Source organism: Semicossyphus pulcher, unplaced genomic scaffold (genome assembly GCF_022749685.1).
Source record: "Semicossyphus pulcher isolate SPU_LCO1_2020_fin unplaced genomic scaffold, fSemPul1.0.p SCAF_3, whole genome shotgun sequence".
NCBI lineage: Eukaryota > Metazoa > Chordata > Actinopteri > Labriformes > Labridae > Semicossyphus > Semicossyphus pulcher.
This window is the reverse complement of record NW_027211704.1, coordinates 9,138,846-9,251,410: the sequence shown is the minus strand read 5'-3', so window position 1 is coordinate 9,251,410 and position 112,565 is coordinate 9,138,846. Positions and strand designations below refer to the sequence as shown.

Genomic DNA, 112,565 nt, shown 5'->3' with positions numbered 1-112,565 from the left:
GCAAAGGCAAATTTCATCTCTTAAATTTCAATTCATAAAAATACACTTTTATCAGATTTCATGTAAATAATCTCCTAGTTTCCTTTACCCTGATCTTATGTTATATTTTAGCCATCACATTTTTATCCCTGACTGTTGATGTAATTTTAGTCGTACCTGCCTTCCTTACATATAACCCATAATTTATTTCATTTTATTTTAGAGTTGTTGGATTGTTGTTTCATGGAAAGCACTTTGTAAACTTTGTTTTAAAATGTGCTGTACAAATAAAGTTATTATTATTATAATATCATTATCTATACCACTTATCCTATTCAGGGTCGAGGGGGGCTGGAGCCCACCCCAGCTGTCGAGAGGCAGGGTTACACCTGGACAGGTCACCAGTCACTCACAGAGCTGACACACAGAGACAGACAACCTTTCACGTTCACATTCACACCTATGGGTAATTTAGAGTCACCAATGAACCTAACAAGCATGTCTTTGGACTGTGAGGATGCCGGAGTACCCAGAAGGAACCCACGCATGCACAGGGAGAACATGCAAACTCCACACAGAAAGGCCCACTACGGCTGAACAGGGATTCGAACCAGGAACCTTCTAGCTCTGAGGCGTTGAGCCAGCCATTATTAATATCACAACACAAATAAAATCTGATTTAATGATTGCTTGATTAGTTGATTTGTGTCGGTCTTTATTGGATTTATTTGAAACCCCGTGAGCAGAAAAAATTAAAGGAACATCTGTATAAACAAAAGTTATATTGTGTGTGCAGGACTATTTGTTGTTTATTTTAGCGACCCCTAAAATGTATGTTTGCACCCCTGACTTTGGATGGAAAAAAATAACACATTTCTTTTTATGACTGAATCAAAGAAACACAAGAACATTGTTTTTTTTGTTCACTTTATTTATGCTCATTGTTGACATATTCAACAAAAAAGTGCAAATAGAGATACAGAAAAGCTTGCACAGCGTTTGGTCTCTTATTTTTGTAGCCACAAGGAGACACTTTAACACCAGCTCATCAAAGCTTCAAAGGCTGAATTCTACTTTCTACTTGTGTCCCAGTTTTTATAGAAGAGTACAGACTTTATGCACTTTAAAAGTAAGACACAGGGTTGTGTTTCATGTTAAGAATATGTTACTCATGATAAGAACATGATAGACTGTGTTGACCTGAGTGTTTCTCTGCTCCCTACAAGAGCTGAAAGAAGCAGAATTAATGGATTGATTTCATTGAGGCAGTTGATGGTCTGTGCACCAGCTTTATCTGCATGCTTCTGTCATGTAGTGCTTAAAGACTTTTAATGTCGTTATCTCAAGATTATGAGTTAATTCGGTTCTGTTGTTTTTTTCAGATTAAAAAACTTTGTTGCAATTTTTAAGGATACCGTAAAATCCGGTGTGTAAGACGCACTTCAAATAATTTTCTTTCATCTAAAAAGTGGGCTGCGTCCTATATACCAGTGCGATCAATATACCAGTACAAAATGCAGAGGCATTTTATTGTGTTACAGTATTTTACCCAGACGATGGCGCTATAATCTAGCTAAAGCTTCGTCATGATTGCCAGTGCAGCCGCCATCCTCACAACTATCAGCATTACCGTAGTTTGAGCTCAACTACCGCACCGGGAGCTAGCAGGATTACGAACTCGACATGGCGAAAACAGATGGTAGGCTGTAATTTGTGTGTTTCGAATGTGTTTAAATAAACTTGTATACAAGTTTTTATTAATAAATAGCTTTATGAAACCTGTTTTCCCTCTGGGATACCCCCAAAACAGACTGAATCTTATTTACCAGATTTAACGGTAAGTAAATGTAAAAACAAAAGGTTGATATCTCTATTTATTTTTAAAAAATAAACTTGTTTGTTCTAAATCAGGGGATAATATGAGTGTCTGGTTCAGTTGATCACAATGACTTTTTGGGGATGGCCCCTTCCTGTTCCAACATGACTGCGCACCAGTGCATAAAGCAAGGTCCATAAAGACATGGATCGAGTTTGGTGTGGAAGAACTTGACCGGCCTGCACAGAGTCCTGACCTCAACCCAATAGAACACCTTTGGGATGAATTAGAGCGGAGACTGCGAACCAGGCCTTCTCGCCCAACACCAGCGTCTGACCTCACAAATGCGCTTCTGGAAGAATGGTCAAAAATTCCTATAAACACACTCCTAAACCTTGTGGAAAGCCTTCGCAGAAGAGTTGAAGCTGTTATAGCTGCAAAGGGTGGGCCGACGTCATATTAAACCCTATGGATTAAGAATGGGATGTCACTTAAGTTCATATACGTGTAAAGGCAGATGAGCAAATACTTTTGGCAATATAGTGTACTTTGATAACAAATAAAACAAGGAAATGTATAAAGATATGTAACTGCTGACCTTGTCTCCCGTGTAAAAAGGGTTAAAAAGGCTGATAAATAACTGTTAAGTGCAGCCACAGACTTTTGTTTTGAAATGTTAGAGTATGGTAGTAAGAAGATTAAGCTGCAACCGTTTGTGTTGAAACTGACGAGCTGGAACTGGTTACTGAGTTACTCACAGAAGCTGGAATTATGTCACTTGATATAATTTTACAACTGAAGAAACTTAACCGATTACAACAGACACCTGACTTTGATCAGTAACATTTGGATAGAAGTTGGCACATCACGAAACATTATGACAGAAGTTTGGCCGGGCTTCTACGCGACTTGAAACGGGCACACCAATTAGGCTGTTATTTTTGTGTGTGTGTGTGTCCTTGAGATCTTATAATTTATGTTAACATTCATATAATCCTGTGTTGTGTGTAAATCACTTACATGTTGCAGGCTTTGTTTGTCATGTTGCACATTCCATCTTTCAGGTAGCTCGCTGCTCGGTTTGATTACAAAATGCCCAAATCCTCTGGGGTTTTTTTAACCTTTAGGAGGAAAAAAAGACTCTTTAACAGAAGCATTTCACTAAAATATAAGTCTACTCTGAATCAGAAATCATCCATCAATGAACGCAGAAATAAAGCAGTTCCGAGCTGTAACCACTGTCCGTTCAACAAAAGAGCATTTTAAAAGTAGTTTTCTTCTCCTCTTGAGGACAGACCTGACAAAGCTCGAATTTCTACTTCTTACAAATCTGCATCATGATGTTGAAATTTCGGCAAAGGTGAGACCCATTAACAAGAAGTAAATCACAAGAAATTTTCTCTTTCTGTAACAATGCAGCATGCAAAGAGGAAATCTTGACGGAAAGTCGTTTATCGCTTACAGCCCGGCACGTTCACCGGTGTTTACAGAGGCTATATTGTCTCAGACTATAGCCGATGGGAGCTGAGACTGCAGTAACAGTAACTCGAACTCATGCTAGATATCTTATACTGAATTCGAATGCTAGTTGAGTTAGCTGAACTTAGCTAGCTAACCTAGCTGTTAGCAAGAGAAAAAAAAGTCAAAAGTTTTGACACAAAGTTTGGAAACACTTTCCCATTCACTTGTATGAGAAAATGTGTCCAAACTTTTGACTGGTAGTGTATATCGCAAATATATAAAAAGTTTTAGTGTTAGTTTAGACACACTGCCGGAAAGAAAGATGGATGTTTAGCAACTATTAGCAGCTCATACACAATTAGCGTAGTTAACATAAGCATATAAAGCTAACGTAAGGCTGTTAAACAGATGAGCTAACATGTTGGTGAGGTATCTTACAAATAGTTAGATAAACTGTGTTAGGGTTAAAGGAAAAATTAAGGGAGTGCAGCGCTGGGTCAAAAAAACTGGTGTTGATGATTTTGACTTTTAGTGAAAAATAAGGTGAAGGACCAGGTGCTCGGTCTCATGAGGCCCATGTGATTATTTATGTCATTTTACATCTGGATTTCTGAATAGTGTCATTTTACATCACCGGTAATTACATTACAGGGGGCGTCTTTGGCTCAGTGGTAGAGTTGGTCGTCTTTCGGTCGGAGGTTCGATCCCCAGCTCCCCCAGCTACATGTCAAAGTGTCCTTGGGCAAGACACTGAACCCCAAATTGCTCCCGGGGGGAATAGCCAGTGGGTATGAATGTGATATGTGATTGACAGTTGGGCACTTTATGTAGCAGCCTCTGCCATCAGTGTATAAATGGGTGTGTGAATGGATGAATGTGACATGTAGTGTAAAAGCAGCTTTGAGTGGTCGCAAAGACTAGAAAAGCGCTATATAAGTACAGTCCATTTTCCATTTACCATTTACATTACTAACTCCTGAAATTTCTTACTTGCAAAACTTTTTGAGTCCCACTTTTGGCATTCAAACAAAGTCCGGCCCTTAACACCATCCAGTGCATACTTATACAGTCACATACTAGTTGACCAAAACGTGTTAGGTCAATTACTCAATATAACATGACATCACAGTACTCAACATCAGTTGAGTAGTAGGAGATGCTACATAATTCAAACTAATGGAGATACCACTCAAAATGCTGAGGTAAAGCAGAATACATTGATTTTTGAAAATATATCCATACAATATTACAACTTGAAAAGGCTACATTTTTAAAGGAAAAAGGACACAAGCTTGTTGCCCAATCTAATGACTTGACTGGATGGTTGCTGGGGTGTTCAAAGTTTTGTTGTTTTGTTTATTTCTAACAACAAGAACTCCAGGACTTCAAATGTTTTTTTTTCTCAGTATAGTATACTTTGGCCTAAAGGGTGTTGTAAAGGTTAAATAATAGTGGCCCCAGAATTGAACCCTGGAGTACCCCACATGTAGTTATAATCCGTGAGATTTATTGTCACCAGTAATGACATCATAGCCTTTGCCTCTAAGATACTAACTGAACCAAATGAAGTCTCTGCCAGATTAGTTAACTAAAGCTGTATTTATGGTCCACAGTTTCAAAGGCTCCACTAAAATCATCTTTAAAAAACAGATGTCCTCAACTTTGTATTCAGTAAGTAGAGAACCTGAAAGAAGTTCAGATTTAAGTTGTTTTCTCGTTTGCGCCATTTAGCGTTGGCTAGCTTGTGAACTTAGAGTAGAACATTTATGAGATAAAAAGATAGATATTTCCCTCAGGAGCTGGTAGAGACCAAAAACAGGGCTAATAAATTAAATATTTTACTTACACTGATCATGAAGATTTCAGTTTCTTTCTCTTTGGTGCCACTTAATGTCAATGTACCATTTATATTGGAGGACACTTCCCATTTTAAACAGACGACTATGGCTGGCTCCCTTTGTCACGGTTGTAACTCTTGATTTTCTGTCGCTTTCCTTTTTAGACTGTTTGCCTTCATTTGAGCGTCCAATTTGTTTCTTTTTCTTTGGATTTTCACTTATTTTTGAAGTTGTATCTGTAGTCATCAATCTTTTTTTTGTTTGTTCAGCCATAGTTGATTACTATTTACTCGCAACACTTGCAGAGACCGGAAAAGCAGCCGCTTAGCTCCGCCTACCTCTCTGGCAGACCAACCACTACTAGGTGATGGAAAACACGTCACTAACTGGGCGCAGCTTGTGATTTTCTCCGCGAATGTCCATAATAATCCTATATACCGCAAAAGCTGTCATCAGTGGGCCATAGGCTCAATCACCATTGTGTTACCTCATTTGGTGATAGATAGTGACATAACAAACATTTATTTACATGGAAATCTTCAAGTTTATTGCTTTAACTTATGCATACCATCTATGCAATGCTTCTATCCGAACATGTTATGACAACTTGTCTTGTCCTTATGAGATACTACATGGTTCACCTGAATTTCATCCCTGAACATGAGACAGAGTGAGTCAGCACTCAGCAAAACTGACTCGGCAAACACTGACTGACAACTTTAAGCAAATAGAAGCTGAAGTGAGTGTTTTTAATGGCTTAGCCTTAATTTAATTCACACCATGCATTTACAGTGTTTGTACTGACGGGATATTCAGCAGTTTTTACTCAAGCCAGCGTATGCGAAACACAGAAATGCATCATTCAAGTCGAGGTGGGCATGTAGGCACTGCTGCCACAGTTCTGCAAGTAAAAAACCCTCAGTTTTCTATCTTAATATAGCAAACACTAATGAATTTATTGCTTTAATTGACTACATTTGCAATCAAAAAAACACCGATTAAATGTGCACGTGAAAAGTGTCAAAATATTCCCTTTGAATAAAGAAATGATGCATGCACGTTCGGGTCCAGGTCACATAAATTTACGGACAAAGTAAAGTTTTTTTGTCCACATGGATTTTGCATCACATCTCATTCATATTGTTGTCATACAGTACATTACATTCAGTTACATAAGCAGTGACCTACTAATGCTCCATAATTAGAGCAGAAGGCACACCTGAACACGCCACGCCTGCATCACAAGTTTACCTCCGAGTGTGCCAAGTACAATACAGAAGACAGTATGACAAAATGCAATAATAAAACTGAGATAGTACTGATCAAAGACATCTGTAATAGGTTTGTAAAAACAGTTAAATCTGTTTTTAATCTTAAGTCTTTTTATTCCACTTGTCACAGCCCGGCTCTTACTGGGAATCTACACGACACTGTAGGGTCAGACAAACCTGTGCGACACATAAGCGTCACGGCAGCATCTATTTTGCGATCTACACCGGCTGCAATTACAGCAAAGATGAGTCTCAAAGTTAGCCAATGGTATTTGAGATTCCTGGCGAAAAATAGGGGTGGCAGTGACGCCAAAAAGTGTACAGTCTGCTGGAAACAGAAGAAGAAGACACCTTGCAACCGACTTGTAGACTTTTTTCTAAATTGTGCATAAATTATTTCTGTTGGATGTAGAAATGAAATGAGAATGAATTTGTGTAATTTAATTGGTGTAGTCCCAGATGTTGAGGAAATGTACATATTCATTGCTCTTTCAAATTAATCTTGCCTGCTCATCTAACCTATCAATAACTTCAATAGGAAACTCGAATCAAAGTAGGCAAAAATAAAGAGATCACATTGTTTAACATGGATTCCTTGGTTGTGGGCATGTATTACTTTCTATGCTTCACTGACGCACAGCAGCTGGAAAAATAGACTTGTAAAACGAACAGAGTAGCAGTAAATGACTCACGTATTACGGCGGCCACGTACGCAGCATACTCGGCTGGTGGAGATCCAAGTTCTGTCCCGGCACACGCGTGTCAAAAATACGCTTCACATACGTTGCCCGTGTAGATTCCCCTTTAGACTGCAACAAAAACAGGAGACACACGGGTATACTCATTAAGACAGTCAAAACTAACAAAAACATGTAGATATGAATAGTGTGTATATTATAGTAAGTATATTTGCACATTTACACAGTGTGCGTTTTTTGTCCTTCCAGCAGCTGCAGCTGAGTGGATTTAAGTCTGGATTATGTGTAACTTCTTCATATGTTTCCAAAATCATAGTTTGCTCTGAGTTTGTAAAATATGCCGATGAGCTGACGGCAGACATGCTCGTGTTTAGATTGGTCATTTGCTCCAAACAACGCTACTTTAATGTGAATGCGCTCATAGAAACCCTGGGCTGACTTATTGAGTTGATAACCAGCGTCATATGACCGCTCAGTGCGCTCCTTTGTCAGGCAGATCAGGAAAAGGTTCCCTGGGTATGTAGAACTCGATTCGTAGTATAGGCCCCAGATCTGCAACCCTGGAGACAGAGAAAGTACAAGCAACAGTGTACAGAATGTACAAAGTAGAGGAGCTGTGACACACTTGATACATCACATTCAGATTCTAGCTACCATGAAATAGTTAACAGGACAGGTTGTAAGACGTGTTTGAGTCTGATGTGAGATGGGGCTGGGCTAACTGCAGGCAGGTGTTTAAAAGTCAATCAACTCTGACTTGTCACCGTGCTGCTGACAGTCTGTTAGAGAGCATTGTTCTGTGTTAACGTCTGCTGACCTGTGAAGACAGAAAAGTCCAGCCAAGATGCCAGCGATTGGAAAGTCCTGTAAGTACAACAGCTTTTCTTTACAATGTGTTTGAAGTGACTCTATCCTCATATGCCCTTCTGTTTGGGTCGCCCAAACCTGTTTGCATGCAATGAACATGTTTGAACACTGTGGATGGAACGACTCCAAAGCTTAGTTTTACAAGTTTTCAGGAATTTCACACTGCAAGAGGTTGAACTAAAGCTTTTTGAGACAGAAATTTAGTTTTATTAATCAAAGCTGCTATGAAAAATGTTTAAACTACTTTAAAAATGTCAAATAAACAATGCAAAATTCTGACAAAATGAGTTGATAGCAAGAAGAGCCCACTGGCTCATTTGCCTAATTATGATCCTGATGAAAAATGATGTTGAGAATGGAAGGAAGATACGATGCATATAGACACCTCCCACTCTGAGGGAAATATCTGAGATACATGACCTTTTATGTTACACATGCTCATACTCATTTAATCTGTTGTTAGTATAAAAATGTAGATATGGGCAGATTTCAAAAACTAATCTTTCATCCTTCTTTAGACCTTTTATCCTGCACACAGCTTGTGTTGGCATTTTAAGTCTGAGTGTGTTTACATAGCCTATTTTAACCACCAGCACCACACCCTTAGCAAGTTTCCACCAGGACCGCTAGACAGTGCGGTGACTTTCATCATACTGAGCCAGTTTTTTGAGATGGAGCCAAATCCAACCCCACCCTCAGCTCTGCAACAAGATATGACACAAAAAGAAACATAAGTGTAGATTGCACTACAGAGGCTAATACACATATAATACAAAGAAAGCATAAAAAACAGCACAAGCTAAAGAGTTTTATTCTTTCTTTCCAAATTTGAAGTGTGACTAACAGAATTTTTTTTCATGACCGCTACGTGTAACCATAAACGCTTCGCTTTGTACTGGAAATGAAAAGAGACGATCATATGCTTCTTTATCATGAACGAGACTTTTGCTTTTACTACTTGCCGATTTGTTCTTTATTAAAAGTAAACACCACCTTTAAATAAATCAATAAAAAAATAATTAAAATACTTTCCAATCTTTTTTAGTGACCTCATGTGTCTTAAATGCTTCTGTCTTTAATTACAGTGTTTGAAGGAGTGGACCTTCAGTGTGAAACCAACAACACTGCTCACCGCACAGAAGAAATCCGCGTTGATCAGCTGATTGTGAGGAGAGGTCAGCCCTTCACCCTGACCCTCAATCTGACCGAAGGTTTCAACAAGACCACCCCGCTCTTCATAAATGTAGCCACAGGTCGGTGTTTCATTTTACTATCTGCTTCAATCATTTTTGGACAAAAATGGTGATCAGTGCTGACAAATAAAGCCAACAAGCAGGCACTAAATATTTGTTGTTGTTTTTTGACATTTTACTGAAACTTACAAAGTCCACTGTCACTATTAATAGTTAATACAGTCCAACAACAGGCTCCCTCTACTGACTGTTTTCAAAAGCAAACATCCAAATGTAAATAATACGAGATGGTGGACAGAAGTACGTGTGATTAAACAGAAAATATAAAATCTGCACGTTAGAAAATACTCAGATGAACATTTGTTTCTATTTTTTTTATTCACAAACTACAATTTTATCTAAAATTACAATAAACAATACACTTGAGTCCATAGACTGTATATAGGAAAGTAAACATAGCCACCGTGACGTCACCCCTTGGTTTTTGGACAGCTGTTTTCAACCCACAAGTTTAGCAATATGGCCGCCATCTTTTTATTTTGAGCCACAATTGATCATATTTGGAAACAAGGGTGGAGCTAGAGAGGAGTGAAGGGGCTAGCAAATGCTAAGTTAGCAGCTAATTCTAGCTCAAGCTTAGTTAGCAAGATGCAAAAGTGCATCTGCAATGAATGGTTACTTTGATATATTTTGGGATGCCAGGCTTTAAATAAAATGTACTTTCTCAAAATTGAGCAGCTGACTCCTCAAAGTGTCTTTCAGTAAGTCAGTGGAAACTAATGAATGTTGTTGTACATATTTTGTACTATTTGTATTATACGTATTGCTTTTATATTTATATTCTTATTCCTATTTTTTATCTTATTCCATTTAAGTCTTTTACTTAATTTTATTCTAGTTTTGTGTTAATTGTTCTGCACCAAAGTCACCACAACAAATTCCTTTTATGTGTAAACCTACTTGGCAATAAACACCGATTCTGATTCTGATTCTGATTTTGATGGATGAATTGATGGACTGTGAGTGTCTCCACAGGAGGAGAGTTTGCCACACAGGAGCAGGGCACGATGTACTTACTCGCCGTCCCAGATCTCGTGGAGCAATCACCAGAGGCGAAGGCGGTGTGGAAGGTTGAGCTTGATGCGAAGTCCTCCACACAAACAGGCAACCTGATCCTGACCTTCACCCCCCCGGCCGACGCCCCCATAGGACTGTATAAAATGGTTGCCAGTTACAAGGATGAGAAAATGTCACTGGCAGAGCTGACGGTGCTCTTCAACCCCTGGTGTGCAGGTACGTCTGTCTGTCTATCTAACCTACCTGTCTGTCTGTCCATCTGTCTCAACTGTCTAACCTACCTACATAATATCTACGGTCCGTCTGTCTTCCTGTCTGTTTGTCCACCACTCCATCCGTGTGACCGTCTATCTCAACAATTTTTCCTACCTGTCATCTGTCAGTTTGTGTGTGCATCCATCTTTCTGTCTGTCCATCCTATTCATCTGTTTGTCTGTCCTTCTGTCTATCCTATCATATCTGTTGTGTACCTGTCTGTCTGTCCGTACTCTGTCTCACTGTGTGTTTGTCCCTCTTTCTGTCTCTCCATCTGACTTTCTATCTGTCTGTCTCTCTTTTTATCTGGCAATCTATGTCTTTGCTTGTACGTCTGTCTTTCCGTCTGTCTGTCTGCCTGTTACCTGCCTGGTTCTCCGTCTGCCCCTCTTTATGTCTGCCTGTCTATCTCTCTGCCTGTCTGTCTCTCTGTCTTCAATAACTCTCTGCCTGTCTGCAGAGGACTCGGTGTTTCTGGATGATGAGAAGAAGAGACAGGAGTACGTGATGAACGAACACGGAAAAATATTCATAGGATCTGCGGACTTCATCTTCTCTAGAGACTGGGACTATGGACAGGTACTTCCTGTCTCTTTTACACTTTTACACACACACACACACACACACCTACACACACACACACACACACACACACACACACACACACACACACACACACGCACCTCTTCCTATGTAAATGAGCCTCATGGCAAACAGCACAGCGCAGTTAGAGTGAAAATACTACCATCTGCAGAGAGCTGGTGGTACCTGCAGCGCAGTATTATAAGGGCTGTTACGATCTGAGTTTACACTGATCATGACAACAATTCTACCTTTTGTGTGACCAAAAAATGTAATGTCTCTAAATACATTCTGTTAATATATTGTCATTATTATTATAAGTGAGAAACCAATCAGTCCAAAGCTGTGCGAGGCTCAACCCCGGCACACAGGCACATTGTCCACATGTCTGGAGCTGTTACACCTGACGGGGATCATTACGGAGGAATTTTTAAGAGTCTCATCTGGAATTTTAGTGTCTTAATTTCACCATTCATATTTGTTCACCCAAATGTATTTTCTCATTGAGATCTCAATCAGTTTTAATAAACTGTTTTAGAACATGTTTTACTTCTAAATTTGTTAAAAACCTGTATACAGATTGGAAATACTTAAATTACTTAAACCCTGAGACAAGACAAGATCAGATACTTTGTACTGGTCCTCGATCAGGGGAAATTAATGTTACAATACACATTTAGTATTAAGTAGTACTTTAATTCAGTTGGTTAAAAAAGATTTAATTCAAAGTTTAAATCTTCATGGCCATTATTTGCTTCATAAGAGTTTTAACTTATAATTGCCCAGTAAATAAAGTTATACACACACTGCCAGTAGCAGATGATGTCTCTTTAAAAGTTGATATTCCAACCTGCAGTTAAATTAAACAGTACTGACATAAATAAATGAAATCCCTGTCTCCTGTTCAGTTTGACGAGTCCATGGTGTCCATCTGCATGAACTTGTTGGACCGCAACCTCAAACACAAGAAAGACCCCGCTGACGATGTTGCTGCTCGCTGTGACCCCATCTACGTCGGCCGCGTGGTCAGTGCCATGGTAGGATGCACTCTGTGTGTTTTCATACCTTGGCAAATTCAAAGTGCACAAAGTCTTTGTGCATGTAACCCTACTTGGCAATAAACCCTATTCTGATTCTGATCTCCTTGTCTGCCTGATTTCTTCCAGATCAACAGTGAGGATGACAATGGTGTCCTGGAGGGACAGTGGGAAACTCCATATGATGGCGGGAAAGCCCCCACTCACTGGACCGGCAGCATTTCCATCCTTAAACAGTGGCAAAAAAACGAATTTCAACCAGTCAAGTACGGACAGTGCTGGGTGTATGCTGGAGTGATGTGTTCAGGTAACGTCTGACTCTGCAGGTGCTCACACTTAGAATAAAATCTGTAAAGATAAATATTCTTTCTGAAATAAAAATGAAATTATCTTTTTGTAAGTCAACACAAACTAAACTTTCCAAACTTTAACTTCCGGTCCGGATTATTCTGATCCAAGTTAAACTTTTTTGGACAACTTGGCCCTGAGGCTCAAAGTGCTTTGTCATCCCTATTCACAAACAGTTAGTGAAGATATCTACCAAGATTGATAATGATTGATCAAACGATGAATGGTTTTTTGACTGATTTTCTGCTACATACTGCCAGAGTTTTTCTGGGACCGAGAAAAACAAAGGGAACAGGCTGCCTTGTCTTCAAGATGAAGCATTACAAATATTTGAAGATATACTTGCTATACTATACATAGTCTGAAACTGGTGCTTTTGTTTTTATATGTAGGACCTTTTGAAGTGGCTAAAGTATGTGTTTATCACAGCCCCTCTGACTGAGCTACATAGCTTACCCTCTGCAGCGGTATTCCAGCCAGCTAGCTTCTAAAACAGGGGCTGTGCTGGCCGTCATCTACTGCACGTAATACACTCACTATCGATAAGTTCCTCATACATTCCCAATCCAAAAATCCAAATCATACCTTAAAATTGTCCAGTTATCTTTCTCTGCCATTCTTGTGCTCATAGCTCATTAGCTTTAGCTTGTGGAACACTCAACAAATATAACAAAAACTAGAATATCTGCAATAATCATGGTCCAAGCGGACTGCCAACGTTTGTGATTTCTTTTGTTTCCTATTTCTTAATTTCCAAAAGCAAAATGCTTCATTTCCTTTCAAATATTTCACTGCGGTCATCACTATATGCTGATGATATGTTCATGTATATAAATTAACTTATTGGAACAGTTCATGTAACTTATGACCTTTTGTGATGATGCAGTTCATATGAATACATTTGTAGCTTTTTAAATAATAATAAATTGGCCTGTTTAATTGGAACCAACTTGAATTTCTAAAGTTATTTACCAATTTTAGATCATTGATGTCTGTAGATGACTCTTCCCTGGTTTTGTGAAAGAAGAAGAATGACCTCGTCATCCCCACTCCATAATACTTCTAAATTGTTATCTGATTTACTCAAATCTTTGTGTTTGATTCACAGTCATGCGGCTGCTGGGAATCCCCTGCCGTACAGTCACCAACTTCTCATCAGCCTGTGATGAGAACCAAAATCTGATCATCGACAAATACCACTCTGAAGATGGAGTAGATAAGAGAATCTCTGAAGACAGTGTTTGGTGAGAACACACAGTTTTTAAAGCTTTGTCTGTCAGTGCTGTCCAATGTGGAGGAGACTCCTTTGGACAGTAGATGGGTGTACCTGGGTCCCACTGGTTTCTGCCACTTCTGAGCTGATGGCACTGCTGGACATCTTCCAATCTCGAAGGGGAATAAGCTCGATGTGTTTTTCATCTGCTGACCACTGCGTCTACGATCCTCAATGTTGCCCGTTTCTTTGTGCTTCTTCAAAAGAGCTTGAACAGCACATCTTGAAACCCCAGTCTGCTTTGAAATCTTTTTCTGGGAGAGACCTTGCTGATGCAGCATAACTACCTTGTGTCTTGTTGCTGTGCCATGGTGTATGACCTGTGACATCCTCACCTTGGTAGCAGAGTTTGGCTGTTCCTCCCCCAGTTTTAAGCCTCCTACACAGCTGTTTCTGTTTATGTTAATGACTGTGTTTCAACCTTTATGTGAAATTGATGATCATTAGCACCTGTTTGGTATAAGTGGTTGATCATACACCTGACTGTAACCCTTCGATTCCAAAGGATCCGTCTCTGGCGCGTTCCGTGTGCACCGCGACCACCGGAGTCAATCGCGCCCATTCAAGTCAATGATAGTGATTCCACAGCACGCGCCTTACTAAAAGTCACTCAGCGTAGTGGGCTGTGTATTTTTTCCTTAAGTTCATCATGTTAAAAGCCTGTTTAGCCAAATAAGCATCCAAATGAATAAAAGTTAGAGTGAATTGTAGACACACCTTTCTAACTAAGCTAGCGCTAAAGTTAGCTGATAACATAGCCTTTGCTAACCCCAAGCTCCCTCCGTTAACAAATGTTTAGCTAGATAACTGATTTTTAACTACGTAACTGTTTTTATAGTGTCTTAAAAAATGAGCACAGAATATTCTGCTGTTGTGTTTCAGGAACTTCCACGTGTGGCTGGAGGGGTGGATGAGGCGGCCGGACCTGTCAGAGGACAGCAGATATGACGGCTGGCAAGTTCTGGATCCAACACCACAGGGGGAGAGCGAGGGTACGGACTCAACTGGGACACATTCTTCTGCTCGCTCTGATGACCTTGTTTCCTGCCATACTTGTCCATGCTGACCTCTTCATCTCTGACATTTTTTTTAAAGTGTTACTTAATAATTCTGAAAACAGGAATTTAGGAAAAGAAAAAATACACTTTCACTTTCCGAATTCTGACCTCCTACAAGTCTTTGTTGACGATTATTATAACCTATAACCTAATTACTAATATCAACTAATCACCTCCCTTAAAAGTATGAATGGTAGTTGTGCAATGAAATAATTACTTTGAGGTGGAGTCAGAAAATGTGAACCGCCTCCTGACTTTTCATTTCTGGTTCATATTTCTTCCTGGAGTTGCATCAGAATTGGTCAAACCAACCTCCGTTCAAAAAACAAGTATTTTAAAAGTTGTTTGCTTGTCTCGTCTCGTGGAATGTGCTGACAAAATCTTTATTGATCTATGATCTAATCTATATTGATGCTTGGGGTTATATAACTGTATCTGCAGCAGAAAGAACAAATTGTCTCACTGCAGATTTACTTGGTGTATGAGACTGGATGTGTTGTTTAGCCCTCATGTTTTCATTTCAGCAGTTTGTTGTTTAATTTCATTCATTCAGGTGTCTCTTTCCCTCATGTAGGTATTTACTGCTGCGGTCCAGCTGCGAAAGAAGCCATCCTGAAGGGAGACACTGACCTTAAATATGACGTCTCGTTCGTCTATGCTGAGGTCAACGCTGACTGTGTCGACTGGCTGGTCAGTGAGCAGAGCTTGAGCTCTTAACATCATAAACACAACATTTGTTAAACACCACGCCCTTTAGTTAAAATAGTAGATAAATAAAAAGAGAAACGATCAGAAATAGCTGCAGCTGAAGGTAACTGTGACAAACTAGAGGGCTGCAGAAGATCAAATTGTGTGATTTTTTTGTTGTTGTTTCTATTGTCTGTGTTTGTGTGTCCTATCAGGTCAAGTCTGACGGTTCACTCGAGAAGATAGAGGCTGATCAGAAAAGAGTTGGTAAGAAAATCTCCACAAAGGCAGTCGGCAGCGATGAAAGGGAGGACGTCACCGACGAGTACAAATACAAAGAAGGTGGGTTCAACAGACAAACAGATAACACAAACTTCAGCTTGTTGTTGTACAACAGTAGGTCTGAAAAAACAACTAAATTATTTCCCCTACAGGAACAAAGAAAGAGAGGTCAGCCTTCATGAGAGCCTGCACCACACTTGAAGACCACCTTAGAGAGAAGAACAAACTGGCTGCAGTGAATATTCTAGCAGAGACCGCGGCCGGGAATTTGACCATCATTGAGACAGAAAATGAGCCAAGGTCTTTGAACGAGGTTTCGGTTAAGATACTGAACGGGACCACAGAAGAGACGGATGCAGAAACCCTCCCGCCACCGCCAAAAGTGACCATGCGATTTGAAGAGGTAAGTCAAAGAAAATACAGTCCGTAAAATTTCTCATTAAAGCTATTAAACGAAGGTTTTGTTTCTTATCTCAGGATGTTTCAATACCTGAATTTACAAATATGCTGAGACAGATCTGATACCAGTGTGATAATCTGAATTTAAATGAAACCACTGTATACTAGCACTCACCCTGTATGAATGTGATAGGACTGTATGAATACTTGATTGAACAACTGAGACAGCATTTTGCCACCATGTTGGTTTTCTTGAGCCAGAAGTGACCAGATTTGGGCGAGGAGTGAGGGGTTAGCAAACGCTAAATTATCGAAGCTAAACAATATGTGCCTGCAGCTAAGTTGGTGAATAAGCTGGTCAACCATTGTGTTCCAACAAAACCAGATCCTGTAAGTAGTACCACCTGACAGGACTAAACAAGAGCGCTTGTAAAACGTAGCATCTCCATGGAGACGCAGAGTAACTTAGAGTAATAATCACCAAGGCCTGACGGGTTCTCTTCAGGAAAAAGCCAACAACAATTATGAGTCCCATGTAACCGTGGGACCACATTATGGGATGTGTCATTTGTTTGATATTCTCTTGAAAAACTTCCCAAAAGGCACAAAAACCCATTGACAGGTTAAGTTCAGTGACTGAATTAGCTGAGGTGACACCTAGCAGACAGCTAGCAGCTCCCACCTGTCACTCAAAGAGGCCACGCCCCTAACTATGCATAACTTTCAGCCTAAATATAGTTAATAATTATTATGTATCAGTCGTATATATTCACCCCCTGTGCAGTTTAATTTACGAGCCACATATACCCAAACTGTGTTTTGTACCAGGCTGTAAACATGTTTATTTCTGCTACAAAGTTGGACATTTTAATATGGGGCTCTATGGGGACTGACTCACCGCTGGAGACAGCCTCAAGTGGACAGTTTTTGCCACTTCCCCTTTGGATTCATGTCTCAGGCCCCGAGTTTGCCACTGGCTAAAACCTTGGCTTCAAAGCACACCTGACAAAGAATATATAAAACCTTGGCAGCTACAGGTTGGGATCTCAGTCATGAGATCTATTTAAGAACTAAATGTTACACTCTGCAACTCTGTTTGTGGTGACACACCCTAACAAGGAATGCTTGTGGTTGGTGGTGTGGCAGAATTCTGGCACTGGTGTAAACAGTTCTACTATCTCACGGTCTTAACGAGCTTTATTAAAAAAATTGATATGTTCAAAAACGTTTGATTTTGTAATCCGTTATTAAATAGAGCTTCTTAGGAACTGACCACAAGCGTTGTAATTTTGGATTAGATATGATTGCACATTGACAGGTGCCTGTTCAAACTTGTTGAACCTCCAGGGTTACTGCAAACTACACGCTTTATTAAATGTTGTGTGTTATCAGATCACCTTTCTCTCTGTTTAATGATGTTAAGGTAAAATAAGTGAAAATCTTTAATAATGTTATCGTTGCAAAGAACATTTTGTAGACTGATTTTCAGGACTTAAATGCAAGTTTTGAAAAAACGAAGCAGATTGCCATTACCAACATTGTCCACCAACTCTTTACTACTTTACTTGTACAGATGTCTCTCACAAGCTGCGGTTTCAAAGAAGTATTCCTTATAGCATGTGTTACTTACATAAAATCCTTCTGTGCCTTTTTCCCTCCCTGTGTCAGGTGTCCAAGCCTGAGAACGGTCAGGATGTGAGCCTGAACCTGGTGCTGAGCAGTGAGAGCACTGCTGACAGGCCGCTGTCCATCAGCATCAGCATTCAGGCCATGAAGTACAACGGAAAACTCGGTGAGACCATCAAGACTGAGAAGAAGAAGGAAACGCTGCTGCCTGAGAAAGGTGAGGCTTCCTCTGTGGAGAGACGGATATCTTCAATGGTACTGAATGTTTTGTGGTTAAATTTTGGTTAACTGGATTTAAATCTCTCTGATTCTTGAAGAGCTGTCCATCCCGATCCTGGTCCCGTTCTCAGTCTATCGTGAACCCATGTTGGACTTTGACAGCATGAAGATTTCAGCACTGGTTAAGGACATAGAAAACCCAGATCACCCATACCTGGCTGAGGACAATGTTGTGCTGCTTGACCCGCCAATCACAATCACTGTAAGTAAAATAACATCTGTCTCTTTGTCTCTAAATTCCCGTTATCCAGCTTTGTTCAAGTGTCTTGCACAGAAATTAACAGCTGTTGCTATGTTTTCTCATACTATGGGTCTACACACCCCTGGATGGTTGGTTTGGTTGCAAAACTATTGTATTTCCTAGTGTAACGGGGACCTTGGACCTGCTGTTGGCACTACATTAAAGCTGTTTTTCTTCTTTACAGTCTTGAGGAAATAAGGATCACGCAAATTCACACAAATTTAACCAATCCCTGCACATTTTGGTGACCTTAGCCAATCACCGCGACTTGTACAACCTTTTTTGCCCCGTGCGTCGTCTATACTTCACCAAACTCACTTCTTTAATATTCTAAATATTGATCCCCGTAGGTTTAAGAGTGTTGTTACTATGTCTTTCATATCTTTGGTCAAGGATCACCAAAGCTGTGGTAAAATGTGTATGAAGTTTCATGGCAGTTCATCCAATATTTGTCAAGTTAATTCACTGAAAGCCAAAAATGTCAACCTGCTGGTGGTGCTAAAGTCACGACATCAGTAGCTTATAATCTCTGGGAACCGGGAAAGTCTCTACAAACTTATATGGCAATTACATCAAGTTATTGAGATATTTTAGTGTGGACAAAGCAACATTGTCACCCATTGAACCATGGCTAGTTGGAAGAAACAAGCCGGCACCTGCGTTGGTTTCACAGTATATCCACTTTCCCACTGCTACGTGCAAAAAGAGCATCTCCAAACAATCCTGTGTATAATTAGAACATTTTTAAGGTGGTTTTGTGATTGCTTCTTTGATTGATATCAGTGTCTGTTTTGCCTGCAAGCTACAAGCTGTCATCATTGATGAATATTTTTGGCCACTGATATTTTATTGTGAAAGAGAAATGTGTTCAGTCCTGCAGGAAACAAATCTGTGTGCCAACGCAAGTTTATTCACACACACAAATTCAGAAGAATTTACCTGCCAGAAATGTCTGCCCTTCAGCAGCCAGAGCTCGGTGAAGTTCAGTCGCAAGAAGTATTTCATGTAGTTTCATTTTCAAACTACCATGTTTCAATTGAACGTGTACATCGTACCCGCAACACAGAGGTCTTGAGAAAGTCAGGCGACATAGAATGAGCCAGAAAGTTTATTGGCTTGGCGGTGGGTGGTGAGTCAAAAGAACACAGGACTAGCACCGAGGACACCAAGGAGTCCAGCTCCTGCGAGAACAAAGGTCAAAGTTGAATTATTATACTGACATAATATATTCCTTCTTTCTGATTTTTTTTTCTTGTTGCATTATGTTTTAACCGAAACCCTTATCTTCTTATATAAACCTAACCAAATAGTTTTATTGCCTAAACATAATGAAACTTTTTCTTAAACAGTTTTTTTAATAAGCCACCAAAAGTACTTTGCATAGGAAAAGATCATACTTTGGCTTTAAATTCTTAAGCATCTACTTTTAGTTTCTGGACACAAGCAGCATTTCCCTTATTAAGGCAAAAGATAATTGGGATGTAATGCAGTCATGCTAACTGACACAAAAGTCACTAAAGTGTTGCAGGTTTGAAATATACTTTTCATACAAAAACATGAGTTTGAAATTTGTGCTGACTGACACAAAAAAGAGAAATATGCGTCTTTGCACACAATTGTATATATTATATCTTTCTTTAAGAGTTCACAAACAGGTTGTTCTGTTGACAGTCCTGGCATAAGAAGAAATAACTTTTCATAAGCATGTTAAAGTGGTAATCTCGAAGATCTCAGTTTCATTCTCTTTGGCGGCACCCTATGGTGATAAACGGTAATTGTGTTGCATGTGTGATGTCCACAATTGCCTCCGGTTGTTGTCCTCTTGATTTTCCTCGCTGACGGTCGCTTTCCTTTTTAGACTGTTTGCTTCATCTGAGCGTCGAATTTGTTCCTTTTTGGGGGGATTTTCACTTATTTTTGAAGTTGTATCTGTAGTCATCCATCTTTTTTTGTTTGTTCAGCCATAGTAGATTACTGTTTACTCGCGACACTTGCAGAGACCGGAAAAGCAGCCGCTTAGCTCCGCCTACCCTCTCTGGCAGACCAACCACTGCTGGGTGAGGGCAAGGACGTTTATCATCATTTCAGAACATTTGAGTACACGAAAGGGAACGAAATTACGTACCCAGGTTCCGGTTAAAAAGAATGCAAAACACAACAAAGATGAAACTATAGAATCTGGGTAGCAAAAAAAAGTATAAACTCTGTGTAAAAAAACTGTAAACAATCAATAAAAAATTATACCTGAAATATATTTTTCAATATAAGTACGAATTCGGTAACAGCATTAAAAACAGAATTTATAGAGTGTATTTAAACAAGCTGCTAAATTTTGTTTGTTTCAGATAAGCGGTGACGTCCGACTGAACATTCCTACAGAAGCCGAGGTTGTTTTCAAGAACCCTGTGAATGAGACCCTGAAAGACTGCTCTCTGACCGTCTCTGGAAGCGGCCTCTGGAGAGACGAGTATTTTGTCAAGTGAGTGTGTGTGTTTTGTACGATTACTTTCGTTTCCTTAAGAATATTAGCTTTACTTCCTCCTTTCCCCTGTAAAGCAAACAGAAGTGAAGGTAGGAAGTGAAGGCAGGTGTCTAACCTTTTCACCATAAACTTATCTACAACATTGTATGAAAACATAGTTACAACATGTCAACAAAAATTAAAAGAACACTTTAAAATGCTTATCCGACTCCTTCAAAATAAAAGTGCGCTGCAATCCATCCAGACCAATTTAAAGTGTGTCCATAATCTAGACAGCACCTGTTTTACCCACTTTGCTCTGTGTTACCCTCAGGCTTGGAGACATGCTACCATCCACACAATTTCGCGTCAAGTTACCCGTCCATCCCTACAAGGTCGGACAGAAGACTGCCATGGTAGACTTCGACAGCTCCGTCTTCAGAGACATCAAAGCCAGCAGCACCGTCACCGTCAAGAAGTAAATGCACGGTATCGCTGAGTAAGAGTCACGTTGGTTAACTCAGAATCAAAGTGTCAGATTCAAAATGATCTCAGACACATACATTTAAAACTTTCACAGCTAAACGTGCTTGAAGAAATCTTTGCTGGCTTCAGATATCACCCTTTCCAGGATCTAACATTTCATTAAGTCTTTGGTGTGTTATACTTTTGGTCTAGTTCAGAGTTTTTTTTATACTCTCAGGGATTTTCAAAATAAAGGTATGAAAAAAATGGTGATCCTGTTTATAAATGTAAACCAAGTTTTTCTCTCCACTGTTCAAAATGTAATTTTTCCTAACTTGCTAATGCACAATATACAATTAGGTTTGTAGCTAGCTTGTGTTTTGGATCTTCAGAATCTTTGTTTCTGTGTAAAAGTGTGGACTGGACGGTCAAATTGAAAGCTTCACCAATGCAAATATAACGCCAGAATGTTACAAACGTGTTAACAGTTGGATTTATAAACCATTTATTCACATTTTAAAAATGAGCTAATTAACCTTTATGTGTAAAGTATGAATATATAAATCTACTTCCTGGAAATTCTTGTTATTTGAGTCTGGAAAGGTCCGGAAATTTAAAAAGAAAAATGTGTAGGAAACCTGTTTTATGCATCTTTTGTTAAAATATGTGATAAACCAATATTAACCTGCAGAACTGTTAGCGGGAAATCATGTTGAATTAAAGGTTTACATGACAGAAGAATGCAGATGAAGCTGGTGCACAGACCTTCAACTGCTACAGTTAAATAAATTCATTAGGCCTCTTTACATGCTTCTTTCAGCTCGTGTAGGGAGCAGAGAAACACTCAGGTCAACACAGTCTATCTCATCTCTCCAACATGTTCTTAACATAAAACACAACCCTGTGACAGTCTTACTTTGCAGTGCATAAAGTCTGTACTCTTCTATAAAAACTGTGACGCAAGTAGAATTCCCTGCTTCTGCGTAGCTTCAGCCTTCGACGCTTTGATGAGCTGGTGTTAAAGTGTCTCCTTGTGGCTACAAAAATAAGAGACCAAACGCTGTGCGAGCTTTTCTGTATCTTTATTTGCACTGTTTTGTTGAATATGTCAACAATGAGCATAAATAAAGCGTTTATTGAAAGTGGATGTTTTGGAGCGTCATTTTTTGTCATTGTTGCTGATGTTCACTGTATATCAAAGTGACGCTCTGAGGAGAGAAACTGTTATCGTGTCAGGTTGTTTTTGTGTTACAGCTCTATAGCACCCTCTAGAGGACAGATGATGGAACATGTAGTGTCCAGAGTGTGATGGGTCTGCCGGGATGTTTCCTGACTTTCCTGACTCTGCCAACTTTGGATGCCCACTTGAGTTCTTTGTGTCTTGTATTTTCTGTTTGTTATATATCTTAATATAAAAAGTACGAATCCAAGATAAGACTATAAACAAATGTATGTGGGTGTGGTCACAAGACATATATAATTTATATATCAGTGCTCAAGATTTGGGCCGCACAGTGGTGCAGTGCTAGAAGGTCACAGCTTGAAGGTCACTGGTTCAAACCCCCGTTTGGGCAAAGTTTGCCTTTCTGTCTGGAGTTTGCATGTTCATGTGTGGGCTCTCTCCAGGGTCTCCGGCTTCCTCCCACTTGTCAGCTTCATTGGTGGCTCTAAATTGCCCATAGGTGTGGTTGTGAGTGCGAAAGGTTGTCTGTCTCTATGTGTCAGCCCAGTGATTGACTGGCAACCAGTCCAGGATGTACCCCACCCCTATCATGGGAAAGTAAATACACTGAACAAAAATATAAACGCAACACTTTTGTTTTTGCTCCCATTTTTCATGAGCTGAACTCAAAGATCTAAGACTTTTTCTATGTACACAAAAGGCCTATTTCTCTCAAATATTGTTCACAAATGTGTCTAAATCTGTGTTAGTGAGCTCTTCTCCTTTGCCGAGATAATCCATCCACCTCACAGGTGTGGCATATCAAGATGCTGATTAGACAGCATGATTATTGCACAGGTGTGCCTTGGGCTGGCCACAATAAAAGGCCACTCTAAAATGTGCAGTGTTACTGTATTGGGGGGTCCGGGGGGGTCAGAAAACCAGTCAGTATCTGGTGTGACCACCATTTGCCTCACGCAGTGCAACACATCTCCTTCGCATAGAGTTGATCAGGTTGTTGATTGTTGTTCAGTGTATAATGTGTGGATGTATTTCCACTTCAGGCTTCCTGTGTAAAAGTGTGGACTGGACGGCCAAATTGAAAGCTTCACCAACGCAAACATAACGCCAGAATGCTACAAACGTGTTGACAGTTGGATTTTAAACCTTTTATTCTCATTTAAAAAATGAGCTAATGAACCTTTATGTGTAAAGTATGATTGTATAAATCTACTTCCTGGAAATTCTTGTTATTTGAGTCTGGAAAGGTCCGGAAATTTAAAAAGGAAAATGTGTAGGAAACCTGTTTTATGCATCTTTTGTTAAAATATGTGATAAACCAATATTAACCTGCAGAACTGTTAGAGGGAAGTCATGTTGAATTAAAGGTTTACATGACAGAAGAATGCAGATGAAGCTGGTGCACAGACCATCAACTGCCTCAATGAAATCAATCCATTAGGCCTCTTTACATGCTTCTTTCAGCTCGTGAAGGGAGCAGAGAAACACTCAGGTCAACACAGTCTATCTCCTCTCTCCAAGAGTAACTGCAGTAGAATTCCCTGCTTGTGCATAGCTTCAGCCTTTGAAGCTTTGATGAGCTGGTGTTAAAGTGCCTCCTTGTGGCTACAAAAATAAGAGACCAAACGCTGTGCGAGCTTTTCTGTACCTCTATTTGCACTGTTTTGTTGAATATGTCAACAATGAGCATAAATAAAGTGCTTATTGAAAGCCATGTTCCTGTTGTTTCTTGCATTTGTCATAAAAATAAATGTGTCCATCCAAAGACAGAGCTGCAAACATAAATCTGAGGGGTCGCTTGATGATTAAAGAGATAAAATGGAAAACAAATATTTCCTGCAAAAACAAAATAACTATATTATATTTTATGTTGATTTTTCTTACATAATATTTGAAATGTATACTTTCTTAGACTTTTACCTGAAACAACCTAAGAAATAAGAAGCAGCTCTTTGGTTTAACCGCTCACAAGGTTTCAAATAAATCCAATAAAGACAGACAGAAATCAACTAATGAATCAATTAATCAATCAGATTATATTTGTTTAATAATAATAATAATAATAATAACAATAATAACTTTATTTGTAGAGCACCTTTCTAAAACAAATATACAAAGTGCTTTCCGTTAAACAACAATCCAACAACAATACAAGAAAATAGATACAAAATGATGGGTTAGTCATGGCAGATATTCGAAAAACACATCCACAATGGGAGATAAAAACAGGTGTTGGCTAAAATATAACATAAGATCAAAGTAAAGTAAACTAAGATATGATTTATTTAAAAGTCTGTTAATAAAAGTTTGCTTTAAGATGATATTTAAAAGATATATTTGATTTTGCTAGCTGAAAGTATGGCACTTTTCATACAAATAAATGCAACAAAAGTTGCTTCACACTGTACAGCCTTGGCCCCAAAACACAAATGATAAATGTAAAACTGGCTTCATAATTAATAAAGTAATCAATAACAGTGGTCTTCAATAAAACAAAAAATAAAAACAGGAACTGAGGAAACACTATTTGTGTGCGTGTAAGTGTGTGTTTGTTTATTTTCAGACTTTTTAGTGTTGTGTGACTGAGGAATGCTTGGTGTGTTTTTGTTTCCCCCCTCCCCCTTTCTCTCTGTCTCCTTCACTCTCTGCACACCTGCTTTGGATCTCCAATCAGCACACCTGCCAGCCATCAAGCAATCACCACCTACTACAAGAACCCTACACCGACAGCCAGTACCTGCCGGTTCGGTTGTACCATATATACGGTTTGTCTGTGTACCAAGTCCAGCTCAAGTTTTGCCATTTTGGGTGCCTGAATTACTGTTTGTCGGCCTGCCTGCAACCTTACTTACACCTGTTTCCCTACCTACCTGATGAGCGAGACCTGCGCAGAATCGATCGCCTCCTTGCCAAGCACATTGCATGACGGTTATTGTCTATGGAAAGCCACAAGGGTCAAAACGTGTAGTCTGACGCTCGCATTAATATGTCAAATATGGACGTCTTAACACGAAAAAATACGTCATAACATGCTAATAAAGCCTTAAGACGTTAGAAAATTACCCGTTAACAAGTGAGTTTTTAACTTGTTAAGAAGTATAATATTGGGTGATACCACTTCATCCGTTTCTGAGGGGAATCCCAACATACAGTCGTTGGAAGACAGAAAACAGTTCCCCACTCAATAAACCTTGTATGAATTGAGGTCAGGATACAATATTTATTGAATTGGGGTTAAGAAATGATATGAATTTACAGTGATGTTATTAAAATCACCGTTTTTGTACTGGTTACTTATCAAGGAAAAATGTAGCTTGTTTACATTCATTTAATGTGGTGTGCTCGCCTACACGCCCACTAGATGGCAGTGTTGGAGCACAAGTGGCAACCTGTTGAATTTAGATACAAAGGAAGGGAGTTGATGTTCTGCATGCCCGATGTACACTTGTTAAGATCTTTTCTGATTAATGGCAACATTTTTAGTGCAGCCAATGGGTACGTTTTTAATGTTATGGTCATGTGAATTTCCATTGTAACTATTATATAAAAAAGAAAGAAATTCTTGTATAATTGAGACTGGATGAAAACGTGTGTTGTTCACCTTCTGGATCAGAATGAGAACTAGCAGAAAATGTGGAGTATGTTGGAGTCTATCACAGCAATTTTTGCCTTAATTAGAATATTAACCAAGTGGAAGCTTTTTCTGCCTTTCAGAAAGTAATGGAGCATTCTCAGAGAACACAGTATCACTGCTGTGAAGTAGTTTAATGGCAGAGGAAATGTATTGTATGTATTCATTACAGGTCCCACCTGAGGAGAGCCATAGCAGCAGCCATCAAAGGGACAGTGAAGCTGTGGACCTAGCCATCCATGGCTTCTTGTCCAAAATGTTAGACATAATACTCTCTATAAGCCTATTTGAAAAATCATCATCATGGTCATCAGATAATAAAAGTCGGGTACATTCTGCAAATGTCCTGCCACAGTTCCTGACAAACTTTCTGGACGCCATTCTTCACTCTCTAAACCACCAGAGTGAAGTTGTAGTTCTAAATTACCCGCACAATTTTGACGAAAGTGTCTTCTTCTTCGTTATTGGATTTAATGGCAGACTAGGCACCTTTAGCGCATTGCTGCTTCACTATGGTTGGAATAGACACTACTTATTTCAGAAACTGATCCACCCCCGCACACAATGGGCTGTTCCACATACTACATCACAGTTTCGTGTAAGTCACGTGATAGCTACGTAGCCCAAATGTACCCACCAGCAAGAGCCCACATGACCATAATGTAGACATACGTACAGCCCAACGCAACGCCTACATCAAAAAGGGGTGGGTATGTGTAAGCCAACCAATAGCATGGAAGCCTTTATGGTCCAAACCTCTTAACAAGTTAAAAACTCACTTGTTAACAGGTAATTTTCTCATGTCTTAAGGCATTTTTATCATGTCATGACGTTATGTTTTTTTCGTGTTAAGACGTCCATATTTGACATATTAATGTGAAGGACGGACTACACGTTTTGACCCTTGTGGATTTCCATAATTGTCCGACTTGTTCTGAAAACCCGACTGCGCGAGGTGGCCGCAGTTTTCATGTGTAGGCGCCGCAGTTGCTCTCCAGCGACTGCACAACTCCATGCATGATGGGAAACGACTTGCTCTGGTTTGAGTGAAGCGCCTATTGGCTGAAAAAAGCTTTGACACCCCCCACAAGGAAGTGATATGACTTCTGTCTTATTCATCATTATTCATTAAACTTCATGATGTGTCAGAGACACCAAACGGTTTTATCAAAGTACTGGCATTCACAATGTAATGTAACTCATTCCTCATGGACGCTGCCTTAATAAACATAAATGCAATGACGTTTATATCGAAATAACTAGCCCTGAAAAAAATATAATGAGAACTTAATATTAATCCAATTAAAATAATAACAATAATAACAACAACAACAACAAATGAAGCCATACACTATATTTCCTTACCAGTATTGAAGTATTCATTATTATTATTGTTAAATTATGAGAGCTCTGTGTAAAAGTTATAAGCGCTGTTGTAAAAACTATTTAACCTCATTTTATTTTCTTTATTTGATTTGACAGACATTCAAAATGTATAAATGTATGGTACTGAATCATAACGCAGGTCAGACATTATGATGTTCTGGACCTTTGCTTGAGAAAAATATCTCTAACTGGACCTATTTCATGTTTAAATGAGTACCCCTGCAATACGGTAACGGTAAGATTTCCCGACTTCCTCGAATGCATCAGATCCATCCGACCCCCGTTCAACAAACGAGCATTTTAAAAGTAGTTTTCTTCTCCTCTTGAGGACAGACCTGACAAAGCTTGAATTTCTACTTCTTACAAATCTGCATGATGATGTTGAAATTTCGGCAAAGGTAAGACCCATTAAAGTAAATCACAAGAAAACGTTTTCTCTGTCTGTAACAATGCAGCACGCGGAAAGGAAGTCTTGACGGAAAGTCGTTTACAGTAACAGTAACTCGAATTAATGCTAGATATCATAAACATAATTCGAATGCTAGTTGAGTTAGCTAAACGTTGCTAGCGAGCTAACCTAGCTGTTACCAAAAGAAGAAGAAAAGCAAAGAATAGATATCTCAAATGTATAAAAGGTGAAGTAACTTTAAGTCTTAGTGTAAGTTTAGACACACTGTCAGAAAGAAAGAAGGACGTTTAGAAACTCTTAGCAGCTATAGGCTCATACACAATTAGCGTAGTTAACATAAGCAAACATATGAAGTGCTAACGTAAGGCTGTTAAACAGATGAGCTAACATGTCGATGAGATATCTTACGAACAGTTAGACAAACTATGTTAGGGTAATATTGGTTCTTGAAAAATGCTGCTAAACTGTGTGAGTGGACATCATTCGCAAACATGAAGTATTTGGTTTATATTGACTGTTGAGTTCATTGGGTCCAACTAGCTAAAACTAAAGCAGTTTAATATTCTACGTTTTTTGAAATCTGCTTTTGTTGAAATGGTGTTGGAGATGTGTTAATTCAGCCACCTTACTCAGAATATTGTGGATATACTAAATATAGCAGAGAAATCTCAGTAACTCATTACAATCAAGCGGCACAAATTACCTTCAAAATGACCAGAATAGGGAAATTATCACCACCTCTTTAACAGTGTAAACAAAGACTTAACCATTATAACCATTAGCCAGGAGTGTGTCTTGTAAACGGACATGTCTGAATGATTTCTGATTTAGAGTAGACTTCTATTTTAGTGAAATGCTCCTGTTAAAGAGTCTTTTTTTCCTCCTAAAGGTAAAAAAACCCCCAGAGGATTTGGGCATTTTGTAATCAAACCGAGCAGCGAGCTACCTAAAAGATGGAAACTGTTAGGAATGTGTGAAAGCCTGCAACATGTAAGTGATTTATTTTCATTTTATATCTATGTTAATACTTAAAACTGTGTTGTTCAATTTATTAACTTTTACTCTTTGTCTTTTTGGTGTTTAACTGACTTAGGTTAACTTCGGTGAAAATGATGTTTTTTAGGCATTTTCCATCTCTTGAAGCTTGTTATGTTTAAAGATTAAACACATTGTGCTGTCTTGCCTCACTAGTAAACTATCTATAATTAGTAACCTGTTTGCATGTTCTCTCAGGTCTCTGGCGTTCAATGTGAAGTCTCTTCTCTGTCGTGCTGCAGCCTATGAAGCTCTGGAGCGTTACAGGTAGGCGTATGTTGACTACAAGGCGGCTCTGCAGATCGACTGCAACATCGCAGCTGCTTTCAACGGTGCCAACAGGTACATCGGCTGTAGAACACACAAATTGTAATGTCATGTTTCGCTCTAGATATGAGAAGAGGCAGAATGACCCAGAGGTTTACAGGGCGGGTGTCAAAATAAAGCATTTCCTGCCTTGATAGTTGCAGATGTTTCCACCTGGCAGCATCTTATCAGTGTTCCTCTGTAAAGTGCAATGGAAACTCTTTGTTTGGAACTTTGAAACGCTTACAATAATGTCAGTAAAAATCATATCAAGCTGTTAGTCTTTGTGTATTTAAATCACAAAAATCAATAGACGCAAAGATCCAAACTCTCCAAAAAGATGGATGTTAAAACCAGGTGGAATCAGTATCTGAAAGGAATCAGACTGTAATCATGATTAGATCTTAAGCAGGTGTGAATGCTGGCGCTAGAGCTGCAAAAGGGGGAAGAATATCATTTTGTGACCTGATCCTAACTGTATTTTGGCAGATATTATGGTTGCAGAATGATTCATGATTAGTAAAAGTATCACTTGTTGCATCACATTTTTCATTCAATGAAAAAAAGGTACTAAATTAGACTTGGGTGGTATGCATTTTTTCATACAGTAATACCTTCTTACCATAATACCGGGGAATACGGTATATGACGGTATTTGAAAATAAAACAGTGCTGTAAAACTGCAGAGCGGCTGGTTGGAGGGGGAAGTCGCTGTCACACATGTATGGCATAGTTTGGGATCCATAAAGTACATCTATCTATCTATATCTAATTACTTGCACGTCTTGTAACACAACACAGGATTATATGAATGTTAACATAAATTATAAGACTTACAGATCTCAAGGACACTGTGGTGTCTCTCCCCACCACTGTTGCTTCACCACCAGCAGAGGCCACCAGAGAGCAGGGCGGAGCCGGCACCAGCTGGGCACGGTTTGTAATCAGACCTACCTACACTGCCAGCTCACCCAAACCTGGAGGTGGCCCAGCTGAAGACAATCAGTGATTGTGATTCTCATCCATTGCTACAGACACACACACACACACCCGCACGAAAATAACAGCCTAATTGGTTGCTGATCTGTCCCTTTCTCTCTGGGTGTGTCGTCTGCCCGTTTCAAGTTTCCAGGGCACACTCCCGAACAAAGTCACGAAGAAGCCCGGCCAAACTTCTGTCATAATGTTTCATGATGTGTCAACTTCTATCCAACTTTTACTGATCAAAGTCAGGTGTCTGTTGTGATCGGTTAAGTTGCTTCAGTTGTAAAATTATATCAAATGACATAATTTCAGCTTCTGTGAGTAACTCAGTAACCCGTTCCAGCTCGTCAGTTTCATCACAAACGGTTGCAGCTTAATCTTCTTACTACCATACTGTAACATTTCAAAACAAAAGTCTGTGGCTGCACTTAACAGTTATTTATCAGCCTTTTTAACCCTTTTTACACGGGAGACGAGGTCAGCAGTTACATGTCTATTTCCTTTTTTTATTTGTTATCAAGTAACTTGTTTTGATATCTCTACATGACAAGGAAACACAAAGTTATTTGTTATTATGCTTATCAGAGATCGGGTTTTCCATGCTTGTATGTAAGGATGACGTCCTATCAACTGTTGCAACTAATTTTAACTCGACACTTTCCCAATAAGGATTACCCTTTATTGATCAATGAACCATTAATCACTCTTCAGTTATGAATATTCCCAAAAAGTCATTGTGAACCAGACACTCATATTATCCCCTGATTTAGATAAAACAAGTTATTTTTTTAAGATAAATTATGTAATTTTCTTGAGATATCGACCTTTTGTTTTTAAATTTACTTACCGTTAAATCTGGTAAATAAGATGCAGTCTGTTTTGGGGGTATTCCAGAGGGAAAACAGGTTTCCTAAAGCTATTTATTAATAAAAACGTGTATACAAGTTTATTTCAACACTTTCGAAACACACAAATTATAGCCTACCATCTGTTTTCGCCATGTCGAGTTCGTAAGCCTGCTAGCTCCCGGTGCGGTAATTGAGCTCAACCTACGGTAATGCTGATTGTTGTGAGGATGGCGGCTGCACTGGCAATCATGACGAAGCTTTAGCTAGATTATAGCGCCATCGTCTGGGTAAAATACTGTAACACAATAAAATGCCTCTGAATTTTGTACTGGTATATTGGTCGCACTGGTATATAGGACGCAGCCCACTTTTAGATGAAAGAAAATTATTTGAAGTGCGTCTTATACACCAAATTTTACAGTATCCTTAAAAATTGCAACAAAGTTTTTTAATCTGAAAAAAAAAACATAACTGAATTAACTCATAATCTTGAGATAACGACATTAAAAGTCTTTGCAAACGTAATCTTTGCAAGCGTTTCCTGCCTTGATAGTTGCAGATGTTTCCACCTGGCAGCATCTTATCAGTGTTCCTCTGTAAAGTGCAATGGAAACTCTTTGTTTCGAGCTTTGAAACGCGTACAATAATGTCAGTAAAAATCATAACAAGCTGTTAGTCTTTGTGTATTTAAAGCACAACAATCAATAGACGCAAAGATCCAAACTCTCCAAAAAGATGGATGTTAAAACCAGGTGGAATCAGTATCTGAAAGTAATCAGACTGTAATCATGATTAGATCTTAAGCAGGTGTGAATGCTGGCGCTAGAGCTGCAAAAGGGGGAAGAATATCATTTTGTGACCTGATCCTAACTGTATTATGGCAGATATTATGGTTGCAGAATGATTCATGATTAGTAAAAGTATCACTTGTTGCATCACATTTTTCATTCAATGAAAAAAAGGTACTAAATTAGACTTGGGTGGTATGCATTTTTTCATACAGTAATACCTTCTTACCATAATACCGGGGAATACGGTATATGACGGTATTTGAAAATAAAACAGTGCTGTAAAACTGCAGAGCGGCTGGTTGGAGGGGGAAGTCGCTGTCACACATGTATGGCATAGTTTGGGATCCATAAAGTACATCTATCTATCTATATCTAATTACTTGCACGTCTTGTAACACAACACAGGATTATATGAATGTTAACATAAATTATAAGACTTTCAGATCTCTCTGACTGACTAACTGAATTAACTCATAATCTTGAGATAACGACATTAAAAGTCTTTGCAAACGTAATCTTTGCAAGCGCTGCCATTTAAAGCATCAGTGCTTTTGTATTAGCCTTTATATGTATAATTTATTCCAAAGTTATAATGGCCAAATACTGGGAAAAAAAACATATAAATAATAAAAAGTGTAATAAAGTGTGTTTCTCTACAGGTGTCTAAATTGGCAGCACTGTTAAAGAAAGTCCTGCAGATCATCAGGTGAGAAGCTACGATTGTTCGTTCAAACCGCTAAACTCTTCCTCTCTTTTTTTGGTGATTTAAAAAGGTATCAATCACGAAGGAATGACACAAAGTCTATAATCCACTTTTAAAACAGTATTGTTAAACATTTAGAACATGGGAATTATTGAAGGGAAACAGGTTTTCTTCAGACAGGGGCGTGGGGGTTATTCAGGTGAAAAAAGGGTGGAAAGGGTTGTACTGGTCAAGCTTCTTTTAAGGTGTTTAAAATTAAATAGCAGACAACTAATAATTGAAAACCGACAGTTACGACAATTACATCGCAGACTCTTGGAATTCCTAACTTGCGACACTTTTTGAGTCACACTTGATAGAGACAATGTTGAGTACATTTACCTGTAATCAGAGTTCAGGTGTGAACAGCAACATTATCTAATTATTGGGTGTGTTACATGAAATTTTGAGAAATGTGTGGGACGTGTTTCGTATCAGTTAATCAGATCAGATAAAAAAAACAAACTTCTGTTAATACAGAACTTATGTTTTTTCTATGCCTGTGTGACTGATAGAAGCTAAACTTTGTAAACAGACTTTGACAAATATAATATAATCTTTAATTTTTAAAATTATTTTCAAAATTATGCATTACTTTTATCACCTTACAGGTCCAGTCATGTGTGCGGGGAATCACAGCTGACCTGGGTTCAGTTCGTAGACAGAGCCGTTAAAAGCACAAAAGAACTCACACAGACAGCTGGCATGTGTGTGTGTTGTGTGGTTTTATGTGCCAGTATATTTAAAGAATGCCAACAGTGTGCATGCGTGCGCGCGTGCATGTGTGATGACATAGTGTATAAATGGGTTAACAAGCTCACACATGTCAAACAAAATGCCAGAAAAGGAGGGACTCGAGTCCTGACATGAAAGCCTCTCACCCATGGAAGCCAGTGTTATGAAACTCTGCTTACTTTGACACACAGACCAACTGCCGCAGGGCCAGTTACCTCATTAATCCTCTAGTCTTGGTCTGTTAAGAAGAATTAAACACAGATTAGAGAATTCAGGACAAAGTTACATTTTGCAACAAATTCTACAAAGTCGTACAAGAAGTTCTGATTCAAATTTAAGCATTAATGTTAAACATACAGTAAAAACAAAGCGTATGAAGGATAATATTGGGCTTATGAATTAGTTTAAGTTCATTTTTGTTCATGTTGGCAAATGACCAGAACATGGACAAACTTGTATCTAGAAGCTTGAGGAGTTTAAATTAGACACAAGTGGTAAGATGGAAATATAGTTCCATTAGGGGTGTAAGAAAAGATTGCAATATTATCTTCTGTGAAACTGTATGAAACCTTTAAAATATAGTACATAGATTTTTATAAACTTTACATGCAAAGATGTAAGCAGCCGTAATATCTTTGCTCAAACTACACAGAATAAGTGCTACGAAGTTGGATGGTATAGAAACTGTGATAGAGCCCACAGTCCTGATTGCATTAAAAAATTATAGTTATATTACAGTAGTGTGTTCTTTATACAATGGAAATAAGGAAATAATTTGGTGTAATCGTTTACAATTTCTTTAGATAGTTTTATGAAGAATATGATCAACGAAAATTATACTTTTCTGCAAGTAATTATAAGTATAATAAGTTTGAGCCTGTTTATTCTAATAGAGGTGTTTATATGCAGCATGTTTATTCTGTTCAGGCTTTTAAGCTGATAAGTAAATATTAAGCTCTATGTTTACATAGCTAATAATCCAGTGAGCCTTCTTTCTGACAAATCCATCAGATGTTCTTTAATTAAACAGACAAAACTAAACCAGAATTACACTTGAGCAGTCAGCATCAAGTGTGATTAATTTCACAACTTTAAGGCAAAGATCACATCAATACACAAAGACAAACACTAGCATTGTAACAACGTTGCCGTTTCTCTGTGATTGAAGGTGATATTTAGGAAATATTTGACAATCTGTTGGCGTGGTGTTAAAGCTGCAATATTAACATTCATTATTTTGTGAGATATATTCTGAAAGGTTGTAGAAATGCCAGTCAACTACCAACAACACCCCAACAGGTGAATGAACCTCTTTTCTGCTTTTTGCAAAATACAACAAATTCTGACTTGTCGTTGTTTTATTGTTATTCTAGAGGCCAAATTAGCTCAGTGAGATAGCGTAGCAAAGTTTTTGTCTTATATGATTTGACCTAGAGAGTGTAGTACAGGTTAAGTAATAGTGGTCCGAGAATTGAGCCCTGGGGTACTTCACTCCGGTCTGATTTCCGATCACCAGTGGAAAAAATATAGCCTCTGCATTTTAGACATTTTTATCTGGACCTGCTTTGGTCTGTGCCAGATTGTAGAAGTACTCTACTGTATAAAAAGCTCCATAAAATCATCTTTAAATGGTGTTGCTGATTAACAGCAGGTGCCCTCTGTCCATTAATAGAGTACTTGGATAAGTGAAAGGTTCTTGCCGTTTTCTTTCCACCTCGCTTCAGACTACTTGTTACTTGGTGACTCTCAAATCAGTTGTCATTGAACAGAGAATATTACACATGTTTTGTGTTGACTGGGAACAAAATATTGCCACTCTCTTTATCAGTTGGTTGTACCAAGATTCCAGGAAGTTCATCCTGGTTTGACCATCATTTTTTTACTGTTAGTTAAAATGCCAATAGAAACGGCACAAAAAAGGACAGTTAATAGAGAATATTAACGACTCAACCTTTGTTTTTATTTAAAAAAGGTCTGTGGATTACAAATTAGAATCTGCCAAGGAAACTGAGACTGCCTCTATTCATTTATATTAACATATAGAAACTGTCACTCTGCTTCCACACATCCACTAGACTGGATTACTTATTTAATCAAAATGTGTTTTCTGCATCAATTTTGGTCTTCTGCAGTAGCCAGAGGGTACGCAAAAGATTGTGGAGGATCTGAACTGATAAAATAAATATAAAAGATATAGAATGATTAAATATATAATATATATTAAGCTGTAACACCTGAAAACTACATATTGCAACCACATAACGTGTGAAAACTAGTTAAAAGAAAGCACAGAAGTCTAAAATCCCCCTTTTACTACAGTATTGTTAAACATTTAGAACATGAGAAGTATTGAAGTGAAAGTTCAATAGTTTTCGTCTGACATGGGCGTGGGGGTGACTCAAGCGAAGAAAGTGTGGAAAGGGCTTTAGTGGTATATGGTTAAAACCTGTAAAGCTTCTTTTAAGTTGTGTAAAATTACATGTAACATGATGAAAGTAACAGTAGGAGTACAGTAAATGTAAAAATGGTCAAATATGAGGTCCATTATTTTTGTCATTTTCCATCTGGATTTCTGAATAGTGTCATTTCACATCACCGGCAATTACATCACTAACTCCTAAAATTCCTAACTTGCAAAACTTTATGAGTCCCACTTTTGGCATTCAAACAGAGCCCTGCCCTTGACACCATCCAGTGCATACTTACACATACACTTACACATACAAACACACACCTATTCAATAGTTACTGTAAGTAACTGTCAGTTTAAAATGATTCACAGACCGAAACGTGTCTGGTCAGTATAACATGACATCACAGTATCAGTCGAGTAGTAAGAGATGCTACATAATTCAAACTAATAGAGATACCATTGAAAATCCTGAGGTAAAGCAGAATACAAAGATTTTTTAAAATGTATCCTTACAATATTACAACTTGAAAAGGCTACATTTTTAAAGGAAAATGAGCACAAGCTTGTTACCCAATCTGATGACTTGACTGGATGGTTGCTGGGGTGATCAAAGTTTTGTTGTTTTGTTCATTTTTAAAAGAACTCCTCTTTCGAAACGTTTTCAGATGAAAAACAATATGACTGTATAGCATCATTTAGCAGATTTTATTAACAAGGTGGCGAACCTAATGGAACATTTATCAGCTAAAAAATGGATAGTTCCCTCAGGAGGTGTTGGAGACAAAAAACAGGGTAAAAGAGTAAATATTGGACTTGAAATGGTTATTTTTCTCATTATATTACACTTTGGCTTAAAGGGTGTTGTAAAGGTTAAAAAATAGTGGCCCCAGAATTGAACCCTGGGGTACCCATATTTTGATTTCCTCATTGCTCCCCCACATCTGTCCTCTACTCATCCTGCTGCTTGTCTCTGCAAATGTCGGTTGTTTTCTCATTTGTGCCATTTAGCGTTGACTGGTTGTGAACTTAGTAGAACATTTATTAGATAAAATAATAGATATTTCCCTCTGGAGCTGGTAGAGACCAAAAAAGGGCTAAAAAATTAAATTTATGAATAAAACTAATCTTGATGATTCCAGTTTTGTTTTCTTGAACACCACCTAATGGTGATATAGTGTAATTGCAGGAGGACACTTCCCAATTTCAGCAGGTGTCAATGGCTGGCTCCCTTTGTCATGGTCGTAACTCTTGATTTTCCTAGTTGACAGTCGCTTTCCTTTTTAGATTGTTTGTCTTCATCTGAGCATCAAATTTGTTTTTATTTTTTGGGATTTTCACTTATTTTTGAAGTATCTGTAGTCATCGATCTTTTCTTTGTTTATTCAGCAGTCGATTACCGCAACATTTACAAACCCGAACTGCATCTGCTTAACTCCACCTACCGTCTCTGGCAGACCAGCCCGTGCTCAGTGATGGAAAACGCGTCAGTAACTAGGCACCGCTTGTGATTTTTCAGCAAAGTCGCCACAGACACCCAGTCTGTTATACTACTATATGCTGCAAATGCAAAAGCTGTCATCAGTGGGCCATAGGCTCAATCACCATTGTGTTACCTCATTTGGTGATAATGACTTAACAGACATTTATTTACCTGAAAATCTTCGAGTTTATTACTTTAACTTATGCGTACCATCTATGCAATGTTTCCCTCAGAACATGTTACTACAGCTTGTCTTTGTCCTTATGAGACACTACATGGTTCACCTGAATTTTATCCTCACTGAAAATGAGATATTATACACATCTTTGAAAACATGTCACTCAAACAGTTTTTTTTTTTTTAGATAATGTCAACTGCACCTTGATGTACGGAGATTCAAGTTCTGCAGGATCACTTCAGTGTCTGCTAAAGGTTATATTTTCTCTTGTAATCTCAAAACATGATTAAAAGAGTTTGTGTGTTTACCTTCCAATCTCTAGGTTTTCTGTTTCATTAGCTATACCCCTAAGTATACCTGTGAACTAAAAATACTTTACTCACATTTCATACTTAAGCAAATAGAAGCTAAGATATTCCTAGAAATGTGAGTGTTTTTAATGTCTCAGCCTTAATTTAATTCACACCATACATTTCACAGTGTTTGTACTGACGGGATATTCAGCAATATTTGCTCAAGCCAGCACATAGGAAACGCAGAAATGCAGCAAAGTGAGGTTGAGGACGTGTGCACAGTGCATCCAGGGACATGTAGGCACTGCTGCCACAGTTCTGCAAGCAAAAAAACCCTCAGTTTTCTATTTTAATATAGCAAACACTAATGAATTTATTGCTTTAATTGACTACATTTGTAATCAAACAAACACTGATTAAATGTGCACATGAAAAGTGTCAAAATATTCCCTTTGAATAAAGAAATGATGCATGCACGTTCGGGTCCAGGTCACACAAATTTAGGGACAAAGTTACTTTTTTTTTCACATGGATTTTGCATCACATCTCATTCATATTGCTGTGTCATACAGTACAATACATTCACTCACACAAGCAGTGACCAACTCATGCTCCATAATTAGAGCAGAAGGCACACCTGAACACTCCCTCTGAGTGTGCTAAGTAGAATACAGAGGACATTTTAATTAGATGCAATAATAAAACTGAAATAGTACTGATCATAGACATCTGTAGTAGGGATAGACCGATTTTCGGCCGATAAGAGATCAATTTAAAACTGGGTTGTTTTGGCTCTGATGCAGCCGCCCTCTCTGTCTGCAGTCATTACTCTGTCTCCAGCATTGTCCCACCCACAGCACTGTTGGTTACACGCTGAGCCATGGCACGGGTAACAGCCAATCAGCAGTGAAAGCTGTGCAGGCAGAGTGCTCACACACACGGCGGAGAGGAGAAAAAGTTCATTTCTTTGCAAATTTTATTTAACTTTGTTTTATTTACTTTATAAAACTTCAGGAAGTTATTAATTTATTTATTTAAATTTACAGTTAACTTTATAAGAGATGCTGCTGACCCTGGGAACTCCCTGCGCTTTTTGTTTGTTTGTTTAATAAACACATGCTTAAAGGCATTTAAACAAAGTTAAGTGTTGGAGTTTGTATTATTCACAATTTTTACGCCAATATTTTCACTTTTACTGCAAGTGAATATCGGCTCCAAATATCGGTTATCGGCCTCCTTGACTACTAATATCGGTCTATCTCTACTATATATACACTACCAGTCAAAAGTTTGGACACACTTTCCTATTCACTTGTATGAGAAAATGTGTCCAAACTTTTGACTGGTAGTGTATATAAATATATATATATATATGACAGATATTCATCGTACTTTACTGATATAACCTACATCATCTACAACAGAGACTGATAAAAACAATGAAGCCTGAAGTACTTTTGTACTTAAGATATGAAAGAGCCTTCATACTGCTCTAATGTATGGTTTTATATTTATTTTTATTTACTCCATAGTTTAATATTGCTGGGCTGAGAGAATAAGTCTAAATCTGTCATTAATACAACAAAAATACATCTGTACAACAACTTCAACAATCTCATGTAACACACGAGTGTTATAATAAATATATCACGCTCTAATTATGGAGCAGCCATATTATATTTGCAAATTTACACAGTCTGCGTTTTTTCTGCTATCTGTTCCTTCTGCATTCAGCAGCTGCAGCTGAGTGGTTTTAAGTCTGGATTATGTGTAACTTCTTCATATGTTTCTAAAATCATAGTTTGTCTCTGAGTTTGTAAAATATGCCGATGAGCTGACGGCAGACTTGCCCATGTTTAAATTGGTCATTTGCTCCAAACAGAGCTACTTTAATGTGAACGCATTCGGAGAAACCCTGGGCTGACTTATTGAGTTGATAACCAGCGTCATGTGACCACTCAGCGCGATATCCTTTGTCCGGTTAAGTGAAGGCAGATCAGGAAAAGAGACCCTGGCTATGTTGAACTCACTTCGTAGTATAGGCCCCAGGTCTGCAGCCCTGGAGACAGAGAGTACAAGCAACAGTGTGTGTAACATTGTGTGAGTGTACAAAGTTGAGGGGCCGTGACACACTTGATTCATCACATTCAGCTTCTTAGCTGCCATGAAATAGTTAACAGAACAGGTTGTAAGGTGTGTTTGAGGCTGATGTGAGATGGGGCTGGGCTAACAGCAGGCAGGTATTTAAAAGTCAATCAGCTCTGACTGGTCACCGTGCTGCTGACAGTCTGTTAGAGAGCATTGTTCTGTGTTAACGTCTGCTGACCTGTGAAGACAGAAAAATCCAGCCAAGATGACAGCGATTGGAAAACCCCGTAAGTAAAACAACTTTTCTTTACAATGTGTTTAATGTGACTCTTTCCTCATATGTCCATCTGTTTGGGTCGCCCAAACCTGTTTGCATGCAATGAACATGTTTGAACACTGTGGATGAAACAACCTCAAAGCTTAGTTTCAGGAATTTCACACTGCAAGAGGTTGAACTAAAGCTTTTTGAGACATAAATTTAGTTCTTTTACCTAAAGCTGCTATGAAAAATGTTTTCAAACTACTTTAAAAACAAAATCAAATAAACAATGTACTTATGCAAAAATCTGACAAAAGAAATTACAAAAAAAATGACCATTGAGTTAATTGCAAGAAGAGCCCACTGGCTCATTTGCCTAATTATGACCCTGGTGATTGTTCCTCAGTCTTTTGGTGGGGTGTGTATGGAATTCAGTTACTGTATAAAAGATAATAATATAATACAATCAAATAATTTAAAAAAAAATCCCTTCCTTTATGGTCCAAATTTGTTTGTAGTTTTAGTATTAGATAAAAATGGCAGAAAAGTATTTAATCAACTTGAATAAATACAAATACAGTTTAACGAAAAGCAAGCCACTGCAAAATGTAGCTAAACTATAAGTGAATTACCCGCAACACTATATGAGGGCTGCCCGGTGGTGCAGTGGTTAGCGCTGTTGCCTCACAGCTAGAAGGTCACTCGTTCACACTCGGTCACTCTTCTCCCAGTGCATGCATGGGTTCCCTCTGGGGTCTCCGGCCTCCTCCCACAGTCCAAAGACATGCTTGAATGATTTATTGGTGACTCTAAATTGCCCATAGGTGTGGGTGCGAAAGGTTGTGTGCCCTGTAATTGACTGGCGCCCAGTCCAGGGTGTACCCTGCCTTTCGCCCAATGACAGCTGGGATAGGCTCGATTTCTGTTATCATTATAAAAAGATGAGTGACGGTGACGTACTCGCAATGTTAGCTGTAACATTGATTAACCAGTTCACACCGCTGCAATTTTCCCTGCAACATTCTAAAACTGTTTTGTTGCGTTGCGAATTCTAGATTTGAACTGGGCTTAACGGTCTTCCAAAAAGTTTCGCTAGCTTACAATGTCCCGGAAATCAGGTGGGAACAGCTGCCGGAGATGCCCTTTCACAATTATAGCACACAACAGGAGATTGTCGTGTCAGACGTGTTCTCGCATTATAGAAAGACTCTGTTTGCTTTAGGTGAGGGGTGCAGGAGCCAGGACATGATGAAAAAAGTACGTAGCAGTTGTAACTCAGCGCTTTTAACATTTCCATCAGAAATAAAACAGCTTTTATTTTCTGAGAAATCACAGGAAGTCCCCTCTGCTTCCTACATTTCAATTTGAATCTTGTTAATACCACTTATATACTTTAAAACAGAGGGTGTGGCCTGAACTTGACAGCATTTATACTGCGGTCCTAAATGGTCCTCATCTGTAGACATGCAGTTTTTAATGATAAGGTGCAATTTTATATATTTTTTATAAAAATAATTAATAATTATTAATATATATTATTAATTATATATATTAATATATATAATTAATTATAATTATTTCGCAGACCCCCACTTTGAGAACCACTGATTAAGATTCACAGACTGCCCCAAAAGACATTGATGTCTGTGCTGTGTCTTTGAACATGTGACTGTAAAACAGTTATCGTTACTGAAAGGGAATATAAAGCTCAAAAAAAAAATCAATGCAGAGATAAAAGAAAAAAAAAAGTCGATTGATTATTCTCTGCAGGGTCCTCACGACAAACATGACCTTTTATGTTACACATGCTCATACTAATTTAATCTGTTGTTAGTATAAAAATATAGATATGGGCAGATTTCATGAATTCATCTTTCATTCATCTTTAGACCCATTTATCGTGCACACAGCTTGTGTTGGCATTTTAAGTCTGAGTGTGTTTACATAGCCTATTTAAACCACCACACCCTAACAAAGTTTCCACCAGGACTGCTAGACAGCGCGATGACTTTCAACGTGCTGAGCCAGTTTCTTGAGACGGAGCAAATCCAAACACACCCTCAGCTCTGCAACAAGATATGACAAAAAAAAGGAAGTGTAGAGTTCACTACACAAGCCCATACAAATATAATACTTCAAAGATAGCATCAAAAACAGCACAAGCTAAAGAGTTTTACTGTTACTTTTCAAATTTAAAGTGTGACTTACAGAATTATTTTTCTTGACCGCTATGTGTAACCATAAACATAAATAATATTTGATATAATGAACGAGACTTTTGCTTTTCTCCTTGTTGATTTGTTCTTTATTAAAAGTAAACATTTCAGTATAACCACCTTTTAAAAAAATCAATAAAAAAATAATTATTATACTTTCCAATCTTTTTTTAGCCTTGTGTGTCTTGATTTCTTCTGTCTTTAATTACAGTGTTTGAAGGAGTGGACCTTCAGTGTGTAACCAACAACACTGCTCACCGCACCGAGGTAATCTCCGTGGATCAGCTGATTGTGAGGCGAGGTCAGCCCTTCACCCTGACCCTCAATCTGAATGAAGCTTTCAACAGGACCAGCCCGCTCTTCATAAATGTAGCCACAGGTCAGTGTTTCACTTTACTATTTGCTTCAATCATCTTTGCACAAAACTGGTGATCAGTGCTGACAAATAAAGCCAACAAGCAGGCACTAAATATTTGATTTTTGTTATTTTTTTTAAATTTTACTGAAACCTACAAAGGAAACTTACAGACAATAGCCTTCCTCTACTGACTGTTGAATCAGGAATTGTTCTTCGGCACGATTAAGTATTTTAGGTAACATGACATGGCATGCATGAGTATAAGGATGAAAGACGTGGAATATGTTGTTGAAGAGCAGACACTAAACTGCTACTGCTGCGCTTGAATGTTGAATGAATATAAGAAATGTATTAAAGAGGTTGAAAGAAGCTGAAGCTCACTGAATTGCTGTGTGTTGAATGACAGATGTTGAATAATTCTTTGTATGTTGAACAGCTGTGGCTAAACTGAATGGACACGTTTCATGTTTAAGGTTTAAAGGTTACTGTGAAGAAAGTAGGAATGACCTGAAAGAAAGCTGAAAGACGTGTGAATGTTTTAAAAATGTTTGGAGTTTCTAAGTGAATGTATGAATGAGTTTTGAAGTGTTGAATTTTTGAATTTCTTTCCCATTCATTCAGATGGGAATTTATTTCGGGAAAAATGGGAAAATTTCAGGAACGATGAATGATGTAAAAAAAAAATTAATAGAAGCAATAATGTCCTAAATGAGCTGAACGTTTGGATGTTTGAATGGTTTGAATCGGTTGAAAAATGTGGGAGGAGAAGCGTCAGGAAAAATGTGGGGAAATAATAAAAAAATTTTAACCAATGAATGTTTACTTAGATATATTTTGGGATGCCAGGCTTTAAGTAAAATGTACTTTCTCAAAATTCAGCAGCTGACTCCTCAAAGTGTCTTTCAGTAAGTCAGTGGAAACTAATGAATCAGTGGAAACTGATGAATGGATGAATTGATGGACTGTGAGTGTCTCCACAGGAGATTATGCCAACGAGAGGCAGGGGACATTGTGCTTACTCGCCGTCCCAGATGTCGTGAGGCGTTCACCAGTGGCGAAGGCGGTGTGGAAGGTTGAGCTTGATGCGAGGTCCTCCACACAAACAGGCAACCTGATCCTGACCTTCACCCCCCCGGCCGACGCCCCCATAGGATGGTATAAAATGGTTGCCAGTTACAAGCATGAAGAAATGTTACTGGCAAAGCTGACGATGCTCTTCAACCCCTGGTGTCCAGGTTCGTCTGTCTGTCTCAACTATCTAACCTACCTGTCTGTCTGTCTCAACTTTCTAACCTACCTACAATATTTCTTCAGTCTCTCTGTTTGTCTGTTAACCACTCTGTCCATCCGTGACTGTGTATCTCAACTATTTTCCTATCTGTCATCTGTCAGTTTGTCTGTGCGTCCGTCTTTATTTTTATTTGCTTTATTTATCTGTCTGTCCATTCCTTCCATCTGGCTATCTGTCTGTTGGTTTGTCTTTCTGTCTGTCTGTCCTTCTGTCTGCTTTAGGGCTGCAACTAACAACTATTTTGATAATCGATTAATCTGTCGATTATTTCTATTTCTATGATTAAACAATTATTAATTGGATAAAAAGAAAAAAAGCTCAATTTTAGTATTAGCATTATATTAAAAACACAAAAATGATATATCTTGTTTTCTTGTTCAATGCAATGTTAAAATATCAAATTATGTTACTCAGTTAATATCTTAATTTACTTAATAATTTCACATGAAGAAGAAAAAGTACAGACAAGGCCACTACAATAAAAAAAAGGACACTGGGAATGCAGCCATGAACTGAGTATAACAGGGAAATGTAAGTACAAATACTTACATTCTCAAAACAGGCTCGATACTTAAGTTTTAATGCATGTGAGTGGAATTATGGTTTATTTTTATTTTGGTCTCTGCACTCTGCCTTCCCAACATCAAGACTGATTTCAAAGCAGTAAAAAAATTATCCAGGTTCTCATTTGGGACCTCGGTTCAGTCTTTAATATTCTGTCTGAAATTTGACTCGTTTACAGTGATCATAAACGAAGAAAACTATCCTAGTGTGCCGAGGACGTTTTTAGTTTTGCCCAGTTATCAAAAGAGGTATCGTGTGTTGCTTAAGTTCAAAATTCTGGTGTTGTTACAACTCTAGAACAAAGTTAATGTTCATTATTGGCAGTGTATAGTTTTATTTTATTTTAAGCTAGAAGGTTTAATCGTCTTTTAACAATTATTATCATTATCATTTATTATTGTCAGGTTTAGTTACCTTTGCACAGAAGTGGTCGGTAAAATGTCCTTCAGAGGAATACTTTTTACTTTTGTACTTAAGTACATTTCAGAGCCTGTACTTTCTTACTTTTACTTGAGTAAAGGAGTTGAGTCAGTACTTCTACGTTTACCAAAGTCTTTTTTTACACAGGTATCTGTACTTCTTCTTAAGTATAGAATATTTGTACTTTTGCCACCTCTGGCCTGTCTGTCTCTCTTTTATCTGTCAGTCTATGTCTGCTTGTACGTCTCATTGCCTGTCTATCGGTCTGTCTCTCTATGTGTCTGTCTCTATGTCTTTCTGTCCATCCTATCCATCTGTTTGTCTAAATGTCTGTATCTTTTTTTGTCTGTCTGTCCGCCTGCCTGTGTGTCTTTCTGTCTGTCTGTTTGTCTGTCTGTCTCATTGCCTGTCTATCCATCTGTCTCTCTGTCCATCTTTCTGTCTGTCTCTCTGTCTGCCTGCCTGTCTGTGTGTCTGTCTTTTTATGTCAGTCTATGTCTCTGCTTGTATGTCTGTCTGTTTGTCCATCTGTCCCTCTTTACATCTGCCTGTCTGTCTCTCTCTGTGTTCATTGACTCTCTGTCTGTCTGCAGAGGACTCTGTGTTTCTGGATAATGAGAAGCAGAGACAGGAGTACGTGATGAATGAAGATGGAGTAATATATATGCCAGGCACACACAGCATCCAATCTAAAGGCTGGGACTATGGACAGGTACTTCCTGTCTCTCTTTCTCACACACACACACACACACACACACACACACACACACCGCACACACACACACACACACACACACACACACACACACACTTGTCACTGAGTTTTGTCCTTCTTGATTAGTTTTAATCACAGATTTCAGTGTATCTCCACGTTATGCAAATAAGGGAAACCTTAATGATTTCCGAGGCTTTAACAAAGGTTTCACTTGATTTGAATGTGATCTAAAGTCTCTCTTTTTTAAATTTTCTGTGGTCAATTTAAAATGTTTAAAGACAAATCAGATATTCAGACAAATTCTGGTATCAATTGTTCAACATTTAGTCTTATCCTTGTTGAATTTTAGGATTCGCATCTTGAACTTTAGTGTCTGAAAATTACCCTTCACATTTGGTCACCAAAATTTTATCTTGATTAACAATTTGAGCAATTAAATTTTTTTTTTAACTTTTTACTCCTGAATTAGTTATTCCTAAAAAAAAAACTGTATACATATTGGAAATTCTTAAATTACTTAAATCCTCAAACAAGACAAGATAAGATCATTTGGATTGATCCCACATTGGGAGAAATGAATGTGTTACAATACATATTAAGTATTAAGTAGTGTTTTAATTCAGTTGGTTAAAAAACTGATTTAATTCAAGGTTTTCAAAGATTCATGATTGATTGAGTGATTGATAAATAAAGTTATACACACACTGCCGGTAGCAGATGATGTCTCTTTAAAAGTTAATATTCCAACAAGCAGTTAAATTAAACAGTATTGACATAAATAAATGAAATCCCTGTCTCCTGTTCAGTTTGACCCGACCATCATGTTCATCTGCATCAACTTGTTGGACCGCAACCGCAAACACCTGAAAGACCCCGCTGACGATGTTGCTGCTCGCTGTGACCCCATCTACGTCGGCCGCGTGGTCAGCGCCATGGTAGGATGCACTCTGTGTGTTTTCATGTCTCAGGCTTTTACAGCAGAGTCAAACCATTTCTGGGCCGATGTTGGCAAATTCAAAGTGCACAAAGTCTTTGTGCATGTAACCCTACTTGCAATAAACCCTATTCTGATTCTGATCTCCTTGTCTGCCTGTTTTCTTCCAGGTCAACAGTAATGATGACCGCGGTGTCGTGGAGGGACGGTGGGAAGCTCCATATTATGGTGGGAGATCCCCCACTCACTGGACTGGCAGTGGTCCCATCCTTACACAGTGGTACTATAACCAGTTCCACCCAGTCAAGTTCGGACAGTGCTGGGTGTTTGCTGGAGTGATGTGTTCAGGTAACGTCTGACTCTGCAGTTGCTCACACTTAGAATAAAATCTGTAAAGATAAATATTCTTTCTCAACACAAACTAAACTTTCCAAACTTTAACTTCCGGATCCGGATTATTCTGATCCAGATTAAACTTTTTGGACAATTTGGCCCTGAGGCTCAAAGTGCTTTGTCATCTCTATTCACAAACAGTGAGTGAAGATATCTACCAAGATTGATAATGATTGATCAAACGATGAATGGTTCATGGCTGATTTTCTGCAACATACTGTCAAAGTTTATGTGATTGATGGCAGCTATTTTTTGGGGGTGGTGTAAAACATATTACAAAGGGACAAAGCTGACGTCAAGATGAAGCGTTAAAAACATTTAAAAATATAATTCCAATATTATACATACTTTTAAGCTGGTGTTTTTGTTTTTATATGTAGGACCTTTTGAAGTAGCTAAAGTATGTGTTTATCACAGCCCCTTTTACTGAGCTGCATAGCTTACCTTCTGTGCCGGTACGGTAATAATTCACTGTGGTTATCACTTTATGCTGATGATACGTTCATGTATATAAATTTACTTATGGGAACAGTTCATGTAACTTGTGACCTTTTGTGATGACGCAGGTCATATGAATACTTTTGTAGCTATTTTTATAATAATAAATTGGCCGAGGCAAAAAACTGAGGAACGATTTACTACCTCGTGCACACAAAATGCTATTTCGAGCGGACAAGGTAGTAAATTGTGTCCTCGTTTTAACAATTTGTTCCCTTGTTTGGATTAATTCGTTCTCGTTTATTTAAATTAATTCGTTGTCTCGTTTCATTAATTCGTTGTCTCGCTTCATTAATTCTTTGTCTCATTTTAATTCGTTCTCATTTCATTATTTCGTTGTCTCGTTTCATTAATTCGTTGTCTCGTTTTCATTCGTTCTCGTTTCATTAATTCGTTGTCTCGTTTCATTCTTTCGTTCTCCTTTCATTAATTCGTTGTCTCGTTTCATTAATTTGTTCTCTTGTTTCATTAATTCGTTGTCTTGTTTTAATTCGTTGTCTTGTTTCATTAATTCGTTGTCTTGTTTCATTCCTTCGTTGTCTCGTTTCATTAATTTGTTGTCTCGTTTTCATTTGTTCTTGTTTCATTAATTCATTGTCTCGTTTCATTAATTCGTTGTCTCGTTTTAATTTGTTCTCATTTCATTATTTCATTGTCTCGTTTCATTAATTCGTTGTCTCGTTTTCATTCGTTCTCATTTCATTATTTCGTTGTCTCGTTTCATTAATTCGTTGTCTCGTTTTCATTCGTTCTCATTTCATTATTTCGTTGTCTCGTTTCATTCGTTCTCGTTTCATTAATTCGTTGTCTCATTTTCATTCTTTCTCATTTCATTCTTTCGTTCTCGTTCCATTAATTCGTTGCCTCGTTTCATTATTTCGTTGTCTCGTTTTCATTCGTTCTCATTTCAGTATTTCGTTGTCTCATTTCATTCGTTCTCGTTTCATTATTTCGTTGTCTCGTTTCATTAATTCGTTGTCTCGTTTCATTAATTCGTTGTCTCGTTTTCATTCGTTCTCGTTTAATTATTTCGTTGTCTCTTTCCATTAATTCGCTGTCTCGTTTTCATTCGTTCTCATTTCATTATTTCGTTGTCTCGTTCCATTAATTCGTTGTCTCGTTTTCATTCGTTCTCGTTTCATTAATTCGTTTGTCTCGTTTCATTCGTTCGTTGTCTGGTTTTCATTCGTTCTCGTTTCATTAATTCGTTGTCTCGTTTCATTAGTTCGTTGTCTCGTTTCATTCGTTCTCGTTTCATTAATTCGTTGTCTCGTTTCATTCGTTCGTTCTCGTTTCATTAATTCATTGTCTCGTTTTATTCGTTCGTTGTCTCGTTTTCACGAGATGAAAGTGTCTATTTGACGAGCTGTTTGATTATTGATCTTCACTCCAAGGAGGAGGCTTTGTTATAAACCAGGGCTTTGAGGACAGCCTGAGAATGGACCACGTTGTGCGTATCGTTATACAAACTTTGAATTTTTTCAGAGCTAAAGGACCAGCTGAAGCATCGCCAATTTGAACAGTCTATTGTCAAGTCAATCTTGACAGACGTGATACAAGTTTATCTGTTTATCACAAAAGCTTCCTCCTTGGAGTCTTACCAGAACAGCTCGTAAAACAGACACTCGTCTTGCGTAACGGTCCAGACCGTCTTGTGGTGAAAGTGTGCCCGTATGTGCTGGGGTTAAGTCCACGAATATCTGTGAGAAATAATCAAAACGAGAGAACGAGTTGTTAAAACAAGGCCACGATTTACTACCTCCCGTCACTGTATGCGCCGTAGGACTCAACTTGAGTTTTTAAATTTCTTTACCAACTTTAGATCAGTGAGGTCTGTAGATGATTATTGGTTTAGTGACAGAAGAATGGCCTGGTAGCCCCGACTCCACGATACTTGTAAAATAAACTGGCTTTAACTTTTGTCAATATCTGATTTACTCATATCTTTGTGTTTGATTCACAGTGATGCGTCTGCTGGGAATCCCCTGCCGTACAATCACCAACTTCTCATCAGCCCATGATACTAACGCAAGTCTGACCATCGACAACTTCTACACTGAAGATGGACGAAATATACCCTTCCATGACAGTATTTGGTGAGAACAAGCTTTTTCATCTGCCAATAAAAAATGTCAGCGTTGTCCACTGTGGAGGAGAGTTTTCATGGTGCTTTGAAAGCTATATTTTAAAGGGTTATCTTACATGTGCAGAAAGTGAATGATTTATAGAGTATTTCATTTGGTTTCTTGATGTCTTGCACGGTCTGGAGCCTCTGGTGCCCTGGGCGCCACGCGGCCGGTTGGGTCTCTCTTGATGACGATGTGCAGGTCACTCCGTGTTATGACCGGAGCTGGATAGATGACTGACTGTGACTTTTGGGCTCTGAGTTTGAGACTTGTCAGAGCGCAAGGATTGAAGCAAAAAGAGCTGTTGTCTTCAGTTTGAACAGCTCGGAGTTTAATGCTGGAGCAATGTCTAATCGCGAGGTCTTCAGCGCAGCAAGGCGCGCACAGGCTCTGGGCCTTCTCGCGGGCAAAACTTTAGAAGAAAAGAAAAGTGTAAGAAGTCCAGGCAGGGTGGTAGCTCGTCAGCTGCCGGGTCGAAGAGGCTGCAGATATGCGCAAAGGATCAAAGGATCCTCTGCATTTTATAGTGGTATATTGGTCGCGCCACTATATAGGGGGCAGTCCACTTTTTAGACGGAAAAAAATGGGGAGCTGGTTTAGCTCAGTTGGGGTTTTTTTGTGAGTCTTGTGAACCACAGACTGAAGATAAGAACAGGAATGAGCATTCAATTATTGACATGAGGTATTCAGATTAGAGGCAGTGAGAGTGAGATTCCATGAAAGAACAGGACTTTATTCACAGTTGCACCTTAACTTGTCAAGTGCTGAAGTTTTTGACGCACTTGACAGGCAAAGGAGAACACATGTCTGGTTGGTTGAAGAGCAAAATGGGCTCTCTCCCCATTTATAAGAGTCCTGATTGTGAGGAGATGAACTTCAGCTGTGTATAATTGAGTCCAGCCAGCACAGGTGTGCATGTTGCTCCTCCCAGAACATAGAGGAATCATGGCAGACATGAAAGATTCCAACACTAATATTGATGAATATATGAATCGGGATAGCATATATTCCACTGAATATATATAATACTTTTAATATGTCGGACTTCAACAGAGTTTACCGTTAAAAAACGGCAATTGCTGGATAATGGAAACCCAGCATCTAAAATATAACATATTGAGAAACAAGTCTCCTTTGACCTCAGTTTACTAAAGAGTTTATGATCTCAATCTCTAGTTTCAATTCTACTTCAATACAGCATGTTTTCCTTTTAAAATGATGCTCCTATTTGGAGTAAGACAATGAAGCAGGTTAGGCTTTAGGGCGATTGACAACTCGTTACCATAGTGACCCAAAAAATGTCTTGTTCAGTTTGACTAAAAGTCACTCAGCGTAGTGGGCTGTGTATTTTTTCCTTAAGTTCATCATGTTAAAAGCCTGTTTAGCCAAATAAGCATCCAAATGAACAAAAGGGAATTATAGAAACACCTTTTTAACTAAGCTAGCGCTAAAGTTAGCCGATAACAAAGCCTCGCTAACCCCAAGCTCCCCCCGTTAACAAATGTTTAGCTAGATAACTGATTTTTAACTATGTGACTGTTTTATAGTGTCTTAAAAAATGAGCACAGAATATTCTGCTGTTGTGTTTCAGGAACTTCCACGTGTGGACTGAGGGGTGGATGAGGCGGCCGGACCTGTCAGAGGGCAGTAAATATGACGGCTGGCAAGTTCTGGATTCAACACCACAGGAGACGAGCGATGGTACAGACTCAACTGGGACACATTTTTCTGCTCGTTCTGATGACCTTGTTTCCTGCAATACTTGTCCATGCTGACCTCTTCATCTCTGACATTTTTTTTAAAGTGTTACTTAATAATTCTAATGCAAAACAGGAATTTAGGAAAAGAAAAAATTTCACTTTCCGAATTCTGACCTCCTACAAGTCTTTGTTGATGCTTATTATAACCTATAACCTAATTACTAATATCAACTAATCACCTCCCTTAAAAGTATGAATGGTAGTTATGCAATGAAATAATTACTTTGAGGTGTAGTCAGGACATGTGAACCGCCTCCTGACTTTTCATTTCTGGTTCATATTTCTTCCTGGAGTTGCATCAGAATTGGTCAAACCAGAAACCAGCAGAAAGAACAAATTGTCTCACTGCAGATTTACTTGATGTATGAGACTGGATGTGTTGTTTAGCCCTCATGTTTTCATTTCAGCAGTTTGTTGTTTAATTTCATTCATTCAGGTGTCTCTTTCCCTCATGTAGGTATTTACTGCTGCGGTCCAGCTGCGAAACGAGCCATCCTGAAGGGAGACACTGACCTTAAATATGACGTCCCGTTCGTCTATGCTGAGGTCAATTCTGACTGTGTCGACTGGCTGGTCAGTGAGCAGAGCTTGAGCTCTTAACATCATAAACACATTTGTTAAACACCACGCCCTTTAGTTAAAATAGTAGATAAATAAAAAGAGAAATGATCACAAATAGAAGAAAATTAGACGGTGAGCAGCAGCTGAAGGTAACTGTGACAAACTAGAGGGCTGCTTGTACGATTTTGATTTTTTTAATGAATTGCTTCTTGTTGTTTCTATTGTCTGTGTTTGTGTGTCCTATCAGGTCAGAGCTGACGGTTCAATTGAGGAGATAGAGGTTGATCAGAAACTTGTGGGTAAGAATATCTCCACAAAGGCAGTCGGCAGCGATATAAGGGAGGACGTCACCCACGAGTACAAACACAAAGAAGGTGGGTTCAACAGACAAACAGATAACACAAACTTCAGCTTATTGTTGTACAACAGTAGGTCTGAAAAAACAACTAAACTATTTCCCCTACAGGAACAAAGAAAGAGAGGAAAGGCTTCATAAAAGCCATCGTAGAAAACTACGAAAACCTTAGCGAGACGGACCGATTCGCTGCAATGCTGAGTTCAGTAGCGCTCGCGCGTGCTAGAAGGGATCTGCAAAGCATAACGTCTTCGAATGGGACGCTGGACGAAGGGAAGCCGTCAAAAGTGACCATGCGATTTGAAGAGGTAAGTCAAAGAAAATACAGTCCTTAAAATTTCTCATCAAAGCTACTAAATGAAGGTTTTGTTTCTTATCTCGGGATGTTGCCATACCTGAATTTACAAATCTGTTGAGACAGATCTGATACCACTAAATCACTGTGTGCTGCTCACCCTGTATGAATGTGATAACAATAAAAATAAAAATAACTTTATTGATCCCCAAAGGGGAAATTCACTTACTTAGTAATTCTTACTGAAGAATTAAAAAAAGTCTGATGGCTGTGGGTACAAAAGATCTTCTATATCTCTCTGTCCTGCAGCGAAGAGAGAGGAGCCGTCCGTAGGATAGGATTGTGATCATTGAATAAAATAAACAACACTAAGAAACACTGAGAAGCTCAAACAAATACCTGCTGATAAGTGCTAACATATCAATAATATAACACGAGGTTTCACGTACTATAAAAATGGATCTGTACGTTCTGTTAGTACAGTAACCCACATAATGGGATATATTATGTGAAGCCGCTAAAAGTAAACACGTGAACGTTCCATCTAAGTTGCCACAGTGTTAACCAGCACCGGGACGGGTGTCGCTGATAACAGGAATACACTCGCTGAAAAGAAGCCTGGCGTAAACGAAAGGCTCGATCATCCGGCCGACATTGCATGTGACAGTAGCAGCAGTGTCGGGTGCTTGTTTACAGTTTACAGGCAGGTGAGACGCAGACTGCTGCACAGCTGCGCTAAAATGATATCAGACGGACTTCTCCTGTAGATAAGTGGTGAAAACCAGGAAATGGCGCGTTTTCTTTTTGCGCCATACAGCAAAAAAGTAGCAGTTTTACATGTTTCACTTAATTTGCTTCGCTATCACACGTCCTGCGATGTGACTATTGCACATGCACACATCGCAATTGGTGGTTTCAGCCCTATACTCAACTGTCATGCCAAACAGAGTGACTTTACTAAAGTTGCATCTGTGTCATCAAATGCTCAACTCGCCTCTTATAAAGTAGCTTACAGAGCTGTTTCATGTAAAAAGCTGCACGCTGTAGCTGAGGAGTTAATACTGCCCTTAGCAATTGAGGTTTCACCTGTGATTAATGAGATGTTTCTCACAGCTGCTGCTCCTACAAGTATTCCTTATAGGATGTGTTACTTATATAAAATCCTTCTGTGCCTTATTTCCCTCCTTGTGTCAGGTGTCCGAGCCTGTGAACGGTCAGGATGTGAGCCTGAACCTGGTGCTGAGCAGTAAGAACACTGCTAACAGGCCACTGTCTGTCAACATCAGAGTTCGGGCCATGAAGTACAACGGAATACTCGGTGCGATCATCAAGACTGAGCAGAGGAAGGAAACGCTGCTGCCTAAGAGAGGTGAGGCTTCCTCTGTGGAGAGACGGATATCTTCAATGGTACTGAATGTTTTGTGGTAAAATGTTGAACTGAATTTAAATCTCTCTGATTCTTCAAGAGCTGTCCATCCCGATCCTGGTCCCGTTCTCAGTCTACTCGAAACCCATGTTGGACTATGACAGCATGAGGGTTTCAGCAGTGGTTAAGGACATAGAAAACCCAGATCACCCATACATGGCCGAGGACGATGTTGTGCTGCTTGACCCGCCGATCACAATCACTGTAAGAAAAATAACATCTGTCTCTCTGTCTCTAAATTGCCGTTATCCAGCTTTGTTAGTTGAGGTTCATATCTGACTTTTACATTTCTTCAGTGAGATTGTGTGTTGGGAAAGTTCTGAAAGCTGGAATAGATACTCTTGATCGGTTTCGTTGGAAATGACAACAGGTACTTTATAAGGTGCTTTGGAAAGATGAGGAAGATTTTGTGGGATGCTCTACAACTGCCAAGCGATCTGCTGAAAGAGGGTGAACCTTGGCAGAGCCTTCAAGGATCACACTGTGGCCTGCTGGAATGAGAGTGGGAGCCTTGCTAGCCATTCTCACAACTCCTACAGTACCATCTGTGTTCTGTTGATGCCTTAACTCTTTAATCAATGCTCTGTAAACATAGATACTGGGTTACTGATTTGATGTCTTACTGTCAAGATATTGTTGGTAAAGAACATCAAGGGTGTTAGTTCCTATGAGAGCCTAGGTAGGGTTCTCATAGGAAGGTATTTCAGGTGGTCCAACATTGTAACATTATACATGTCTTAAAATATGAAACAGCATAATACCCCCTCTTTAAATCTATCCAAATATAAGTAAGAATTTACTAGCAGGATAAAAAACAGGTAGCAGCATTTATAGAGAATATTTAAACAATCTAAATTTTGTGTGTTTCAGGCTGTTGACGACCCACGACTGTACAGGTTTACAAGGTTCAATGTTGTTTTCAAGAACCCCGTGAACAAAACGCTGAAGGGCTGCTCTCTGACCGTCTCTGGAAGCGGCCTCTGTAGAGACGAGCGTGAAATCAGGTGAGTGTGTGTGTGTGTTCGTCAGTGTCACAAGAAAAATTATTTATAGTATTGATTACTTTACTTCCGGTAAGAATATTAGCTTTACTTCCACTTTTTCTCTGAAAAGCAAACAGAAGTGAAGCAAATGCATCTCATAAGAAAAAAAGCGTGCCATACTTCCTGTTGTAATCCTAAAATGTTCCTTTTAAAAGAGGGTCTCTAACCATACACTATAAACGTCTCTACATTATATTAAAACAGTCACAACATGTCAACAAACCTTAAAAGAACACAGAAACTTAAACACGACTAGGTCAAAACCTGGTATATGGCTGACTGCATCAGGTCAATGTGCTCTTTTGTGGGCAATGTGTTAAAAGGACTGTCCTTATGAGGCCGATGACAACCGGTTTGAAAGCAGGTGCGCACTGTGGACATAGGTGAGGACAGCGGACGAGCAGCAGAGGAGCAGCCCCGCCTACTCCCCGAACAAAGTATCCAGAGCCATATAGACAGAGAGTCGCGTCAGTGGAGGTCCAATATACTCCATGACCCGCCATTGCGATGTCGCATCTCTCTCTCTCTCTCTCTCTCTCTCTCTCTCTCTCTCTCTCTCTCTCTCTCTCTCTCTCTCTCTCTCTCTCTCTCTCTCTCTCTCTCTCTCTCTCTCTCTCTCTCTCTCCAGCTCTGAAGTAACGTGACAGTCAATCAGTCAGTCAGTCAGTCACAAGCCTTTTTTACACTGCGGTTCCACCTCAGCGCCTTAACAAAGCCCCGTCCTCATGCCACCTTTGTCATTGTACATTAGACCATGCAACGCCGACGTACAGCCGCCCTAGTGTGTGTTTTTAAATAGTGATAGAGGTGTAGACAAACAGCGCATGCTTCTGCTCTGCCGGCTCTGCTGTTTCGCCTCTGTTACTACCTCCGTAGTGGCTCAGAGGTGGAACGACTTTGCCCCACCATTACGCCTCAGTGCGTTCTACACAGAAGATGGAACGTAACAGAAGCGTAATAATCCGGCCTTGAACTGGCAGTGTAAAAAGAGCTACATATAGACCTGTGTGCAGGGCTGACCACGGCGGTCAACCAAAAATGCTCCTTCAAAAAACTGCCCTGTGACATTTTACAGCACAAGACAGACCAATTTAGAGTGTTGTCTGTCCATAATCGAGACAGCACCTGTTTTACCCACTTTGCTCTGTGTTACCCTCAGGCTTGGAGACATGCTACCATTCACACAATTAAACATCAATTTCCGAGTCTTCCCCTACAAGCGCGGAAAGAAGACTCTCCACGTTGTCTTTGACTGCTCCATCTTCAGAGACATCAAAGGCAGCTGCCCCGTCATCGTCAAGAAGTAAATGCAGGGTATCGCTGTGTAACAGATAACGAGATAAATATGTCGAGATCTTAAGAAAACAACTGGACATTACTCGTTATCACGGGAAAGTAAATATAATGTGTGGATGTATGTCCGCTTCAGGCTTCCTGTGTAAAAGTGTGGACTGGACGGCCAAATTGAAAGCTTCACCAACACAAACATAACGCCAGAATGCTACAAACGTGTTAACAGTTGGATTTTAAACCATTTATTCACATTTAAAAAATGAGCTAATGAACCTTTATGTGTAAAGTATGAATATATAAATCTGCTTCCTGGAAATTCTTGTTATTCGAGTCTGGAAAGGTCCGGAAATTTAAAAAGGAAAATGTGTAGGAAACCTGTTTTATGCATCTTTTGTTAAACTATGTGATAAACCAATATTAACCTGCAGAACTGTTAGCGGGAAATCATGTTGAATTAAAGGTTTACATCACAGAAGAATGCAGATAAAGCTGGTGCACAGACCATCAACTGCTACAGTTAAATAAATCCATTAGGCCTCTTTACATGCTTCTTTCAGCTCGTGTAGGGAGCAGAAAAACACTCAGGTCAACACAGTCTATAATGTTCTTATCATGAAACACAACCCTGTGTCTTATTTTTAAAGTGCACAAAGTCTGTACTCTTCTATAAAAACTGGGACACAAGTAGAATTCCCTGCTTCTGCGTAGCTTCAGCCTTTGAAGGTTTGGTGAGCTGGTGTTAAAGTGTCTCCTGGTGGCTACAAAAATAAGAGACCAAACGCTGTGCGAGCTTTTCTGTATCTGTATTTGCACTGTTTTGTTGAAAATGTCAACAATGAGCATAAATAAAGTGTTTATTGAAAGCCATGTTCCTGTTGTTTCTTTGATTGTGAAACAAACGTGTTATTTTTTTCCATCCAAAGACAGAGCTGCAGACATAAATCTGAGGGGTCGTGCTATGATTAAAGAGGTAGAACATAAAACAAATATTCCTGCAAACACATAACTATTTTTATGTGGATTTTTCTTTACAAAAAATTTGAAATTTATACTTTTACCTAAAAAATAAGAAGTAGCTCTTTGGTTTAACTGCTCTCAAGGTTTCAAATAAATCCAATAAAGACCGACAGAAATCAACTAATGAATCAATTACTAAATCAGACTATATTTGTGTAATTGTAAGGTAGTAGACTTGAATTGGCCACAAGGTGTCATTGTTGCGCCATCTATTGCTGGCAGAAATGAGCAATTTCTGCTATTTGTCTCTTACAGGACACCGTAGTTGGCGATATTTTGTCTGCATAGATCGCCATGTTTTTCAGACTTTGTTTAAACTACCTTGTAAAGGTAAGCGTTATTACAGTTTTCCTTGATTGCTTTGATGCAGCAGTCAACTCAAACTCCACATTTTCAAAACAGTTAACACACAGGCCGAGACAGTGGCACTCATGGTAGAAATGACACGTTTTGTTTGCGAAAGGCTCTAACCGCGCCAAAACATTTATAATGTGCAACAAAAGAAAATCTTGCCTTCAAACAACACAACTTGCAAATAAGTGTATGAGCTCTTCCAATCAACCATTACACAGTGGACAACAAAATACAAAACACAGCACTCAGTGTGCATCAGTGCACCATTGCTTGTCATTGTAGCCTATTACTGTAGGTAGCTGCCATGCCAGTGCCATTTGTTGTCAAATATAGCGTGAGCGCAACATAATAAACCCTGCCTGGACAAACTCAGGACTTCTCCCACTGGACCTTCCCCTTGTTTAAAATTAACAAATCACCATCAAGTGACCTAGATAACCGCAAATCCTGCTTCGTAGTATACCCCCCTGGAGACACGGAAACAGGAGTAAGTAAGTTTGCAGGCAGGCGAACAAACAGATGAGTAATTCAGACACACAAAATGGCTAAACTTGAGCTGGACTTGGCACATAGACAAACCGTGTATGGCACAATCGATCCGGCAGGGACTGGCTGTCGTAGTAGGTGGTGATTGCTTGATGACTGGCAGGTGTGGTGATTGCTTGATGGCTGGCAGGTGTGCTGACTGGAGATCCAAAGCAGGTGTGCAGAGCGCGAAGGAGACAGAGAGAAAGGGGGAGGGGGGGAACAAAAACACACCAAGCACTCCTCAGTCACACGACACTTAAAAGTCTGAAAATAAACAAACACACACTTACAGGCAGACAGATGTCACAGAGGAGGAACTGGGACTAGGGTCTAGGTTGAATAATTCCGAAGTTATCCTTTAATTATGAAGCCAGTTTTACATTTATCATTAACTTTTGTTGCATTTATCTGTATGAAAAGTGCCATACTTTCAGCTAGCAAAATCAAACATCATCTTATAAATTAGACGTCTTCACCGGTCCACGTATTGCGCGGTCAAACGGGTCCGGGTCGGGACTTGTTCTATAATCCTTGGTTCCGGGTCTGTTCAACATTATGTGTAATACCCGAGTGGATCGGGGAAGACCTGGCCGTGATAAGAAAGTGTTCATGATTAAAGTGCTGTGTGTGTATTTTAACTTGCAACAATGTGTCATTCGCATGAGAATGTGCGGGAATTAAAGTGGAAAAAAGTGAGCGGTTAAACGAAACATCTACTTTTTATTTCTTTGGTAAAAGTCTGCTAAAGTATAAATTTAAAATATTTTGTAAGAAAAGTCCACACAAAAATAGTTAGTTATAGTTATATTTTATCTCTTTAATCAATCGCACGGACCCTCAGATTTATGTTTGCAGCTCTGTCTTTGGATGGAAAAAAATAAAACGTTTGTTTTAATGACAAATGCTTAAAAGATCTGAAGCATCACAATCAAAGAAACAACCGGAACATGGATTTCAATAAACACTTTATTTATGCTCATTGTTGACATATTCAACAAAACAGTGCAAATAGAGATACAGAAAAGCTCGCACAGCGTTTGGTCTCTTATTTTTGTAGCCACCAGGAGACACTTTCACACCAGCTCATCAAAGCGTCAAAGGCTGAAGCTACGCAGAAGCAGGGAATTCTACTTATGTCACAGTTTTTATAGAAGAGTACAAACTTTATGCACTTTAAAAATAAGTCACAGGGTTGTGTTTTATGTTAAGAACATGTTGGAGAGATGAGATATGTGTTGACCTGAGTGTTTTTCTGCTCCCTACACGAGCTGAAAGAAGCATGTAAAGAGGCCTAATGGATTTATTTAATTGTAGCAGTTGATGGTCTGTGCACCAGCTTTATCTGCATTCTTCTGTCATGTAAACCTTTAATTCAACATGATTTCCCGCTAACAGTTCTGCAGGTTAATATTGGTTTATCACATATTTTACAAAAGATGCATAAAACAGGTTTCCTACACATTTTCCTTTTTACATTTCCAGACCTTTCCAGACTCAAATAACAAGAATTTCCAGGAAGTGGATTTATACAATCATACTTTACACATAAAGGTTCATTAGCTCATTTTTTAAAATGTGAATAAATGGTTTAAAATCCAACTGTTAACACGTTTGTAACATTCTGGCGTTATGTTTGCGTTGGTGAAGCTTTCAATTTGGCCGTCCAGTCCACACTTTTACACAGGAAACCTTAAGTGGACATACATCCACACATTATATTTACTTTCCCGTGATAACGAGTAACTAAACACAAGCTAGCTACAAACCTAATTGCATATTGTGCATTAGCAAGTTAGGAAAGTTACATTTTGAACAGTGGAGAGAAAAACGTGGTCACATTTATAAACAGGATCACCATTTTTTTTCATACCTTTATTTTGAAAATCCCTGAGAGTATAAAAAAAACTCTGAACTAGACCAAAAGTATAACACACCAAAGACTTAATGAAATGTTAGATCCTGGAAAGGGTGATATCTGAAGCCAGCAAAGATTTCTTCAAGCATGTTTAGCTGTGAAAGTTTTAAATGCATGTGTCTGAGATCGTTTTGAATCTGACACTTTGATTCTGAGTTAACCAACGTGACTCTTACTCAGCGATACCGTGCATTTACTTCTTGACGGTGACGGTGCAGCTGGCTTTGATGTCTCTGAAGACGGAGCTGTCGAAGTCTACCATGGCAGTCTTCTGTCCGACCTTGTAGGGATGGAAAGGTAACTTGACGCGAAATTGTGTGGATGGTAGCATGTCTCCAAGCCTGAGGGTAACACAGAGCAAAGTGGGTAAAACAGGTGCTGTCTAGATTATGGACACACTTTAAATTGGTCTGTCTTGTGCTGTAAAATGTCACAGGGCAGTTTACATTTTGAAAGAGTTTTATATGGATTGCAGCACAGACTTTTATTTTGAAGGAGTCGGATAAGCATTTTAAGTTTCTGTGTTCTTTTAAGTTTTGTTGACATGTTGTGACTATGTTTTCATACAATGTTGTAGATAAGTTTATGGTGAAAAGGTTAGACACCTACCTTCACTTCCTACCTTCACTTCTGTTTGCTTTACAGGGGAAATGAGGAAGTAAAGCTAATATTCTTAAGGAAAGGAAAGTAATCGTACAAAAATAGTTTTCAGTTCTTTTGCCAAGAGGTTGAACAAGCATGCACACGCACACACACACACACACTCACTTGAATTCATGCTCGTCTCTCCAGAGGCCGCTTCCAGAGACGGTCAGAGAGCAGTCTTTCAGGGTCTCATTCACAGGGTTCCTGAAAAGAACCTCGGCTTCTGTAGGAATGTTCAGTCGGACGTCACCGCTTATCTGAAACAAACAAAATTTAGCAGATTGTTTAAATACACTCTATAAATTCTGTTTTTAACTGCTTACAGTTTATACTTTTTTTTCTACCCAGATTCTATAGTTTCATCTTTGTTGTGTTTTGCTTTCTTTTTAACCGGAACCTGGGTATGTAATTTTGTTCTCTTTCATGCACTCAGATGTTGAATGACGATAAACTTCCTTGAATCCTTGAATCAGGACAGTTGTGAGGTAACACAATGGTGACTGAGCCAACGGCCCACTGATGAAAGCCTTTGCATTAGCAGTGTTATGGACTGGTTGCCTGTGTTTCCCATCACCCAGCAGTGGTTGGTCTGCCAGAGGGTAGGCGGAGCTAACGCAATGTTAAGCGGCATTTTTTTCCAGTCTCTGTTTGTTCAGCTATAGTAGATTACTGTTTACTTGCAAAACTTGCAAAGAAAAGAAGAATGACTACAGATACAACTTCAAAAATAAGTGAAAATCCAAAGAAAAATAAATAAATTTGAAGCTCAGATGAAGGCAAACAGTCTAAAAAGGAAAGCGACAGTCAGCCAAGAGGGCAACAACCAGAGCCAACCGTGCATGTCACACATGCAACACTGTCTGGATATCTGGGAAGTGTGCTCCCGCAATTACCGTTTATCGCCATAAGGTGCCGCCAAAGAGAACGAAACTGAGATCTTCGAGATTACCACTTTAACATGCTTATGAAAAGTTATTTCTTCTTATGCCAGGACTATCAACAGAAGAATATTGCTAACAACCTGTTTGTGAACTCTTAAAGAAAACTATAATATATACAATTGTGTGCAAAGACACATATTTCTCATTTTTTCAAGTTGAAGTATATTTCAAGCCTGCAACACTTTAGTGACTTTTGTGACAGCACGATTGCATTACGTGTTGGTGGCACGAATGATGTTCGTAGTAGCCTTTGAAGCTTTCTGTCCCAATTATCTTTTGCCTTAATAAGGGAAAATGCTGCTTGTGTCCAGAAACTAAAAGTAGATGCTGAAGAATTTAAAGCCAAAGTATGATCTTTTCCTATGCAAAGTACTTTTGGTGGCTTATTAAAAAAACTGTTTAAGAAAAAGTTTCATTATGCTTTGGCAATAAAACTATTTGGCTAGGTTTATATAAGAAGATAAGTGTTTCGGTTAAAACATAATGCAACAAGACAAAAAAAGGAATATATTATGTCAGTATAATAATTCAACTTTGACCTTTGGTCTCGCAGGAGCTGGACTCCTTGGTGTCCTCGGTGCTATTTCTGGGTTTTTTTGACTCACCACCCACCGCCAAGCCAGTAAACTTTCTGGCTCATTCTATGTCGCCTGACTTTCTCAAGACCTCTGTGTTGCGGGTACGATATACACGTTCAATTGAAACATGGTAGTTTGAAAATGAAACTACATGAAATACTTCTTGCGACTGAACTTCACCGAGCTCTGGCTGCTGAAGGGCAGACATTTCTGGCAGGTAAATTCTTCTTAATTTGTGTGTGTGAATAAACTCGCGTTGGCACACAGATTTGTTTCCTGCAGGACTGAACACATTTCTCTTTCACAATAAAATATCAGTGGCCAAAAATATTCATCAATGATGACAGCTTGTAGCTTGCAGGCAAAACAGACACTGATATCAATCAAAGAAGCAATCACAAAACCACCTTAAAAATGTTCTAATTATACACAGGATTGTTTGGAGATGCTCTTTTTGCACGCAGCGGTGGGAAAGTGGATATACTGTGAAACCAACGCGGGTGCCGGCTTGTTTCTTCCAACTAGCCATGGTTCAATGTGTGACAATGTTGCTTTGTCCACACTAAAATATCTCAATAACTTGATGTAATTGCCATATAAGTTTGTAGAGACTTTCCCGGTTCCCAGAGATTATAAGCTACTGATGTCATGACTTTAGCACCACCAGCAGGTTGACATTTTTGGCTTTCAGTGAATTAACTTGACAAATATTGGATGAACTGCCATGAAACTTCATACACATTTTACCACAGCTTTGGTGATCCTTGACCAAAGATATGAAAGACATAGTAACAACACTCTTTAACCTAAGGGGATGAATATTTAGAATATTAAAGAAGTGAGTTTGGTGAAGTATAGACGACACATGGGGCAAAAAAGGTTGTACAAGTCGCGGTGATTGGCTAAGGTCACCAAAATGTGCAGGGATTGGTTAAATTTGTGTGAATTTGCGTGATCCTTATTTCCTCAAGACTGTAAAGAAAAAAACAGCTTTAATGTAGTGCCACCAGCAGGTCCAAGGTCCCCCTTACACTAGGAAATACAATAGTTTTGCAACCAAACCAACCATCCAGGGGTGTGTAGACCCATGAAATGATCCCTGCCTTGTTGGGCGCCTTTGATTTTCTTGTAGAACCATATATAGGTGGTTATTCTTTAACAGGGTTCATTTACTTCCGCCCTAATTACATTTACAGACCTTGCTTTCTCTATGACTTTCGGAATAAAAGGAGAGGAAGGCTGAAGCTAGAGTGCAAAAAATCTTTGCAAGCAATTACATCTGTAAATACAGCCAGACATACAGATTTAGCCTGTAAACGTGTGTAAAAAGTCCGACTTTATGCTTTTGTAGGTCTGTGTACAAGCAGAGACAAACTTTCAAAAGGTTTGTTTTAGAGATAGACCGATATATGATATGGTTTTTTCAGGGCCATTACCGATTCCGATTATTAGTAGTCAAGGAGGCCGATAACCGATATTTGAAGCCGATATTCATTTGCAGTAAAAGTGAAAATATTGGCGTCAAAATTTTGAATAATACAAACTCCAACACTTAACTTTGTTAAATGGCCTTTAAGCATATGCATCAGAGCCAAAATAACCCAGTTTTAAATTGATCTCTTATCGGCCCTCGGATTAAAAAAAAAAAAATTTGAAAGAAACAAAAAAAAGAAAAAAAAAGGCCGATGCTGATATGCGTCAAAATGCCGATAATCGGTCTATCCCTAGTTTGTTTTGTAGTAAAAATGACACTTTTGAACTATTATTTAGCAACACAGAGTAAGGGCCCGATCAGACAGAAGGCGTTTTAGCAGCTGGGGGCGCAGGGAGCTGCTCTGTTTTACAGCCTGCAAAATGCGTTCTTTCTGAGTAGTATAAGACGCACGTTTGATACTTTTAGTATTTTATTGTGTTACGGTATTTTACCCAGACTGTGGTACTATCTGGTTGTCAAGTGGAGACTTAAAAAGGCTTCCTACTGCACCTGTGGCTAGCAGGATGTCTAAGTCGACATGTTGAAAACAGATGGTTGGCTATATTTGTGTATTTTCAATGTGTTTCAAATGAAAATAAATTGAAATATTGTACACACCCAAAAAAATAAAAAAGTTTTTACCTTACACTTCAACATGATAATGAGAAGACATAGCAACAGCTGTCAATTTCTGTGCAAGACACTTGAACAAAGCTGGATAACGGGAATTTAGAGACAGAGAGACAGATGTTATTTTACTTACAGTGATTGTGATTGGCGGGTCAAGCAGCACAACATCGTCCTCAGCCAGGTATGGGTGATCTGAGTTTTCTATGTCCTTAACCACTGCTGAAACCCTCATGCTGTCAAAGTCCAACATGGGTTCACGATAGACTGAGAACGGGACCAGGATCGGGATGGACAGCTCTTCAAGAATCAGAGAGATTTAAATCCAGTTAACCAAAATTTAACCACAAAACATTCAGTACCATTGAAGATATCCGTCTCTCCACAGAGGAAGCCTCACCTTTCTCAGGCAGCAGTGTTTCCTTCTTCTTCTCAGTCTTGATGGTCTCACCGAGTTTTCCGTTGTACTTCATGGCCTGAACGCAGATGCTGATGGACAGCGGCCTGTCAGCAGTGCTCTCACTGCTCAGCACCAGGTTCAGGCTCACATCCTGACCGTTCTCAGGCTTGGACACCTGACACAGGGAGGGAAAAAGGCACAGAAGGATTTTATATAAGTAACACATCCTATAAGGAATTATTCTTTGAAACCGCAGCTTGTGAGAGACATCTGTACAAGTAAAGTAGTAAAGAGTTGGTGGACAATGTTGGTAATGGCAATCTGCTTCGTCTACGTTAGTCCTGAGCAGTGACAGGGGCAAAAATGGGAAATGGGCTCCAACAAGGACACTTGTTCAAATCAAAAGAGGTGAAAGGTTGCATTTTAAGTCTTGAAAATCAGTCGTATAAAATTATTAAAGATTATCACTTATTTTACCTTAACATCATTAAACAGAGAGAAAGGTGATCTGATAACACACAACATTTAATAAAACAGTGCGGTAACCCTGGAGGTTCAACAAGTTTGAACAGGTACCTGTCAATGTGCAATCATATCTAATCCAAAATTACAACGCTTGTGGTCAGTTCCGAAGAAGTTCTATTTAATAACAAATTACAAAATCAAACTTAACTCGTTAAGACCGTGAGATAGTAGATCTGTTTACACCAGTGCCAGAATTCTGCCACACCACCAAGCACAAGCATTCCTTGTTAGGGTGTGTCACCACAAACAGAGTTGCAGAGTGTAACATTTAGTTCTTAAATAGATCTCATGACCGAGATCCCAACCTGCAAGGTTTTATATATTCTTTGTCAGGTGTGCTTTGAAGCCAAGGTTTTAGCCAGTGGCAAACTCGGGGCCTGAGACATGAATCCAAAGTGGAAGTGGCAAAAACTGCAGTTCCTCTCTTGTCCACTTGAGGCTGTCTCCAGCGGTGAGTCAGTCCCCATAGAGCCCCGTGTTAAAATGTCCAACTTTACAGCAGAAATAAACATGTTTACAGCCTGGTACAAAACACAGTTTGGGTCTACATAGCTCGTAAATTAAACTGCACAGGGGGTGAATATATACGACTGATATATTATAATTATTAACTATATGTAGGCTGAAAGTGATGCATAATTAGGAGCGTGGCCTCTTTAAGGTGACAGGTGTGAGCTGCTAGCTGTCTGTTAGGTGTCACCTCAGCTAATTCAGTCACTGAACTTAACCTGTCAATGGGTTTTTGTGCCTTTTGGGAAGTTGTTTAAGAGAATATCAAACAAAATGACACATCCCATAATGTGGTCCCACGGTTACATGGGAGTCATAATTGTTGTTGGCTTTTTCCTGAAGAGAACCCGTCAGGCCTTGGTGATTATTATTTTAAGTTACTCGGGGTCTCCATGGAGATGCTACGTTTTACAAGCGCTCTTGTTTAGTCAGATAAATAAACCGCTCCTGTCAGGTGGTACCACTCACAGGATCTGGTTTTGTTGGAACACAATGGTTGACCAGCTTATTCACCAACTTAGCTGCAGGCAGATATTGTTTAGCTTCGATAATTTAGCGTTTGCTAACCCCTCACTCCTCGCCCAAATCTGGTCACTTCTGGCTCAAGAAAACCAACATGGTGGCAAAATGCTGTCTCAGTGGTTCAATCAAGTATTCATACAGTCCTATCACATTCATACAGGGTGAGTGCTAGTATACAGTGGTTTCATTTAAATTCAGATTATCACACTGGTATCAGATCTGTCTCAGCATATTTGTAAATTCAGGTATTGAAACATCCTGAGATAAGAAACAAAACCTTCGTTTAATAGCTTTAATGAGAAATTTTACGGACTGTATTTTCTTTGACCTACCTCTTCAAATCGCATGGTCACTTTTGGCGGTGGAGGGAGGGTTTCTGCATCCGTCTCTTCTGTGGTCCCGTTCGGCAGCTCAACCGAAGCCTCGTTCAAAGAACTTGGCTCACTTTCTGTCTCAATGATGGTCAAATTCCCGGCCGCGGTCTCTTCCAGAAGATGTGCTTCAAACACTTTGTTCTGCTTCATCAGGTGGTTGTAGTGTGTGATGCAGGCTCTCATGAAGACAAACCTCTCTTTCTTTGTTCCTGTAGGGGAAATAATTTAGTTGTTTTTTCAAACCTACTGTTGTACAACAACAAGCTGAAGTTTGTGTTATCTGTTTGTCTGTTGAACCCACCTTCTTTGTATTTGTACTCGTCGGTGAGGTCCTCCCTTTCATCGCTGCCGACTGCCTTTGTAGAGATACACTGACCCACTTTTTTGGGATCAGCCTCTATCTTCTCGAGTGAACCGTCAGCTCTGACCTGATAGGACACACAAACACAGACAATAGAAACAACAAGAAGCAATTCATTAAAAAAATCAAAATCATACCATCAGCCCTCTAGTTTGTCAAAGTTACCTTCAGCTGCTGCTCACCGTCTAATTTTCTTCTATTTCTGATTGTTTCTCTTTTTATTTATCTACTATTTTAACTAAAGGGCGTGGTGTTTAACAAATGTGTTTATGATGTTAAGAGCTCAAGCTCTGCTCACTGACCAGCCAGTCGACACAGTCAGCGTTGACCTCAGCATAGACGAACGGGACGTCATATTTAAGGTCAGTGTCTCCCTTCAGGATGGCTTCTTTCGCAGCTGGACCGCAGCAGTAAATACCTACATGAGGGAAAGAGACACCTGAATGAATGAAATTAAACAACAAACTGCTGAAATGAAAACATGAGGGCTAAACAACACATCCAGTCTCATACATCAAGTAAATCTGCAGTGAGACAATTTGTTCTTTCTGCTGGTTTCTGGTTTGACCAATTCTGATGCAACTCCAGGAAGAAATATGAACCAGAAATGAAAAGTCAGGAGGCGGTTCACATGTCCTGACTCCACCTCAAAGTAATTATTTCATTGCATAACTACCATTCATACTTTTAAGGGAGGTGATTGGTTTATATTAGTATTTAGGTTACAGGTTATAATAATCATCAACAAAGAATTCGGAAAGTAAAAGTGTATTTTTTCTTTTCCTAAATTTTGCATTAGAATTATTTAGTAACACTTTAAAAAAAATGTCAGAGATGAAGAGGTCAGCATGGACAAGTATGGCAGGAAACAAGGTCATCAGAGCGAGCAGAAGAATGTGTCCCAGTTGAGTCTGTACCATCGCTCGTCTCCTGTGGTGTTGGATCCAGAACTTGCCAGCCGTCATATCTGCTGTCCTCTGACAGGTCCGGCCGCCTCATCCACCCCTCCGTCCACACGTGGAAGTTCCTGAAACACAACAGCAGAATATTCTGTGCTCATTTTTTAAGACACTATAAAACAGTCGCATAGTTAAAAATCAGTTATCTAGCTAAACATTTGTTAACGGGGGGAGTTTGGGGTTAGCAAAGGCTATGTTATCGGCTAACTTTAGCGCTAGCTTAGTTAAAAAGGTGCGTCTATAATTCACAGTAACTTGGATTTGGATGCTTATTTGGCTAAACAGGCTTTTAACATGATGAACTTAAGGAAATACACAGCCTATTACGCTGAGTGACTTTTAGTAAAACTGAACTAGACTTTTATTGGGTCACTATGGTAACGGGTTGTCAATCGCCCTGAAGCATAACCTGCTTCATCGTCTATCTTACTCCAAATAGGAGCATCATTTTAAAAGGAAAACATGCTGTATTGAAGTAGAATTGAAACTAGAGATTGAGATCATAAACTCATTAGTAAACTGAGGTGAAAGGAGACTCATTTACTCATAGACTTCTATGCTATCAGATTTCCTTTTTGCCCCCTGCTGGCAATTAGAAAGAATGCAGGTTTAGGACACTTCCACCTTGGATTCACTTTTGAAACAAAGAGGCTTCTTCCTGTTCTTATCTACAGTCCATGGTTCACACAAAACTTGTAGTTTTTTTCCACCTGATAACTGCAAACTCCAAATGTAATTAAAAAATAAAATATATACATGTATATATATATGTTAAATACATTTGTTTTCTTTGTTTTTCAGTTTATTTTTTTGGCTTTTGCTAAGATAATGCCAATATTGTAGGAAAAAAAGCAATTTCGCTCTGTGCCTTTGGAGGACGCTGTGGGGCGCAATGCACACTGGGTGTTGTAGGAATGTAGAATGGGCGAAACCACAAGCTGTTTTTACAACTTTCTCCACAGCTATGGCGCCAATTTCAAATATAATTGCTTCTATTGATTACAGAGAACACCAGCTTTGACTAACAGCCGCTTTTTCCGAGGGCGTATTGTTCCTTTTATACCACATGTCAGAGTGCTGTAAAAGTTTGTGAAGCCGCACAGTGCAAGACATTAAGAAACCAATTGTCATATTAAAAAACTTGAAATATTACACTCTATAAAACATTTACTTTCTGCACATAACCCTCGAAAATAGCTTTCAAAGCACCGTTAAAACTCTCCTCCACATTGGACAGCAAGGACAGAAAAAAAACTGTTCTCTCACCAAATACTGTCCATGGCGAATTCCATATCTAATCCATCTTCAGAGTGGAATCTGTCGATGGTCAGATTTTCATCAGTATCATGGGCTGATGAGAAGTTGGTGACTGTACGGCAGGGGATTCCCAGCAGCCGCATCACTGTGAATCAAACACAAAGATTTGAGTAAATCAGATAACAATTTAGAAGTATTATGGAGTCGGGACGACGAGGCCATTCTTCTTCTTTCACAAAACCAAGGCACCATGGTTATTGCAGATATTCTAGTTTTTGTTATATTTGTTGAGTCTTCCACAAGCTAAAGCTAACGAGCTATGAGCACAAGAATGGCAGAGAAAGATAACAGGACACTTTTAAGGCATGATTTGGATTTTTGGATTGGGAATGTATGAGGAACTTATCGATAGTGAGTGTATTACATGCAGTACATGACGAATGATCTGGATTTGGAAATCTGGGATCAGCTACTCTTGTCCTGGTTTTTCAAAGTAAAACTGGATTAGATCAACCTGATGAGAATAATCCGGATCCGGAAGTTAAAGTTTGGAAAGTTTAGTTTGTGATGACTTACAGAGTAAAGTAAAGAAAGAATATTTATCTTTACAGATTTTATTCCAGGTGTGAGCACCTGCAGAGTCAGACGTTACCTGAACACATCACTCCAGCATACACCCAGCACTGTCCGTACTTGACTGGGTGATATTCGTTTTTTTGCCACTGGTTAAGGATGGGAAAGCTGCCGGTCCAGTGACTGGGGGCTTTCCCGCCATCATATGGAGCTCCCCACTGTCCCTCCACGACACCGTGGTCATCATTACTGTTGACCTGGAAGAAATCAGGCAGACAAGGAGATCAGAATCAGAATAGGGTTTATTGCAAGTAGGGTTACATGCACAAAGACTTTGTGCACTTTGAATTTGCCAACATCGGCCCAGAAATGGTTTGACTCTGCTGTAAAAGCCTGAGGCATGAAAACACACAGAGTGCATCCTACCATGGCGCTGACCACGCGGCTGACGTAGATGGGGTTACAGCGAGCAGAAACATCGTCAGCGGGGTCTTTCTCGTGTTTGTGGTTGAGGTCCAACAATTTCATGCAGATGGACACCATGGACTCGTCAAACTGAACAGGAGACAGGGATTTCATTTATTTATGTCAGTACTGTTTAATTTAACTGCAGGTTGGAATATCAACTTTAAAAGAGACATCATCTGCTCCTGGCAGTGTGTGTATAACTTTATTTACTGGGCAATTATAAGTTAAAACTCTTATGAAGCAAATAATGGCCATGAAGATTTGAACTTTGAATTAAATCTTTTTTAACCAACTGAATTAAAGCACTACTTAATACTAAATGTGTATTGTAACATTAATTTCCCCTGATCGAGGACCAGTACAAAGTATCTGATCTTGTCTTGTCTCAGGGTTTAAGTAATTTAAGTATTTCCAATCTGTATACAGGTTTTTAACAAATTTAGAAGTAAAACATGTTCTAAAACAGTTTATTAAAACTGATTGAGATCTCAATGAGAAAATACATTTGGGTGGCCAGATATGTATGGTCAAATTCATTCACTAAAAATGAATTGCGGTCGCTAATAGCACCACAAATTGCGCATCATTTATCCCCACTATCTGCTCCGTCTCAAGGTCCGATTCACAAAGCAGGTTGCACTGATGATATTCAAGCTCTTTAACAGTTTATAAGTCCAGACTCGGCAGGTATTTACTAGTTTAACTGTCTGTAACGCAGCTTCATTTTTTAAAGGAGCGCACAACAGCAGCTCGTCCGTAATGATCCCCGTCAGGTGTAACAGCTCCAGACATGTGGACAATGTGCCCGTGTGCCGGGGTTGAGCCTCGCACAGCCCTGGACTGATTGGTTTCTCAATTATAATAATAATGACAATATATTAACAGAATGTATTTAGAGACATTTTAATGTTTTTGGTCACATAAAAGGTAGAACTGTCATCATGATCAGTGTAAACTCAGAACGTGACAGCCCTTATAATACTGCGCTGCAGGTACCACCAGCTCTCTGCAGACGGTAATATTTTCACTCTAACTGCGCTGTGCTGTTTGCCACGAGGCTCATTTACATAGAAAAAGGCCAATTTTACTCCGAATGTCTGCATAATGTTTTTTTTTTAAATCCGTGCAAACAACACCGGAGCACAGAGACGCTGTGCTATGCTTTGGGGTGCATTCAGCCCTCTGCGTGTGCTTAAAGAATAAGTCTTTTTGTGTCATTTGCAGGTTTAGCGGGTGCAAAAGACGCACAATCCTGAATTTTTAGAAATCTGATTTTTGTAAAAACTTTAAATTGACTACTGAGAATTTAAAAAAGGGAATTTGGATCGCGTTCAAATCAATTTCAAAGCTTTGCTCAAGCCTGCTTTTTATTGTTTGTATAATTATTTCTTCATAACCAGTTTTTGCTTTCATAAAATCCTTTCACTGGACAGTCAAACTGTCAGTGCATTGAGATGGGGAGCCCAGTTTATTAGTGTGTGTGTGTGTGTGTGTGCGTGTGTGTGTGTGTGTGTGTGTGTGTGTGTGTAAAAGTGTAAAAGAGACAGGAAGTACCTGTCCATAGTCCCAGTCTCCAGGGAAGATGAAGTCCACAGATCCTATGAATATTTGTCCGTGTTCATTCATCACGTACTCCTGTCTCTTCTTCTCATCATCCAGAAACACCCAGTCCTCTGCAGACAGACAGAGAGTTATTGAAGACAGAGAGACAGACAGGCAGAGAGATAGACAGGCAGACATAAAGAGGGGCAGACGGAGAACCAGGCAGGTAACAGGCAGACAGACAGACGGACGGAAAGACAGACGTACAAGCAAAGACATAGATTGACAGATAAAAAGAGAGACAGACACATGGAAAGTCAGATGGAGAGACAGAACGAGGGACAAACACACAGTGAGACAGAGTACAGATAGGCAGACAGACAGGTACACAACAGGTAGACAGACATAATGACAGACAGATGGATAGGATAGACAGACAGACAGAAGGACAGACAGAAAGATGGATGCACACACAAACTGACAAACAGACAGGTAGGTTAGATAGTTGAGACAGATGGACAGACAGACAGGTAGGTTAGATAGACAGACAGACGTACCTGCACACCAGGGGTTGAAGAGCACCGTCGGCTCTGCCAGTAACATTTTCTCATCCTTGTAATTGGCAACCATTTTATACAGTCCTATGGGGGCGTCGGCCGGGGGGGTGAAGGTCAGGATCAGGTTGCCTGTTTGTGTGGAGGACTTCACATCAAGCTCAACCTTCCACACCGCCTTCGCCTCTGGTGATTGCGCCACGAGATCTGGGACCATGAGTAAGCACAACGTCCCCTGCCTTTGTGTGGCAAACTCTCCTCCTGTGGAGACACTCACAGTCCATCAATTCATCCATTTATCAGTTTCCAATGATTCATTAGTTTCCACTGACTTACTGAAAGACACTTTGAGGAGTCAGCTGCTCAATTTTGAGAAAGCTTTTTTTTTAAAAGCCTGGCAACTCAAAATATATCAAAGTAACCATTCATTGCAGATGCACTTTTGCATCTTGCTAACTAAGCTTGAGGTAGCATTAGCCGCTAAATTAGCATTTGCTAGCCCCTTCACTCCTCTCTAGCTCCACCCTTGTTTCCAAATATGATCAATTGTGGCTCCAAATAAAAAGATGGCGGCCATAACGCTAAACTTGTGGGTTGAAAACAGCTGTCCAAAAACCAAGGGGTGACGTCACGGTGGCTATGATTACTTTCCTATATACAGTCTATGGACTCAAGTGTATTGTTTATTGTAATTTCAGATAAAATTGTAGTTTGTGAATAAAACTAAAAAATAGAAAACAAATGTTCATCTGAGTATTTTCTAACGTGCAGATTTTATATTTTCTGTTTAATCACACGTACTTCTGCCCACCATCTCGTATTCTTTACATTTGGATGTTTGCTTCTGACAACTTTTATGTAAAATATTAATTCGTGCCGAAGAACAATTCCTGATTCAACAGTCAGTAGAGGGAGCCTGTTGTTGAACTGTATTCACTATTAATAGTGACAGCGGACTTTGTAAGTTTCAGTAAAATGTCAAAAAACAACAAATATTTAGTGCCTGCTTGTTGGCTTTATTTGTCAGCACTGATCACCATTTTTTTCCAAAAATGATTGAAGCAAATAGTAAAATGAAACACCGACCTGTGGCTATATTTATGAAGAGCGGGGTGGTCTCGTTGAAACCTTCGGTCAGATTGAGGGTCAGGGTGAAGGGCTGACCTCGCCTCACAATCAGCTGATCCACGCGGATTACGTGGGTGCGGTGAGCAGTGTTGTTGGTTTCACACTGAAGGTCCACTCCTTCAAACACTGTAATTAAAGACAGAAGCAATTAAGACACATGTGGTCACTAAAAAAGATTAAGAGGTATTTTAATAATGTTTTTACTAATTTATTTGAAGGGATTAAACCATCAACTTTTTAGAAACAGCAAATCAACAAGTAGTAAAAGGAGTCCAAAGCGATCAAATATGGTTTATGTAATGTTTATGGTTGCACATAACAGTCATGAAAAATAATTCTGTTTGTCACACTTTAAATTTAGAAAAAAGGAAGATAAGTCTAAACTTACAGCTTTATGGTCTGCAGTATTTTGTGCTTTATTTTTTAGCTTGTGCTGTGTTATATGCTATGTTTGAAGTATATGTGTAGCCTAGTTTTTGGCTTGCGTACTGAAGTGAACTCTAGTTTCGTTGTGTCATATCTTGTTGCAGAGCTGAGGGTGGGGATGGATCTGGCTCGAACTCCGAAAACTGGCTCAGCAGTCCTGGTGGAATCTAGATCAGGGTGTGGTGCTGGAGGTTAAATATGTAAACACACTCAGCGACGTGTGAAATGTCACTGATGAAGAGTTACAGTATGTGGTTCAGTATTGTGATGTGGAAAGGGCAAGACACAACATGACAGGATCCAAACAGAAGACATATTGGCGTCTGGAACAGGTTGGTAACTCGCCTCAGAATGCAGGCACATCACGCAAACACAGACCTGACTGTGACAATAATTTGCACAATAAAGCTGCGAGAGGCAAATCAATCCGTCTCATGCAAACACAAGCTGTGTGCACGATAAAGGAATGAATGAAAGACGAATTTTCTAAATCTGCCCTTATCTAAATTTTTATACTAACAGATTAAATGACTGTAACATAAAAGGTCCTGTTTGTCATTAGGAACCTGCAGAGAAAAATCACTTTTTTAAACTGACTTTTTAGTTGCTTTTATCTCTATGGAGTATTTTAGCCTTTTCTCTGTTTCTTTTTTGATGTTTTTGTTCCCTTTCAGCGAGGATAACTGTGTTGTACGGTCAAATGTTCAAAGACACAACTACTAACTACTAGACTAATCAAACAAAACAACAACACCCCTGCATCTAGAGTGCCTAACAAATGAAATCCTAACGAGTGTATGTGATATGTAAACTAAACTAAACTAAACTAATCCCTGGCCCAATCCAGGTACAGCAGGACAAGTGCCTCAACACAACACTAGTTCAGGCAGAACATACACAGTTTTCAAAAGTACAAACGAACGAGAGGCACGGAGGAGAGCCGACTCAATCAAAATCAATGACTGTACATATAGATGGACAACGCGTCTCCATCTGCTCCCATTGTATGTAATTGATGCCAAAATAGCCCCTGTGATAGGCGCTGCCATCTTGGGGCCAGAGTCTGCGCAGTAGAGATCGGCGAGTGAAGCGGTGGTAGCCACTTCCGCTAACCCAAACACACACTTAACTTACCGAAAAAACAGCAAGGATCCCGCACGCCGGCGTGTTTAACAGCAGAATAGCTTCTCTGTGTTGGTCTGAGGTTAACGTTCACAGGTGTGGAAACTTCAATGACTGTAGTGATTGTTTTTGTTAAGTTTCCACTCGCGGATCGTCCTCTACTCTGCTCACCCGGAACTGATTGGCTGCAGGAGCCAATTTTGTCAACAGAGCTGTCAATCATCCTTTTGACAGCATAAAATAACTAATTAAAAATAAACTTGTCAGAAAAATGAACACTTGGACGTAAATCAGCATAATAATAACTAGCTATAATGACATAAACTATGTTATCTGGCATGTATTTTGATTTTATAGTTTGACTCATGTCCCACCTGTTATCATGGAGGAGGCGGGCTTTATGACCTATACTGCAGCCAGTCAGCGGGGGGCGCCCGAAATGTTTTGGCTTCACTTTCATGAAGCTGTCATGTCGTTCATCTCTTTATACAGTCTATGATCAAAATGCTGTGCACAGAATGAAGAGCTGGCCATTCTTTTAAAGGGGAGGTCGGCTGCTGCTCTCCTCTGATTGGCCGTCTCTCCTTTCTCCTCCAGCCGTAAGCACAGGTGAAGGAGATTTCCAACCTTAAAGTCGAGGTGAATGAAAAATGTCATTTTAATCCTTTTAGATCACATCCCCGGTAATATTGTGCATCTATTTGACAATATAGGCCAAAAAGGTTCTTCGTATTCTTATATCAAAATCCGATCATTTTTTCTTCTGGTAAAACTAAATTTCACGTGTGCTTATGTAAGTTAGCACCAAAAAATTTCAACCAATCAATCTGCAACATTTAGCCGCAAAGCACCAAGAACGCTCGGTCAGTTAGCTAGCTACTGCGCTCTGGAGAACGTCTGTCTACGCCCACTTCTCAACGATCAAATCAAATCCCTCTAATGATATGTCCCGCCTCCGTCCTGTTTCACTCGGAAATACGTCACGATACGGAAGCTCGATACTCTCGAAATGTCTGTCAGCTGGACTTTAAAGACTCACGACTCCCCAGACATAAACACACTCCAACACAATTAGCTACACACACACACGGGGAGGTGACAGCGGCCCTAACTGGGCAGTCTGAGAATTTCTCCATTTTCTTAGACCCCTCCAAATGTTCCTTAAATCAGCATCTCTCTCTTCATGTCACGGCCAGCCCAATCCAGATCTGAACCCCATTAAAAACCTCCAGAATGTGATCAAGAGGAAGATGGGCCATCACAAGCCATCGAACAAAGCAGAGCTGCTCCAGGAGAGGCCTAACGTCACCCAACAGCACCGTGACAGACTGGTGGAGAGCATGCAGAGATGCATGAGAGAATTAAAAACCAGGTTATTCCTCCAAATACTGATCTCTGACCTCTTCCTGAGTTAAAACATTAGTATTCTGTTGTTTAAACATGAACTTGTTTTCTTCGCATTAGGCACTAATCTGGATTATGACATAAGAATGTAATATGTTGATATACTAATGCATTTAAACCCAGGGTTAAAGAGACAGCTGTAACTCTGTATAACTTTATTAGTGTGGGGTTTAATGCAACTGCAGCCTTGTGTCTTAAGAGTTACATAAGGATTCATGATCTGTTCTCTCCCTCACCCCAGGCCAAATGTGCAGTGTGTTCAAATATTTTCAAATAATATCAAGCACCCTGATGTGACCTGTTGGTTTACAGTGAAATGACTCGCTATACTCGATTAAACACCTCAGAGTGTTAGCGTGTTATAGAAAAGCTCTGACCCGCTGTGAGACAGCATTTTGCAGAGACAGACAAAGATGCAACACTCAGGATTCTCATGATCATAGAAACAGCCTGACATTTAAAGAGGTGTTTTCCATGCCAGTGCACATGTGTCCTAAGTGGATCAACTCAGAATTAAAAAATATAGCTGCAATGTGTTTTTGCAAACAGAAAAACATATATAAATCTCCCTATTGTGGTGAAAAGAGGGTTTCGATTACAAATTCTGATGGTAGATTGAGCTCAGTTACATCCGGGAGAATTTCGCTTTAAAAGACGACGTTTTGAATTTTCATTTTGTCTTTGGTCTTTTCAGTAAACAAGCTTTGATAAAGCTTCAGTAAACGGACATCAACTCCCCTGCTCTGCTTCCCTGTCACTGTTTACATAGCATCCTTTACATAGCTGTTTTCAGAAAGCTTTACCACGCTACTACGCTGTGCAAGCTCAGCACCAAATGTCAGGCAGAGCAACTTGCTGGTGGACTTTTGGAATTCAGCAGCTCCATACCCAGATATTTCCCTCAGAGTGGGAGGTGTCTATATGCATCTTCCTTGCATTCTCAACATTTCTCATATTATTTATAAATTGAGACCTTCCCCAACTTCCTCCATTGCCTCTAACAGCCTGTGGGCTGATTTTTTTGTAAAGCACTCGGGGGTTTTTCCGCGCACCGGCACTGACAACAACACCAACACAAAGTACACACAAGAATAAAAAACAAAAATACGTTTTATCTCTAAGCAAAATACTATCCGAGTGTGTATGTCAGTTTTGTCAGTCTAGCTTGACAAATAACTTCACCAGCTAACATGATACTAACTTGGGTAACCGTGTTGATTTTGGACAACATGATGCCAACATGATGCAATGAACACGTCTCGTCAGTGAAAAGTAAACAGAGCGTGCGTTCATGCGTGCAAGTGTCCACGCGAGCGATCACAAGAAGGTTGACTGCAGTTACCGCTACGGCTGACCGCGTCGCTAGGAATAAGGATTTTCTGAAAGTTACATATAGCGCCTTTAAGTGGTGTTTCTGAGACATAATAAATAAATAAATATCCTGCCTTGTTTAACAGTCACAGGTATCGCTCACTTTAAATTATTGCCCTGGAAAATGTCAACAAAGGCAGCGTGCAGTTAACCACTTGGTCTGACACCTATACCCCCGCCAGCGGTTTCAGGCATTAAAAATAACTATATAGAAATAATCGATCTTGTCGCTGATGGTCCGGTTTGCTTTTTTAGGTCATATAGAGATATCACAATTAAATTCAGTCTGTTTCATAACCATCGAAAAACTCCTCACAGGAGCTTTAAACTGTATTTGTATTTGCAGTTATCAAGTTGTTTAAATACTTTTCTGACATTTTTATCTAATACTAAAACTAAAAACAATTTTGGACCATTAAGGAAAATTATTTTTTAAAATTATTTTATTGTATTTTATTACTATCTTTTATACAGTAACTGAATTCCATATACACCCCTCCAAAACTCAGACTGAGGAACAATCACCAGGGTCATAATTAGGCAAATGAGCCAGTGGGCTCTTCTTGCAATTAACTCATTTTATTTTGTCAGAATTTTGCATAACAAGTACATTGTTTATTTGATATTTAGTAGTTTGAAAAAGTGTCATAGCAGCTTTAATTAATAAAACTAAAGTTCTGACTCAAAAAAGATGAAGTTCAACCTCTCGCAGTGTGAAATTGCTGCTTTGGAGTCGTTCCATCCACAGCGTTCAAACATGTTTTCATTGCATGCAAACAGGTTTGGGCAACCCCGAACAGAAGGGCATATGAGGATAGAGTCACTTCAAACACATTGTAAAGAAAAGCTGTTGTACTTACAGGATTTTTTCTCCTTTGTCATCTTGGCTGGACTTTTCTGTCTTCACAGGTCAGCAGACGTTAACACAGAACAATGCTCTCTAACAAAGTGTCAGCAGCACGGTGACAAGTCAGAGCTGAGTGACTTTTAAACACCTGCCTGCAGTTAGCCCAGCCCCATCTCACATCAGCCTCAAACATGTCTTACAACCTGTCCTGTTAACTATTTCATGGTAGCTTAGAAGCTGAATGTGATGTAACAAGTGGAATAAAAATACTTAAGGTTGAACTGTTTTTATAAGCCTATTACAGATGTCTTTGACCAGTATCTCCGTTTTATTAATGCATTTTATTATACTGTCTGCTGTTTTCTACTTGGTACACTCGGCGGTAAACATCTGATGCAGGCGTGGTATGTTCAGGTAATCCCTCTGCTCTAATTATGGAGCTGCTTATGTAACTGGATGTTTAAAATTAGGGATAGCCGGTATGAACTAAGGGGAACAGGTATCAGGCAAGGACAAATTTAAAGCTGAATTGTGTATCTGTCAAAGGGGTAAACCTGTGGAACAGCTCCGATATAGAATTAAAAATGTGTTCTTCACTCAGTACACTTAAAAACAAATATAAAACTAATATATGATTGTTTTTGTCTTGTTTTTGCTTATTACTTGTTCAGTATGCACTCTTTTGGAACTTCAGTTTTCTTTTCTCTTTTGTAAGAAATGTTATGAACTGTTTTTTTCTGTTTCGGCACGACATAACGAAAGTTAAGTAATTGAATGGTTGCCAAACAGAATGTATTGTGTAAAAAGGGTAAGCAAAATAAGCCCTAGACCCAAGAGGTAAGTGAACTTAACTGCCTCTTTTTGGATGAGGGAACTTGGACCCTGTACAGATGTGACAGGGAGTGACTGACGTTACGAAACATCAAAAACACAACAGGATGAAGGAGGTGTGATGAACAACCAAGGGCTCAATGCTCTGGAGACAGTGGAGATGGTTGTGGTTTTTAGGAAGAGAGCAGCCTCATCCGCCCCCATCACCATCAGTGACTCCACTGTGGAGTCTTCCCGCTTCCTGGGGACCATCATCAGCCAGGACCTCCAGTGGGAGCTGAAAATCAGCTCCCTCCATCACCGTCTGTTACGCTGCAGCCACTGCCAAGGACAAGTGCAGGCTGCAGCGTATCATCCGCTCTGCAGAGAGGGGGATTGGCTGTTATCTGGCATCTCTCGAGGACCTGTGCACCTCCAGGACCCTGAGGCGTGCAGGTAAGATTGTGGCCGACCCCTGTCATCCCAGACACAGTCTCTTTGAGACTCAGGCAAGAGGCTGCGCTCCATCAGGACCCAAAACCTCCCGACACAGGAACAGTTTCTTCCCCTCTGCCAGCCTCATCAACAAGGCTCCGACCCCACCCCACTTGACATGGACTGTCATCCAGCCCCTGAGTCACTTAACATTTCAAGTGTTAAGACTCTAATTCAGAACTTTGATATTGTCGGTACACTGCACTATTTTTAATTTTATACTGTAAGCTTGTTGCACTCTTCATATAATACACATCTGTACAGTTTTTAATTACACCTGTTTAACTTATTTTGTATTATACATATTGCTTTCTATATTTTTAATCTTATTGCCTTTTTTTAAATCTTGTTCTGTTTAAGTGTTTCACTTATTTTTATTCTAGTTCTGTGTTCTATGTTTGTGTAAACCTACCTGGCAATAAACCCCGATTCTGATGCAAAATCCATGTGGACAAAAAAACCTAACTTTGTCTCTAAATTTACTTGGCCTGGACCCAGAAGTACATGCATCCCTTCTTCTTTTAGGAGGGATTATTTAGCCACTTTTCATATACATGTTCAATCACCATTTGTTTGATTGCAAATGTAGTCAATTAAGCAATAAATTCATTAGTGTTTGCTATACTAAGATAGAAAACTGAGGGTTGTTTTGCTTGCAGAACTGTGGCAGCAGTGCCTACATGTCCCTGGATGCACTGTGCACACATCCTCGACCTCGCTTTGCTGCATTTCTGTGTTTCGCATGCGCTGGCTTGAGAAAATACAGCTGAATATCCCGTCAGTACAAACACTGTAAATGTATGGTGTGAATTAAATTAAGGCTGAGCCATTAAAAACACTCACATTTCTCGGAATATCTTAGCTTCTATTTGCTTAAAATTGTCAATTGAACTTGTTGAACCCAGTGTCTGCAGTGCTACAGATTGAAGAAGAGAGTCTTGGAAACACAAGCAGCACTACGTATGAAGTGTGAGTAAAGTATTTTTAGCTCACAGGTATACTCAGGGGTATAGCTAATGAAACAGAAAACCTTTAAACAAATGTAGTAGAAAAAGATTGTAAGGTAAACACACAAACTCTTTAAATCACCTTTTGAGTTTACAAGAGAATATTTAACCTTTAGCAGACACTGAAGTGATCCTGCAGAACTTGAATCTCCGTACATCAAGGTGCAGTTGTCATTATCTCAAAAAAGAAACTGTTTGAGTGACATGTGCTTAAGACTTGTCACCTTTGGTGAGGATAAAATCCAGGTGAACCATGCAGTGTCGTGTAAGGACAAAGACAAGCTGTCGCAACGTTGCATAGATGGTATGCATAATTTAAGGGTCAAATTTCATGTAATCCTTAGGCCATAAATAGCTCTATGTTTTGTCTTAAAGGGGTTAAATAAGTCCAGTAATAGGACAAAATGAACTTTAATAAGTATATTTTAATAGTGGGGTTAAGTTAAAAAAGACATATAATTTTCAAGTTTTTTTTCTTTAACATTTTAATAATAATACATTTTAAAAAGTCTTAAAAAACTGATTTAAAGGGAATTTGACATCCACTTGTTTTACGTGAATGTCCATCAATTGTTGATTGTTACGTGCCGGCCGCTCTATTTGCTCTCTCTCTCCCTCTCTGGTTTTTCCCTTTACCTGTTAGGTAACGGCAGAACACCTGGATCACCCGCGATAGGACCACCTCCAAATCAGAGGCGGTGGGGGAATAAGAGGAGGCCAGTGGAGAAGAAGAGGGAGAGACGCTGCATCACACGCCCAGGCGCAGCTCTGGGGGAAATCTTCCTTTTCCCTAAATTACGGTTTTTCTCTTTTTTCCCATGCACGGGTTAGCGTTCTGGGTTTTGTTGTTTTAGTTTGTTATTTTAGTTTGGGTTGGAGCTTTCCGGTAGTTTAGTTTTCAAATTCTTATTTCGTTAGGTCGTGTTTCTTTTAGGAAGTAAAGTTGGATGGTCTGAGTGCGACGGCCAACTGCATGGCTGGCTCAGTCCTTCCCCATCTTTTGTTCCTCAGGACTGCTATAATGGCTCCCTGAGTCATGTCATGCAGTAACTACATGCACCAGGATGCATTGCAGTTGCAGGCTCGCTCTGCTGTATTTGGAGCATAATTTTGTTATGTTAAAACTCAATGTATTCTGCTTCACCTCAGCACTTTGGATGCTATCTCTATTAGTTTGAATTATGTAGCATCTCCTACTGCTCGACTGATACTGTGATGTCATGTTATATTGAGTAATTGACCTGACACGTTCTGGTCTTTGAATCTTTTCAAACTGACAGTTAGTTGTATTGAATAGGTGTGTGTTTTTATGTACAGTATATGTGACTGTGTAAGTATGCATGGGATGGTGTTAAGGGCTGGAATTTGTTCCAATGCCAAAAGCATGACTCAAAAAGTGTTGCATGTGAGGAAGTTAGTGATATAATTGTCGGTAATTGTCGGTTGTCAATTATTTGTTGTTTTGAAATTAATTTTACACACCTTATAAGAAGCTTTACAGGTTTTAACCAGAGACCAGTACAACCCTTTCCACCTGAATAACCCCCACGCCCCTGTCAGAAGAAAAACTGTTTTCCCATCTTCTAAATGTTTATACTTCCTGGAATCTTGGTGCAACTAAAAGATAATGAGTGGCATTATCATGTTCTCAGTCTAGACAAGACATGAGTAATACTCTCTGTTCAATGACAACTGATTTAAGAGTCACCAAGTAACAATGAGTCTGGATCAAGGCGGAAAGAAAACAGCCAGAACCTTTCATTTATCCAAGTTCCCTATGAATGGACAGACGGCACCTGCTGTTAATCAACTGTTAAAAAATTGTCCTCTTTATCTTTACTGTATTTTTAACATTAGAGCTTAAGATGGCAGCTGGCAGAACATATCTTAACAGAACAAAAACTCGAGGATTAAAGGGATCTTTCTGTTATTTTAAGCAGTTCAATAGAACAGCACTACCATAAATAGCCCTGCAGCAGTTTGTCTGTGTGCCAAAACAAGCAGTTCCACAACACGGCTTCCGCGGAAGAGCTCATGTCAGGACTCGGGTCCCTCTTTTTATTTCTTACATTTTGTTTGACATGTGGGAGCTTGTTGACCCATTTGTACACTTTTAGAAATCTCTCATATCACACACGCACGCATTTCATTAAACATGTTGGCATTCATTAAACATACTAGCACATAAAACCACACAACACACACGCACTAGCTGTCCGTGTGAATAAGGTCTTTTGCTTTTTGCAGGTTGTGATCGACGGCTCCATCTAAGAACTGGACCCAGGTCAGCTGTGATTCCCCGCACACATGACTGGACCTGTACAGGTGGAAAAAAAGTCATGTATAATTGTGAAAAATGTTAAAAAAAAAAAAGATTATATTTGTCTGTTTACAAAGTTTAGCTTTTATCAGTCACACAGACATAGAAAAGACAAAGATACTGTATTTACAGATGGCTCCATGCCACCTCCGTTTGTACGTAACATCCAATAATTAGGACATGTAGCTGTTCACACCTTGCAATTTACTCAACACTGTCACCTTTGTGCACTCATTATCATTATTATCATAATCATCACTATCATCCTTCGTGATTCATAGCTTTTCAAATCATTAAAAAAAGAGAGGAAGAGTTTGGCGGTTTGAACGAACAATCGTAGCTTCTCACCTGATGATCTGCAGGACTTTCTTTAACAGTGCTGCCAATTTAGACACCTGTAGAGAGACACACTTTATTACACTTTTTATTATTTATTTAGTTACGTTTTTTTTTTTCAGTATTTAGTCATTATAAGTTTGGAATAAATGATACATATAACGGCTAATACAAAAGCACTGATGCTTTAAATGGCAGCGCTTGCAAAGATTAAGTTTGCAAAGACTTTAAATGTCGTTCTCAAGATTATGAGTTAATTCGGTTCTGGTTTTTTTTTTCAAATTAAAAAACTTTGTTACTTTTCTTTCATCTAAATGTTGGATGCGTCCTATATACCAGTATAAAATGCAGAGAGAGGTATTTTATTGTGTTACGGTATTTTACCCAGACGATGGCGCTATAATCTAGCTAAAGCTTCGTCACGGACATGCGCCGCCATGATCGCCAGCGCAGCCGCCATCCTCACAACAATCAATGTTACCATAGGCCGAGCTCAACTACCGCACAGGGAGCAAGCAGGATTACGAACTCGACATGGTGAAAACAGATGGTAGGCTGTAATTTGTGTGTTTCGAATGTGTTGAAATAAACTTGTATACACGTTTTTGTTAATAAATAGTGTTAGGAAACCTGTTTTCCCTCTGGGATACCCCCAAAACAGACTGCATCTTATTTACCAGATTTAACGGTAAGTAAATTTAAAAACAAAATATACAGAATACAAATATACAAAAAAACAGTCGATATCTCCAAAAAAATTATATAACTTATCATGCAAAAAAAATAAACTTGTTTGTTCTAAATCAGGGGATAATATGAGTGTCTGGTTCAGTTGATCACAATAACTTTTTGGGAATATTCACAACTGAAGGGTGATTAATGGTTCATTGATCAATAAAGGGTAATCCTTATTGGGAAAGTGTCGAGTTAAAATTAGTTGCAACAGTTGATAGGACGTCATCCTTACATACAAGCATGGAAAACCCGATCTCTGATAAGCATAATAACAAATAACTGCGTTTCCTTGTCATGTAGAGATATCAAAACAAGTTACTTTGATAACGAATAAAAAAAGGAAATAGACATGTAACTGCTGACCTCGTCTCCCGTGTAAAAAGGGTTAAAAAGGCTGATAAATAACTGTTAAGTGCAGCCACAGACTTTTGTTTTGAAATGTTACAGTATGGTAGTAAGAAGATTAAGCTGCAACCGTTTGTGTTGGAACTGACGAGCTGGAACTGGTTACTGAGTTACTCACAGAAGCTGACACAATAACCTAATACACACTAATTTTACAACTGAAGCAACACATTCGACAACAACAGACACCTGGCTTAAATCAGTAACACTTGGATAGAAATTGACACATTATGAAACATTATGACAGAAGTTTGGCCGGGCTTTTTGGTGACTTTTTCCCATTGGTAATGTGTTCTTAAGAAAACAGCCCCGATGGAGAAGATGGATGACTTATTTAATTCTTTATCTTTTACTCTTCTTACTGTTTCAAATCTTTGTGTCTCTTTTTATTTCCTCTGAAGTGATGTCATTTTCTCAATCTTTTATTGCTTTTATTCTTTTATTTATCTCTTTTTAAGTATTGCTTTGCTTTGCTGACTCATTGACTTTGGAACAGCAACCAAATTTAACTTTTGTCTTAAATAAGGGTCTTTCAAGGTGTATTTTCTTGAATTTTCTTGAAAAATGTGTATTTGTATATAATTTGTATATAATTTGTGATATAATATATAAATTAATAATTAAGATTTCATTTACTAATGGGGCACATGTCTTCAGCTTGGATGAATGTAAGGGCATCAGTTATTTCTTTATGTCTTTGTGAGCTGGGCCGGTGGGTAGGCTGTAGCATTATAAAGAGTGGCCTTTATCGGTGATTGTGTTGCGGTAGAAGAAGTCGAAGGGGCCTTACTTTTCTCCGTGTTGTGCTCCTTTATTGTTTTGGTCAACGGAATTACTTTTACCTTTCTTGTTGACCAAAGGCTGTCTCTCCATCATCTTGGCTCGGACTGAACTACATGCCACTACAGTCTGGTGAGTGAGTGTGGGCGGGAAAGAGGTCACTGCTGAGGGAAAGGGGTGTGCTGGATTCATATCGCAGGACAAAACGAGAGCGTAATTGTGAAACAGAGTGCGGCAAAATAATCGTTTTAACTAAATTTTTTGTTTTTTTAATAATTGTTGGAAGCCAAAATTGTAATTGAAATTAAAATGTGTTTAATTGAGCAGCCCTAATGCACAGTATGACAGGCTGATTGACACCGTAAGAGAAATGATCCATGTCTGTGTCTTATAATGATGGGAATCACAGGGTAACTCATGATACGATACACGATATGTGGCCACGGTAACAATATAACAAATCAGCGAATCTGCAATAATTGATCAATTGTTATCATATAGAGATCACGACATCTGAACTTCTTCTTTGGCCAGTTAATTTCTGCTCACATTACTCTCATTCATGCCTGGCAAAAGGGACTACTGATGAAAACTAGCCTTCTGGCTAACTCGGGTGCATTTACATTTTGTTTGAATGTTGATTCATGTACATCGTCCCTTTTCTTATTCAAATAAACTATCAGTCATAAGCGCCACCACGAGGAGTCATAAACTAATGACGCGGTGAGTCTAAATCGCAGAGACATCTGTTTAGAGCGCCGTGTTTTATATTAAAATATAAATACAACTGGCACCAGCCCAACGATAATTGTATTGCACTGCTCAGGACTACGATATATTGCGGTAACGATATTTTCTCCCACCCCTAGTGTATTATATAAATGGTAAATGGTAAATGGACTGTACTTATATAGCGCTTTTCTAGTCTTTGTGACCACTCAAAGCTGCTTTTACACTACATGTCACATTCACCCATTCACACACTGATGGCAGAGGCTGCTACGTAAAGTGCCCAACTGTCAATCAGATATCACATTCATACCCGTTGGCTATGCCACCGGGAGCAATTTGGGGTTCAGTTTCCAGTGAATATTGAAAAGTATTTTTGCTTGACATGCCCATCCCTAATCTTAACTGACATAATGGATGCGTTTCAGAAATCTGTACAACTGTTAATAAACAGCGACTAAAATATCCAGATGTTTGGTAACGACCTGCTCTTTCAAGTCACTTCAAACATTTGAGTGTGCTACTTTAGTAATGATGGGATGTGTGTGTGTGTGTGCGTGTCTTACGTTATTCTCCACTCCGCTGTAGTCCATAGGCGGGTAGAGACAGAGAGCGAGGTCATCAACACTGAGGAGAAAAGACAACAAGAGGTTTAGATTTTTCTTTCTTTCAAACTCGTAAATGAACAAACGGCGTATGTATGCAAAAAAAATAAAACAAGTGCAGTTTTAATTTCACTTTAATTTTTGTCCATGCCTTTTAGTCAGAGGTTACAGGTTTGCAGGAACAAGAGCTTCTTGTAAAGTTTCTGCATTTGCAGAAAACTTTTACCACTGTAAAAAAGTACATTTGCTTTTGCATTACGGCCCAAAAAGATAACTGCTTATTTTAGAAACTGTATTTTTGCCATGATTTTTATGGGTTCAAATACAGATGAAAATTACACCTGCTCAGGGACTGCAGTTAAAAAATAGACAAATAGCGAAACAGGCGGAATAAACAGATAAGCACTATCATGGTAACTTTAACTGTTGCAAATAAACAATGCCACAGATGTTGCAGGTTTTGAGGGACTGTGCAGTTAGCATGAATGCAGTCAAGTCCACAAAAGTCATAATAAAGTTGAATAACTTTTAAAGTATTTATGTAATTTGTAAGAGTTAGAATTTATGAAAGATTTGGATTCTGATGTTTGAGTGGAATTTCTAGCTGTAAGCAGTGAGGAGTTAAAGAAGTGTGAAAATATGGACATTCTGAATATTTCACACATTAATTTTAGTTGGGAATTCTTTCCTGGAAAACCTTAAATGGTTAGAAAATTATGAAAAATGTGTATACATCCTTAAAGAGCAGAGTGATTTGGTTGTATGAATGGTGTTTCGACATGGAAAATGTGGAACAACTTACGGGCCAAAACGCAGCAGAAAAACTATAACAAAAGCATTTTTGCATGCAACATGCAACTGTGCTTGTGCTTGCATGTTAATGATTAGATTTGTGCTTTGTGGTTCTTATTTATTTACTTATTTATTTACTTATTTTATCTTTATCCTATTAACTCATTCTTCCGTGTTGGAATATTTATTTCGCATATTTGCACATGTACAAGACATCGCTGCTGGGGAAACCATGAGTTGAACTGATTCACTGACAACTGAGAGTTGAGTGTCAGAGTTGTACGTACAATGAATGATTGTTGTATGTGTTGTGCTTTTTTTTTTTTTTCTAACTTTATTGAACTGGGAGCTGTAAACAGAATTGCCCGTATGGGATAAAAGAAGTTTTCTGAACTGAATGTATTAGATTTGTCACTGCACTGCACTTAACCAAGCTGCATTGCATCGCAGCAAAAGAAGCCTCATTGAAATTAAAGAGAGGGCTTTCACTCTTAATAAAATTAAAATTGTCATCTCCCTGCCTGTCTGTCTTTCTGAATAAATGTCTCACTTTGACTGATATATCTATCCAACCCCACAACCATACATGATGTATATCCACACCAACAGGACCTCCACATCTTCACCTGCAAGAACATTTGAGACCAGCCTCAGGATATCTGTGGCTTTCTGTTATGTGATCAAAATTTTAGAGAGGAGAATTACTGCGAGGAGCCAAAGCCACACCCGAGTAATACTCCTGTTGTTTGATCAGAGATGCAACACCTGACAGATTATATTAGCAAAGAGAGGTGCCCCCAGATAAGGCTTAAGTCATGGATTATCTCACATAAATGTCTGTTAAGTCGCGATAAGTAAATACAAAGGTGATTAAGCAAAGTGCAAATTAAAATATTATCAAAATAATATTAGTACATTATGACTGGGTTAGAACTGCATTTACAAGTTGAAGTTGAGATCACTTCTTTTATTCAAATTATTGTGATTTGTTGCTGCAGTCTTTGAGTTTGCAAAGCAATTTCTATCAGGCAGTTACGTCTGAAAAAAAGATAGGAACATAGCTAAAACATATCACTATGTATAATAAGTGTGTGTGTGTGTTTGTGTGTGTTCCTACCCCGGGCTGATCTCCTTGCTGATGTCGGCCAGGTCGTCAAGCTGAGCTAGCTTCTGAGGTGTCGATATGTCACCGTTTGATTTGACGGCCGACGTCAGCTTCCTCAGACATGCCCCTGACGCCTTCATCAGCCCCTGACACGGACCAATCACACCCCGGTCTTGCTCGGACCAGTATGTGTCCTGGTTTCCCCTCGGCTCGTCTCCTCCCTGCTCGTCGTCCAGGATGTCACTGAACGGGTCGTTGGCCTCCGATAACGCCTGGCAGGAGGAGGGATATCATAAGTATGTTTGTTTAGGCTCCATAAGTATATAAATGAATAATGTACCGGTTGCATTATTTCATTACAGTTAAAAACAATTTCCTAATCAACAACAAATCCCAAAGATTTTTCTGTACATCCACAGCCTGGTATATCGTCTTTCTCTGTGCCATGAGGCTCCATTGTAGTCCAGAAACTAGATAAAACACGTCAATGAGCCAAACTGATCTGCGTGACATTAAGTCCCTTTATTAACATGAACACGCACACACTGTAGTTTATTATGACACAATACCAAATACTCAGTCCTGCTGCTGGAAATGTTTACTAGAGCACTAAATGTGAATTTATATGCAGCTGAAAATAGTCCCTAAAATTGCCAACTCTCCTTGTAGAGCTGCAAAGATTAGTTTGTTTAGATTATTATTGTTCCAGCTTCTTAAATTTAAGGAATTGCTGCTTTTCTTTGACTTTCATGGCAGTAAATGAAGAGTTTTTGAGGTTGTGGACTGTTGTTTGAAAGTGAAAGAAGCAATCTGAAGACGTTATTTTAGGCTCTTGGAATTTTTGATGAGCATTTTAAAGTGATAATCTCGAAGATCTCAGTTTCATTCTATTTGGCGATAATACACCTATGGCACCGGTTGTAACGGATGTAACTCTTGATTTTCCTCACTGACTGTTTGACTTCATCTGAGCGTTGAATTTGTTTATTTTTCTTTGGTTTTTCACTTAATTTTGATGTTGTATCAGAAGTCATCGATCTTTTCTTTGTTTGTTCAGCCATAGTAGATTACTGTTTACTCGCAACACTTGCAGAACCCGGAAAAGCAGCCGCTTAGCTCCGCCTACCCTCTCTGGCAGATCAACCACAGCTGGCTGATGGAAAACGCGTCACTAACTGGGCGCCGCTTGTGATTTTTTTCTGCAAATGTCGCCACAGACACCCAGTCCATAATAATACTACATACTGCAAATGCCTTTCATCAGTGGGCCATAGGCTCAATCACCCTTGTGTTACCTCATTCGGCGATAGATAGTGACTTAACAGACATTTATTTAAATGAAAATATTTTCACATTTTAAAGACAAAACAATTGTTACATTTAGCGTGAAATATTTGTCATATAATTTGATAATGAAAAATAAGTGTGTTGCAGCTGTCATTCCTATTGTTTAGGTTACATTTGATATAAACTATAACGGCCAGCTGTTAAAAATTGCTGACATTGTAGGAGAAGGGACATACAAAGAGATTATCGAAAGCAGGAAGTGTGACGTCATTGTTTTTGTTGTTATTATCAGAACATTTTTGATAAGCCGTTAAAACACATGTTGTGGGGACAAAAATCTGTTGGGGGACTTAATGCAAGTAAATGTAATGTAAATACATTTTTAACAGGGAAGACTTGGTTGAAGTCATGGTTAGGTTAAGGAAGTAGTGGTTATAGTTAAATGTAAGTCAATTTGATGTCCTCTAAAGTGAATAAAACACAGCACTGTGCGTGTGTCTGTGTATGTACCTGCTCAATTTCTTCTATGGCGTCTTTCACAACTCCAATCTGGTCGGACAGAACAATGAGCACTGCAGCTTTATTATCTGTGAAACAAACACACAGACACACAACATCAATTAACCTGCATGTAAAATCCTGCAAAAATCTGATTTTTAAAAAAAGTACAGAAATAAGACTTTAAGAAATAAGATTTTGGATATACTGAAAGATCTGAAAACACCACCAAAATCTTTACTTAAAGGAACTTAAATGCAACGCAGTGTTTCAGTACAACATCGCCACCTGCAGGCAGATGTTGATGACACTGATGCTGCTGCCACTGATCTAAAGCTATGACTGCTACTGCAACTTTAAAATACAACTTAAAGGCAGGCAGGAAGTAAGGTGGAGTCTCATCTCTCTCTCTTTTTTAATCCTGTAAAGTCTACTAACCTTGTGGCAGCTGGACAAACTGGTCACAGGCCGACCACACTCCTCCTGTTGATGTCAGTTGTGCCTGGGTCAGACTGGAGAAGAGCAGAGGAAGAGAAGGGGGTGGAGGAAGTCAGATAAAAAGAAATAAAGGTAACATATACATGTTATACTCTCAACAATAAAAAGACTTAATATAATAACTACGTGTTCGTGTGCCCATGTACCTCTGTAATGGTGAGCTCAGTATGACCTCCACCAGCTGAGCGACTCCCTCCAGAACTGCCACTGTAGCGTCTCTGACCTGTCGCCGCAGACTGACGCCTGAGACACGGAGAGAAGACAACACAAACACAGACGAATATTTCATGCCAGGTTTAATTTTACTCATAAGGAAATTACTGAAACCCAAGCTGGTCATATTTTAGTACAATGAGTAGGAAAACCTAGATCCCACTGGTTGGAGACGGCGGGGTTTGCTTAAACCAATTAAGCAATTATTAGCACTGCAAGTTGATAGAATGTAATTTTGCGTATAGGTATGGCAGGATTATGTTCACAGATAGATGTGCTAGTACACAATATATTACTAGGGATGGCTATCGTTAAGATTTTAACGGTATTACTACTCTTATCGATACGGCTTAACGATCAGGTACTTTAACGGTATTCTTATCGGTTCTTTTTGTTATGTTTTAAGAGAAAAAAACGAAAGAACTTAAGAACAGAACTAAGCTTGCTTTATTTTCTGAAATGTAAAACAAACAATTATTCACAGCAAAAGAAACAGCAACTCCAATGTTGTAATGATGGAAATATAAAACATTTGGCTGGCTGGTAGTGGGCGGGGCTTGTCAATTAACCCGGTTAGTCACATGTGCTAAGTTTGCTGGGTAACAGCGTCCAGTGAGAAGTGTGGCTCATGTCTCTGCCTGTATATGAGGCACGTTAGACAGATGCTTGGACAGAGCGCTCGCGTTTCCGCCCTTACAAGCAAAAGTGTTGTTTGTCGGCATCGAGCTTTGTCGGCATCGACTCTGGTGAAGTGTAACCACACTTTTGAACATTTAGTTCTCTCCGCCATCGCCACGAGCAGGAGCTCTTGTGTGTGCATGTCTACGTGTGAGCGCACTGTAGCGTGTGTGAGAGAGTGCTGTCCCCGCCCCTCGCACACAGGCTGCGTGAGAGAGATCTCTTTTCTGGATTGGAAATATAGACACGTCTTAATTTTACTGCAAATTAGAAACGGATAGGAGATTAAATGTTCAAGATTGATAGAAAAATAATGATAATAAACAGAAAATGTATTTCCTTAATTTCTCCAGTACCAAAAGCAGAACCGATAACCTCGGAAGTGTATCAATAATGCGGTATTTCATAATTCAGCCCTGGGGCCCGTTTAATACCAGGTTTCTGCATCCCTATATATTACTTATATTTCAGTACAGTTTAACGCAGAGAAACCAGCCTGGATTTTACTTACTAAGAACTAGAAGGAAAAACTATGTCTGAATGAGAACAGAGGAGCTGACTAACCCTCAAATTCCACAGGATCCGTCTCTGGCACGTTCCGTGTGCGCCGCGACCTCCGGAGTTGATCGTGCCCATTCAAGTCAATGCTTGTGATTCCACAGCACACGCCACGATCCGCGCCGGGTCTATTTTTGACGGAGGCCGCTTCAAGCACGCGTCAAGCTCAACAGAGCAGATCGTTCCACACAGAAAGCCAGGCAGAAAACAGCATAGAGCATCCGGTCATTTAAAAAAACACTTTTAATTAAGTAGTGTACTCATCCATGGTAGAAGCATAAAAATCACAGAATGATATCCAAGACACGCTTCCTGTGGGCGAGGGCTCGCACCGTCTGACGGACCAGAACGGCGGTGCAGACGGAACGCACCAGACACGGACCCTGTGGTATCGAGGGGTAAGAAGTCACCTAGCTGATTCCTGGACTGTTGTGTTGTTGACGTTACCTTGGCTCTTAGGCAGCCAGTAATACACTGTAGAAAGAGTCAGGACACTCTTGAGGATGGACTCTGATAACTTCTCTGCATCCTGGAGAGAGGAACAGGGAAGGGAATTATGATAAAAGCAGGGTTCAAGTTCTTAAAGGTGTTTCACCTCTTATCCGAAAGGCTTCTTCAGTTCTAAACTGACTGGTAGACAGAGCTAGAAATATAAGCCTCTGTAGGTCATTAGTATGCTAACAGATGTAATGTAATCAAAGTTGAGTCTTTAACCTGGGCTCTTGACCTAACTGCAATGAGAGCAGATTGTGAATATTAACCAATCTATTAATCCTCATTTAAACTCGATCACACTTCTGCAGATAAATTAACCATGTTGCTTTTATCAATAAGTCTTGCTGAGGAATAAAATAGTCTGACCTGTTGTGAAGGCAGCGGTGGTTTGGAGAAGGCTAGGCTGAGTTTGGTGGCTTCCTGGGACACTGTCTTCACTGCCTGGTCTGGAGACAGTTAAACATCACATTAAAATATCACAGTAAAAGGCTTTGAGATGGGGATTAAACTATATGGTGGATGGATTTGTCTCTGCAAGAAATAAGACAATAATTGGCTGGTTGCCATTACACGGAGGGGCCTTATTTTAATATGAATTATGATTAAATTACATTTGTAAGGCAATCTTGGGTTGTTGGAAAGGGCAGCCAAGCTAAAGCCACAGAATTTAGACAACCAGGGCACGGAAATGAGAAAAGTTGCTGTCTGAAGCTGTATTAAAAGCTGAAAAAGGATGAGAACAGAAGGAGGACGATGGTCATGATGAACTATACTCAACTCAGAGTTTCCCAGAAGTTGGAGAGGTTGAACGCTCCATGAGACTCATTGGACTCTCCATCTGTGGTGGAAAATTTACATTTTATTAGGCTAATCTCTCCTAGGTTACATTCAAGGACAAGGCTGTACTCTTATGCAAAACTGAAAATGATACCAAAGCCTCATTGTTTCATGAATAATTTTATTTTTATTAATAGTCTTATATGTATGAAAATAAAAAAACATTAACTTTTAGAATGGCGAAGGAAATGTCTCAGAATATTTATTATGATTAAAAAATGGCTTGACCTGAAAGTCGTCACAATTTTGATAGTAAATGTTTCAGTTCTTTGATGAAGCATTTTGTGCTTTAAGCTTTACAGTTGTGTTGGATTCACTGCTTGTCTAGGTTTTTAATCAACTCAGCTCTCTATAGAAGACTTTTTAGAAACACAACAGTGAGTTTTGAAGTTATGCTTCTTTTATGAAGGAGTATTAGGGCCACAATAAGAAAAAAAATACGAGGAGGAGAATTTTTAAAATTCATTGAGCATTTTGAGAATAATGTCAAAATGTTGAGGAAAAAACTCGAAAAACAATGTCGAGAATAAAGTCAACTTAAATTGCAACTACAACAGCCATAGAGAGAAAGTGTGTTGTCTTGACCAGGTCCTGCCTATACCAAGGTTAAATAAATACATTTTTTTTTTAAAAATCACAAATAAATGAACACCTTTAATCAGCAATCTGTCTTGGAAAGGAATTTATCTATTTGAAGATTGTACAGGCTGAGGGGTTTCTAATGTTTTATGTCTCCATTTAGATCACTTAGGGATGCCTGCATACAAGAACGCCCCTCACTGCAGCATCATAAATAAACGTCATAGCCTCTAAATGACCATGAATATCATTTAACAAGTGTGTAAAACAGTTTCTGCATAGCCAAATTTAGTTTGTTCAACAAGCTTTTGAATAATAATTGCCAACTGGCTAGTATTTTATCTACAAAATAACCTGTTAACAGCTTTGCCAGAAAAGCAAAGAAACCGAGCCGTTTATTTTTCGTTAAATAACCGTTTAGTTCTAGTTAAATTCAAGTTTAGCACATTTAGCATCGAACAGCTAGCTTGCTAACTTTTCGTGCTGCGTCATAAGTAACCTAACGGTTTATATTTACCTCTGACTCTGTCTCTAATACACTGGATGGTGTTCAGTAGATTCCGTAAAGGCACGGACACATTTCCAGCACAATTATCAGCACTCATGTCACCACAGTTTTGTTTACAGCTAACTTAGCTAGCAACATGCGTGTTGTGGAAATAATGAGTAACAGGATGAGCTACCGGGGACAACTATAAATGAGGCACCGACACTCCAGTCGTATGTAAACGCTTTAGTGACGCCTTGTGGTAAGAGCTACGTATTGCAAGCTGAAAACGACTAAATTTTGGTAAATAAAATCAGTTTTTTAACACAACAACTAATGAGCATGATAGGTTTATCTTTGTTAATTCGTAAAAAAAAAAAAAATATATAAATATAAATCATGATATATAAAGTAAGAAGTAAGTAAGAACCAAACTCAATATAAAAGATGTTGTCTTATTTATCAAACTTAAAACTTATTTGGTCCATAATTATTCAGGAAGTTACTTATCTAAGTGATTTAATTATTATTATTATTATTATTATTATTATTATGTTGTTGTTGTTGATATTTACTGGTTTTCTGGTTTTGCATTTTGCTTGTTATTGGTATTTTCAACATATTAGTGTTGTAATCTTAAATTAGCATTAGTATCAACATATATATGTATACATATATCTACTTTTTGACTCTTTTTTTTTTCTCAATAATTTTACTATATTTTTATGTTCTGTTAGCAAACGCACCCTTCTTTTTCTCTTTCAGATGCAAATCTCTCTCTGCCTCTCTGCATCATTGAAATGAGGAAGTTTAAGACCTTTATCCTGAGTCTAACCATGAGTGCTGCAGTTGATCGATTGTTGTGCCAAAACATGTCGTGGAATTAATGTGTTTTATTTGGGTTTCACAATGTAGGCAAGGGAGGGAAAGGCAGCTTTTCAGAGGCAATACAGTCTTGCTGACAGACTGTTACCCCATCAAAAACGCAAAATCTGCATGCATCTTGGGAAATTAGTAGAATTATCTTGGTTATTAAACTAAAAATGTCTGCAGTACAACCAAAGACCATCAGGGGGAAATGTGCACCTGTAGTTGCTACACCATGTTGGATTTCTTCCAACAGATACTGAGACACTCATTCAAGTCAAATAATCAGTTTGATGCAGATTACCTGTACAGGGTGAGTTAAGTCAACAGAAACAAGTGTCTGTTTGCTGTAGACAAAGAGAAAAGGATATAAAAGAGACGTGTTGACAGAATACAACAAGCCGGCGGTTAGTGGTCAGCAGTCAATAGTAGTTGGTTTAAGGGTGTCTTTTGTGGTTGTCTCCAACAAATGTTGTGTTATTTTTCGTATTACTTTTTGGTTTTTCAGACTTTTCTATAGCCATCATACAAAATGATATTAGTTTCTGAATAATGGACCTGCTCTTAGAGAGATAGATGATGAGATGAAGTACAGAGAAGTAGAATACAAAACCACTCCTTTAACTCAAACTACTTCTCCTCATAGACACTCGATAGTTTATTCCATTATGACACTAAATGTCTGTTATTTTGTCATTTTTCACAGCTGTAGTAGCACTTGTTTTGCACATATTGCAATATACGATTAATAGCAGCAAATATGCTATGGACAAATGTGCTTCTACAGACAATTGGCTTCACTATGATGTATCTGAACTCCATTTTAAAAAAGGAGTATTTTTGCACACATTCAACAGCATCCAAGAAGAGTAACTTCCGTAAATCTTGTTGTTTCAGTGAGCCTGGCAGGAAACCAGCACCGACTTTATTAAGTATATTCTCTCATGCACTGTTTGCTTAGCAATTGTTGCTTCCTAAAACAACACAAAAAATGTAATTTCTTGCTTTGACATTTCTGTTAATGTACAGGCGGCATGGTAGTGTGGTGGTTAGCGCTGTTGCCTCAAAGCAAGAGGGTTTCTAGTTCGAATCCCGCTTCAGACATAGGTGGAGTGTGTGGAGTTTGCATGTTCTTCCTGTGCATGTGTTGGTTCTCTGCGGGTACTCCGGCTTCCTCCCACGGTCCAAAGACATGCTCGTTAGGTTCATTGGTGACTCTAAAGTTGCCCGTAGGTGTGGGTGTGAGCATGAAAGGTTGTTGTCTCCGTCTGTCAGCCCTGTGATTGACTGGTATCCAGTCCGCCTCTGGCTCAATAACAGTTGTTTATGCACCCATGTGCTATTCGCTTAAAAATTGTTACTTCTTTAAACCCCCCGTAAAAAGCAATATTTTGTTTTGACATTTCTGTTTTTGTACAGATCAAAAAAACAATACATAGCATGTTAATGCTAAGGTAGCTAACTAATTTTAGAGGCATTTGTTAATATTTGTTAAAACTCTCTTTTCATTATGACAGCAACCAACAAGTCAAATGCATTGTAAAAAAAAAATTGGCTGCCTTTAATGGACCTACCTGTCGTCTATCATCCCTGCCTTCCTATGCCCATTCTGCCCGTTCACTCATTGTGCATGTCTTCTTCAAGATGAAAAGATGAAAATGGCAGAGAAAGGTAGTTGGAGACTGTTAGTGATGACAAAGTTGTGCAGCATTCTTCCCTCCAACGCTCTTTTTTGGATTCGTCAAAAACAAAAAACAACAAATACCACGTGACACAGATACTGGAAATTACTTCTCTGCAACAGCAGTAAGCTTGCAGAAAAAAAGGCTAGCAGATTAGCCTGCTAGCAGTAGTGCAACATGGCTAACCCAGTTGCATATGTCACATTCACTTTGCAGGTCTGTCAAGAGTCTCTCCACCAGTTGGATTCAGTGGGTGTCTGATAATATTTTATAAAATGTTGACCTATTCCTTTAACATTTTTTTTTTTTTTTTATAAAGGTAGACATCCAAAAATAGATTGCATGTTTTAGTAATATCAGCTGTTAATGTGGTCAAAACGTCCTGACTTTCCGTATATGTCCTCTTTTAGAAGGTCTAGCAATGTAGTCCTCGCATAGATAGATGAACAAGAACACACAGACACACACTCATTGAAAAAAAAAATCAACCAGTCTAGACTGCAGAGAAAAAAACTAATGAATGTTTTTCATATTTTCAAGCTTCTGTTTCTCAAAGGGCCTGTGAGTGTTTGTCAGACCCTTTAGTGTTTCTTATTGCTCCCTCCCTCCCTCCCGCTCCCCCTCCTTCAATCAGTGTGTATCAAGTCTCAGACAGCTTTTCCTCTCCATCACTTGACGGATTTAAGGGTAGAAAAAAACACAAATCATTTTATCTCCTCTTTTTCCCTTCTCCTTTCTTTCTTTGTCTCCTTTTTCCTCGGCTCCCTCCATCACTCTCTCTTTCTCTCAGGTGTGATCTGTGTGGGGAGTTTCTGTCTAGACAACCGATTATACGGAATAATGAGGCGGAGGGAGGGAGGGAGGGGGATTGGGGGTGCATGAAGAGGGAGAGAGAGAGAGAGGGAGGAGGATGTGATGTGAAGCAAAGAGATGTGTAATGTCAGACAGATGGAGAGAAAGAAAGAAAGAAAAGGGAGACGAAAAAGAGAGAGATGGGATGGAGAGCAATAAGCAAGGGATTAGAGATGTGAGAGGAAAAGGTTGGAAGGAAATATGACGAAAATGATAGAAGTAAAGAAAAGAATGAACAGAGAGGAGAAGGTGATAGAAGGAAAAGGATGAATAAAGAACGAAGAGGATAGAGAGGGAAAGGGAAAGAAAGAAGGAAAGACAGAAAAAGAGAAGGAAAGAAAAAAGAAGAGAGAAAAGAAGGGAGTAAAGAAAGACAGAATGAAAGTAGGGAGAAAGGAAGGAAAGAGAGAAGGAAGGAAAAAGAGACAGACAGAAGGAAAGAAGGAAGAGAAGAAGGGAAGAGAGAAGGAAGGAAAAAAGGAAGGAAAGATGAAAAGGAGAAAAATCAAACAAATAAATGAGGAGGAAAGTTAACCAGCGTGTCAAACACACACACACATACACACACACACGCACCACACACCAAACACCGCTGAGCCAGAACAGCGTCGCAGTCTGATCTGCTGTGTTAGGAAACCCTATCAGTCACACAGGCTTTACTTACTGTGTGCGGGCGTGTGTGTGTGTGTGTGTTTCTGTGTGTGATCACCCAGTCCAAAAAACCTCCCAGACACACACACACCCACACACACACACACACACACACACACAGTGTAATAGGCTTATCCAGTGCTGCAGTTTCAGCCTTTAAACTGGGACTTTTTTTTTTTCTTCTTCGCTGTTTTGGATGAAAGAACAACATTGACTTCTAAAGAAACCTTCCTACGCATTTACGTGTGTGTGTGTGTGTGTGTGTGTGTGTGTGTGATTTTGTCTGCATTCATAATTAAAACCATAAAATGAGAGATGTGATTAAGACAAGCGGTGAGACAGTCAGCCCGACAGACAGACCTTTATTTTGGAAAACAAGCAGCGTGCAAGACAGTGAGTAAGCAGAAAAGTTAGACACTAACACAGACAGACAGACACACAGACAGACAGCGTTAAAGAAACATTAACGTGTGATGTAAGTGAGACAGATGGTCAGGCACTGAAACAGAAAATGGTTTACTGGTCGATCATTTACAGAGACACAGACAGGCAGTAAGTCAGGTAGCAAGAAAGACAGTGATGCAGACAAAATATATGACGTGAATGAGACAGGCAGTAAAGCAGGGAGACAGCCAACAGTCCAGTCAGACAGTGAGACATTTATTCAGAAAGACAACAATTAAAGAACTTAGTAAAAAAATAAAGCTTTGCCTTCAGGCTCAGCTCCCTCTTCACCACGATGGCCCGGTACAAAGCCTGCATTACTGCTGATGCTGCACCGACCCGTCTGTCAATCTCACAAGCCATTTTTACCCTCACTGTGAACAAGACCCGAGATACTTAAACTCCTTCACTCGAGGCAGAGACTCCCTCCCGACATGAAGGATGGCTGCCACGTGTTCCCTGCGTCTCTTTGGAGCATCGGCTGTGCATGTCCTCAAAAATGAACACTATGCGGTCGCAAAATGCAGTATGCACATGAACTGTAGGGGCAGTGTATAGACAGAGTGGATGTGACCATAGACCATAGAGTGTAGTCTCAGTGACGTCACCCATTGGTTTCTGAAGAAGCGTTTTGAAGCCCAAATAGCGCCGCCGCTGGGGGTCGCTATGTTGGAAAAGCCAGAGCCGGCTAATCCAGAGATGGGCAAAGAGGCGGAGGGCGACTGAGCTGAAGCCTATGGCTGAGGACTATGGGCGGGCCGCAAGAATCAGTCAGCTACGGCTAAGAACCTAGGCTATATGCTCCTCAGCGTAGCTAGCGGTTATTAGCCATAGACTCTATAAATAATGAATGAGCTAGTTTAACTTTGTGTTTCCCACAAAGGAGATGGTGACTGACTGCAGGTGTTTATTTTTCAGACTAAAGAAGTAACGGACTCACTGCTCGCTCGCACGGTGAGAGAGCGGCGAGCCGACACGTAACGGGAAACTTAAAATAAACAATCTTCTCATACGGTCCGCCGACTCCTATTTAATGGCCGACTATTAAATGAACACTGAACAGGCTAACAAGCAGCTAAAGCGAGCACGTATACCTGCTACTTAGTGCTAAAAATATATCAGTACAATAACAGTAGCATTTAACTCACCAAAAGCTGGAGCTCAGACTTCTTGCACAGCCATAAAGTTCCATAAATCCCACAGAGACAGATTATTTGTCCAAACTTTGAATGAAAAAATCCCCAAAAGTCTCCAACAACACAAACAAGTGAAGTTAAGCTCAGTGTCTGTGTGTCTGTGTTGACGTCTAGCAGACAGCCAGCAGGATCCTCCTGTCAATCAAGTGAACTGGGCCCTATAATTTAAAGCCATTAAAACGGGTGTGTTATAAAAAACATACATATGAACAAAAATATTAGCTATTTATAACAAAACCGTTTTTTGTGCCAGGCTGTAAACAACAACAACACAAAAATTGAAATTTTCCCACCTGCTGTAATGTTATTTCTTGTTTACTACAGTTTTTTGCACTTCCGCATTGGCTTCATTTTTCAACACTTGAGGTTGCTGCTTGGATGAGAAAGGGTCAACACAGCAGCAGGGACAACAATGGCAGAATGTTCTGAAGACAAGCTGATAGACCAAGTCCACTATTATCCATATCTGTACGATGTGTCATTGCAGCTACACAGAGACAAACATGCCTATCAAAACAGCTAGAGATTGATAAGTTCTGTTTAAGAAGTTGACGTGGAAACCTGCAAAACTAAATGAAAACAAATCCGGGACCGTTACGTCCGTGCACGGAGGAACATGTTGGAGAAACGGAGCGGGGGCAGTGCAGACGATGTGTTCTGTCCACCGAACACACAAAAGCCGTCACTTTTCTCTGCCGTGATCTCAGAGAATATAACAGTAACCTCCTCAAGTGTCGCCATATCTGTTGTTTAAATCCCACACATCCGTTAGTTGCATACGGCCTGAGCTCTCTGGTGTGCCCTCTACAGTTATCCTCCAGTAACACGTGTAAGGCATAGACAAGTATGTGAACAATTACGTTCATGACGTAGCCGGTTGTGTACGCAAACGCAAGGTTAAAAAGAAAGTATGTCTTCAGCCTCAGACTTGGAGGCGCTGGCTCTCATCCCAAACAACCCCAATGCCTGCTGGAGGTCCCAGCTTGATGAAGCCAACAGAACCACGTCATCTGCAAAGAACAGAGATGAAATTCTGAGGGCCCCCAAACTGGAAACCCTCTTCCCCCCAGCTGCGCCTTAAGGTCCATGAAAATCACAAACAGAATTGGTGACAAGGGGTAACCCTGGCAGAGGCCAACACGCACTGGGAACGTGTCTGACTTTGTGCCGTGAATATGGACACAGAAAAAGAATTGCATGGTTGTTAAATCATACACTCTAGCCCCTTTTACACAGCCAGTTCAAGGCAGGATTATAACTTTTCTGTTATGTCACAGAGGCTGAAGGCGAAGGCTGGGGGCAAAATGAGGAAACATCAGTGTTAACCGCAGAGCCGGCAGGGCGGGACAGTGTATGTGAAGCATGCGCTTTTTGTTTACATCACACACGCTGGAATGCTATATAAAAACACACATTGCGTGGCTTTACGTCAGCGTTGCTTAACTTTATGTAAAATGGCAAAGGTGGCGTAACGGTGGAGCTTCGTTACGGCGCTGTGGCTGAATCGCAGTGCTTGAGGGCTAATGTGTAGCATATTGATATTGCTAAAGCTAGAGTTAACTTTGCACATGAAAAATGTAGCTGCACAGACATAATTAAATGTATGAATTAGGTGATAAATATGCAGAAATATGTGTACCATAGTATAAATACTATATTAATTACTAAAGCAGATAACATGCTTAAACATAGTTATGATTATAATACAAAAACATGTGTCCCGAGAAAATTCTGCAATAATGTGAGTGATGGGTGATGGTTACAGAGAAGTATTGTGATCAAGTGACTGCAGCTGGTATGAAGGACCTGTGGTAGCGCTCCTTCTTAGACTGATATCTTGTCTACTCCTCTATGATGGCAGGATTTTTCTCTAAAAGATCAAAATCTAAAAGAAGCAAGAAACTATTTTACCCGCTAATGTGGCTGGATGAACTTTTCAGGCATAACCCAGCCCTATTACAAAAAGCAACACAGGCTGAACACAACAGACAGAAAATGAGTAGGCAAGACGACATTCATGCTGTAAGTAATATGTGTGAGACAGGCAGTGAGTCAGCGAGACAGACAGTCATTTCTTCAGGCTGTCTGTAAGACGGGCAAACAGTCTGTCAGCGAGACAGGCAGACAGATAAGAAATTGAGAGGCATCAAACCTGCTACAGTGTAATCAGATTAACGTAATCAGACAATGACATCATTAAATCCATGACACACACACACACACACACACACACACACATACAAATGAGTTCTGCAGTGAAGTGAAAATAACCCACCAGACTGATGCTGTGCTGAATGAGAGTGTGTGTTACAAGCTTGCCTGCTGATTTTAATTTTCTGGATTGAAACAAAGCGTACATAATGTGTAAGGTGTGTGTGCGAGTGTGTTTGCATGTGTGTAGTTTGTGTGTGTGGGCGGCCCGATGCCTCCTTTCATCTTTTTAATTTGTCTCGCCTGCTTTCTCTCTGCTCACTCTGTTTGTTTCTGCTGTTAAAGGGAAATTACACCAAAAAATGACATAGCTTCCAACACATCCAAATAAACGACACACAGAGACGCTGAAACTGAGAAATGTTTAGATAAAAAGGAAGAGTAACAAGTGCTTTTCTATGCTATCAAACATAGCATGTTTGTCGAATCTTTTGTGTACTTACTTGAAGTTCACATTTATACCATATTTAAGGCAGTTTGCTGTAAGGGCCTGTGTCCACTAACACAGTTTTTTCACTGGCAGCGGCTATTTTTTGTACAAAATTAATGCAGTTCAGTATTTTCAGCGCTCAGCGTCCTCAGCACAAAAATGTCCTCAGTGTCAGCTGTTTTTTGTCGCTGCATCCTCAGTTGAAAAAAGTTCAACTTTTGGAACACCACTGTGCTCGTCAATGTCTCTCCTTCACCGACCAATCAAAATCGAGAAGGGGCGGGGCTTCAGATACCAACTTTGTCAATGGCAGAGGAGAAGCTTCAAGGGTACAATTTCCAAGTGTAGAGCTGCTGCTCATAGACACGATTCATTTCCATCGGGGTTTTTTTTGTTTTCTTTGTTAAATTTCCTTGAATAAAAGCAAATATTAATCATACAGAGCGATTTAGAACAGACTTAATGATCACTACCAAGGGAAGCGGAAGAGCTGCGATAAAACTTTCGTAGCCTAGCAACAGTAAGCGCCGGTGAGAAGCGCTTTGAATTTGTGGTTGTGGGTGCCACCAGCGCAAAAAGGTTGTGAATGGACACAGGCCCTAAATTTAAACTGCTGACATCAGAAAGAAACATGTAAATGTGATTTTAATTTAATTTCAATTAATTTGCTGGCTAGCAAAAAACACACTTTTAACTAAATGAACTTACTGACAGATAAAGAGCCGGCTCCTTGCACAGTGCCCCCAGGCAGTTGCAAAGTTGCTATTCAACGTATTCACACAAATTCAGCCAACCTGCAACTTTTTCTTGACCAATCTCTGCAACTTTTCAGCAAATTTGACCAATCAACCGATTTCCCCCACGCACCTCGACGAGTACATCACCAAATTCATTCAACCTTTATTTAAATCTCGAGGAATCATTGAGGGCATGCGCTCCTTTTAATGAGGTCTGCAATGTTCAATAAACATCAGAGAGTATCTTTTACTGTGCCTTTAATATCTGCAGAACGCTGCATGCTAGAGACAGACAGCTGATCCGTTCTAACGAGGCTCCGGTGTGATCGTCTCTCTTTCATGAGCTTCCTGGTCCGGCCTCAAACTACAGAGTCTTGACTGGAGGTAATGCTTTACTGGAGCGGTTGTAGCTCACAGTGGATGTGTCAAAGCCTGAAAAAACACTGCAAACTACATTGCAACTTTTCCAAAAATACCAGGATGTCGTACTGATTCGGAAAAAATCTCCAGTTTGCATTGGACCAGTCTACCTCGCCTACTGTATCCCACAATGCAAAGCGCTGGAACGTCACAGCGGCAGTTGAAATGACGGACAGCAGCAGCATTCCAGAAGGGGGCGCTGTAGCTAAAGAAGCAGCAGTTATTGTTTACTTCCGCCTGGCGTAGCATACTGCAAAATAAATTTGAAAAGCTCCTCCATACTACAAACTACCGCCAAACGCAGTATGCAGTATATAGCATGTAGTATATTGTACGGCATTTCGAACATGGCCAGGGTCAACATCTTAGTGTAGTTTGTAAGTTTACTAGCATTAGCTAATTAGCACCAAACGGCAGCTGAGTATGGCTGCATTTAGTAGTATTTTAGGCAAGTTGCTCAGATGCTGGAGCTGAATTAAAAGTTAAGTATCACAAAGGTTAAAACAGTTCTTCCAAGACAGCATGGAGGACATTAAACGGGCACATTTTAGTTCTTTAAGTTTTGTTTTTGAGCCTCTTTGATGTCAGTCTTGACTCTGACTTCACCCCCATTTAGACTTGACCTCTTGACTTCGAACGGCTCTGACTCAGACTCGTCTTGGGCTTGTCTTGTGCAATGGCGTAAAAAAAAAAAAAAGAACAACCTGCACTTCTCTTAAGCAAACACATGCACTTGTGCAGCCTGGAGATACCTGTTTGAGGCTTAAGAGGAAGGAAACATCAATGCAAACATCACCATTCAGGTTCAAAAGATGAATGAATATATGAAAACGATTGTGTCTGTTTCATCTGGTTTCTTTCTTGTGCTATTATTTGATTTTTTATCATTCTTTAGTCTCTCCAGCCTCGCTTCCTCCCGTCTGTCCCCTTTATCCTCTCTCTTTGTGTACAACAAAATCTCTTCTCGACAGAGGACATTTTTAATAGTCTGCTGCGTCTAGCCTCAAACAGAAGCGGGGGGGGGGGGGAGCAGGGGGCGGGTGTAGACAGTGCAGAGAGAGAGTGAGGTAAAGGTGGGGGGCAGACAGAGAGAGAGAGAGAGAGAGAGAGAGAGAGAGAGAGAGAAGCAGAGGTGGAGATAATGAGATAGAGAAGGGATGAGAGAGAAAGAGGTGGATTTGTTATTCTTGCAGGGTGTTGCACAGACACAGACGCAGACAGACATTACCTCACACAGCTGCTGCAGAGAGAGGAGAGGGCGACGGAGTTTGTGCACGCAGGCAGACGTAAACCTCTTTATAATATCCTGAAGCAGACGTTTCAGAAAAGAGTCAGTGTTTTCTTTAAGAGCAGAAACTCGAAGAAATCAGAGACAGACAGGGCAAGAAATAAGAGCAGTCTTTGGGCGTAAAACATGAAATTCATCCTTCCCCAAATGTCAGTAACCTTTGTTTGCCCAAGCTTGCTAGTGCAGTGCCTCAGACATTTTAAAGCCGCTCTCTCTGGGAGTTTGTTTTAAAGATGTTTGTTTGCCAGACTGCTTGCTGACATTACTCATCCTGGTGAATAAACAGCGGCCAGGAGAAGTTAGAAAGGACAGCCAGGTCTGTGCAGAGAAGCAGAACGGATGGATGTAAGAGTAGTGTTTGTATTATGTCTGGCGTGAATCTTTGTAAGCATATAAAGTATTGCATAAATTTTGTTTGAAGCATTTCGTCGGGACTCAGTTACACAGTGGATTCCCAGAAAAACCGAAAATATCTCAATTGCAATATTGTCTGCGGCTCTCTGTGGTTGTCTCATGAGGCACATGACATAAAAAGTACGCAAAGGAAGTCTAGACGGACGATTTCAGCGGCGGCCCTGCAGATATCGTTGCAGTCATCTTGTAAACGATCCTTCTTCTTTTGTCCGGTTGTTTTTAATCATCCTGTCATTTGTCTCTCTTCTGGTTACACCGGTCACATGATATAAACATCATCACTCGCTCGCGCTGAATGTTCGACTTCTTGCGGGCATTTTACTAGAATTCGTCCGTTTACTTTCACACATGCAGCCCAGCCAGACAATGTCGGTGTGTATAGCATGTGTGAAAGGGGCTTTAAAAACATGCAGCCAAAAGTGCTTCAAATTGCAATACAGAGATTATAAGAATACAAAAGATAACAGTTTGCAACAATAAAGAGCAAAAAACGCAAAAAGGCTGAATTTTTCACCCCGACTTTATGCCGACTATTTCCTGCCAGCTCCTTAGTAAAATGTCTGCAAAAGTCGGGGTGAGCCGATGTGTGAACACAGCAGGTAATAGTCGGGAGCATTCACCACGAGCGAGTGGGTGGGGTCATCATGTGACCATAACCAGAAGAGTGACGCATAACAGGATGATTAAAAACACCTGAGGTTGAAGAAGAAGGATCATCCGCAGAGTACTTTTCACGTCATGTCCTACCTTATGAAGTAACCTCCCCGTCTCCCACTGTGAGGGACATGTGTGAAAGGGCAACCCTGGAAAATGACTGTCTTGAACATGTTCTGGAAATGTTCAGGAGTACATGTGTGAAAAGGTTCGAAAAGGGTGAAGATGTTTAATTTTTTGTAATCATCTGTGCACACCTGATATATGAGAATAACGAGAAACAATATGTAAAGAAATATGAAGAAGAAACAGACAAGAAAGGGAAACTTGATCATGGAGAAGAGGCATTTGGTGAATGTGACGTCTGCGAGCGACAGGGAGAACTTGGAGCCACATGGATGAAAGTGAAGGAGCCAACATGGCCGACAATCAACAGCAAGACATTCCCCAGCCAACTGATGTACACACTGGAGCAAAAATAAAGGATTTTAGTTTAATAGTCTTCAAATATGAGGTGAGCTTCAGTTAGCTTAGCACAGAAACAGCAGCTAGAAATGTCCTTCAGAGGGACAAGTTGTACATTATACTGTGAGGACGTTTCAGAGCCTGGACTTTAAACTTTAACTGAAGAAAGTTAGCGCTACTACTTTAACCAGAGTCAAGTATCTGTACTCCAGCTTGAGTAAAGCATGTGTGTACATTTACCACATCAGAAGGAGTGTAGAAAACCGACAGTGGAACATGGTGATGGGAAGTATTTCGTCTTCGAGTCCACCTTACTAACTCTGAAACAAATGCAAGATAAAAGCATCTTAACTTGTGGTCTCAGACGTCTGTTGTATACATTAGAAGAACAAGAACACACACCCATAAACATGCACATACTGTACACAAAATGCAGTCGCAGAAAAGAGGAATATTGCTCAAGCTGCCTGCTTTTTGGTACGGGGCTAAAGTCAGATTAGTGCTAGTCTGTCTGTCTGCTTTCACAGAGAAACATGCTTAATCCCTGTTTAATCCCACCTGCAACGGGATTGGCTACCGCCTAAGACTCTGACGACTATTACCCCGAATACAGGCATTAGACACAGACTACCACACACCTGGGCCCAGACACAGGCACAGAGGGAGGAAATGTTAAAAAACAGTTAGATGTGTTTGGGCTTTTCTTGGTTTGTCTCGCTCCCTAATAATGCATGTCCGATTGAATTGAAGGAGACGGAGAGAGGCAGGAGGATAAGTGGAAAGAAAATAACAGTGTGAGGGGTTTGGATGAGGATAGAGACACAGAGAGGAAGAGAACAGTGGGGGCTATAAAAAGTAAGATATGCAGAAAAGAAGAGCAAAGAAGAAGCACAGAATTAAACCATATTGACACAGTGTGACAAACATTTATGAGATAAGAAAGTCAATAGGGATGGAGAGACAGGAAGGAAGATAAACGCGCACATATGCGTGCAAACACGTGGATTAAAAATGACACGAGTAACACCAGAAGACTTACAGACACAAAGAGATTTTCACAGCTGAAGGAAAATCTTCGTTTACTTTATTTAACATAACAGGATGGAAGGAAATCGCTTGTCTCCTGTGTGACCTGTCTGACAAGCAACTTGAGAGTAGGGCGCTGCCATCTTTGTATCCAGAGTGTGTGCAGTAGAGATCGGCTGGTGGAGCCGCAGTACTGACGCCCCGCCCCTTCCTCCACCGGAAACACACATTGACCTTGTGGCTTTGACGTGTTGGAGCCCTCAGGTGGGCTCAGTCTGCAGCAGAACAGCTTCTTGTGTTGGTCTGAAGCAGATATTCACGCTTATGGAAAGTTCACTGACTGTACTGTTAGTGTTAGTTACGTCTCCTCTCGCCGTTCCTCCTCTACTCTGCTGCTCGGGAACAGAACGCTGCAGGAACCTGATTTGTCCACAGAGCTGTCAATCATAAGGTCACACCCCCTTTTTACAGCATCAAATAACTGTTTAAAAGTAAACTTGTCAGAAAAATGAACACTTGGACATAAATCAGCATGATAAGAACTAACTATAATGACAGAAACCATGTTTGAGAAAAATGTATTTGACGTGTATTTTGATTTTATAGTTTGACTCATGTCCCATCTGTTAGCATGGAGGAGGCGGGCTTTATATACTGCAGCCAGTCAGCAGGAGGCGATGCTTTTCGCGGTCATATCGGCCATCTTTCTTTTTTTGTAATTATTTTTGTGCTACATTTTGCGTTCCAGGATTTAATTTCTGCCAATGCATTCTGCCTCTTTTGCCCTCAACGCAGACCATTTCCCTGCATGCATCCAAAGACTGTTCAAACTGATTGGTCAATATTACTCTGGCTATAAGAGTTCTGCAAACAGTCCAGAATTCTTCCGATGCCAAATGCCACTGTTTGCTTTATTTGTCTGCTTCTCTAGGGACTTGAGGCTGACCGGTGCCCAGTTTGATGAGCTGTTAGCGAGGATCAGTACCAGAATTTCTCTGATGGACACAGACTTCTGCTGGTCATCTGTCTCTGTTGAAGCGCTAGAGTATCTAGAAAGTCTTTCTGTAAATCCTGTGTCATAGTGTTGGTCTTTTGGCGTCTGATAACCCTCAAAACTCAGGGATCTAATGCTTAAACTGGCCTTCAAGTGTTCTATTCAGTCCTCTCATTGGTTCCCAGAATACAACACCCCCCTCCCAGCGAAGCCCCCTCTTTTAATTTGGTGCCATTTTCAGTTTGAACACCAAAAAGACAAAGATAAATAGACACACTCAGTCTCGGAGAGCGCCAGGCGGGCTGATAAAGAGCAAGTCTTCAACCCAGTGATTCATCCCATTCAGTGTTCAAAGACAGGGTGAGATAAAGAGGAGACTGAGACAAAGAATGACCACACCTGGGTGTCCGTTTAGGTGACTCAGCCCCTTCAGACGGTAAACTGACTCACTGCCAGCTCAGCTATCACTGTCTCAGCCTGCTGCCTGTGCCAATGCCCTCTGCACACAACACAGAGAAACACAGTAGCTCTGCTGTCTGGATTTTACTATTTAAATCTATGAGGACATTTACAGTAAACAAACAGAGCCAGTTTATTTTAACTTGCTTGAAAAGATGACAAGTGCTCTGCCTCAAAGATACATATGAAAATACAAAAATAAGGTTAGATGGAGCGACTTAAATTCCCATCAATCTGTGCAGAAGTTTATTCCTGTTTGATACCAAAGGCACAAGACTGCAAACACCGGCAGGTTTTTGCCGCCAAACTTGATTTAAAAAAGCTAAAAAAGGAAGCTAAGCTATCGTCTCCATCTGCTCATTGTATGGAATTGATGCCAAAATAGGAGCTGCCATCTTGCGATGACATCATTTGGAGCCAGAGTGTGCACAGTAGAGATCGGCGGGTCATGCCGCCGTAGCCACTTCCGCAGACACCGATATGTAGGACTCTTTTAAGTGGCTAAAGAATGTGGTACTCCTGACCCCGTCTGCAGCGGTGCTTAGCTTAGCTTCCGCGTAGGAACTCCAGCCAGCTTCTCCGAACAGGGGCCGTGCTGACTGTTATCTCACACAACCCAACTTAAAAAAAAACAAAAAACTATCCCTTTAAGATCTCCTGCAATCCTGCAAGATTTATTTCTAGAGTTCATATACTTGATTCTCGAGCATTGAGAACGACATTAACTGCTTTTCTTTTATCTCTAGATGCAGTTTCTCACTGCAGACATCCAGCACCTGATGACAGCACACGCTGTCCAGCCTCTGCACAGGACTGGTGCTATAACTTGCGTCAGTGCTGCTGCAGTCCAGCAGGGGGCAGCAGAGGCCCAACACACTGTTTAACACTTGTGTATCCTGTCACCCTGCAGTTTTACTATCTAACTTAAATTTGGCTGAATGGTGCTTCCATATAATTCTGTATAAATCAGAGGCAGGATTAAATATGTTGGTGGTCACAGGCTGAATGGGTACTTTAGTTTGAATTCATACAACACTAAAATAAACCTGTTAAAAGTCAAAAACATTTGCATGAGGAGGTACTTCTAGTTTTATTTTATCAAGTTAAAATATATGAACAACCTTTTGTCTTCTTCTTACTATTAAAATAAAGATATTGTTCTACTTTTGTTTGAGCTGAGCCTTAAATAAAGTAGTTATAATCCTATCTGCCAGCAAAAGTTTTCGTTGTACGATGTCATCGCTTCCTTTTCTTACAAAAGTTTAACATTTCAAAATGCAGCAATTAATTTTGTTGGTATATATTTTCTGTCTAAGACATTAGAGCTCTGGTGAGTCCATCAGGGCAATAAAACCACTTTAACGTGCAGCTATAAACTCCAGCGGACCTAAATTGAACGTTGACTCAGATGAAACATGCTGCTACAGTCTCGCCCCATTGGTCCCCAGGGCCTGTCAATCATAGAGGTGATGTAATGCTGTCTGGCTCTGTCGATCCATGGCAACACACACACACACACACACACACACACACACACACTAATATTCCACATTTTGAGTCAGATTTTACAGCACTTTTGGGTAATTAAATATTTTTAAAGGTATTTTATTTCCAACAAAGTTCTTAATGGTTCTTTTTTGCCTGCATGTTCTGAAGTAATAGTAGGTTTTTATTTTGCCTACATGTTGTGAGTGACAATATAACATGTGGTGTGTTTCCATGTTTTGTCACGTGTAGTTCATTCTGCCCCTATGTGGGGCTTTCATTAGTGAAGGACACAAAATAAGGGTGACTAAACCTACAAGACACCAGTGAGGACTTTTTTTGTGAAGCTGCTGCAAACAGAGTTGAATTTTAGCCACAGAGGTTAGCCACCGTATGCTAACTCGTTGCTTTTTAACTGCAATTTGTTTCCAAGCAACAACAAAAGACAAAAATAAAAGTTGACGCTGATTTTCGGAGCAAACTATAACATGTGCTATAATTAATTAACTGTGTACACTTACTGGAAATTAATGTAAATTATTTGGGGCAAAAGAAACTGATATTAAAGGTTTCAGTTGTAAGTTTGCAGATGCAGACTATAAGTTGAATCTGACTGCTGAAAAAGTCCTGTCCCAAAACTTAAGATGCCAACTGTGAGCCAAGTTGTGATGTTGGAAGATGTCTTCTGGAGAAGATGGCTGACTTATTTTTGGTAAATATGCTTTTGGGATTCGGTGTGCATCAAGTGATAATCCTGGAAGTTGAAATACCAAGTCCAGAAAGCTTCATTTTACCCGCTGCTTCTTTTCAAGGCCTGCCTCTGCTCCAGCTGACAGCAGCATGCACGCACGCGCACACACACACACACACACACACACACACACACACACACACACACACACACACACACACTTAGGTGTGTCAATCTCTTTATCTTTTAAATTAAAGCTAATTAAGGAACTTTCTGTTTGTTTGGATGTTGGCGCCCCCTGTGGACAAAGTTGTACATTTTCTCTCTTTGCTGATCTTGTCCTGATGAAAATTCTCCTCCTGCTTTCTTTTAAACTTCGAACTGTGAATCTTTTCTGCAGAAAATGAAAATAAAAGGCACTCCCGTTCTGCGTGCCGTAACATGCTTCAACTGACACCAACCTGATGGCAGCGGTTAGAGGCGTTAAAAGTTACTATAAAGAAATTATCAATTTTCTTTCTGACAATCTTGTTCGCTTTTGTAGCTCACATAAAGGCATCAATATTAATATCAGTATGTATGACCTTGTAAGAAACTTCAATATAAGTTATTAAAACATCTGGGAATTTGTTAATTAATGCTTTGTGTGTACCTGTTTATATTTTTGCATGTGGACATACTTACATGCATCAGTCCCCCCTTCAGACACCCCAAATGAAAGCATGG

The 112,565-nt window shown here is 39.6% G+C and overlaps 4 protein-coding genes across 4 annotated transcripts; 2 read left to right on the top strand and 2 right to left on the bottom strand.

Annotated features, from left to right (window-relative positions):
* Window positions 1–7,840: 7,840 nt before the first annotated feature.
* Window positions 7,841–22,329, top strand: LOC138605729 (protein-glutamine gamma-glutamyltransferase E-like). The gene is made up of 15 exons (XM_069678144.1): window positions 7,841–7,929; window positions 9,016–9,183; window positions 10,159–10,416; window positions 10,916–11,034; window positions 11,946–12,074; window positions 12,204–12,381; window positions 13,531–13,666; window positions 14,578–14,687; window positions 15,328–15,443; window positions 15,656–15,782; window positions 15,875–16,125; window positions 17,790–17,964; window positions 18,065–18,228; window positions 20,613–20,746; window positions 21,063–22,329. The coding sequence occupies exons 1-15, from the start codon at window positions 7,908–7,910 to the stop codon at window positions 21,208–21,210; spliced, it is 2,235 nt and encodes a 744-aa protein (XP_069534245.1). The 5' UTR covers window positions 7,841–7,907; the 3' UTR covers window positions 21,211–22,329.
* Window positions 22,330–39,892: 17,563 nt separating this feature from the next.
* LOC138605270 (protein-glutamine gamma-glutamyltransferase E-like) lies at window positions 39,893–57,055 on the top strand. Its single transcript, XM_069677416.1, has 15 exons — window positions 39,893–39,982; window positions 42,382–42,549; window positions 43,509–43,763; window positions 45,397–45,515; window positions 46,325–46,453; window positions 46,623–46,800; window positions 49,307–49,439; window positions 51,061–51,170; window positions 51,687–51,802; window positions 52,038–52,164; window positions 52,257–52,453; window positions 53,635–53,809; window positions 53,907–54,070; window positions 54,737–54,870; window positions 56,069–57,055. The coding sequence occupies exons 1-15, from the start codon at window positions 39,961–39,963 to the stop codon at window positions 56,214–56,216; spliced, it is 2,175 nt and encodes a 724-aa protein (XP_069533517.1). The 5' UTR covers window positions 39,893–39,960; the 3' UTR covers window positions 56,217–57,055.
* Window positions 57,056–59,049: 1,994 nt separating this feature from the next.
* Window positions 59,050–78,726, bottom strand: LOC138606501 (protein-glutamine gamma-glutamyltransferase 6-like). Its single transcript, XM_069678969.1, has 15 exons — window positions 78,638–78,726; window positions 73,413–73,580; window positions 72,330–72,587; window positions 71,785–71,903; window positions 70,189–70,317; window positions 69,842–70,019; window positions 69,199–69,334; window positions 67,891–68,000; window positions 67,276–67,391; window positions 66,914–67,040; window positions 66,571–66,821; window positions 64,682–64,856; window positions 64,418–64,581; window positions 60,785–60,918; window positions 59,050–60,357 (listed from the first exon to the last, which is right to left on the bottom strand). Exons 1-15 carry the CDS (start codon window positions 78,657–78,659, stop codon window positions 60,210–60,212), a joined length of 2,235 nt encoding a protein of 744 aa, XP_069535070.1. The 5' UTR covers window positions 78,660–78,726; the 3' UTR covers window positions 59,050–60,209.
* A 4,228-nt stretch (window positions 78,727–82,954) lies between these two features.
* Window positions 82,955–95,040, bottom strand: ccndbp1 (cyclin D-type binding-protein 1). Its single transcript, XM_069678471.1, has 11 exons — window positions 94,904–95,040; window positions 93,749–93,808; window positions 93,337–93,416; window positions 92,923–93,004; window positions 91,173–91,269; window positions 90,967–91,040; window positions 90,541–90,617; window positions 88,756–89,015; window positions 86,808–86,868; window positions 83,605–83,651; window positions 82,955–83,253 (listed from the first exon to the last, which is right to left on the bottom strand). Exons 1-11 carry the CDS (start codon window positions 94,989–94,991, stop codon window positions 83,145–83,147), a joined length of 1,035 nt encoding a protein of 344 aa, XP_069534572.1. The 5' UTR covers window positions 94,992–95,040; the 3' UTR covers window positions 82,955–83,144.
* Window positions 95,041–112,565: the final 17,525 nt, after the last annotated feature.

Coding starts and splice junctions, on each gene's coding strand:
- LOC138605729 (XM_069678144.1), top strand. CDS start 7,908: ATGCCAGCGATTGGAAAGTCCT. Junction 9,184..10,158: donor CTTCATAAATGTAGCCACAG/GTCGGTGTTTCA, acceptor GTGTCTCCACAG/GAGGAGAGTTTGCCACACAG. Junction 12,075..12,203: donor GCCGCGTGGTCAGTGCCATG/GTAGGATGCACT, acceptor GATTTCTTCCAG/ATCAACAGTGAGGATGACAA.
- LOC138605270 (XM_069677416.1), top strand. CDS start 39,961: ATGACAGCGATTGGAAAACCCC. Junction 39,983..42,381: donor GACAGCGATTGGAAAACCCC/GTAAGTAAAACA, acceptor CTTTAATTACAG/TGTTTGAAGGAGTGGACCTT. Junction 52,165..52,256: donor CGAGTACAAACACAAAGAAG/GTGGGTTCAACA, acceptor TTTCCCCTACAG/GAACAAAGAAAGAGAGGAAA.
- LOC138606501 (XM_069678969.1), bottom strand. CDS start 78,659: ATGACAAAGGAGAAAAAATCCT. Junction 70,318..71,784: donor GAGACTGGGACTATGGACAG/GTACTTCCTGTC, acceptor TCTCCTGTTCAG/TTTGACGAGTCCATGGTGTC. Junction 69,335..69,841: donor TGCTGGAGTGATGTGTTCAG/GTAACGTCTGAC, acceptor TTTGATTCACAG/TGATGCGGCTGCTGGGAATC.
- ccndbp1 (XM_069678471.1), bottom strand. CDS start 94,991: ATGAGTGCTGATAATTGTGCTGGAAATGTGTCCGTGCCTTTACGGAAT. Junction 89,016..90,540: donor CCATAGAAGAAATTGAGCAG/GTACATACACAG, acceptor TCCTCCTGCCAG/GCGTTATCGGAGGCCAACGA. Junction 86,869..88,755: donor AGCAAGGAGATCAGCCCGGG/GTAGGAACACAC, acceptor TTTTCTCCTCAG/TGTTGATGACCTCGCTCTCT.